Genomic DNA, 122,551 nt, shown 5'->3' on the forward strand with positions numbered 1-122,551 from the left:
TCACAGGATACCATCTCTCCCTGAACCTTCCCTTACCCATTGTTAAAACATTAGAGCCCACTCATGTTCCATGTCGCTGCTTTAGTAACAAAAGCCCTGTGTCCTGCCAGGAGCACAATCTACACCGTTCTGCATAGAAACGATACACGCTGAGTCTTGAAGTTACACATTCACATCTCCCCTTCCCTCGCACGCATCAGGAGCCGCACTGATCTCCTCTGGTCACAGTCACAGCTCTGACCTACTCACCCCCAGATCTTCCCCATGCCCTTCTACCAAACAGCGCTAACTACAGCTGCTTTGCTGTTCAGTAGTACCTTGACACAACCACGCTCCCTCTGCCTGGAGGTCATGCGGTCAGAGCCTAATAGAACTGGAAGGGACCTCAAGAAGTCAACAGTTCCATTCCCCTGCCCTCACAGCAGGACCAAGCACCCTCTAGCTCAGTGGGTCCCAAACTTTTTGGCATCAGGCCCCTGCTTTTGATTTTTGAGGAACCCTCACACCCCCCCACCTCTTCTTTACCATCATCCAAACCCCCTTTGAACAAAAAATTCAATTTGCAATTTAAAATAAACACAAACACTTGATACAAAAATGTTATTTGAAATTAAAAATAAGTACAAATATTTTTTCTTGGCCCCTTATGGGTGCCTGGTGCAGCCCCAGCCGCCCACCTGCCTGAGACCTGCGTTGCCAGAGCTGCAGCCGGCCACCTGAGCCCTGTGCTGCCAGGGCCAGCTCACTGGTGAGGCTTCATCTACACTACACAGCTTTTGGCGACACAACCGTGCGGCTAAAAATCAGGCAGTGTAATTGCTCTGTGTGGGCGCTTTCGCGGCCGCTCTGTATGAGTGGTTGCATTTGCTTTGTGGGCAGGAGAGCACTCCTGCTGACAAAGCCTAGTACTTGCCACATAAAGCTTTTGTCATTCAGGGCTTTTTTTTTTTTTTCTCCCCAAAGCACCCATGAATGACAAAAGCTTTGTTGATCACTTGCCAGTGTAGACAAAAGCCTGACAGTGTCCATTGGGATACCACCCTCGTGCCGGCTCCTGAGAAAGCCCACGCCATTCTGCACTGACGTGATGCCTGTCAGGTACAAGCACCTCCTTCCCTTTGCTTGCACACGAGAAGGTGAAAGACAGAGATCTTCTCATATTACAAACACCCTCTATTGCCCCTCCCCCTCAGGGAATCCGCACATCTCAAAGACACCTTCACTGGGCAGGCCTGGTATGGCCTTCACCTTTTTGTTTAGGTTGATTACATCTCCAGTGACATACACCAATAGTCACCCTTGGCTGCTGCCAGCTCCAGGGCAGCAGAGAGGTGGTGGTATTGGCAACCTTCTGCCTTCACTATCATTCTCTAATAGTGCTAGAAGGAATCCAGTGGAGGATATAAAGGGCATGTATGTTCCAGCAACCCCCTCCTGCCCACTTTAGTGCTGTGAACACACGGTAGCTCAGAAGGGGCCATTGTCCCAGGACCACTATGAGAACCGGCAAGTTGAAATACAGTCATCCAGCCACATCACGCATGTGCCCCCTGTGTGGCCATCAGGCCAGCCTAAGACTATCTTCCCAGCAGAGAGGCTCATTGGAACCATGGTCTGACTGACAAGCCATGCCTCCCACGATGTTCTGAATGGCACAACGGGGCTCTGCTCAACGAGCGAAATGAGAAGGTTCATCAGCAACAATCTGCTGGGTTCTGCGGCGCCGGGGTCAGGCCTATGGAGCACATTGGCTGAGCTAAGGGGAAATACAGGCTCTGAAGGAAAGCCAGGTCTCTTGGGCGTAGGTGTCCCACTGCACCTCCTTAGATAAAAGCTACTAACCAGACGAAACAAGGAATCTGTTTTAAGTCAGCTGCTGGTCAAGAATGGCACGCACGTTAACTCTTACGCCGCTATTTGGGGTGGAAGTAAAAATGTGACATTGTCTGAAACAGGTGGCAAAACTTGGCCCTGAGAAAAGGACTAAATGGTTTGAATTAGGGTCTAGTGTCCAGGGCAGCCAAGTGAGGAATATAGGCCACCCACAGCCTGCAGCCATTCTTCCATGGCTGTCCATAGTGTTGCCATGGTCCCAATGAAATAATTAAGGGTCTGGTTTTCAGAAGTGCTGCTGATGACAACTACAAGTGCCCCATATCCAGAAGCTACTCAGAACAATTTGCTGCCATAGACAAAACTTCAACTTGCTGGACCTTCTTCTCCGAGGTCAAGGGCAGCAGATTTGACCTGACCACTTGGCTGTTGCACAGGAGCAGCCAGACGAAGTCTGTGTTTGCTTATAGCTAGAACAGCCTCATCTGTATCTCTGAAAATCAGGTCAGAAATGGGTCCCGGTGCTGTTTTTCCCCTACAAAGACCAGTGGAATAGTTTCAGGCAGCACAGACTCTCCTTAAGTACAGTACACACATCTCTCTGAGTCTGAGGCAGCATGCAGTGTGTGTCTTCTCTGGCAGTCGGCACTAATTAGACGTACAGCAGCTGCAGTTCTCTGCAGCAATCAGTGGGACTTCTCTCCACATAAAGGTGAGAAGGCCTCTAAAAAACAAGTCACAGCCCATACAACCTGATTGCACCTCACAGAAATATGCTGCTTGAATGAGCTGGCCCCAGAAGGCCCCCGAGGCAGCATATTCAGCACTGAGCCTTTCCGATGGTTCAGAATAGTGCAGTTACAGAGTCACTTGTGCATCTAGGCAACCATGACGAGGCTGAGCCTTGCCTTCAGGTCAGCTAGCTCCTACCTGATACTAACTCAGTGCATAGAACACTAGAACTGGCATGGACCTTGAGAGGTCATCAAGTCCAGTCCCCTGCCCTCCCAACAGAACCAAGCACTGTCTAGACCATTCCTAATAGATGTCTATTTAATCTGCTCTTAAACGTCCCCAGTGATAGAGATTCCACAACCTCCATAGGTAATTTATTCCAGTGTTTAACAAACCTAAACCTTCCTTGCTGCACTTTAAGCCTGTTGCCTCTTGTCCTAACCTCAGAGGCCAGGGGGAACAAATTTTCTCCCTCCTCCTTGTAACACTCTTTTAGGTACCTGAAAACCGCTATTGGGTTACCTCTCAGTCCTCTCTTTTCTAAACTAAACAAGTTCAGTTCTTTCAGTCTTCCCTCACAGCTCAAGTTCTCTAGACCTTTAATCATCCTTGTTGCTCTTCTCTGGACCTTCTACAATTTCTCCACAATCTTTCTTGAAATGTGGTGCCCAGAACGGGACACAGTATTCCAATTGAGGCCTAATCAGTGCAGAGCAGAGCGGAAGAATGACTTCTCGTGTCATGTAGAGGATAACATCAGCATCCTGCAGGGGTGAGCAAGGAGGAGAACAGGGTTCCCTCTATTTTTTCCCATCCTTGTGTAGAATAAATTTTGTTATGCGCATGAAGAAATGTGTGGATGTGCATCACCCATAGAAACACATGCTGCTGACTGTGGGCTCTGTGGGCACTCTGCTATCATCTGAGTGGCATTTGAATCTCTCCTGGGTGGACACCTAAGCGCTGAGTTTACAGGGAACTCTGAAGGAGAGTATAAAGGAACTGGTTCTTGATGTTTTCTTTATTCATAGGATGCTGCTGTGCCTAGATTTACAATGCCAAACATGCTAAAACAAAATAAAACATCCAACCAACTTCCTCCCACCTGCCCCCAGAAATTGCAGCTTGGCACATTCAGCAACCAGCCCCCACTTGTCTTGTTTTTTTGCAGTACCCTTCAAAGACTGGCTCCTTAAATCTGTTAATCATGCACTGCAGATAGTAGTTGGAGGGATTATTTGGAACTTCAGCCCAACTGAAGTCGCCTCTCAAAGACGGAGGGGTTGAGCAGTCCTTCCATTAACTTCAGCGGGCAGTGAATTGTGCCACAGAGTTAAATTCACCCCTGTGCACAAAGCCTAGCCCACACAAACCCTCAACCAGCGATTAAGCGAGATTACAGGACTGTGTTTGATAGCAGGTCTCCGAACTGGACCACATTTTATCCTGCGTGAACAGAAGCTAAAACATGTGTCCCATCCGAAATGTATAGTACAGTCTACAGCAGTGGCGGGCAATCTGCATTCTACAAATTACATGTGACTCGTCAGAGTAAGCCCCTGCCGGGCTGCCGGACAGGTTGTTTATCTTGCATCCATGGGTACAGCTGCCTGCAGCTCCCATTAGTTGCAGGTTACTGTTCTTGGCCAATGAAACCAGCAGGAAGTGCCAAGGACCACAGGAATTTGCTGGCTGCCACTTCCTGCAGCTTTCATTGGTTGGATTAGTGAACCGTAGCCAATGGTTGCTGCGGGAGGCCATATCTTTGGACGCAAGGTAAACAACCTGTCCAGGGGCCCGCCAGTGGCTTACCTTGACAAGTTACGTGTGTCCTATGGGTTGCAGGTTGCCCACCACTGGTCCACAGGGATAAGGGGGCACATATTATAACAGTCCTACTTTTCACTGGAGCAAGCAGGAGAACAATAGTGTCAATTTTAGCCCAGAACAACAGAAAGCATTAAGCCATCATCGGTGGCTCTTCAGCCCCAAAGTTGGAATGGTGCATGTATTTTTCTTAAGGTAATTTTCAACAAAGTCATTACAGGATTTGTGAAACTTGTCCTGGTTTTGGAGGGGGTTACAGGTAACAGTGATTCATACCCCCTGTTTCATGAGCATGTGCTATTGTTCTTTACATTTCCGGTGGGTTTTGCATTTTTAATGGGGCATTACTCATGTATAAGGTCACCCAGTTAAAGAGAAATGTGAGCTAGCAGAAGTGCCAGGACTATATTAGTGCTCTTCTAAAGAATTCTGCAGCTGCTTGAGATCAGTGCAAAGTTATTACTTGTCTTCAAGCATTGTCATCCTGTTGAAGGTCTGGCTGATTTGCCTCAGCAAGCTCACACCAAGTCACATGGAACCTGCAATGTTGAATGTGTCATCCATTTCTTTGGTATAGGCTCTGTGATGGGGAGGAAAAGTTGAATCAGCAAAGACATTTTTAGATAAAGGTTCCAGTAAAGCAAGCAGGTCCAGGCAGGTTTATATGAAGAAGTGTGTGTCATAGCCAGAAATTAAAACAATTAATGTGTTCATAAAGGCAGAAAGATTTCTCCACAGCATTACTAAGTAATACATGACCCATATCACTGTAGTATCAGTGTTTTATGTATAACGGAACAATGCCACAAAGTACCCAACACCGCAAATCATAAAAACGCAAGCCAAAATATTGAGAATGGTTCATGAAAGGGATGTTTGCCAACATTCTTGCCACGACTCAAGTAGCAAGAGTATGTGGGTTAGCAGCTAAGTGGCTACAACTACACTACCAAGTTTTGTCACCAAAATCTGCATTCACACTGCCATGCAACAAAAATTGCAAACCCCCCCCAGATTCAGCAACAAAATCTTCCACCTCCATGAGGGAGTTTTTGTGTTGCCCCCTCTCTTTACTGTCGAGAATCATGCAGTGTGGACAACAGGAGACTGTATCTGAACTATCCATTAAGGTCCGTTAACGTACTAAAGAGCAAGACCCGTTGAGCCCCATCAACTCTCATGGACCTCAAACAGGAACTTTATATTCTGCAGGAGGTACGTACTACCATGCAAACCAAGACCATGAATTCTCTGGATACTGCCACTTTCAAAGCCTGCCATCTGTAACTGATTGCATTTATACTATCTACTCACCCAAGAATCACAAGACATCTCAGAAACATTAAGTTTTATACCACCACTGAGAAGCAGCAAATTGTTATAATCATTTTACGGGTAGGTAAACAGAGGCACAGAGATGTTAAGTTACTTAGTCTAAAGCTCGAGTGCCAATATATGCATCCCCACAATCACCTGCTCTACATCATAGACCAAGCGCTCATTCTTAGCTTATTAGTATTGCAGTTTGCAGCCACAAAATCCAATATTAAATGGTGCTACAAGTACACAATTGTATTAAGAGCAGAATGCCTCAAGGATCTGTTCTAAGACATGCATGGCATGGGGGAGCCAGAGACTGAGGCAGAAGTGCTTTTGGATGACATCATTTACGTTACTAAAGGCTACAGGAATGAAGAACATTGGAAGGACTCAACATAGTTGGGCAACTGGATGACAACAGGCAGCTCAAGTTCGTTGCAGAAGCATACAAGGTAAAGCAGAGTGGTTGGAATCATTCGAACCACTTATGTAAAATAATGGCTTCTAAACTAACCACACAGGAATGTTGTGAGCTACCTCGTAAATAGTTCACTGCAACTATCTGCTAGATGCCTGACTACTGTCATTACACATTACATCCACACCACTAGAGGACTGGTATTTGTGCTGGATCTTCCCATCAAACCCTAAGACTGGTGTCAATACAGGAATATGAGGGCCTGACCTAAATCTATGCACAGGCCAAAGACCCACGGGACCAAGATAGAAGACGTCCAAACATGCCTACACCATTTTTCCAGCAACAGATGAGTTCATTATTGTGCTTCCACAACACCTCTGATGTTGGTCACATGACAGTTCTGAAGTGGATCACAAAGATCAAAGGGTGTTTTTGTCACCCATTGCATCAACACAATCAGAGGGATGATACTCTGTAGCCAGACAGAACCCCCCTTTTTCTCTACTCCATCTTGTCTCTTCTGGGTGCTTCAGAGCACCAAAGGGTTAAAAGAAACAGCTCAGCCCTGGAATGCCTGAGAGCACAGATGTGCTTATCTCAGGCACAGTCTTTTGAATGCTCCTGAGCAAGAGACAATGGGCTAATAAACAGACAGGCCTCGGACTGCCCTTGGTTTATTACCATCAGTTGATTTGCCTACACAAACGGCCCAGAAAGAAAGAATGCCCCAAAAATTATCTCCACCCCACAGGTGTGAACCAGCCTTGTGAGAAATAGTGTCTCAGATGAGTTAATTCAATCGGCACCCTTTTAGATAAGGAAGAAGCGTACGTGACCCAAAGGGTATAAAGAAGGGCCTGGCAGACCCCCTAATTGAGCTCCAGTTACCCCTGCCTGCTGGTCAGGAAGGTCGTTGCCTCCTGAGGTCCTCGTTATTCATTGCTTCTTCCTGAGGGATTGAATGAAACGCTGGCCACGTCAGGTTGGTAATTCAGGGGTGAGAATAAGACAGGTTGGTAATTCAGGGGTGAGAATAAGACCCGTGAAGTGTCTTTTTGAAATTGTTTGAAGAGATTAACAGATTTAAATGCTTACTAATGGGGCAATCAGACTAAAGGCATTCATTATATCTTTGCATAACTTATGAATAGCTTGCCACTTTTAAACCAAAAAAACCCACTCATTAGTTTGTAAAAATGAATGAAGAGAAAAAGAAAGAACCTTTTCAAGGTCTTGAACAGATAAAGCATCAAGCTGAAAAATAATTGCAAAATATCTAAACAGATTTGGTTTAAGAGAGTGGAACTAAAGTACCTTTCTTAATTGACATCAGTAATTCAATCCCCTCAAAAGGCAAGATCTTAACTTTGTGAAAATTAAAAGGAGGTGTTTATTTTTGTACCAAAGAAAATTAGAATTCAGCTTTCAACTTTTTATTTTTAAAGAGATCCAACCCTGAGTTATTTTTCTTACCAGCAGAGAACTTCAAGGTTTTTAAATACCCTTCACCATGTCACATAATAATGCACTGTGGAGACAGCAGCTCTTTGAAGTTAAAAGGTAATATGCCATCAAACCGTGAAGCATAAATGTACATTCTGTTTTGAACAAAACTGTATTCATCATCTTGAGCTATTTAGCAATCAGTTTGCTCCAGACAGAAAATGACTAGTTGGATATATAATAAACTGCACTGTGATGGGCTGTGCACCCCACACAAGATGGGAAGGGGTTAAAATGGTCTGGTGAGGCCAATAAACTCCATAGGCTTGTACGTGGTGGAGGAGCCAGAAAGCAGGAAATGGATTGAAAATAATCTCATCTGAGCGGGAATAGGCCAAGGCTATAAAGTCAGGAAGCTAATGACACAGGTGGCTGGGAAAGGCTGCAGTCACTTGGCAAGAAGAGGGACCGGGAAGATGGACCCCCACCTCCCCAAGAAAGGGGTTGAACCAGAAAGAGTAGTAGAAAGCAGTCCAGGGAAGGAGCAGTGAAAGCTGGAAGAGGAAAGTCCAGAATTGCTGGGTCTCTGGGCTAGAACCTGGAGTAGAGGGTGGAGCTGGGTTTCCCTTCTAGCCTCTCGGGAAACAGCATCATGAGGCAGTGCTAGAGAAAAGAGTGCCTGAGACTGTTTGCTTGGAAGGGGACTTCTGAATGTCTTCACTAAGGGTATGTTTACACAGCAGCCTTATTTTGAAATCAGCTATTGTGGAAGAGATATTCCAAAATAGCTTATTTCCAAATAACACAGCTACACACAAAAGGCATTTCAAAATAGCACGTCTACCCATACAGCCATTGGACGTGCTATGACTTATTTTGAAATAGGCTCTCTTCCCTGTCTTAACAGCACCTAATTTGAAAAGGGTGCTATTCCTCATGGAATAAGGGTTACCAGTTTCTAAATTATTTCGAAATAGCGGTTGTGTTGCATAGATGCTAGGAAAGCTATTTCAGATTCATAGCTGTTATTTCAAAATAACTTTGCTATGTAGATCTACCTTAAGAATATAGAAAAGGAGAATAGGGAAGTGGCACAGTTTGCAGATGATACAAAAATATTCAAGAATGTTAAGTTCCAAGCAGACTACAAAAGGATCTCACAATCAGGGTGGCTGAGCAATAAAATTGGCAGATGAAATTTAACATCAAGAAGTGCAAAGTAATGCTCTTGGAAAAGATCATCCCAGAAATACATATACAATGAGAGGTTCTAACTGAGCTGTTTCTAGGCCAGAGACCTTGGAGTCGCATGGACAATTCCGTGAAAGCTTCTACTCAATGTGCAGCAGCAATCACAAAGGCGATGGGTATGTTACAGAGTTACCATAGAATTAGGGATTATTAGAAAAGGGGTAGAATATCAGACAGAAAATCCCATCATGTCATTATATAAATCCACGAAACACCTGTACCTGGAATCCTCTGTCCAGTTTTGGGGGAGACATCTCAAATAGCAGACAGTGGAACTGGAAAAGATTCAGAGAAGGGCAGGTACTTGGTACTGGGGTCTAAGAGGCTCTCAAGAATTAACTGTTTAAATAATTGTTACCAATGAACTGGAAGAAGATAGGAATTCTGCTGGTAACAGGTGTGGGTGACAAGACACGAGCAGAGTGGTAAATAAGGCAGAGGTCAGAGCAGTCAGATAGAGCGACCTGGATCCCTTGGGAAGCTGGACCCATATGAACAAAACAGGCTTTCACAGAGCCAAATGCAAGGTCCTACCCTCACCCCAAAGAATGCAGGCCACACCCCCCAGAATGGGGAACTGTACCCAGGCAAGCAGCAACTGTGAGGGTGAATTAGGGGTCATGCTAGTTAAGCTGCTGAACGCAAACTCCCAGGGTGATGTTGTGGTGAATGCCACGAAAGCCAGTCGTACATGTATGAGCAGAGAAGTGAGTTGGGCAGGGAGGTGACACAGCATCAGTGAGACTGAGATTGGATAAGTATCAGAGCAATAGCCGTATTAGTCTTTATCTTCAAGAACAGTAAGAAGTCCTGTGGCACCTTATGGACTAACAGATTGGATACTGCAGCCTGTTTTGAGAGCCACATTTTAAAAAAAATGTTGAAAAACTGGAGATGGGGCAGCAAAGAGCCCAGTGTTTTGAGGGCTGAAATAAAACACCTTCCTGTGAGCTACTGAAGGGAGCCCAATCTGTTCAGCGTCTACTAATTAAGTCTGAGAGGTGACTTCACTGAAGAGTCTGAGCGCTTTCCTGGAGAGAAAATGTCAGGTTTTAAAGGGCTGTTTAATGTCACAGAAAAAGGCAGAACAAGACCAAAGTCTGGAAGGTGAAAACAGACAAAAATCTTATTAGAAATAAGGCACAAATATTTCACAGGGAGGATGATTCACCCTGGGACCAAACTACCAACGCCAGTGACAGATTCTCCATTTCTGGATTTCTTGAAATGACGACTGGTGTGTGCTTAGATCAAAACTTAGTTACTATGATATACAGGAGGGCTGGGATACGCAGGGGTGAGATTTAATGCTCCAATGCATGGGTGAGCAAACTTTTCCAGTCAGACCCCACTTTCCATCCCTGCAATTAGTAGCCCTCCCAGCATCCTGTCTAATGTAACCCAAACCAATGGAAATTTTGGTTATATTCATATGAAAAAAATAAAGCCTTTCAGCATGCACAAGAAAATAAGTCTGTAGAATGTAAAAACTTTATTAATCAGTATATAAATGTCAATACATATATATAAAAACAACTCCACCATGAAGCCACTGAGAGCTCTATGCTAGTCCCAAGCCTGGATGAAGGAGGAGGGTTTGTCAGATGTGTGTCGATGCACTGACCACCAAACAACAATACAAATTAAATCTGATGCCAGTACAACCAAATGTTAAAAGATGCCAGCTTGGACGTCGCCCGGATAAACAAGGTCCGCGATGCCCCAATCAAGTGATCGGGGTTGGGTCGATAAGTTGGCTACCGAAAGAAAATTACACCTAACACATCCACACATATGCTATCCATTGGAACATGGAACATCCAAACACTGTGGGCAACTGGAAAATTAGAGCTGCTTCAGAAGGAAATGGAGAGATATCGATGGGATATACTTGGACTGGCAGAGATGCACTGGACATGATCAGGAGAGATATGTGGTCGCGAAGTCATTTGGTCAGGAACCGAAAAGAAGCATGAAGCAGGCGTTGGATTCCTTCTTAGCAAAACAGCTAGCAGAGCATTATTAGGATACAAACCAGTGACTGCAAGAATGATGGTCGTGCAATTCAAAGCAAAACCATTCAACGTATCAGTCATTCAGGTGTATGCACGCATGTCGGACAGTACAGAGGAAGAGATTGAGCTAGTTATAAAGTCTTGACAAAGACGGTAGAGGAGATACCGAAGAAAGATGTGTTGATCATTGGAGATTGGAATGCAAAGGTTGGAACAGATAATGAAGGTTGGGAGAGAGTCATGGGAAGGTTTGGATATGGAGAAAGAAACAAAACAAGGTGAGAAACTGTTAGAGTTTGCTACAGAGCATGAGATGGTGATTTGCAACACGAAATTCCAACAAAAGAACTGTAGGAAGTGGACATGGCGATCGAATGACGGGAAGTCCAAGAACATGATAGATATGATTTTGATAAGAAGAAGATGGATAACACCAGTACAGCAGTGCCGAACTTTCCAAGGAGCGGATATAGACTCAGACCACAGTCTAGTGATCGCAAACGTCAAGAAAAATTCAAAAGAAAATGAATAGTAACAAAGAGTAAGCCGTGCTAGTCTATACACTATCAAAACAAAAAGCAGTCAAGTATCTGAAGAAGTGGGTCTGTCCCACGAAAGCTCACCTAATAAACCATTTTGCTAGTCTTTAAAGTGCCACTTGACTGCTTTTTGTTTCAAAAGAAAATGTAAGACAGTTTAAAAAAAAGAAGAGATGTAGCAAGGCTATGTGAAGAAGAAACAGGGAATGCATACAGAACAGCGCTTGAAGGGAAGATTAAGAATATCACCAAAGAGAAAGACCTAGATAAGAGAGTCTCAGGGATAGCCATCACTACAGAAGAGGCAATTGAGCAGACTGTTCCAGAAGAAAAGATTAATAAGAAGTGGATTACCCAGAAGACACTGAAGTTGGTTCAAGAGAAAAGAGCGTTGAAGATCAGAAGAGATATTTCTGAGATGGCAGAACAGCAATATAGGATGAAATGCAATGAGGTAAGGAAAGCAGCCAGAAAGGATAAGGAGAAATGGTTAGAGGAGCAATGTGAAGATATTGAGAGGTATTATGGCAAATGTAAGCCCAGGAAGGTGAATAAGACAATTAGGAATATTAATAGGAAATGGCAACTGAAGCAGATGGCGATCAAAGATGAGAACGAAGAAGTGCTCATGAACAGGGAGAAGATTGTGCAGAGATGGACAAGATATTGCACTGATCTATACAAAGCACAGTTGGACCCGAGTGCCTCAGAGAGACTGATTAAAGAATTGAAAGAGATATCTCCTCCAAGCATCGAGAGCAAGACCGGTATTTCAAAGGAGGAAGTAGAAAAAGCAGTGAAATGACTAAAGAACAAGAGCCCTGGAAATGATAAGATCACAGGAGAGATGATCTAATATGATGGAGAAAGCATGATTCAGGAAATACACCATGTATAGCATGGAAAGAAGGGAAGGCACCTAAGGAATGGACAAGATCTGTGCTAGTGACAATACCCAAGAAAGGAAGTACTTTGGAGTGCAAGAACGATTGCCCTAACGAGTCATCTAGGTAAGGCGCTGATGATGATACTGACTGAGAGATTAAGATTGCAGATACAAGAACACAGAGCAGATGATCAAACAGGGTTCAGAAAAGACAGAAGTACCATACAGCAGATATTGGCACTAAGACTGATAGCAGAGAAAGCTTGACGAAAGAAGAAAAATGTATACACTTGCTTCGTCGATTTTCAAAAGGCATTTGGCAGTATAGATCAGAAAGTGACTTGGGCGGTGTTGGAGTCATACGGAGTGAATAGCAGACTAATGTGGTTGTTGAAAGATATCAATGATAACGTGGAGGCAGCGGTGAGAACATGCGAGGAGTTGGGAAGTTGGTTTAAAACAAGCAGAGGTACAAGAGAAGGAGATCCTATCGCCAAGTATCTTCATCGCACGTCTGGAGAGAGCAATGGACAGGATCAAGGAAGAGGTAGAAGGGATATCTGTGCACGGGAAAAGAACTAACAACTTGAGGTTCGCGGATGATATAGTTATCATTGAGGAAGATGAGAAGCTACCGAAAACGGTGTGGGTGTTAAATGAAGAAGGGAAGCGGTATGGACTGATTATGCACATCGATAAAACAAAAACAATGGCATTTGGAGATAAGGAAATAGGAAGGAAGATCAGTGTGGATGGTATAGAATTAGAAAATGTAGAGAAGTTCACATATCTGGGGAGCAACATAACGTATTATCTAGACTGTAAGAAGGAAATAGCAACTAGAATAGAGAAAGCAAGAGCGAGTTTGAAGGCAATGGATAAGATCTGGAAAAGCAAAGCAATTAACTTAAGAACAAAGCTGAGCATCTTGAAAATGTGCGTATTCAGCAGCATGTTGTACGGATGTGAGACATGGGTGATAACGAAAGATTCGAAAAGAAGAATATTGGCATTTGAAAGGAGTTGTTATAGAAAGATTCTGAGAATAGGATGGAAGCAGAAGGTCACCAATGAGGAATTATATAAGAAGATACAGCCAAAAGAGAACCTGCTGCAGAAGATTATAAAACAGAAGCTACAACTATTTGGACATATTTGCAGAATGAACAATAAACGAAAAATCAAGACCCGAGTATTCGGCATAATGGATGGTTCGAACAGGAGAGGCAGACCCCACAGATAATGCATAGATGATGTAGTAGATTGGTGCAGAGCTAGTCTACAGAAACTAAGCTACTCCTCACTGGACAGGAAAAGATGGAAGGAAATAGTGAGAGAAGCATCAGACACCAACGGGCGCTGAGCCCACAGTTATTGATGATGATATATAAAACAGTAACAGATTGCAACATTCTTAATGAGATGGATGAGCCTGAGACCCAGCACCCTTATGAAATTTCACACACTCCAGATAGGGCCCCCCCCAACTTTGTGCACCCTGCTCTAATGGTCCCTCCTGGCCTTAAAATCCACTAATAAATGAAAACTGAGCATGGCGTAGGGAACAGTACACGATTGGGCTCACTGCTCCCTGTCTCCACACCATTGGTGGGCATGCAGCTAATGAGCAACGATTGGCCAGCAGCAGGACCTGCCAGTGCCAATGGGAGGGGAGAGAGAGAAAATACAGGACAACCGGCCCATTTAACAAACAAACAGGGACACCTGCAGAAAGGCTTAAATTCAGGACAGTCTCTTTAAAAACAGGACATCTGGTCACCTTACTTTTAAGTTCCTTCCAGATCCACGCAGGTCTCCTCTCTTCAGCAGCGCTCACCTTTCTGAGCCTGTGCTCCCCTAATGGCATATTTGGGAACAGAGTTGTGCCAAAGACAGAAAGTCCACGTCCCAAAGTATTCCATTATTTCAAAATTTGGCTCTCTTGTTGATCAGAAGTACCCTGCTTAACATGCCCAAGTGTCCTCAGTAGAAAGGAAAATTCCATCTTTTTTCATTTCAAGACAATCCATTTTCTTTTCTCTTTTGATTTATAGCATACACTCATCCCTCATTAAAAAAGTTCTTTACTTACGGGTACTCACTTAAACAAGGGACATGTATACTTAGCTTAGTTCACTCGACAAGTGACCTCCCCCCACTATTATGAGCTTTACCCTACTCCCTGCTGCTCCAACCTGCCCTATTCTGACACGCCTCGCCTGCCTCCCCCACGGCCCCAACCCATGGCAGTCTGACCCCCACCAGCCCTGGCAGCCTTGACCCCCCACACTGGCTCTGCAGACTGGCCCTGCAGTCTGACCACTGCCAGCTCCGCGGCCCCAGCCTGTGGCAGCCTTAACCCCCCACCGGCCCAGAAGACCAGCCTGCGGCAGCCTGACCCAACCCACCGCAGCTTTAACATCCCTCCAGCCTTGGAGATGAGCTCCAGCAGCCTTAACCCTTCCTCTCGCACCAGACCCGCACACCAGCCCCGGCAGCATTAACCCCCTCCACGCCCCAGCACCAGCCCTGCAGACCAGCCCCGGCAACCCCCCCGCCACCGGCCCCATGGCCCCAGCCTGCAGCAGCCTTAGTCCTGTCACCAGCCCTACAGACCGGCCCTGCAGCCCGACTACTGCGGCCCCGTGGTCTCAGCCCACAACGGCCTGACCCAGCCTGCAGCAACCTCCCCGTTGCCCGCCCTGCAGACCGGCCCCACTGCAGCCTGACCCCAACAAGCCTGCAGTTGCTTGACACCCCTGCCACTGGTACCACAGATCAAACCCACCACAGCCTGCCCCCCGCCCCCCGGACCACACACTCAACCTGCAGCAGCCTTGAGCCCTCCCCCCGACCCTACCCGCCACCAGGTTTTAACCCTCCCTCCCACTCATGGCCCCCAGCCTTTAACCCCCCCGCCCCGGCCCACAACCCAAGGGTCTCTTACCTTCCAAAAGCAGTGCCACATGCTGCCGCTCCTCCGCCCACCAGAGACTAACTGTATTTTAATGAGACCTCCTCGTCCCTCTTACAAGTTTTCACCTATGAGCAGAAAGGTGGGAACCAACTGTGCTCGTGTGGCGAGGGACGAGTGTATTACCACACTGTTATTTGAAAACAAAGCAACCAAATGAGTTTAGGTCTGACAGTCAAAGCGGGACAATACTCTAGAGTTAGAACTGTCTCCCTTGCTTTCTTTCAAAAACAAAGCGTTTTGGCATAATGGATTCCATCCTGTGAGCAATTCTGACTAAATGGCAGGTGCTTCTGTTTGTGTTTCTCTGAACCCTTCCACCAGGGAACTGTTCCTTACCTGCTCTGAGGGTTCCCTTGTATCAGTCCATATATGGTGCAAAGCCTGAGCTGTGTAGGGCAGGGTGACAGTCTGAATGTGAGGAGAGGGTTGTTCCGAAAAGAATGGGATGCCACAAGGCCCTGCCTGTGAAATAAGTTGGGCTACCACCACAATGCTCACAACTGCTGGAGGCTCCTTCCACATGCCTCTCTGTGCCACACGCCTCTTGCAGGGGTAGGGGAAGACTTGACGTGTCAATGGTTTCCAGCCAATGGGAGGTGTGATGATTGGGTTGGGGGAGGGGACAGCATGTGAAGTCTTTCCCCTCCCCTCCCTTGCAAGGGGCGCAGGGTACTTAGAGAGATGCCAACTGTTTTGAGCAGCCTCAGCTGCAGCAGACAGAGCCTGCCTCGGGCTCCTGGCAGGGTGGACTGCAGCGGCTGGATCGAAAGGTATGGTGGGCCCTATCTTGCCTGTCCTTGGTCTACCCTGTAGTTGTTCTGCAGATAAAACCAAACACTTCAGTCTCCAGGGATTTCAAGCAAGCTCTTTAACGAGCACAAAATGCAGCCAATGTTAAAACAAGAACATGACAATGGATACAGACTCCATACAATTTATTGTAATGAAAACCACCAATTTCATACATTTTAAAAAAGATTTCTTTGGGATCAGATGTTTGCAGCACAGTCTGCTTTGATGCTACTTCACCCACTCCCCCAAAAGAAAGATTACACTGGAACCCAATGCCTGTGTTAATTTGGTTTGCATAATTACAAACATTATAATCCTGCTAAAGAGCTGTTAGGTCTTTTATTCTGTTGCATACCAACATTTTACCAAAGAAGCACCTAAAGGAGGAAAATACATATCTAAAACATTTATTTCTTTAAAAAGAGAAATTAACAGCACACTACCACAGCTATAAAACAAAATGAATATGTACATTCAGTGCATAAGTTATCATGGTAGACTTTGCTCTATAGAAATACATTCTTATTGCCTTGAGTTCTTTTTACTATAAGCTCTCAGGCACAACAAATACACAAGTTTGATCCTGCATTCCTTGTATAGACAAGACCCTCACTACAGTCAATGGGAGTTTGCCAGCATAAGGTCTGCAGGATTGAACCTTTATAAGCCAGTTAATTGAACTGTTTCTCTCCTCTCCCTTGGAAAGTCAACAGAAATCATTTTACATGAAACTGGTTCCCCTGTAACTTAAGGGCAGTATTGGTGTACACTAAAATGTCAGATCCCTACTAGATTTCCTTGATCACTCAATGTGTGGTTCATGTGAATGGATCTAATGCCACAGAGTAGCAGAACTGCAGAAGTATTTTTAAGTTCTGAACCGCTCAAGTGATGATTCCAACTTGCTCAAGAGAAGAGATTCTGAGGCTCTCGTTTACTGCCACTCTACTGAATTGAAAACCTGATTTACAAAGGAAAGAAAGAAGAAACGTGAAGGGAAAGACATTGCCCTGGTAATTACTCCAGCTTGTGCTCACAGTTGAGATGTATTTATCATAATATTTTTAATACTGCACTTTTGCCTAACAAAAATAAAATTGAAGACAATCTTTCAATTCCTGGACTTAAAGCAGCATACTAAATGCAGTGAAGTCAAAAATTAGCAAAGAGAAAAATTGCAAACCAGGGTAAATACATTTTAACCTTTGTTTCATGCCAACCATATCTTAACAAAACCCATACAGCCACCAGAAGAATTGGATAACTTGACTCTCACATTCTTCCCTCAAAATCAAGAGATGGCCATAGAGACATATTTTGCTCATGTCCTATGCTTTGAGGTGTGTTAGTCAGAATAACACCTATAGGATTTTGCCTAATAAATTGCAAAAGGTTAATACAGTTGGATAACAGGATTCTGAATATTTTCATGGAGCCCCACAATCTCTTCCCAAAGAAGATGGCAATTAAATAAAGCTGGACACAGAACTGTATTGCCCCAAGAAAAATACGTTGTGTAAGTTATTCACATGAGAAAAACAGCAATAGTTATTGCAGAAATCAAGACAGAATAGTATTATTTAAATTCTCACATGGCATTTAAATATTCTACTATACCCTGATAGATGTGGTCCCAACAACGAAAAGGAGAGGGAAATAATACACATTTTTCCACTCAAGTGCTGCATGTAACCAGTTATTCCCCCTAAAACATATGCTCAGATGCAGGGATATCAAAATACGCTAACAGAAATTCTGTGATGAAACTGATTCAGATGAGACATAAATATGACACGGGCGTTGGTTCAAGGTGAATGTATTGTTACTGTCTACGATAAAATATTTAGCACAGAAAATAAAAATCCTTGCCCTGTTGAGGACAACAGAAAAACCCCATTAACTTCAACTAGGCTGGATTTTCAGCCATAGTTACCATTGCTTGAAGTCTCCAGTTACTGTGCATAAGTTATATAGTTTCTTCTATAATTTATGTTGCCCTTCGAATACTGTTATGCAAGAGATCATTCATAGTAAGACAAGCAGTGCTAGCTCTCCGGGCTGTCCATTCTAGTGCCATGTGCAAATGTGTGCATGTAATCGCAGTGACTGTACATATTGGCTGTGTCTACACTACCTCCCTACTGCAAAAGGAGGATGATAAGGAGGGTGTTGGGAGTTTATTAATGAAGTGCTGCACTGCATATGCAACACTTCATTAAAACTTCGAAGTGCCGGCTCGTGTCTAGCTGCGTCTGACCCACTCGTACTTCGAAGTGCTTGGGCAACTTCGACGTACTGGCAGGTTAGCTGCGGTAGATGTGAGCCGGCACTTGGAAGTTTAACACCTTGAAGTTGCCGTGCGGGGGAATTTGCTTAATGAAGTGCTGCATATGCAGCGCAGCACTTCATTAATAAACTCCCAACACCCTCCTTACCATCCTCCCTTCGAAGCAGGGAGGTAGTGTAGACACAGCCATACATAAATCAGACACGTATACCCAGTTTGCACATGCAAGACAGAATTATTGCCTGGGTAAATTGAACACACGGTTGCACTCTTGAATAGCCCTGGATTTCTGGTGTTTGTTTAATTTAAAAGTGAGGACCAAATTTTCAAATCACTGCTGTACATGAGCTAAGACTTTTTATAATTACATACTGTTGAATATTTAGGGTGAGAGTTTTTAAAACACTCAAAAGATTTAGGAGTAGAAGCTCCCATGGACATTTACCAGATGTGTTCCTGCATTATTATGGCACATGTATATCCCTTCCTAAAGCCTAAATATCTAGGCCTGCTATACGAACTAATTCCTAGGTTTTGCACAGTGGTCTGAAAGAGTAATTGCATGTTGGAAGTGGAACACCTTTTTTCACTTCAATACCTGTCTTCCTTCAATAAAGAAACCTCTCTTGTAGGTCAAGTACAGAGTATTAGCAGCAGATGGAATGCCATTACTATTTCTTTAGAGTATCTTCTGTCATTAACGGAATAAGGCATAGTAAGATCAAAACTGTAGGGACATCTGAACAGGAGTAAATTTTTTGAAGCTCTCAAAAATGATGAATTTTGTAAACAAAGACACAAGACTATTATGCTTGCTACTAAACCTGGAGACACATATGGAAGAACTGGCATACAATATTGCTTTCTGCACTCAGACTTGAGGGGCAAAAATCCAGCTTCTAGTAAAAACATTCCACAGATTTTAGCACTGCCTTGAGTAAGGGATGTGGGACACACCTTCAGTCAACATGCTGCAATCTTCCTGAGGAGGAAGGATTACTTGGGAAAAGGGAAACAGTTGAACAAATATTCTACCAGTTCTGTTCAGTTCCTGCACTTATAAAAATCCATTTTCCCTATGGCTTTATGATAGAAGAGGAAGCATATCTTTGCTTCTGTTTCCAAAAAAGAAGCACTTGCATTCAAGGATGCTATATGAACTGTTGATAGGTTTTCTAAAAGTTCATTCTAAAATTGAAAATATCTGCAGTTGAGGTTAAAACAACCCATGTCTATGCACCTTTAAAACGCAAGTCTCCTCTTCTGATGTTTCTACAGAACACAAGAGCACTTTTCTTCACAGTGTCACTTTCATTTTCAAGCCAAAGTCATTCCTTTGTTGTAAGTTATTCCGCTAAGCCTTCCTGTTCCTTACTGTCCAACAAGGACGTGTCCACAACTCCTGTACTGTTCACACATGTCTCTCCGTTGCCCCTGGTTTCCTCTGGTTTATGATGTGCAAAAGTATATGTCTCACTGTCACTCACTGAGCAGAATGGAAACTCCTCTGGGATAGAAACGTTTGAGGTTTTCTTGAAAGAGATGGGAGGTGGAGTAGGTGGTGTGTCACTGACTGGCCCATCAAAAGGCCGATACACATCTACCTCGGGAGTGACTGATCCATTGGATTTCATCAGCAAATCTCCATAGACCATGGCATCATCAATGACAGCATAGACATGGGAGTCATTGTCCTGCCTCTTCTTTCTGAATAAGCCCCGTTTTCCAGGCATCTGGGTGTTGACATTGGCATTGTATATACCCACATTAGGATTTAGCTTTTTCTTCTTCCTGCTATAAAGCCAAAATTAACTAGTGAGAACCACTCTAAGTCAATGTTACTGGTGTATTCAAACTCTGCAAGGCAACAGCCACTTATTTTTTTATTTCATATTTAATTATATTTCCTTCAAGCCTATGCCTCAAGTATTTTGTCTGCAGGGCAGTGGAGTTTGTTCACAAGTAGTAAAGAAGTTTACAGTTAGAAACACTGCCCTATGGCAAAGTGCCACAACTTTTTATACCCACATGAGTGAAAAGTCCTGCAGTTTTCTAGCTTGTTTCAGGGGAGAAGATTTTGTAGAGCTCTGGTGACCACCCAGTACATCTACAGTATACAAACTGAGGAGCCAACCCTGCAAATGCTTAACGAGCAGGATTGGCTTCACTGATGCTACTCATCTGAGTGTTTGCAGGATTGGGTTCCTTCTTTCAGGGCTCAAATTTAATTCACACTACTTCTCCCAGGCCATGAAAACCCAGAGAGGGTCCTCTAGCACTGGAAGCTGGGCAGATGTGATAGGTTTTGGCCTTTGTCTATCCCACTTTCTTGCCAGTATGTACTAAAGAGGTTTTCAGTTCATATCATCTGTAAACAGTTGCTACGTATAACCATAAGAAACATAACTGGCTCATTGTAATGTGACTTCCTTACATGACCCAGAATATAGGACATTCGATCAGTGCACGACTGAATGCTGCTGAACACACTGATGAATAAACTGATCTGTCTTATGTGGTATCAGGAAAGAGAAGGGGGACGCTTCTGAATAGTGGTTGTACAGCACTTTTAGGGAGAGCAACCAAATTAATTTGGAAACCTTTTGTTAAAGTTTAGGTGATATCTACCTTACTACACTCAAACAAATATGAGAAATCTATGCTAGTGCAAAGCCGGTTAGCAAAGTTATCTACAATAGCGCAATGCTGTTGCGAGAACTGTAAGCTTTTTAAGTTGCATCTTGTTGAAACTGTCTATCCTACACCTTCTACTGCATGATTGAGACCCTTCTTCAAGGGCCACCTAACCAATATGTGAAAATAAGAAGAATGGTACTCCCTGGCAAAACTGCTTCTGAATATGCCTAACTCAGCGTCTGGAGTAATGCACTTACTTCTTCTTAGTGCAGCATATGATGATTCCAATAATCAAAAGTGCTCCAGCCCCACCAACAACCACAGCAACTATCACTGGCAGGTCTATTAGAAAAAAAACACAAGGAAAAGAAATAAAATCATTCAACAATATGCAACAGCAGTTCATCTTCTGTTGACATCTAGCTGCCGTATTCAAATTGTGTCATTGTCACTTAACACACAGAGCCGCAGTCAGCCAGCTGCTGGCTCTGTGCTTTACTTGTATCTGGTTGACTGATTAAACAGCAAAAGCCTGAGCAAGAGAGAAGACCCAAAAGCAAAAGCGAGCAATAGCAGAATCATTTCACTAACGGCTCGTCTACATTGGCAAGTTATTGTGCTGACACTTTCTTATTCGGGGGTTTGAAAAAAAAATCACTTCCCTGACTGCAGCAGGTCTCAGTGCAGTAACCTACCAATGTGAACTGGCTCCCAGTGTTGGGCGCTACACTACTCATGCAGGTGAGTTTTTAGGCAGCGTTGGGAGAGCTCGCCCCCCATGCTGGTGCCACAACCACACAAAGTATTGCCAGGGCAGTGCTTTAATCTGGTAAGCATAGACAAAGCCTAACTCTCCTTCAACCTAGTTAAAATGTACAAACAAAAAATAAAAGCCACCCTCACAGATGGCTAACATGCCATAAATGAAAACGTCACTTATCAGTCAAGCAGGTCAATGCACCAAGGATGCAGAGGTTTACAGCAATGGAACTACAGACGTTTTACTAAATTAAAACAAAAAGAAAGATTGGGTTGTTTTTTTCCTTTCTAAACTTAAAAGAGTGAAATAAGTTATAGGCAATGAAGTCTGGACTAAACAGGAACAGAAGTAGAAGTTAATTAAAAGGTGATGCAATCTGTTCTAGTCTGTATTGGCAACTCTTGTTTCAGGCCTCAATTCTGTAAGCACATGCATAGCTACGAATGCTGGTACTCTCACTGAGCTGGAATTGCTTCTATACATAAAGGATTTTGCATGAGTGGAGCCCTAAAGGTGAAGAATAAACTGCACTATATTTTATCCTCATAGGCAGGAGATCCTTGTAGACTGGACACATGAGTTGAAGTAAGGAACTCACAAATCCTAAGCCTAGTTCTACCGAAGGAATCTCATTGGACAGGCACTTAGAAGTGAGTGTGACTGAGACTGTGTTTTGTGTGGTTGAAAGGCAAACTGAAGGTGCACAGGAAGAGTTATCATTGATCTTAGCTTGCCAGCTGACTGAAAATTCTTTAATTTTAATTCTTTTAATTTTTATCAGCTAACACAGAATTGACACCTGACAAGCAGACCATATGACAAGCAGGATTTAATTTTGTTTTCATACAGAAACAGAGTCAGACGTAACACCATGAAATTAAGTCCCAGTCCCTTGTGAGTCCCTCTATTATACCTTCATTTAAGTCTAGTACATTACCTGTTCATTAATGTGGACTCTATTTTTAAAAAAAGACAATAACACTATTTTTTCCTGTGTATTATTTAAGGATTTTTTACAAATAAACACACCCAGAAGGCACACAAAGGTCAAGCTACGTATTAATTCCCACGATCAAAGACCTAGGCTTGGTCAATGCTACCAGTTTATGTCAGTATAATTCAGAGATGTGGAAAATTCATACCCTTGAGCAACACTGTTATACTGATCTAATTCCCAGTGTAAACAGTATTATGTCAACAGAAAAGCTTCTCCCATTGACATTGCTACAACCTTCTGTGGTGCTGGAGTGCCTATATTAACAGGAGAAGCCCTCCTATTAGTCCTAGGTAGCATTTCACTAAGCACTGTAAGTGACCTGATCATAAAATTTTACTCATCCAATAAGTTCTTACGTGAGCAGCCAAATCAAAGATTTATTACATGTTGCAGATCTCATTTCCAGCATACAGAGGTTAATAAGAGTAGTACTTAAACAGTGCATTCTGTTTTTAATTGAGAAAGCTTTTTCTTTAGAAACATAACTTCTGAGCATTTAGGCTCTCTCTCTCTCCAGGCACACAAAGCCTCTGTGGCAGCTCCATGGCTTTACTGTGTACAAGAGTACAGGAAGACAGATATAAAATTCACAAATTTTCTACCATTGTGTGGATCCTTACATGATAGTCAGCAGAGCTTTGAAAATGGGAAGCGCTGCATTTTATTATTAGGATATTCTGATTTAAAGGAATATTACTAACCAGAAAGAGATGTGGTCTATTCTCAGGAGGGGGCAAGGCACCAGGATCTCCTGAGTGCTAATCCTAGCAGAAAAATTCATTCTGCAGCTTAGGACAAAACACACAGTCCTTTTGCCTGAGTTTCCCCATTTTTACAAATGAGTGCAATTAACTAGTTATTATTTATCACACAGCACTATTGAAAGGATTAATTAAAGTTTGTAGAGTGAGTTGAAGATTAAGAATACAGGTTGAACCTCTCTAGTCCGCCACCTTCAGGAGCTGACTAGTGCTGAATGAAAGAATTTGCCAGACCATGGGAGGTCAGTATTGTCTAGCAGCATTACCAACACTTCCACTGCTTACTGGGCTCTTAGAATACATTTAGGGGTAAATTACAGCTAAACAACAGCACAGAACACTGAGAGCCAGGACCGGTGGCTGGAAACAAACTTTATGGGGACCACAGGAAACTTGCACACACCCATGATAAGCGGTTGTCCGGCTAACTAAAATCATACCCGATTACGAATGTTGCTGGACAAGAGTGTGCCGGATATGAGAGGTTCAACCTGTACTATGTGAGTGCTAATGGTCTTCACTGTAAGAAATATCAGAGACAGAAGGCAATCACATACTTTGTTTCTCAAGTCTGGGTTGGCAAAGAAACTCCTCCTTCATAATAAGAAAATTTTACTTTATGTGGATAGACTGAGCAGAATTAGGGCACTAAAAACAAAACACTAGATCTAGACAATTACAGTAAACCCTCAAAATGGTGATTTTGAGCTGCATTTAACTCATATTAACGCAAGTTAAGTTGAACTCAAAATCCTGCTCCCCACAGCGCTGGCTCAACCCCCTGGCCCCACGTGGCCAGGTTCAACCCCCTCCCAGCCCTGTTCAAACCCCCTGAGGCTGGCTCACCATCCCCGCACATGGCTCTCGCTCAACCAGGTGCTCCGGCTGATTTCCTGTCTGCGGAATGTGCGTTCCGCTGGGCAAGAGCCACCCCCGCCTGACTTACGTGAAATTCGAGTAATGCACAGGTGTGTGGGAACACAACCCACGCATAACTTGAGGGACTGCTGGACTGATCTCAGAAGGGGAAAAAAAAACCAAAACCTTTTCAAGTATCTCCTATGCTTCTCAAAGATTTTTGAAGTTCAGGTATTTTAAACTGCAGGGATTTTATGACTAATACTAAATTGGAAATAATATTAGTAGCCATTCCAGAGAGAATTCTTTGCCTCGTTTTTGCATTGATGCATGTTAAAAAGCATGCCCACACACAATGTGCATTTTAATAAGTACCTTCATTATTTACACAGTGCAACAGCATGCCAGGATTTTTACAGACATACAAGAGAAGTTTCTATTCCAACTAACCTACAGCTTAAGACCCCACTTGTGCAATCAAATCCAGGTAACTGTAAGGCAGGGGTACACAAAGTGGGGGGCAGTCTCCCTGCAGGGCGGGAGTGTGAAATTTCCTAAAGGTGGGTGGAGGCACACCAGGATTGGCTGCTGGATCTTAGGCTCATCCATCTCATTAAAAATGTTGAAATGTTTCTGTTTTTATATATATGTATTCACATTTATATATCTATTGATAAAGATTGAACATTCTACATTCTCATTTTCTTATCCACAGCGAAAGGTTTTTTTTTTAATATATGGACATAACTGACATTTCCATCATTTGGATGATACTAGACAGGTGGGAGTAGGCTGCTAATTGCATGGCTGAAAAGTGGGGCCCAAAGTAAAAAAATTTGCTCACCTCTGCTGTATGAATCCTGACCAGATCAGATTGCTACATTGGCCCCTAACTATACATCTTACAAAAAAGAAAGTGCAGTTGGAGGAAAGGATACAATGAGATTTTAAGAAGTCTTTAGCCATGCGTCACTCAGTTTTCCCCCTCTGCCCCTTGTTTGCCAATTTTAACCTGTGCGTTGTTTTGCTTTTCAGATATTAAATATACACTACAACGTCAGGATTTCAGTATTATTTCAGGCTTTTCCTAATGCTTACAAAATTTTGACTTAACAAAAAGATTTGCATCTCAGGGGACTAATTCTAAGTACTGTTCCTAACTTTATTTTTTTAAATGACTGTACTGGGGATTAGTGGCTCCAGGCCTTGGCCTCTTAGGTCTGATAATGAGGACCTGTGTGCAGCCCCGTTGAAATTATCACATCCAAATACCATTGTTCAGACTAGGAGCCTAATCCCACAGGATTCTGCAGCTCTTTTGTCCATTTTCTTTTAAGAGAATATTTTCCCCATATTTATTTTTGAGCTAAATATAGCAAAGAAGAAACTGAAAAACAAAAGATATAGTGCAATGGGAAAAAAAATCAAATAGTTAAAATATATATGTAATACCAATACAGTGTCTAAAATACTGATTGGTCCTTCAGTATCTTGTAATTTATATATCCTGTATTACATTATCTGTTTCAACTAAGTTCAGAATAGTATCTCATCATTCTGCCACTTCAAACTCTTCAACATTTTAACACTTTCTATGCCATCTATGTCCCAAGAGACTACATCCACAAAAGGGAAAAGATCCTGGCACAGAGTTTAGGCACCTGATGCTGCATTCTACAGAATGTAGAAAAAGCTGTAGTTTTGTAATGCTGCCAAGAAGCATCTCTGTGCACAACAAACTGACGAAGCCAATAGTCTATTAATACATCCACACCTGTGGACAGAAAAACACCAGAGCATCCACACTGCAGAGCATTATCCTCCCCCAGTAGAGAAAGACAGTAGCAACTCACTTGTCTTTTGCTGGACGAATGTCAGCCAGAACTGCAGGCTCAGCTGGTTCTTATTCACTGGATTGCAGTTAGAGATGTTTACCCAAAAGTGGTGATACATGTGCATGGGCTGAGGAAGCAGCTCATCTTCACGGCGCACAGTTTCTTCAGCCTCTGGTTTCTGTTCCTTTATATTGACATAGGCACGCCCTGTTTCACATACCATGCCCATCCGCTCCTTGGAGAATGCTAAGCGAGCAACTTGCTTATTGGGGACTGTGATGTTCCAGGACACAGAGAAGTAGGGAGGCAAACCCTCGAGCCAGTTAGGGGTCTGTAGATAAACTGTAGCTTTTGGGTCAGGGGTCACAGTGAAGATGCATTCCTCTACAGTACAGGAATAGAGAGACTGTATACATCATAGTGCCACTGCTCTTAGCTTTCTCTTTAAATACATTACCTAGACACGCTTTTCTAAAATGAACCATTCATCACTTACAAAGGTGACCAGTGATTCATAAAGAAAAATCACAACAACATCTCACTAGCAGTAATTAGCATCACTTATCACCATTTCGGAGCAATACTGATAATAACTACATTTACCTGCAGTATTTCCCTCATAACTACTCACAACTCCAAGTCTGAAGTTATTCATTCCCCCCTTACAGTAGCAAAACTCCCCATTGATTCAAAGGAAACTCTGTCCAAGTAATGGCATTGGAATTTGGCCCGCAGAAGTTTAACCCCTCTTATTCTACTGTTGGATGCACAATGACTATTTGTTAATGGATATCCTGAAGGAGTTGGGGAAATGGAGTGAAGGAACAGACCTTCATCTTACCTTTAATAAAAGGCACAAAAGACATTTTCAGATCCTGATTACGAGACTCATTGATGAATCCTCTGCCAAATGTTTTTAGGGTTATGGTGATATTGTCTCTCATCTGAATCTTTTCAATGGATCCACCAGGACAGAATATGCCAAGGTTTAACTCCTTTTCTTTGGCAGTGCTCACAATGGAATAACTGTAACTTCTATTGCACCTCTGCTCTTGTATGTGTTGTTGTAGTTTCAAGGATGGAGACATTATTTCCACACTGATCTCTTCTGAAGCCAACAGGTTCCAAATAAACTTATCCAGCCGAACTGGGAGTGTGGAAATAGCTTCAGGCACAATGAGGGCATGGATCCTCTTTTGGCAATATCGGAAATGTGAACAGACTGCAGTCATAGAGAGACAAATTATAGCTATACTTTTCCCATTGAGCAGAACTATGAAAATGAGGTTTTGCTACATACGAGAGAGGTTAGGTCTACACAAACACAAAACAACAGTGTTACCCTGTTTGGTAATGGGAGTGTATATGCTGAAAGACGGAAATAACTCAAGTCTCCTATTAGAGCTGTTCCTGTGGGGATGTACTATAAAGTACAACCATATACTCAGCTTTCCCACTATATTTTCCAAAGAAACCATTAATGAAATGAGTGTGTATTACTTGTACTTCAAAATCCTCTGTCCTGAGTGTTACAAGGCATTAAGGGGAAACTGGGAAATACAAATGCAGAGTTCGCCTGATGGCTGTCAGTCAGCACACAAGATACTATATCCTTCCTTCACTACATGTCTACACACTCCATGGGATTTTCAAGGGATTAGTATATAGACCTGCGGTGTCAGAAGCACGGACACCACCTGCCCCATATCTGAAGGAAAGCTTTGCTACAGCTCTGCCCTAGGACAGGTTCCAGCTGCAGTCAAAAAGATTCCCTCTCACTTTCTTGTCTCGTTTGCTAACATTAAACTTCTCCGGTGTCTACCTACGCTGTTCTTGTTTGTCACCACATCTCTACATCTTAAACACAAACTGGTTTATTCACTGACTTACTGTACCCAGCACCTGCGTGTTCAGAAGCTGTCTACAAGCTGACCCACACTTAAGCACAAATGAAAGATGGGATTTAAAAGCCTAAACCCTAAGTAGAATACTGCAGAAATAAGAACATGTAGAACCCTTCTCTAGGTAACAAAACACAACACGCTCTTGTCATACCTATGGTTTTTTCAGCTGTGATCCTCAGATGCTCCAAATCATAACACAGGAAGGATATCGTGTACAAGTTGCCTGAAGTTAAGGTTACATTGTGTTCACAGGTTCTAGGCTCTTTACAGATCAAGCATGCTGGTTCAAACTGGAGCAGGCGCCCACGATGTGGTGATTTTGGCTGTATAGTTATACTTAGGTCCCTCTCTTTCCTTAAGTCAACCACGTAGGTTACATCTGAAATGGAAGGACAAAAAAAAGAGATCAATACAACAATTAAAGAAACGTAGTGAACTGGAACCTCATCCTATTCATCTTGTCTACAAAAAAATCAGACGTTGGACTTATCTTTGTATTAACTGCAAAAGCATCATTTATTTTATACATTGTTGAAACCACTACAAATAGCCATTCTTCTGATTTAGGAGTTAGCCTATTATGATAGAGTCCCATTCCACTTCCTATTCTTTTCAGCTTCAGAGGGATCATATCTAGAGCTGAGCAAACATTTGAGATTTTGGTTGGTCTGGCAGGGGGTGGGAGGAATAAGTTAATTTTTAAATGAAACCTTTTTTTTTTTTCCTCCAGTTTTAGTCACTGAAATGCAAGACAAGAACAAAAGTGCTGGAATCAAAGAAAAACAAATGTTGCTTCAAAATATATGGAATGTCAATGTGGTTCATTCTGAAAGTGTCAAATATTTCGATATTTCCAAAAGACTTTTTTCTTTCTTTCTTTTTGGATGAAACTTTCAGCTGACTTTGATATGTATTTGTGAATAGTTTTGATGCCCCTTCAAAGTGCCTTTTTGTTTATTTAAAGCAAATTGACTATTTGCCCTCTTTTTTGCCCACATAATCATGTGTATCATAGTGCTTTCTGAAACTATAAGGAGCTTGCTATATAACTTTTGGTTGCAACAACAGCATTCACAGTAGGTGCTATAGAATGGTTATAATATAGACCAGTGGACACAGCACTAGACTGAATCAAAAGATCTGGGTCCTACTGCCAGCTCTACGAGACTTGTATGACTTTAAGCAAATCAGGTCGCTTTCCTGTAAAATGGAGACAATGCATTCTTACCCATGTAAAGTGGTTTGAGATCTGAGGATGAAAACTGCCAAGTAGGTATGGTGTACTGGTGCTATAAATCTAATTAATTTCATTTATCCATATTACATATAATAAATTACAGCAATACTGTTCAGATGTCACTTTCACAAAGGAGTGAAGAACTTTCCTGAGATGTTAACAGTTTCTTTTGTTTGTTATTATTTTAAGCCTTAAGAAACAAAATTGAGAATGAAGTACTTGGAAGACAGCGGCATATTTTTATGACAACTGTGTGCCCCTCTGTTTGATGGTTAATATACTGCTTATTAAAGGATTAATAAGATTAATATAGATTAAGTCAGATGGTTTTGTATTATTGCAGAAATCAAACCCAAAGGGTGCAGAGAGCCAATCACTGGTACTTAAACAATAAAGGTCTCAGCTCCTTTGAAGTTTTACCCCATCCAATCAATAAGATGGCTGGTAACTGGGAGACAAGAGAAAGCAATCCAAATGGGGAAAATGAATTGGTTTGGGGAAGCTAAACAAACAAAATGCTCCATCCAAAACCCGAGAGAGACCAGAGAGGGATGGTCTACAGGAAAGCAGATAAAACCATGATCCCAAGAAGTGGGGGAATGGCGGGTGGTATGTTTAGGATACGTAGGGCCTGCCTAAATTGAGGGAATTGTTAAGTTTGAGTAAGACAGTCATTTGTGCAAGCGTTTTGTTAGCTTAGGCCTTTTCTCTGAATGCTGTGTTCCTGCAGCTAAATCGTACTTCATTTTTAAACAGCTGATTGGAATCGCTGCATTTTCATATGGATCACAGCTCCTGAAGGGAAGGCTTTTGCGGGAATCAAAACCAACTGGGCCTTCCAGGAAACAGGGTTGGCAAACAGTGGTCTCAAAAGTCAAGCAGAAAGTTGGATGAGTCATGAGATTCCACCATGAGAGGCTCATCACCTGAAATGGAAGAGCTCTCACTTCTCAGATTTACGTTGATTGCAAGCTTGCTTTCACCCACCATCACAAACAGATCAGACAATTTAAGTTTCCTCGGCTTAGCTGTGAACAAAATTGACTGGTTGCTCACAGTCTATTAGGAATTAAGCTCAGCCAGCAAAGTCCAAAGTGGAGCAAAAACTGCCAAATATGTTACGTTTACAGAACTGTTAAAGTTTACCAAGATTGTATAGTTTTAAAGAAGACGTCCCAATACACATTTCTTTAGATAGGATATTTAAAATGTACACAAACACAATGCTGTGAGCAAGTAAGTATAATGTCCTTTATAGTAATCACTGAGCACTGTAAACAGTAGAACTGTGTGAGCACTGGAACTTCCATTCCATGAAGAAGAAAAAAAAAAAAAAAAGGTATTTCTGAAGACTTTTCATTCTGATTCAGAGAAGAGTTGGAAATATCAATTTTTCCATGGAGAAGTTCTAGAAAAAATTTTTTTGAGAGCACCAAAATGGAATTTTTCAAAAAACTCCAAGGAAGGAGCAGAGAATAATCCTACAAGGGTGCAACTGGGTTGGTGGACAGCCTGTCAGCTGGACTGCCAGCAGAAGCATGGATGGAACTGACATGTTCACACAGAACATTTTGATTCTGTAGAATCATTTTCTGACAGAAAACTGCTCCATTGGAAAACTGACTGCCAGCCACAGTAAATATAAATGAACGGACGACACTAGCTAGCAAATGTCAATGATTTAAAATTGGTAATAATTTGCCCCAGCTGGAGAGTAAACTTGAAAAATCCAGAAAAAACAGACCTTTGAGCCTTCCCCTAAAACCTGGTCTCACGCATAATTTCTGCAATCTGTCAAATATGGGCAACTTTAGATCAAGGATGGGGCGCAACCTCCAGAATCCCTGGGCCCTCACAGAAAATGCCCTGCCAACAGGCCCCCCTTCTCTTGTATAAAGAGCACAGATCTGCTCAAACAGCTCCGCTGACTGTGGCCATGTTACTATGGCATTGCGAGTTAAGTAGTCTCTCAGACAGGCAGAATCCCAGGCCATGAAGTCTTTGCAGGTCTATGACACACACAGAGACCACAAGCTGTTTGTAAAAGACTTGTGCTTGTTTTTAAACCCAGAGATCATCATTCCTTTTCAGAATGCCAGTCATCTGAATGCTCTAGGGACGTGTCTGTGTGTGCCTCCAGCAGGAGTAAAGAAAGGCTTTTCTCCCTCCCATTGCTCATGATATATGGTAAATGAAAAGACAGAGCCAGGGAGGTATGGCTAAAATAACTGAAGAGATGTTGGCCTTAGTCCTCTCACACCTATTTTCGTGCCTCTTCCATTAACTACTAGATAAAAGCCTCAGTTTGCGAGCCTCACACAATGTTTTCTAAACGGAAATCAAAAGGGAAGAGGCTTCTGTTAAATGCGGCTTTTTGCTGCACCTACCCTGACAGACAGCAACTACCTTCTGTCCAATTCAAGTAAGAAGTTTCTGAAAAGCCATTATTCAGTCACAGAAAGCTTGTAAGATTCTGCTTCCTTACAGTCTGAGCTACCAGACTGGTTTAGTGGTAAAGCAATCAATTAAACTCCTCTTGAGGGATGGAAGCACTACAGCTAAGTGACTCCTCTAGACAACTGAGAGGCTGTTCTCAAACAGAAGGACAAATGGCTGTGATGCAGGCACTAAGGATGTGCACATAACTAGCCTGGCTTCAACAACAAGTATGGACTTAGGGGCCTGCATTTTCAAAGTTACTGCACAAACACAAGACCCACATAAGGAGAGTGTGACTCAGCACTTGACAATCAGACTGCTTACTCAATGCTATGCAGGCAAAATCTGAAAATTGTGGCCATTGTGCATAAAAACAGGGCCCTTACAAAAGGGGATTGAACAGTACTATCCCCATTTTACGTAGGGGAAACAGAGAAGGGTAGAGACATTTTCAAGGTCACACAGCAACTCAGTCACAATAAGAAGAGAATCCAGGTTTCAACTTCCAGTCTAGTGTGCTAACCGCCAGGCCATGCTTCCTCTATGGTTTGTATCAGCTATATGGAGTATCTGGGAAACGATATTTGCTTTTTAGGGAACAGCTATGTGTTTCCCTGGCACCCAACTGTAAACACTGTGGATAACAATAAAACTTGTCCAAGTGTTTGGAATGTTCTTAGAACATGCAGATATCAATTTTCTTTTTAATCTGGAAGTTAAACGTGATTCGAATTAGTTTGTCTCTTAGGCTATGTCTACACTAGCCCCAAACTTTGAAATGGCCGTGTAAATGGCCATTTCAAAGTTTACTAATGAAGCGCTGAAATACATATTCAGCGCCTCATTAGCATGCGGGCGGCTGTGGCACTTTGAAATTGACACGGCTCACCGCCACACAGCTCGTCCTGACGGGGCTCCTTTTCAAAAGGACCCCGCCTACTTCGAAGTCCCCTTATTCCCATAAGCAGATAAGAATAAGGGGACTTCGAAGTAGGAGGGGTCCTTTCGAAAAGGAGCCCCGTTGGGATGAGCCGCGCGGCGGTGAGCCGCGTCAATTTCAAAGTGCCGCGGCTGCCCGCATGCTAATGAGGCGCTGAATATGTATTTCAGTGCTTCATTAGTAAACTTCAAAATGGCCATTTGCATGGCCATTTCGAAGTTTTTGGCTAGCGCAGACACAGCCTTAGAGAGACAAAAAACAACAACAGTGGCAACAGATGTGGTGCACAAAAGAACTACTTGGAGACTTTGAAGGAAGAAATTGCATGAAACTGCTCACGAAATCCACTAAAATCCCCAGAAAAAACATTGTTCTTATTTCAGAGGGGTAGCTGTGTTAGTCCGTTTCAGAAAAAATAACAAGAAGTCCTGTGGCACCTTAAAAGCTAACAATTATTTGTGCCCAAGCTTTTGTGGGCTGGAACCCACTTTGTCAGTCCTCATTGATTGTACTGTTCTTATTTAAATCCAAGAGATTTATTATTTGCATGTCATAAAATACAACAGCCAGCCAGACTTTGTAGCTTAGCACCAAAGTATGCAGGACATAATGCATTCAAGTTATACTTCGCTGTCAAAATAGGAAAGATACAAAGATGGATTAACTGAATAATGTTTTCACTTGATCAGGGTTTCAAGACACTCTGCACACTGAGTATGAGCAAAGATTGACTGTCAAACTTGAACTTCCTGTAAGGATTTGAGGAATCTGTTGCTTACGAATAGAGCAAGATCAAAGGTTAAAACACACCCCATGAACTAAAGAGGCACTGCTGATGTGTTACAATCAATACCTAGATGGCTCACCTTTAGGGTGAATCCATTCCTTCTTTGTCGCTGCAGACCTGGCCTGCTAAATCAGCAACAGCCACCGTGATGTTTTTGCAAAATGGTCATCTATCTACAAGTGATTGTTAGCTCATCCACTCATTTTAGCCAGATAACTGTCATAGGTGAATTTTTCAATCTCTGACAACAGGAACCGAAGTGACCCAGTGGTGATCAAATGTATAGCTCATTATTGCTTGTGCCATCTAGCGTCTCCAGCTACAGGATTATTATTTTTAATACACATAACAGTATTATAACTCATTTCATCTATCAAGTGGTGCCACAGGAATGCATTTTACCCAGAATTATCAGCTCACATTAACCTGTTGTTTTGAAGTTACTGTGAGTTAAGACTAATTTGTCAACTCTGTTCAAAAAAGAAAGAACAATTCCTACACATAGATATTTGTCTAGATCTCCAAGTGGTTTCCTCCAACCAGTTAATAGTGCCTCTGTATTTAGCTTCATGTCCTTTTGCTTTCTTCCATGCCCCTATTTTGACAAGATGCCCAATACAATTAAAAAACAAGTGTGTCATCAGCATGCCGACAGCACAACAGCCAAGCAACTTTACTCTTTCCTAAAACAGTGGTCTCAATACCCTGCACCGGAGGTGGCCTCTTCCTAAACGGTTAGAGCAGCGGCTCCCAACCAGTCTCCCAAACCTTTCGCAGACCCCCAATCACCCATCCCAACCTGTTTGCAAACCCCTTGCAAAGCCAATTCTAGCCACTATGTACACTTCATTAAATGAACAAGGAAACCACAACATAGATTTTCAGACTGCAATTAATAACATTATTGGAAGATAGTTAATTAAAAATAATAATTGATTTTAACATTGTAATTTATTTAACACTTATTTTCTATGATCATGTTATTTATCTTTCATTTATTTTCATAGACCTCCTGCAGCATTTTGGAGGACCCAAGGTTGGGAATACACATTTAGGTATATACTTTTCCATTCACTTCAGTCAGGATTCACAGATGAGTCAACACAACCTATAGGAGCCCAAATGATTCAAGATGGCTGACAGAGCTAAAAGAATCAACCAATCAGCGCAGAAGGGCAGGGACTGGGAGCTGGAGGACTGAACGGTGGCAGCTGCAAATGGCTCCTTGAAGAGCCATATGCTGCTCAGAGCCATCCAACTGGCGACCCTTGGAAAATCTAATGGCAATCCATGTTTGGGTTCCAACCCATAGGTTGGGAATCCCTACTGTAACTTGACAGACAGGAAGTTGTTCTAGTCTGAGAGGAACTGGGAGGTAGAATGAGGCCTCTCTTATCCCCAACACATCTTCCATAATACAGGTTGTACCTCCCTGGTCTAGCACCCTCAGGACCTGAGCAATCACAGAAAAGGGATTTTGCCGGACCGGGGAGGTCAGTGCCGTCAGGGCTCCCCACCTGACCAACAGCCCCAACCTCTTTCGTGACACCACTTGTAGCTCCCTGGGTCCCGGCACACTAGCTTCTGGGTCCCAACCCAGATATGGGCACTGGCTTCCTGGCCCCAGCTGCAGTCTCCTCCCCCTGGCAGCTGCAGCCCCACTGCTCCCCAGCCATCCTTCTGGGTGGCTCCCAAGCCACTGTCGTCCACTGCTTCCCAGCTGGCTTCCTGATGGTTGCCTGGCCAGCTGACCCCACCAGCTTCCCGCCGGATCCCCAACTCCACAACTCTCCGGCTGGCTCTCTGGCAATGCTGCTCCCTGGCGGCCACAGCCCTGCTGCTCCCCGGCCAGCTCCCCCGAGGCAACAGCCCCTCTACTCACTACTGGCTCCCCAGCCACCGGGGCCCACTGGCTTCTCCTCCCCAGATTCCCCCTTCCTCCTCCTTCTGTGCTCCTTCAGGGGCTCTTCTCCCATCTCCCCCCAAGTGCGGCAGCAGGGCTGGCAGGGGCTCCAGTTCTGTTCCAGACCCGGCTGCTAGCCACCGCTCTGGCCCCAGCCCCTGCTCCACTGATGCAGGTTCAGCCCCAGCCCCGGGACCCTCTGGTTCTGCCGAACCACAGATGTTGCCAGATGAAAGAGTACCAGACGTAAAAGGCTGAACCTGTAGTCCTAACTGAGGACTCACAAGAGGGCACATTCCACCCATGTATCCGAGCGCGGAGTGGGAAAGGGCCTTATATGCAAAGTCAGATGACACCAATACGGTTATACCACCCCTCAAATTCCTCCTTGACTAATACTGAGCCAACACCAATCTAGAGACAAACAGAATGAAACAAATGCAAACATCGACCCCCATTCCCCCATCATTATACTGTCAGGGAGCCTCCTCTAGTCTGAAATCATGGGCACTGATAAGACTTGGTAGCTACAGATCTTGCATTAATTCACAAATGGATAGAACCACAGAATCTCTGTCAATGTACTTTAGAAAGGCCATGTCAAGACACTTAATCCAAGTGTCTATAACCCTTCATGTCACTGGTCCTTTCAGAAACAAGAAAAGAAATTTTAAATTCCATTCACAGAATATGAAGCACAAGACAAATTAAAAAACAAACTGGAACTATCTTTAACACAGTTCACTATATAATCTGGTTCACCTTGCTGTAGTGGAACCCCCTGGCATCCAACACAGTACCACAGACCTTACAATGTTGCTTAGCAACCCGCTCGCTTAGATTCAGGCTGGGTCCAAAGTTCAAAGATTCCAACAGGAGCCAGTCAGAAATAGTACTCTCTACCCAAAACTCACTGTGTGTGTAGCTCAGCCCCGGGGTTTATAAACTAAAGCAGGAAGCCTACTTCCAAATGATCTTTCTGCCAAATTTATATTACTAAAACAATTGAGAAAATTAAATAATCAGCATAAAGAGGGAAAAGGACAAGCAGCTACTTACTCTCTTCATTTTGAGGATACTGAACTACGATCTGAAGAAGCAGACTGAGGATTCCAGGGTTCTGATCATCATGATCACAGCCTTGCAGAGACAAGTTGAAATTACCAGGAATATTGGCAGGTTGTCTTTCGCTCAGTTGAAACACCTCCGGGCTACTGACCAGTCCAGGTAAGTAATACTCCACTCTCTGCTCCTTCCTTTCACAGTTGGAAAGGCTATAGTTGCGGAAGAAGACACTGGCTCTAAGGTTAGAAGGAACAACAAACTGCCACGTCATGAGCTCGTCTTCTGGGAAGCCCAGTGGATAGTTGGGAGACATTAGGGTTGCTGACATCTCTCCTTTAAATGTAGATTCAATAACACACAACCCTATTATAGGAAAAAAAACCCAATAAAACAAACAGGCAGCTATTAAAGGTACATACTCAAATGCACAGTACGATAGCAGTGAACTAGCAGACTTATGTTTAAAGATTTTTTTTAATATTTATCTCTGAAATATGCTAAATTACAGGGAAAAAACAAAATACATGTATTTATGTTGGTGCCATCCTGTAATGGTTGATCAGCAGTTAGAGTAAATAATCTGCTCTTGTTGGTGGCACAGAGTTCATCCAAAACACAGGCCCATCTGCCACAAATGAAGGATCAAACTTTGAGTCTTTGTGCCACAGGAGAAAGTGTGACATGTATAACTGTGTTTACTCACACTGCTTCTCTAAATTTCACACATTGCATGTGAAAAGATATTCAAATCACTGAGGAATTTAAGTGTAGAGATTTGAGTCCAATGGTTTAAGAGATCTAGAAAGAGTATACAAGGCAAAAGTCTCAAATATGTAAGGTAGAAGCTGAATCCTGACCATAGATGCCTTTCTAACATCCCTGGCATGTGCATTAAAAACCAGCTCCATGACTAACCAGGCATCAGTACAGAGAGCAAAATGCAGGATAACTACAGGTTGAACTTCTCTAATCTGGAACTCTCTCGTCCGGCAATATCCATAATCCACATGATTTTAGTTAGCTGGGTGCCCACTTATTATGGGTGTGTCCAAGTTTCCTTTAGTCCCATGAAGTTTGTTTCCAGACACCAGTCCTGGCTCTCAGTGGTCTGTGCTGTTATTTAGCTGTAATTTACCCCGTCTGTCTTCTAAGAGCCCAGTAAGCAGTGGAAGTGTTGTTAATGTGCAAGACAATACTGAGCTCCCATGGTCTGGCAAATTCTCTTGTCTGGTACCGGTCAGGTCCCGAGGGTGCTGGATTGGAGAGGTTCAACCTGTACTACTATATGTTCAGAACTCATTGCTGACCAGCAGCATCAAAGGAAGACAATATACTGTCTACTCAACAGCTAAAAATTAGTGATACTGCACTGGTCATAATTATGTATCTAACTTTTGCCTATGTAGATACAACTATGTTGTGTTTCTGAAGCAGTTTCTAGCCATAACTAATGCTAACTGGCAATCAAGTAATATGCAGAAACTTCTCAAAACCGAAACAGGGTTGTATGGACAATGCACAGAGAGCTCCATCCTTTGCCATAGAGCCGAAAGATAAAAATACAATTGTGCAAATTGCTTGTTACAGAATGGGCTTAAACAAGCTATTGTGCATATACAAACACCAGCAGACAGGTTGATGTTTCTTCCAGGCATCTTTCTTCCAGTTTCTTAAGCAGGAATGTAAGTCTGAGGAGTTCAGCACATTGTGAATAAAGAAGCTGTTAAAAGTAGGTTCAATGGCAGTCTTTGCCCATTCTCATCATTTCGTTATTCATTACTCTTTTGCAAACACTTTTGGTTTGGCTTTTAAAATCCTATGAAGTCTCAATTTAAGAAGAGTTTTGATAGTAATGTTTGATTCACAAATAGAAACATGTCATTTTTCATAATTATTAGGTTCACTGATTGAACTAAAATCATGACATTCAGAAGATGAACTAAAAAAACCTTTGAAAATATATGTAAGTACAAGAACAGGAGGGAAGTAAGTAAATTAGCAAAGTAAATACAAGACTAAAACTTGATAGCAAGGCTCAGTAAAGTAAGGAACATGACTGAGTTCTGGAAATATTTCACCGGATTTTAATAAGATGGGACAAAGGTTTGAGGCTGTAGAAACAATAGGAAAGTATAGAGATTAAACCTATAACGCCTGTGATTTTCAGTTTTGTGGGGGATATTCCTATTTCAATTTAAATAAAATAACCAGTACAAATAAAAACCTGTTTGCAAGCCACAAGAGCTAAAACTGCAAATAAATAAGTAAATACTATGCTGTACCTACTTTTTATAGAAGACCTGTTTGCTATGTTAAAGCCAGACATAGTGAGAGTTGAATTCCATGGGAGGTACAAAGCCATCACAACTCCTCCCTGAACCTTGACCCGAGACATGGTGCCATTTCTGCAGAATGTTCCGATGTTGACTCTGGTAGTGTCGATACAGCTGCTGATGCTGTAAGTGATTAAATCTGGACAAGTGTCTGTGGGCCCAATCTGCCTTAACCATGGTGTAGAGAATTTAAGTTCAAGTCCACCTTTCCTACTGGCTTTCACATCCCAGATGAAGGTCCTGTTAAGGCGAGGCAGTCCTGACGGCTGAAGATTAACATCTCCAAAGGGGCATGGGCCCGACATACAATCTAAAACACACACACACACAAAGCAGTTACACAAACCATGAATCATTGAGGAAGTTGCTGTTTTTCCTCTCTGCCCATTGTGTTCATATTTTTCTATTAATTATACTAAACTCCTAACCACCACTTAAATTACAGTGTGCAACATTCCCTCACTGTTCAAGGGTTAGCAAATCAAATAGTTTTAAGACAAGAAATCACATACACTGTACTCTTCCCTGCAGCCTCCTAGAGAAAGTAAGAACAGTATTGACAACCTTGCAGGTTCAAAACCAGTAAGTCAGGCCCTGCCATAATAATGTGATTCATTATCTTTTAAATCAGATTTTGCAAAACAATACATTTTGATTTCATTTGTCTTTTGAGCCTTTTTAGCTCATGATTTCAATCTTTCCTCCAGCTCCATGAGGGCCAAAAATCCTCTTTTTAAATGAAAACTGAGATTCGTAACTCCAGGAAACAGGGCATTTCAGAAAAATATCAAATAAAGCAAGACTTTTGATGCAATCATAAGAGTTGGTGACTCTGATGTTGGAAGCACCTGCAAGATTTGCCTCTGAGATTGTGCTCTACAGAGTCTGCTTAGCAGGCATCCCTAAGGGATTGGCACATTGGGGCCTTTAAATTGCTGCTGTAGCCCCATGTGGCACAGTCTGGGTATTGCTGAGGTCTGGAGCGTGACACAGTCTGGACTGTGCTAAGGGCTGGCTGCCTTAGCCCTGCACCTTCTGGAGACATGGAACCATGCCCCTTCCCTTTTTCCCCACACTGTCCAGGGCCCAGCAAAGTCTCTGGCCAGCCCTGGGTGCACCAGAGTATTCAGGGACATCCTGCAGCCATTGGTTACAATTTTTTAATTTCGTGGTAGTCAGGAAATCCAACTGGCAGCTTCCACATCAGTCCTGCCACTTGTTTATTTTGTCATGAACTGGATAATCACAGGTAAGGCTAGCAACATTACTATTACTATTAGTATCAGATAACCTTGAACTTAATAGCCCACTTTCAGCTGTTTATAAAACTTTACTTTTCTCTAGCCATATAGGCTGTAACTTGTCCATGCCAGATGTCTGCCTGGGGCTACATTTTTCTGGAAATTTTTAGACAGGGGAGAGGGAAAAGAAAATAGCCACCTTTTGGGGGAGGGGAGGGAACATTAGTACTCTCCTGTTTTAGACCAGCAACTTGACATTTGGCAAGGGGGCGGACTAGGTGCCAGAGATGAGCGTTCTGTCCTCTCATGAAAATCTATCCATATTTGGCCAAACTACAGGGCTTTCAATAACTGCAGGAGGGGCATGTTCCAACGAGACTTGCTAGATTTGGAATGTTACAGCTGCCAAAGATTCCGTGCTCACTGAGCATGCTCCCGCTCCTCACAAGTCCTAGTTCTGATGGACTGTGAACATACCCTCCACACAGAACAAATGAGCTTACACCAGCTGGGGACCACCAGGCCACAGAAGGACTTTCTCGGAAGTAAATGCTCTAGCGTGGGACTGGGCATTTGCTCTCTGAACCCACTGGCAGAGCATACGCCTCGTCACCCTCCAGTGCTGGGCCACACAGCAGATGACAGCCTACTACTGCGACTGGTTTTCTCTGTGGCAGAGGTCTGTGTAGCGGATCTAAAAATTTCAACCTTGCTGATGAACCATGCCAGTGTCGACATGATGCTATGTGACAGAATTTGTGTTTATTTCGGTTTGCTTTTCTAAAAATTCAAGCTACTTTAAAAGATTAAGGTTGCACGGTCAAACACACAACGGTTATGAAATACCAGAATTAAGGATTCCTATGCAACCCTAATTCAGGCCCCTTGTGTATCGGTATAATATGTTACGGTTAACAGTTTTGTTACAGTTACATGGTCATTTTTTATTTTTTCCCTCAGGATCCTAGCCTCATTCAATGCACAGAAAGACCTACTGGGGAAGAATCACAGTAGTATAGTGACAGCAGCATCTGCAGGACCCCTTCCGCAGCTGTTGAAGGTATAAGTAAATGAGGCAGGAGATTACAGGAAGGTGGAAAGAACAGGGGAGTGGCAGCTCATGGTTCAGACAGTTGAACGCTGCTTTAAACATTCTTTCCCTGACTCTTCTACAGTACTCCGGTATGATTTGGAGCAAGCCACTTGAACCAAACTTTTTGAAGGTGGCGACTAATCACATGTTCTGTGTTCTCTGGATGCCTAACTTGAGATGCTGAGGTCTGATCCAGGGCTCCCTCTAATTTTTTCCATCTATGGTCAGAACAACTTTTGTTATGTGCACCCACACGTGGATGTGTGCCACCAACAGAAACACAGGCTGCCCACCGTAGGTGGCTGTGAGCGCTCTGCTAATCAGCTCATGGGAAACATATGATTCTCTCCTACACAGCTGCCCAAGCGCTCAGCTTCCAGGGAACACTAGTCTGATACCTGTGAAAGGGCTAAACATTCAAAACTGCAACTGTACGTCAGTGCGAGGTATAAAGTAGGAATGTAAATATCAATTAAAACCATTAACTAGTGTTATGTCAGTTAACAGGTTAAACTGATATTTACATCTCTACTTTAAAGTGATTAAGCAATTAAAATTACACTGTTTAATCCTTGGTGGCTGGCACATGGCTCCCACCTGCCAGGCATAGCAGGAGCTGTGCCAGGCCAGCCTGCCCACCACAGATTGGGCTGGGGCTGCTCCAGCACAGTGGTGGTCAGGGTCCTGCCTACCCACCTGCAGCCCAAAGACCACTTGCCTGCCATGTGGCTGGGTCTCTGGCTCACCTTACAGGGTTGATGTGAAAATAAATCCACTAATATTAAAGCTCTCAGATATACTAGTAATATGCACTATAGAAAAAAACCAGGAAGAAATTAATAATTCTGTCCTCAGAGCTAGATTTAATAGTGCCAAGTAAATAAGGCCTCATGTCTTATTTACTTCACACCATTACTTTTTTTTTATGCTCATCGTTTTATGCGCAATCAGCATAAAACAAAATACTGAATGAGGCCAGGGGCCCTGTGGAAAAAAGGGTATGATTTTGTCATTAAAATTCACAGCATAATGCCCATGCACAATGGGGACAAATTCAAGTGAACAGGCCACCTTCATTCTCCCATTTCCTAGCTTCTGAGTGCCTCACTTTGCAGCTTTTAGTTCTGCTAATGTTATCTGTGTACAATAGGTATGTATATTACCCTCTGATGAGTTGAATCAGACTTGCTCTCATATGTGTCAGCTAAAAGAGAAGGATTAGTTATGAGTTCCCAACGTTGGATAGGGGCCTATGTATGTATGACAATGAGCGTATCTCCACTCTCACGTACACAGTAGTGATAACCATTAATTCCTATGTAGCCCACAATTTGTTCAATAGTCCTTCTGTACATGGTGTTAACTTAACAACCATATATAAACTGTGTGTGCAGTGTGGAAAACATATCTAGCCACCGAATAATGAGCCAACATACATGTATGAATGTTTATGCATGGCAATCAACCCAGGATAGATCTCAATAACGCTACCCCATACCTGCAGTGGCCACCCCTACACCAGCCAGATTTGCTAGCACAGACCCTGGCTCTCATCCAGAAGCCGGCTAAGGTCAAATGAGACACTCTGAAGTCTGTGCTAGGAGCTAAATTAATTAGAACAATTAGAAATTTGTTAATAACTATTTCTGCAACAACTTGGTTTCCAATGTGGCATGTCCATATTTCACACTGTGAGCAAACATACCAAGTTCAATGAAGTTCTCACATATTACAAGCTATGTATCAACTTTCCACTGTGAACAGGCCTGCCACGCCAGAGCTCTGGCCCCTTTGAAATGCCATGACAGTACCGTGTCGCTCCTCTGCATGCAGCTCTGAAGGAGTATTGCTGCCCCCGCCACAGGGCTGACTGCCCTAAACTTTGCACCTTCTGCCATTGGCCTGTTTTTCTGGAGGTGGGTGCAACCTCCCACTGATTCTGCATGCTCTGTCTCTAGCTCAGCCTGTGGTAGTTACTACAAGATGGCATAATGAGCAAGATATTCCTGTAACTCTTTATGAGCCAGACACTAAACAAGAATGAGAGGGGGATTAAGAAATTCTGAAAGCGGAATTTTTAAACACGTCTTACCAATGTTCTTCTGTATTTCCATGACTAAATATTTCTCTGGTGTTGCACATGTGAAATTATAATTTCCATTCCCATCAGCAGCAGTTATCCTAAATTCAGGTTGGCATATCTTTCCCCTACAGATTTTACAGTCTTGTAGAGGTGGAACAGAAGGCCCACGTTTAATTGTGATTGTGATGTTGTCCATAGCATGACGGGATATTGAAAAAGAACCTGAAAAGAAAGAATAAATATTCTTCACATGAGATCATTTCCCCATGCAGCCAAGGATGCTACATTTTAAACAGCAACATTTTTGATCGTTGTTTTTAAAATTTGAAACATTAAGCCAACAACACACTCTAGATACCTGGTTGAAACAGCAACAAAAAAATCTGCGTGTGGCATCTGCCAAATTTTTTGTTATGGTAAATGAAAAAAGAAAGATGCTGGTGTAAATCACCAAGTGATCCATCCCCTGTTGTCCATTCCCACTTTCCAGCAATCAAAGGGCAGGGACACCATCTCTACCCGTTCTAGCTAACGGTCATTGATGAAACTGTCCTGTTAACAAAGAGTACCATTCCTGATTCAGTTCATGTGTACTGTCCTTGTTTTAGTCCAATTATAACTGAGACACTGATATTGATAACAAGCAGTTCTGTAGCACCCTATGGACTAACCAATTTATTTATTAGATAATGAACTTCCGTGGGAAAGACCCACTTTGAGTAGAAAATATTCACCTCTGATGAAGTGGGTCTTACCCACAAAAGCCCATTACCTAATAAATGTGTTAGTTTGTAAGGTGCTACAGGACTACTTGTTCTTTGTGAAGCTATAGACTAACACAGCTTCTGTCTGATATTGACAACATTTGGGCTGAGATCCCTATGGGAGTTAGATGCCTAAATACCTTTCAGGATCTGGGCCTTATTAGTCACAGTTGCTAGTATCCCGACTTTGGACCTGGCCCTGTTATCCCCACGAGACTATCAGTTTCCATGTCTGTGAGCATATATGGAACTTGAGATTCAATTCAGGAAGTGTATACACAAACCAATTAGAATGTGAGCCTTAATTGGAACCCCTGTACAGAGCAGGAGACACCCATGTTAGTAAGTGCAGTGACAGCATCTTACTATAGCCTCACCATTGTTCATGACAATCCACACGGGCAGGGCATTATGTCAATGTTGAGAAACAATCGTTTTTAAAACACAAAATCCTCTGGATTCTCCCTGTGAGCTTCTCCTGTTTTGTTCATGAGGAGTGAAGTGACTGCATGTTAAATTGAACAACAGAGCTTTATTAAATCCTTGAATGCTCTCTCCATGTAGCTGAATTTTCCCTCCACCTAACTCCCTGTTCCACTCATGTCCTCTCACTAACAGTCCCTCTAGGGAAACATGGGCTGTCTGATGGTAGTTCCATAGTTGCATCACTTTCACCACAATTTAGCTTACCTAGCGACAAATCCTCCTTCCAGGCCACAGCTTACGCAGAAGACATTTGTAAGGAATAGCTTATTATCTAAGTGTTTGGACATGAATGCAAGAAGCCTGGGAAACAAACAGGAGGAATTAGAGGCCCAGGCACAGTCAGGGAAGTATGAGGTGATTGCAATAACGGAGACTTGGTGGGATGACTCAGACAGCTGGAGCACTGTCATGGAAGGGTATAAACTGTTCAGGGAGGACCGGCAAGGGAGAAAAGAAGGAGGAGTTGTGATTTATGTGAGAGAGCAATATGATTGATCCAAGCTCCAGTTTATGGAGGATGAAGAGACAGTTGAGTGTCTTTGGGTTAAGCTTAGAAGGGGAAGCAACAGAGGTGATGTAGTGTTTGGTGTCTGCTATAGGCCGCCATATCAGGTAGATGAGGTAGATGAGAATTTCTTCAGACAGCTGAGAAAAGCTTCCAAATCACAGATGCTGGTTCTCATGGAATACTTCAATCACCTAGAGGTTTGTTGGGAGACTAATACAGCAGCACACAGATAATTCAGGAAGTTTTTGTAAAATGTTGGGGACAACTTCCTGGTACAAGTGCTGAAGGAGCCAACCAGAGGTCAGGCACACCTTGACCTGCTGCTCACAAACAGGAGAGAAATAGTAGGAGAGAGAGAAGCGGGTGGAAACCTGGGCTGCAGTGATCATGAGATGGTAGATTTCAGGATTCTGACAAAAAGAAGAAAGATGAGCAGTAAAACACAGACCCTTGATTTCAGAAGAGCAGACTTCGACTCCCTAAGAGAACTGATGGGCAGGATCCCCTGGGAAGCTAATATGAAGGGTAAAAGAGTTCAGGAGAACTGGCAGTATTTTAAAGAGGTCTTATGGAAGGCCCAGGAACAAACCATCCTGATGCACAATAAGAAAAACAAATATGGTAGGCAACCAGCTTGGCTTACAAGGGAAATCTTTGGTCATCTTAAACTCAAAAAGGATGCCTAAAAGAAGTGGAAACTTGGACAGATGGATATGGAGCAGTATAAATATATGGCTGGAGAATGCCAGGGGGTAATCAGGAAAGCAAAATCATAATTGGAACTGCAGCTAGCAAGGAATGTGAAGAGCAACAAGAAGAGAGGTATTTTAACAATAAGAGGACTATCAGGGAGGGTGTGGGGCCGTTACAGGATGAGGGAGGTAACATGGTGACTGATGATGTGGGAAAGGCTGAAGTACTCAATGCAGCAAGGGAGGTTTAGATTGGAATTTAGGAAAAAGGTTCCCTTATTAGGGTAGTTAAGCACTGAAATAAATTGTCTAGGGAGGCTGTGGAATCGCCATCACCACAAATTTTTAAGAGCAGGCTAGACAAATGCCCTGTCAAAGAAGGTCTACATGGTGAGTGGTCCTGCCATGAATGTAGGGGACTGGACTTGATGACCTCTAAATGTACCTTTGAGTTCTATGATTTCCTCCACGTGTGGGAGGGCTGACTGAAGGATCCACGTAAACACGGCTTCACCTTCCCAATCCTTTCCACCAAACTTACAGGGATGGGCTGTGGAGTGCTGCACCAGAATGCTGACGCATGAGGAGTCAGTCTCTGCATATCCCTTTTGCTACCCTTACTTGTGGTATCGTTTGGTGCTTGGGAAAGACAACCGAAGTCTAAGCAACCTGTATAATGAAACGGCACTTTTCATTCAGAGTACAGAATAGTAAGAGTTCAGTCTTCAAAGGATATTGTACTGCGGATACGGTGCTATAAAAACAAAAAAAAATTGCAAAATAAAACTGGCTGGAAGAGCAAGACTATTCAACAAACAACTCAATCTCTGAGCCAAATTTGAGCCTGTGAGGATTTACATGATGCACGGCATAAGAGGCAAAGTAGCATAACTGCACTGATTCAGAGGGAATGTGAGCACCGACTGTCACCCCTTTGGTATTCGGCAAAGTTCAATTTCAACCCTGGAGTAAGTGGATGAAATCTGTGTGGATGCCAGTGGAACTTAGTTATGGCTGAATACAGCCCCAGAAATGTTGGGGATGGTGAGAGAGCTTTGTTTATACAATCACCTCTTAGCTGTTTATGCTATCATCAATTCCTTTTTTCCTACTGCCCTACTATTGCAGGGGTAACACCATCATCTTGCCCTATTTTCATGATGTTACCATGAGTCCTAAAGCTCCAGACTCAGAAGTCATGACTCTAACAGAGCTCCTCCTTTCAATTTTTAAAATAATGTAAGTTTCTAACCTTCACGGGTACAGAACAAAGCCTGAAAAAACAAAGATAAACCAAACAAAACCTAAAGGCTCAAGAGAGAGAGAAACAAAAGGGATTCCAAGAGTCTTGTTTTTAAGTCTAATTTGTAAGCCAGATACTTGATTTTCTTAGAACTTGACAACACTGCATTCACTTGTTCACTTTACACACCTTCCAAAAGCAAGATCTGCCTAAACCATGCTGTGCCACTTACTTATTCTCTACAACTTACAGCATGATGGCCCCATGAGTTCAATAGTCAAGCATCAGACCTTAATAAAATTCCTCTGATCTATAACAACTCTATACTATATTTCCCCATCCCTAAAATGTTTTCATGGATTATCAACAATCTCAGTTTTCCTAGATTTTAAATGTTTGCTTCTAAGATTGCTTTCAATTGTGCTGTATTTAAATCTAAGCTACAAGTACTTTCCCTGGGAGCTTAAAAGACTGCTATGTTAAGAAATACCAGAGAGGGTTGAACAGGCCAGTTCATGTTTACAAAGAAAAATCTGTTGTGCCACATGGATTTAATGAAACAATCTGGTCTTCCTAACTCTTTAAGAGAGTTGTGCTTACTTTTGTTATGCAACACCTGAGACTAGTAGGCTTGATTTATCAGCATAGTGGGACAGAAGTGTTATTTGTGTGCCTTTTACAGCTGCTGTGTCTCATGTGGATACACCCATCCCACCTCCAAGAGAAGAAGGGGTCACATCAGGGACTAGAGGGAAACCTTCCTATGCCAAAGGCCCTGCATCTAGGTTTCATCAGTATCAGTGCAACACATCTGATGGGAAGTTTTACAGACAGCGAACCTGCAAGCCATTTATCCCCAAAGAAGGCTCGCTTAATGCGGTTTTATCGCTGCCATCATTTCAATTCATCCTGGCAGCAGCATCCTAGTTCATACACTTGTTCAGCAGTTTTAGAAGCAGAGGAAAAAGCAGTGTGATATGTTAATAACAAAATATCCTGACCCTGTTCTTCTCACAGATTAGCATTTACCGAACTGTGCTCTGCACAATGTCAATAGGTGTGCCATGAAAAAATTTTGGTGCTAGCAATATTTTTCCTTCTAAAATATTAAATAATAAATTACGTGTATGAAAAATACTAGGGTATATTAGTAATTATACTAGGGTATATCAGATCGTAGGTATATTAATATTTATAATGCATTCATAATAGTAGTTATTATGCAACTCATGCCAAAACAGAGATGCAAAAACACTCTTCCCATTAAAAAACTGTCAAATGTTACTTATTTTATTTTCCAGTAGTTTTCTGCAAAAATAACAAATTTATAAAAAACACAAAATTTAAAAATATTTCCCCTTTTTTTCATTTTGCTTTGTGTTACTTTTTCACAGAAATGTTTTTTTAAGCTTTAAGGAAGGGCAGTCATTTTTTGAACAATATGATTTTTGTACAAAAGAACAACACTATCTTTCTTTCAGCTGTTATACTGAGGTTTCATTTTGGGTTTGTACTTAATTATAGGATTGCTAATAGTCCTCCTAGCAGAACATCATTAGTTATTAATTCAGATTTTCTTTTACTTTTTGTTCTTTGTAAAATAAGAGATCTAAAAAATCTAACTGTGAAATCAACTGTTGAGCATTATGTGCAGCAATTTTTCTGTATGCAACCCCTCTTTCACCCAAACCAGCATGCATTTGTGCCGTCAACACAGTCCAAACCCAGAAATGTTCCGTTGCCAAATTAGTTTGGGAAATGCTGCCTGAGATCAATGCAATTGAAATATTCTCATTCACTTGAACAAAGATATGAAAACTAACACCGTAATTCCATGTTTGGGCTCAATCCCAGTCTCATGGAAGTCAATGGGAACTGCTCAGTTCTCCTATCTTCTCTTTAGGGGAATGGTTCTCCAAGTTAGGCAAGTGCAGCGGTGACCCACAAGACAGTTTCCTTTCTCCACTTCCTGTTCTCCACACACAGCAGTTCTCTGAGTTGAAATTTGATTAGCTATTTTTAGGTTACTCCCTATTTCACTTTTTCATTTGGCTTTGTGCTATTCTATGCACGTGGCACACAAAAACACACTTTTACAACGGCCGTCTTTAATCTTGCTGATATTGATCAGTACAGTAAACTCTTGCATTTAATGGACTTTCAGGAATAGCAAGCACCCCTTCCCCCGATTAGTCCATTAAATTGAGGGTTTACTGTATGGTAGCTGATACAGAGGGAGCTAATGGTGCTTGTTTCTTCCTTGCTTAAAGTAATTTTCATGTTCAGCACTCATTTAGAAATAAAAGCCTATTCTTATTCTTTCCTCTCATTTACTTCCCACGGCAGTGGTGCTAGCTTTCACTTTTCCCTTTGTAGTCCCTGGAAACCCTGAAATAGTGTAAGTATTCTTGTAACAAACCAAGACAGAATACAGACAACATGGGCTTTCACAGAGGGGCGACAGCCACTGCAGACCCTGGGGTAAGGCATGGGGTGGGTGGCTCTGCACCCCCTGAAAGGGTGGAGCCTTGAGCAGATACCCCTCTGCACCACCCAGAACATGGCACGCCCTGCCTTCTTAGCCCGTGGAGCGGTACTCCGACAGCAGCTCAAAAGGGCCTGGGGCTCCAGTCGCCACCACTCCCACAGCAGCAGAGGGCAGGAGGTCCAGGCCCCTTTGAATTTCCAGGCTCTGAGGCAACTCCTGCTTTTGCCCCCACTCCCTATTGGTAGGCCTGGTCTTTAACAGAGATCAGCACCAAGCTCCACACTGCAGGAAAACACATCCATGGATATTACTACAGTAAACCCTCGATTTTAGAGACCCTGATTGAGTGGACTTTGGGAGCCATGGACATCCACCAGCCCCCCACCCACACCTTTGTTTCCCAAAGTCTGCTGGGGTCCACAGTATCCTAAATCCACAAGCCCTGCTACCCCCCCCAAAAGCATGTAAGACGACTTACCAGAGCTGCCACTGGAGCCACCTTGTGCTCCTCCCACCAGGGCTGGGGCACATACGCAGGCAAATGGCATTCACGGTGGGAGGAGCACACGGCACTCTCAGCAGTGATGGCTGCTCCTCCAGGCCATGACAAAGTCTCCAGCTGTAGCAGCGCCAGCTGCAGTGGCAGCGCTTCCAGCCACGGCAGTGCTCCAAGCCATGATGGAGCCTCCAGCTGCGGCTCCAGCAGGGGTCCAAGCCACGGCTCCTCAAGCAGCGGCTGGTCTGGTGAGTCGCTGGCTTTTTTTAGGAGGGGGGAGTGGAGGGGAGGGGCAGACTGGGGCTGGGGGAACCTGGCAGGGGTGGATGGGTGCCAGGGCAAATACAGAATAAACCCTCAAATTCAACGGACTTTTGGGTTTAACAGAGACCCCTCCCTGCCACTAGTCCATTAAATTGAACGTTTACTGTATTCACCAAGCCCCAATAAGACTAAAGCACATCCTTATCTTTAAACAAATGATTACTTAGTGGTAACTTTAACAAAGTATTCCCAAGCTGGGGCACCAAAGCAGGACTTTTTACTATCTTAAGACAGACTGAGATAATGCCAATGACAAAGCAACAGACTCTTCTCTCTGCTGTGGCCTCCTATGAGAACAGGGTGGGCAATAAGTGGCCTAAGGGCCAGACATTGTTTGCCAAGGTTTATCCCCTGGCCAGCTGAGAGATACTTTGTTTACCTGAATGTTTACAGGCACAGCCGCTCCCAGCTCCTTTTGGCCACAGTTTGCCATTCCTAGTCAATGGAAGCTGCAGGAAACAGTGGTTTGGCCCACCTATTTCCTGCAGCTCCCTTTGGCCAAGAACAGTGAACCATGCACAACAGGAACTACAAGCAACCATACCTGTAGGCGCTCAGGTAAATGAAGTGTCTGGAAACAGGCCAGGCCTACCCTGAGCAAACTGTGTCCAGCTCACAGGCAGCTTATTTCCTACCCTGAGTAAGAAATCTGCAGACACACCTTTATGCCGTATCACTGCACAAACATCTGCGTAACATAAAATTTCAGTGGTATTTTACTCTCCAAAATGATTGACACCAAAGAACAGGACCATCAGGAGTGTCTTTACTGTAAACGTTAGATTAGCGTAATTTACTGAATTGAATGTAGTCTTCCTGAAACAAAAGGTCATACACACACAAGTACATCCAGTGTTTCCAGAGTCCCTTAACATTTAGGGCTGAATAGTCCAGAAAATATACTTTAGAGCATGCAGACAAGAATATATAAATTATTTCTACTGTGGTGCTTTGTAAGCACCATAATCACTTCATAACTCATCCCGGTCTGTCTTTGTCTATGCTTTTCTCCATGTCACCTTATTAGAATTACCAAGAATTGTACATGCTGCTTGTAAGGAAGGAATTTCCACATACTGTAAATGCTGCTTGGTATGATGACTCACAGGATATTTAACAAGAAAGATATTTACTTTTCATCTACATAATGTCATACAGATTTTGGGATGGAAGGAACCTTCTGCAGACCATCCAACCCTGCCTTTGCATTGTGGAAGGATTTATTCAGATGACTCCCTAAATCATCTCGGACAGACGGGGTCTAATCTAGCCCTGGATTCCTAAAGCGATGGCAATTCCACAGCCACTGTGGACAGTTTGTTCCACTGCCAAATTTTCCCTGACACTGAAGCACACTACTTTCTGTTCTGGCCTAGGCTCCTCTTTAATACCTAATCCTTGTTCTCTTGGTAATTTCCCTGTATTTCTTGGTAATGCCTTCCCTCAGTCCAAAATCACCATTCTCTGCCAGTCTTACACAGGCTTATATTTTCCAGAACTTTCATCTGTTTGTCTGCTCTGAACACTCTCCAATTTGTCTTACAACATACAATTTGTTTTTTACACAACCTCAACAGCAGCCTAATTCCACATCCATTACTGGTAGTTATCCTACTCAATTTACAATGCAGTCTCCTGTATTACATCCCAATGTAACATTTGTTTACATTTGCAATAATAAGGGGTAATGTTATTGTGAAGGATAAATGGACACTGAGACAATAACATAATACAGAAAAAATTTAGAGTTATTGATTGGCTTTGATTTCACACAAAGGTTTATTTCATTATACCTTCCACAACAAACCACTTTTACATTTCCCTTATTGAAGCTAATTTTTTTAATTTAAATATTTTTATCAAGTTTATCCATATTTTTCAATGAAATGAGCAATTTCTTTCGTTTCCATCTGCAAGGCTGATTTCTATGATCTTCTCCATACCCTTCAGTCCAGGATAAAAATGAGCCACCTAAACAGACTTGCTTTGTTGACAGCCCTTAATCTGCAGGGTAACATGTTAATGACTTGACACTACACTATAGAGGTAATGAGCTATTTGAAAGCGATCAGTCAAACTAAACAAACCAAGATTGAGGGAAGCAGTACAAGCAAAATTCAGACACCCTTTTGGTGCAATCATTCGTGCTAAAACTGGTTTTCTCTTCTTGTCAAATACAACAAAGAGGAGGGTCAGACTGACATACTCACTTACAAAGCAAAGGGGGTTTTATTTACACTTACTGCCTAAACAGCTTTCATGTTTTGATGGCAAGCTTGTTCCTTTGGTAACTCAAATGGCCTTTTGCTGTTTGGGCCTATTTTTAACATCTAGTTTATTAGGATTATAGAGTTCATACTTCAGGAAGTTTACCTTCAGGAAGCCTTTATGACAATTAAGGCCCCAGTCCTGAAAAGATTTATTGAGTCTCATGGGACTGCTCACATACTTAACTTCTAACATAAGCACAAGGCTTTGAAGAATTTAACAGACTCAGGCAATTTGCAGGAAAAAGCTAAACGTCTTGTCAGTTTATTACATAAAAATTGGGTCTGACTTCCATTTTTATATGTAACTAGAAGATTTACCCAGGGTTGCTTGGATCCTTCAGGACAGAGTGCTGAGGGTGTGGTGAGTGCAGGCAGGGGCTTGGAAATGTGGGGGAGCAGGGCTGGAGATGGGGAAGCTAGGGAGAAAGTAGGGATGCAGGAGTCATGGCAGGGGGTTGGGAGACGAGGGGCTCAGGGAAGGTGCCAGGGGATGCAAGAGGCAGGGCATGGGATAAAGAGGCGTGAAGAGCTCATGAGAGTGGGTGGATGTGGTTGGCAGTTGCTCCCTGGGGTTGGCCCAGGGAGGTGGGGGCCACACTGGCAGGCTTCTGGCATTATTCCCAAGGGAAAGCCTGGGGTGGCAGAGGCCACACTGCCTAGCTCTGTGGCTCTCTGGGCACACTTGCTTACTGCCCCCTTCACTCATTCTGGAATACAACTGCCCCTGCCATCAGACCCCTCCCTTTCCAATGGATGAGAAAGTATTGCATTCCGTGTACACACCATTGTCCAGGAACAACCAAACCTGGACCTTGCTTTAAGTGAGGGGTGGGCCCCCTCAGGGGTGTGTGAAATTTCCTAAGCGGGGTGCAGCACGATCGGCTGCTGGGTGTCAGGCTCTTCCATCTTATTAAAAATGTTGAAATCTGTTACTGTTTTTATATATGTGTATTTACATTTATATACTGATTAATAAAGTTTTTACATTCTACATATTCTCTTACACATACCAAAAAGGTTTTTGTTCATATGAACATAACCAAAATTTTTCTTGGTTTGGATTACATTTGGCACATGGGGGGGAAGTCTACTGCTAATTGCAGGGATGAAAATGGGGCCCGCTCTAAAAAGTTTGCTCACCCCTGCTTTAATTTATGATAAGAGGAAGCTGCACACCAAATTTGGTGATCCTACCTCTTACCGTTTAGGAGGAGATCCTGAACGAACAGACACATGGATGGATGGATGGATAAATGAATATGCAAATTCTCTTAAATATATACAAACTTCCCCCTTTGTAAAACATTATGAAGGAATTTGTGCTTTGTAAAGTAAACTATTTTTGTAAAGTATGCAGTACAAGACAAAAAAAGTGAGTACATAGCAAGAGGATAAGGAAGTGTCAGACTTGTCCAATGAAAGGAACATTAAACACAAAGCATGTTTCCTCTGGTTTCTGTAACCTCTATGAATATTGAGCCACCACATCAAACCTATTTTATAGCAAAACTACCCCGTGACTGAGCTTTCATACCAAAGATATCTCTAGTATAGACTATGTGAGACGTCAGCATCCCAGAGATCACTCAGAACGGGAAGGCTGGCATTAGTCTAAGTGGGTTTGCCATACCCATGTACAATCCTGCTACTCTTTCATTCTTTTCTTTGGTTTCCACTAAAGTGATTTTCAGAGCCTTGTCCTTTCTGGTTGGTGAAAGCCAGTGGGGGCCATACAGGACTTTTGTTGGCTGAGATTATCAGGTTTTGGCTAGGGGGACATGAAAGGGGTACCAGTAGTTCTCAAAGAAGCAACAGAGACACCATTGGTCAAGGAACCAAGGAAACTGAAACTCTGGCTAGCAATGCACATTCATTTCCCATTTTTTGGGAGTGTGAGGGAGGATACTTTGGCAAGGCAGCTCAAGTGAAGACTTGATTCTTCAGATTTCTTTAACAAGGACAATATTGCTGTAAGGTGCAGCATCTCCTCCAGGTAATAGATAAGGTGTCCATGCTGATTCTTTTAGATCATTGAGCACCTGCTGAGGTTGTTTAAAAGGCTTTCTTGACTTGCTTGCAGAGTCTAGCAAAAGCACATTGTGTTCCCCAAAGGATTCTATTTTTTTTCTTTTTAAACCAAGAGAGCCCAAATAGTAGCCACAGGCAATTGTCCTTTTGTTTGAGCATTCTCTCCTGCAGGATCACATAGTAATCTATATTGTCATCCTACATGTATATGGGGTGCCTGGCACAGGTTGTAATGCACTCAGAATGCTCCTGGTAGCTGGCTCTATTTCCATCATGTCTCCTGGGCCAGAGCAGTGGAACAAAATTTTAGTCTCTTTATGAAATTGGGGTCTGGATGATGACAGCAACTTATTCAGAATAAGACTGGTGGAAGCAGATGGAAGAGCTGGCAGAAGTTATACACGTGTCTCTAACTAACGAAATGGACCATAACCTCTAACACAGATGTGCTACTAAATTCTTAGTTGTGTCTCCATGTACAGATAGCATGGCAAAGACCAATTTTTCTCATCTGACATGCATGGAAAAGAAGTGTGATTCTTCTGCAATATTTACATTATTACAATTTTCCACACCTTGTCATCTCAAGATTAGATTGCTGTAATGCACTCTACATCTGGCAACTTGGAAAAAGAATGTAAGCACTTGATTAGTAAGTAAAGCTGCATTCTGGGAGCATAATTACACTCATGCTCTGGAGTCTACATTGGCTGCCAACAGAACCAAACCCCAACACAGAGATCAAGATGCTGGTGGGCTGAGAGCTGTTACCTGCCTCCATATGCTACACTGTCATCAGTGAGATAAGCAGAAACTCCCTAGATATAAAAGGAGGAGCAGATGGCAGGATGCTCCCAAAGGGTCCTTAAATTTGGAGTATACTCTCTTATCTTCATTTCACCACAGCCAAGATTATCCTGTTTTCTGGGCACATTGCATCTTCCCTGCCACCCTCAAGCTTTTAGATGCAGTTTATTTTCTTATCCTTGCGTTTGCAGGCAGTTTTAAAATTGGATGAGCAACTCCTTTATGTTATATCATTTCTACTGTGTATTTAATTGATGTAACTGGTGTCTAGAGCATTGCATTTACAAACACCTTCAGCTTAAGTCTTAAGAAATAAATTCAGAAGTGGGAAGGCAGTTAGTACCTTTGGAAATCAGCATAATCTTGCCTATGTAAGCCACAGGAGAAAGCTTCTAAAGGTTTCCCCAAGAGAGGACGTATGCCTGCCGCAGGTAGTTTTCAAGTGGTTTTTTTTTTATTCCTTTAAGTATTCCTTTACAGAAGGGCACATATTGACTGATCTTGCTGCATCAGTTTAGATTTTCTTCAGGTACTTTTAAGCTACCTGTATTCCAAAGACTTAGGGAGAGATCCTGCCTACTACTCCCACCCTTTTACAGGAGTAGGAGGGACACAGACATGTAAAGAGCTATTCCCAGCATCCCCGTTTCCTACAGTGCAGAAAGAAAAACAGACAGCCGTAAGCCTGCTTTCCAAAAACACCCTCATAAATCCTAGGATAGGAAATGCACTGGGGGCAGAGGACAGTCTCTAGCAGTGCTGAAATAGTGGGCAGTCCAAATAGTCCATAAACACCTTGTCTGTACTTGAAAAGGTTTGCTGGTACCATTGTACTCTTGTAGACAAACAGTTTATATCTGTGGTGTCCAATGCATTCGCCACTTGCCACATGTGGCAAACAGGTCACGGTTGTGGCGAATAAGGATCTGGAGCCACACGTGGTTCTTGGAGCTTTTAAAGCCGGCTCCTCCTGAGAGCCGCATACAGGGAGCGCTGTTCACCCACTCCGCACATGCACCCCACTGCTTGGTGGGAGAAGTGTGCAGTGGCCCCAGCAGCAGTCCCATTGGTGGCGCTGGTGAGTTGCTGAAATTAAATTAGAACAGGCGGAAGGGGAGCCTGGCCCTGGGAGTGGGCATTTATTTTGGGCGGGGGGGGAAGTGTTCGGCTCTGGGGCAGGAGGAAGGCATTTATTTAGCGCAGAGGGGTGCTGGAAGAGCCTGGCTCGGGGGAGGGCATTTATTTAGAGCAATGGTAGGGGGCTGCCCATGGCAAATATGGAAGGATGATAACCACAAGAGTGGTGATCTTTGAATTCCTATTAGGCACTGCTAGACTAGATCCTCAGTGTCGTGTCTAAATGATACCACAACTGAAAGGTCTATTTATACAGGGGTGGAGAACATCCAGCCCATGGTCTGGATCCAGAGTGCCACTTGACTGGATCTGAACCTGGAGGTTCGGGGCTCCCCTCCCTAGCATCTGTCCCACAGCAGGGAGCGGGGTGGAGAGCCCTGAGCCTCATGGGCTGGATCAGGCAAGTCTCTGCCAGGGCACGTGGGCTGAGGGGAGAAGGAAGTGGTGCTGTGGCCGCTTCTCCTTCCTCTTCCCTGGCTGGGGGAATGAATGCTAGCATCCTGCTACCTGTACAGAAGCTTCACTCACCACTCTGACTGGCTGGAATTTTGGCCAGTCAGAGCAGTGGGGTGGGGAGCAGTGACTGGCAGCAGCGAGGAAGAAAACCTCCTCCGAGAGGCTTTTCCTCCACCATTGCCACTTCCCTGCCGGAAATGTCCCACTAGGGTTGGGACATGCCTACCGCTTACTGCTTCCTCCTGCACAGACCCCCCCAAACTTGCTCCTGACCCCTCCCTCCCTCCTTGACCCCCCCCCACTTCTGCCCCCCTTCCACCCAGACCCCCCAGCCTCAGCTGTTTCTGTACCCTCCTTCCCACCCAGACCCCAAATACCCACCCCATCCTGCTCCTGTACCTCCCTGCCACGCAGACCTCACACCTGCTTCCCAGCAGCCACCTCCCACACACTGAACCCTGACCCCCCGCATTTTTGGTCCTACCCCAGGCCTCCAGAAGAGTTAATTTGGCCTGCAGAGAAGCCCTGAAACTCAGTCTCTGCCTTCTCCACCCTTCTGCCTATGGTGCTGGAGTGCGAGAGGAGGGAAGTGTCTCAGGGCCCATATCAGCGAGGGTTTTGTGATTCTTTTTTTCCTTCTCCTTTTTTAGGTACCCCCTGATTGATTTTTCTGTGGATCAGTGCCCCACAACCTAAAAAAAGTTCCCACCCCCACCCCACCACCGGTTTATTAGTTGCTTTATGAGAGGCCTTGGGAAAGCCTGGCTCTTTTCCCTTTTGCAAAAAAAGAACTGTTTCATATGTTTCTTTGATAAATAGACAGTACCCTATAGATGTACTTTTCCCATCATCCTTTGGAAAGACTTAGGGTTTAGCTATACTTTGACATTTAGGGGCTATGCTCACAAATCCTTCCACAACCGAGATGAAAATCATCACTTGAAAATTTTAGACTAAACAGTTTAAAAGTTTAATCACAGTGCTGTCTGGTTATTTAGTCAACATTTAGCTATGCTTACCTGGCTCAGAGCCATGATTATCCTGAATAATATGGCCTATCCCTCCTCGAGGCAGCAGAAGTACTGAATAGGCATATATATTTCAGGTCTCATTGCACAGGCATTTTGTTCCATATTCAAACTACTGTTTTGCACAGATCTGACAATCCAGTTATCCAACCAATAATATGAGAAGTAAGCTTCACAGCGTTTGTTTAGGTTTGTGGATGTGCACTCAGGTCATGCTGTATCTTTGCTCTGCCTACGCCTATCTTACCAGAACACAGTCTTTGGAAATTAACAAAAATCCCACTCTCCTCAGCTGCATCACAATCTGAATGTCTTCAGTAGTACAGGATAGAAATTAATAAAATTTGTAATGAGAGAGAATTGGTGCTGACGATTGTCAAGCATCCCAGTAATACAACACAACTTTTTGACACAACCCTGCAACCAGTATTCCTGTAAGCTGAGTGCTTGGGCGACCCTTCAGAGAGATTCAGGTGCCACCCACATGATTAGCAGAGTACCGATAGCAACCACAGCTGGGCAGCACGTGTTTCTAGGAGTGGTGCACGTCTGCTTAGGCCTTGGTGCTCAGAACAAAATGTATTCTGCTCATCAAAACAAAAAAGCAGTCAAGCAGCACTTTAAAGACTAACAAAATAATTTATTAGGTGGTGATCTTTGGTGGGGTAGACCCACTTCTTCAGACTGTAGCCCTACCAGAACAGACTCAATATTTGAGGCACAGAGAACCAAAAATAGTAATCAAGGTTGACAAATCAGAAAAAAATCATCAAGGTGAGAAAATGGGGGTTGGGGGGAAGTCAAGAATTAGATTAAGCCAAGTATGCAAAAGAGCCCCTGTAATGACCCAGAAAATTCCCATCCCGGTTCAAACAATGTGTTAATGTGTCAAATTTGACAAATTCAACACATTAACACGTGGTTTGAACCGGGATGGGAATTTTCTGGGTCATTACAGGGGGTCTTTTGCATACTTGGCTTAATCCAATTCTTGACTTCCCCCCAACCCCCATTTTCTCACCTTGACAATTTTTTTCTGATTTGTCAACCATGATTACTATTTTTGGTTCTCTGTGCCTCAAATATCGAGTCTGTTTTGGTTTGGCTATTGTCTGAAGAACTGGGTCTGCCCCACCAAAGCTCACCACCTAATAAATTATTTTGTTAGTCTTTAAAGTGCTACTTGACTGCTTTTTTGTTTTGATAGTATATGGACTAGCACGGCTTTCTCTCTGTTATTATTCTGCTCATGGATGGAAAAAATTAGAGGGAGCCCTACCAGCAACCCTTACTTAGGTGGAAGGGAAATTGCTCCCATATCCGGGAAGAAGGCTTCAGTGAAACTACTTGTGTGATCAGAGAATGTCTCTACCCATACTTTAGAAATCAAGACATTTTCAGGTAAGATTAAAAACAATATGTTCTCCCTTCAGTATGTTACTGTTGAATTCGTGTCCAAGAATGGCAGACCACAATTTGAGGCATTTAAGGAACCCACTCCTCTCAAAACAAGGAGTCACTGTAAATAGAAAGGAACTACCCAAATTCTGGAAGCTAAATACCAATATTAATGTACATTAAACTCAAAAAGCTTACTAATGTTTTACACACATCAGGGGAACTACATATCTCCCATTGTGAGACAGTACAAAGATAAGAACTGTATAATGCTGAAGTTGTACATTACAAGAGCTTTACGAAAAATAGAAAGAATTTTAATATGTCTCATTTTAAAAAGTAGCTTTGAGTTATATGTGGACAAATTACTTTAGATTTAAAGTATTTGAAAGAGTTTGTAAGAGACACATGAAGGTTTACGGGATTGTAAATATGTACTCAGTGGTTTAAAATTAAGACGGTATGCAGTTATTCATTTATGGACATAGTTGTAGGGTATTCTAATTTTCCAAGGTAAAACTAACTTCACTCTTAATCGTGTCTGCTAGTTTCATCATATCATGACTAGGCCTGAAGCCAACAGTTTCTCTCACATCATTAGCATAGCCCCATGAAATAAGGGTAAAGCAGGAAGCGACCATCTTGGGCAAACAAAATCCTGGCTTATGTCCATTAACGTCTACATGAGACCTTAATATATTGCTTTAACAATGAGTGCGCAAAGAATAAATACCTTTTCTGTCTGCATGAAACAGAAACAATTTTACCAGGATGGACAATTTCATCAAGGCACCGAGAGATGCCCAGGTTCAGAAAACAAAGCAAGTAGTCACATAGCATCTTTGAGACTATCCATTTTATTTATTAGGTAATGAGCTTTTGTGGGTAAGAGCCACTTCTTTAGATTTCTTACCCACGAAAGCTCGCTACCGAATAAATAAAACTGTTAGTTTTTAAGGCACTACAGGACTGCTTCCTTTGTTTTATGAAGCTACAGCCTAACATGGCTACCCCTTCAGACTATTTCCCCTTCAAAAAGTTGGCCCTGCCTCTTGGCCACCCAACATACAACATCTGCTCTGGGGAAAGCTAAAGGGCAGTACAAAAGATCAATGTCTTAATCTCCTGGGCACACACTCTTGTAGAAGCATCAGCGAGGGAGCCGAGTTAGCTGGTATCTTAAAAACGAACAAGAAGTCCTAGGGCACCTTATAGACTAACAGATTTAGGAGCACAAGCTTTCGTGGGCAAAGACCCACTTGTGATGCATCTGATGAAGCGGGTCTTTGCCCACGAAACCTTATGCTCCTAAATCTCTGTTAGACTGTAAGATGCCCCAGGACTCTTGTGGCTACTGTTGTAGAAGTTCCGGCCAGGCAGACCAGCCCAGAACCGGGCCCTCTGCACCTCGCTGTCAGCTAGGGAGCGAGACGAGCAAGAACCCGGGAAGGGGCGCGGGGGGCAAGGGGGGGGACACTCCCGCCTGGCGCCAGCCTTGCCCAGCCCAGCCGCGCTGCAGAACAGACACAACAAGACGAAGGGGCGAGCTGGAGGGCGCTGGTTCGTCACCCGGGGTGGGAGTGGGAGGCTCCGGCGCACAGCGAGCTCCCCTCAGCTCCCAGGCCGCCGGCTAGGCGGCGGGCGCGGCTTCCCCTCCTCGGCTCTGACCGCCGGGTCGGGTCCCGGCCCGCCCTGGGGAGAAGCGGCTCGCGCACAGCCCGCTCCCGGGGACAGTTCGCCGCAGCCCGCGCTCCCGCCCCGCTTACCTGCCAGCTGCAGGAGCTGAGCCGCGGCCAGGAGCAGCCCGGCCGCCAGCACCACTGGCCGCCCGGCCGCCATCTGCTCGGGGCGCTGGTGAGGCGCTCTGCCGCTGCGCCCCGCTTCCTGCTCCGCCCTGTACCTGCGGGACCGCCGCCCGCGCAGCTCCGCCCTGCCTCCGCGCCAGGTGAAACGCCGCCTCTTCCCCCAGGGCGGCGCCAGTCATCGCCCTGCCCCGCCGCAGGGCCGCCCCTCGCGGGCTGGAGCGTGGGCCTGCAGGGCGGGAGGAGAGGAAGGGTGGCGGGAGTGGGCCTGCAGTGACCCCCGGGCAGTCGGGCCAGGCAGGCTCCCCCTTTGCATGACTGCTGCTGCGTCCGGTCCGGTCCGCCCCGGGGAAAAGTGGGCAGCTTTCGGTCTCCGCGCCCTTTGCGGTGGCCGCGCCGGGCATGGGACAACAGCGGGGCGCCGCGCTGCCATGTAGGCTAGGAGTGCAGACTGTCTTCAATAGCCTCCCCGGGCGGGTGGCCGTATGGCCCTCTGGCAAGTAGGGGCCTCTCGCCTCTGGAGCTGCTCCCCCGTGGCCGGGCCCCTGGGCGGTGGGGGCGGCTGCCCCATGGTGGGGCACTGGGGGCGGGGACTGCCCAGCCTCTCGATGCTGGGGATGGGGACTTGTAACCTCTTGGTGGGGTGCGTGTGGTGAGAACAGGGGCTTCACAGCCTCCCAGCGTCGCGGGGGGGGGTACCTATTGGATGCCGGGGGAGTGGGCAGGCATAGCCTGCCCACGGCTACAAGGCCCCTCTCACGATGAGAGGGGACCCATTAAAAACAGCCCGGTTCCAAGTAAATACGGGGGACAACGAAAGAAAAACCAGGAGCGGGAGTGAGGGTCAAAGGTTTAAAATGAGGGAGCCAGAGGGGGACACTGAGCAGAGGACCCCCGACAGCGCCCACCGTTCCTCAAAGGCGTCCAGGGAGTTGGTGGACGCCGCCCAGAGGAACTCTGCTCGGATTCGTGAGCGGAGGGAGGAACGGAAGTAGGCCCCACAGTCGCAGGTCACCCCCCCGCCAGCCTCCTCTCCCTGGTTTTGTAAATGGCCATTTTGGCCATGGCCAGGAGGAGGCTGACGAGGAGGTCCCGCGACTTTGTGGGGCCATGGATAGGGTGTGAGAGGATGAGAAGGTGTGGAGAGAAGTGCAGCCAGAACCTCAAGAGGAGGTTCTGGAGGAGCTGGAAGAGGGGGTCGCGGGGGGGGGGGTAGGGAAGGAGGCAGTCGCCCAGTGGAGGGGCTCCCGGGCAGCAGGAGCTGCCTCACCGAGCCATGGGTCTGTAGGGAGCAAGGCAGCTGCCCCCTGGCAGAGCTTGCTGGCAGCAGGAGCTGACACCAGGGGGTGCCAGGGAATGGGGCCGCTGCACCATGGAGGAGCTCCCCTGCAGCAGGAGCTGTTGCCCGAGGCACAGGGTCCAGGTAACAGGGCAGCCTCCCCGCAGAGGAGCTCCCTAGCTGTGGGGGTGCTGCTCCAAGGCACAGGATGCCAGGGAACTGGGCAGCTGTCCTGCAGTGGGGCTGCCTGGCCGCATAGGCTGCTGTCTCAAGATGCCCGGCGCCAGGGAACAGAGCCCCACAGAATACAGGACAATTTGCACATTTTCTTCAAAAAGTCTGGATGCCTGTGGGACAGCTTAAATAAGGGACTGTCCTGGGAAAAACGAGATGGATGGGAACTCCATTCCGTAGATGTGGAAAGTAGAGGTGCAGGGGGGGCTGAAGCTCCCCCCAGATTTTGCTCCCTCTGCCTAGGTCTCAGCTGATGGGCCAAACTCCCAATGCCTGGGGCTCGTGCTGCTGCCAGGGGTCCCATCCGCCAGCTCAAGGGGGGTTCCAGTCACTTTCTGCTGTCAGCCACAGGGTCCAGGCTTTTGGAGACTCCACTGCCACTCGGGCAGAGACATCCCATCCATAGAATAGTTTGGGAGGCCACCTTGGGCCTCAGACTTAGAGGGACCTCATGGCAGCTGCACCAACTTCTATGGACAGGACAGTCCCCTGTATTTATGGGAGCCCAAGGCGGCCAAAGGGTCGTCACAGGGCAGCAGAAAGGGTCAGACCTCCTTAAATTCAGTGGGCTGGCAGGAAGCAGAGCAACCCACCTCGTCCCACCAGCCTGTTCTGCTCTGTTCCCCCAAGCCTTGCATCACTCAAGGCAGTGGAGCAGGCCAGGGCTGGGGTGCTTGGTTACGTGCTGTGTGGTGAAGTGGAGCACTATTTGAGTGCTGGGAGATGGCCATAGAGCAGTGTGGGCCTGACCCATGTTGCCACCCCCACACTAGGCCTCCTGGTAATTCCCTGGCTTGCACAGCTCTGCGGGGTGGGAGGAGAGCATGAAAGAGGGAGTAAAAGAGGGGCAGGAAGAAGTAGACGGGGGTGGATCAAGGTGGGCTTTGGGTGGAGTGGGAGGCAAAGCAGGGGTAGGAAGAGGTAGGAACCTGAAAGAGGTGGTTGCCTTGGACCTTGCACCCCCTTAGGGATGGGTCCTGCCCCCAGGGTCCCAGGCACCAGGCCAGGGATACCGCAGCAGGTACTGGGGCCCTGAGTGGTGACCCTACACCTAGGAGCCCTGCTGTTCCTGGGGTGTCCCAGCTACCAGCCCTGTGGGCTTCCCTGCTGTACCTTGGGGCTCCATAGCAACCCAGGGTTCTGACTGCCAGGCCAGCACCCAGTGTTCTGCAGCAATGCCCAGCTGTGGCTCCAGCTTGGAGTGGTAAGGGGCGTGGATAGGGTAAGGCGTGTGGGGGCAGGGGCACTGCTATACCCCAAGGGCACCATGTCAGATTTTGGTGGCAGGGCAACTTTAACTGCAATTCCTGGGGCTATTTTCTATTGTGTCAATGGTCCACAGTAACTTGAAAACTAGCCCAAAATTAGCCCAACCCATTTAACTTTCTTTTTTATTAACACTATGGTCTATACCTTTAAAAATTTAATTTTTAAATTAAAAATGTAATTTAATAATGCATGTTATCAGCTGAGACCTATAACAAACACATTTTGGCAGCCAGATCATATCAATTCTACAGATTAGTTTATGTTCACTGAAGGGTTTATACAAATAGTTATGATAAATGGAAAGGATTAAGTTGGAAGGAGGTTTTTAGTGTATTGCGGTAAGGATTTAATAAAATAAACACTTCCATAAAATTCACTGATTGTACTCAAGTTTCTGAGACTGCCTCCCTCAGATATGTTAAACAGTAAGTACAACAGGAGATAAAATACGTTTGACCTCTCTAATCCAGCACCCTCAGGACCTGGCTGGTGCTGGATGAAAGGATTTACAAGACCATGGGTCGTCAATATTGTCTGTCAGAATTACCAACACTTTCAGTGCCTACTGGGCTCTTAGAAGACATTTAGGGCTACATTACAGTTAAATAACTGCACAAAACACTGAAAGGGCCAGGATGGGTGGCTATAAACAAACTTTATGGGACCATGGGAAACTTGGCCACACCCGTAATAACTAAAATCATGCCAGGTTACAGATGTTGCCAGACAAGAGTCCTAATCAGAGAGTAACAGAGAGGTAGCCGTATTAGTCAGTATCCACACAAAACAAAACAGCAGTCATGTAGCAATTAAAGACTAATACAATTTATTAGCTGATGAGCTCTCATGGGACAGACCCACTTCAGACCCAACTGTCTCCAGATCTGAAGAAGTGGGTCTGCCCCACGAAAGCTCATCACCTAATAAATTATTTTGTTAGTCTTTAAAGTGCTACATGACTGCTTTTTTGTTCTGATTAGAGAGGTTCAGTCTGTATTTACCAGTTGGAAAATGAGATACAGAAAGAAAGCTGCAAAACAGCTGTCTGAAGGTAGCAATTGAGACTCAGTAGCTCCTCAAACATTATCCTGGAAAAGGTCCTAGATAATGAAGACTCTACTCTGAGGAGATTTGGCCAAATCCAGGCATTCACAGAGGAATCAGTGTTTCGCTCCCAAAGCCTACAGTCCTGACCCAGATCCCATTGTTGGCAAAGGATAAACTCCTGCAGACAAGTGGGACTAAATGATAGAATGAATGACCATGCTGGGGTACTGCCATTCACTACAAAATTAGAAAGATGGAAAAATTGGAAAGTTTTAAGAGTAATTTAAGAAATATTTGTAGTGGCAGCAGCTCAAGCTTCTTTCTTCATAGCAAGGAAAGATTGCAGGTTTTCTTTTCTGCAACATAGCTCTTAAAATCTGTCTGTGCTTTACTTTCGTCATTTATCTAAGTGTACTATGTCCCCTTTCATCTTGAGAGACGGTGGTTAGCAGCAGCTGTGAGCATCTATGGGCAGTGTTTGAGTCTGCAGTTTTCTCTCGTGGTTTATCCATCCAATATTGGATTTGCACAGTCTATTGCAATAAGCACGTGTCAGTTTATTTCCAAATTCTTGAGTCTGAGAGTTTTTCCTTCTAAGACAAAGTTCTTTTGCATGACCTGCACATATGCTATCAAGGGATGATGTGCCCTGTCGTAGCTATTGTCACCAGGTGTTTCTATCTGATGATATAGATTCCCAGGATTTTGGATCAATGTTGATTTTTTTCATGGCGTTTTGCATGTATCCTTGAATCTTAGCTTTGGTCTTCCTCTTGTTTTCAACCCGGATGATAGTTCATTGAAGAGGATTTCTTTGGGAAGACGTTCGTCACCCATTCTTCTCACATGACCAAGCCATCGTAGTCTTCTACTGTTGAGGATTGCTATGAGGCTGGTATACCAGATCTTGACAGGACATCTGCATTTGAAACTTTATCTTGCCAGTTGATATTCATAATTCTGTGGAGGCAGCAAAGATTGAAGTTGTTCAGTTTTTTCTCCTGGTTCGAGTAGGTGGTCCATGCCTCAAAACCATATAGCAGGATACTCAATACACATGCCTGGTAGATTTGTATCTTTGTTTTCACTGTCAGCTTAGGATTGTTCCAAGCTCGTTTCGTAAGTCTGCCAAAAATAGTAGCTGCCTTCCCAGTTCTGATGTTCAGTTCTTTGTCCATGGATAGGGTTGTGGTGACAGTAGATCCGAGGCAGCAGAATTATTGAACCATGTCTAATGGGCTGTTATCCAGAATGGCATTGGGTCGCTGAGATATACCTTGAGTGAATACAACAGTTTTCTTCATGCTTATGTCAAGAGAGAAGAACTTGCAGGCTCTGGACAGAGAATCCATCAGTGACTGTAGCATGTCTTCATTCTGAGCGACGAGAGCTGCATCATCTTCAAAGAGGAGTTCCCTGATTAGGACTTACTTGACCTTAGTTTTGGCCTTGAGTCTTGCCAGGTTGTAGAGAGAGCCATTTAATCTTGTGTGGAGAAACATATCACTGCGTGGGTTTTGAAATGCGCAATTTAGTAGAACTGAGAAGAATATGCCAATGAGGGTAGGGGCAAGAACACGCCCTTGTTTGACTCCACTGTTCATTGCAAACAGTTCCAATGTAGATTGATCATATGCACTGTTGCTTTCATGTTTTTGTGAAAGGATGTTATGAGCTTGAGTAAGGTCGGTGGGCAGCCAATCTTGGTTAACACACTGTATAGTCATGATCTGCTGTGTCAAACACCTTTGTTAAGCCCACAAATGCTATGAATAACAGCTTTCCTTGTGCTCTGCATTTTTCCTGTAGTTGTCAAAGTGAGAAAATCATGTCCGTTGTTGACATGCCAGCCCTGAAGTCACATTGTGTTTCTGGATAGACTTGATCTGCAAGTTTTTGCAGGCGTTTGAGAATTTGCCTGTGATGCTCAGTAACGAGATGCCTCTGTAGATGCTGTGGTCACCCTTGTCGCCTTTGTTTTGAAAGAGTGATGATGTTTGCGCCCTTCATGTCATGTGGGACATCTGCTGTCCAACATTTTAGGAATAAATCATAGAGGAAGGGGAAGAGCACAGCCTTGTTTGCTTTCAGGACCTCAGCTGGGATTCTGTCATTTCCTGGTGCTTTTCCACTGGAGAGAGCATCAAGAGCATGAAAAATTTCCTCCTCCGTAGACTCTGCATTTAGCTCAGACATTTCTGGAAGAGTTGGGATGAGTTTGTCAAGTTTAGGTTGCATTGTACGCTCGTGGGAATAGAGCGTCTTGGTATGAAACACGGGGGTAGAGGGGCTTCAGCCCCTCCCCCGATCGCCCAAGTGGCCTCAAGTCAGCACCCATACTGACAGCCTCTCTGTAGTTTAGTAATTATTCTTGGCACTTTCCTATAACTTTTCATTTTCGAATGACTTACAGTAAATTAATCTTCATGGCACCCGTGTGAAATAGCTAAACATCCCCCTCATTTGACAGATGGGGGACTGAGGCACAGAGAGCTGAAGGGCTTGTCTACACTACAAAATGTTGTCAATAAGCCAATGTTGACATAAAAAATTGATAAAGTTGCTAAAGTACGTTCTCACTTGCTTCCTTTGTCGACTGATCACATCCATGTTGGGCCACACTGTCATCCACAGCATCATCCACAAGAGGTATGTATCCCACAATACCCGGTGACACCATCTGTCACTGGGTGTTGTGGGAATACACTATGGAGAGCAGCACATCCTGGGACCATGCCTCATATCTCATCAATCACTGGGGTTGTGTCCCAGCCCTCCAGTGGTTACCAGCTTCCTTTTGCATCATTTTTCCAACTACCATTCTTTTCTGTATGCTCTACAATCTGCAGTGAGAAAGAGTGGATCCTGCATTTATCTCTTGTACTCTGTGAAGTGTTGTGAGGACATTACACAGGGCTGTCTAGTTAATCGTGACGTTTCTGACAGCAGAAGACTTGCAGGCACAGCCCAACATACCGACAGCGGCAACGTAGCATTGGTCTTGGCAGTCACAGCTGCGTAGGGTAGAACATCACTTTTGCCCTTTTCAAGCATTTTCTTGCATTGATGTGAGGCCACAAAATGTCATATTCTTTTTTACTTTGTGGGATTTCTCAGTTTCCGCTTCATTCCACCCCATCTCACAACTTTGATTATGCTATTGGGACCAACACACAGTTTTGTGAGGGTGACCCTTTCCAAGCACCTACTTTACGAGCAAACATGTATATTGTGTTCTGTTCCACTGTACTTTCTCTTGATCAGTAGAAGCAAAGTTTTATAATGTACAACATTTTTTATTTTGTTTTCCACAAATTCACATAGCACTCACTTCAGTCCCAGATACAGGCTTTTCAAGAAACCTTGATTACTTTTTTGGTTCTCTGTGTCTTGAATATCAAGTCTGTTCTGGTATGGCTATGGTCTGAAGAAGTGGATCTGTCCCACGAAAGCTCACCACCTACTAAATTATTTTGTTAGTCTTTAAAGTGCTACTTGACTGCTTTTTTTGTTTTGATAGGCTTTTCAAAGCAGCAGAGTTCAAACCACTGATCAGAGTGGCAGAATGTGGATTGTGGGACACTTCCTGGAGGCCAGTAAAAGTGAAAAAATGCCTCATGGTATCTACACTGGATGTTTGTGAACAATAAAGGTAGGAAAAAAGTCTCCTGTAGGGGTGGAATTTTTTTTCACTAAAACCAGGCATTTTTTGTGACAAAAGTTACATTGCAGTGTGTACACTGTCATTTTGTCACCAAAAGGCAGCTTTTGGCAACAAAACTTGGTAGCGTACACAAGGATTTGTAAAGAGTAAATCACGTGAAACCAACCTGATAGCTTTTTTTGCTAGGATAACACGCCTTCTGGATAAGAGAGAAGTGGTAGATGTGATATACTTAGACTTTAGTAAAGCATTTGATACTGTCTCACATGACTTTCTTTTAAGTAAATTAGGGGCATACAAATTATATGGGACTACTATAAGGTGCTGGCATAACTGGATAGATACGTGTTCCCACAGAGTAGTTATCAATGGTTTGCAGTCATGCTGTAAGGGCATAACGAGAGGAGTTCTGCAGGGATCAATTTTGGGACTGGTTCTGTTCAAAATGCTCATAAGGGATTTAGATAATGACGTAAAGAGCATGCTTACAAAGTTTGTGGATGATACCAAACTGGGAAGGGGTTTGCAAGAGCTGCCTAAAATATTTGAAATGTGAAAGCCCATAAAAGATGTCAAGTTTAGGGTGGTCAAAGGGGGTTATAATTAGAAGTAAAGGAATACAACTGAAAAAGGACAATGTAGGTAGAATACCAAGAACAATTACCTCATGGCTAGATGTAATAAAGTATTGATTTCTTCAGTGAACAAGGAAAAGCACTGTTGTCTAAGTCATGTAAAACTGGAGTCTAAATAGCACTTGAAAAAATAAGGAGTAAGAGAGGATCTTTTCTGCCTCTAATTGCTATGATTATGTGATAATAATTGCACTTTTTTCCAAAGTTGAGGCACACAGGATCAATTCTGCTGCTGCTACTACTGTCAGTTCCAAAACATTCATTAACATTAAAGAGAGCTAGATCAAGAGGCCCATGATAAGGCAAATTCCATGAAAGAAAACGCATATGTATATGTGTATACATTTTTTTCATGTAGTCCCTTGGTCCATTGTGCATTACTATGGCAAATCTCCAAAACAAATTTAAATTGTACTTAAAGTAAGTGGCAGAAAAGGGGGAAGCAGAGGTCAAGAGTTTCAAAAATGGTTTCTAGGGTTAGGCTCCTTAGTTTCTCTGTGGACACCTGTGAATGGGAGCCCGCAGTGTTCCCTGTAAGCTGAGTGCTTGGGCAGCTGCCCAGTGGTGATACAGGTGCCATCCAGATGATTAGCAGAGTGCCCTCAGCCACCCACAGTGGGCAGCTTGTTTTGACTGGTGGCACATACTAACACATGCTTTGATGCACATAACAAAATAGATTCCACCCACAGGTAGAAAAAAAAAAGGGAGCATTGGCAGCTGTTTTTCGAACATCAGCCTATTATTAAGGATAAACTTTGATTAGCTCCCAAAGCCCTTGCTTGCCTCTGTTGAGGGTTGAGCACTGGTGCAACTACTCTGATTGCTGATCACTGCTGCTGAATTGGAGCTAAGAGCTAGGCCCTACGGTGGTAGTCAGCACTAGCACAGCCAGTCAGTTTGGCGAATAACTCAGAGTTTACTGAAATGCTGAGTTCAATTATCCAGTCAGTATTGTGGTTACCCTAGTGGTTTCATCATTTTTTAAAAGATGAAGAAACAAGAAAAAAGTTAGGAGAAGAAACAGCAAGGGTAGGGGGGTTGTGCAATATATATATATATATATATTATTTAGTGCTGCCGGTATACAGTGTCAATGCAAAGCTCAGGGGAAGCACTTAGCTCTTGGATATGATCCATCAGACTTTCAAGCTGCTGTTTGCTAACCTCTGCAAAAAAACCTCTCCCTTTGGCGTGTCCTCTTGCCAGGCTTTCCTAGGAAATACAGTCGTTGTTTTAGTTGGAGAATGCCTGGGTGAAAGGGTAAACATTCCTGGGAGTTTTGTTTGCTTAAGGAATTTTAAAGATACTTTCTGAAAAGGAACCTTAAAGTTGAAGATGATGAAATCACATCTGACTCTCAAGATGTCAGCTTCATTCAATGCAGTTGTATATATGTAACAGAGAACAGAATTTGTCCCTTTGTCTAGGAGCAGTGAGGGTATATGGACCCCTGGTGCCTGTGCTCCAAGAACATTCAGAGCATGGGGCCCATCTCCACCAGTGTTCAGGGCTGGGTCTCTGGCCTCATTGGCTACCCCAACATGCCTCCCATGGAGCATCTTCTGGCTCTGCCTGTGCCTCCCTCCATCGCTTGGATGGCCCTGACCTCCTGAGCCCCCCTGCACCCCAACCCCTTGATTGAGCCTGCATCCACCAGCATCCAAGCTGTCTCTCAGCACCTGCACCCTTCTTACATATAAACTCTGTCGCAGAGCCTTAAGCATCTGTGTGTGTCGGGGGGAGGGACTTGGACCCTTTCTAGGCCCCATCAGAAATTATCCAGACCTGCCACTAGTGCCTGTGTCTACTTTTCCTAATGCAATTTACAAATGAGTCTCTAAATTCACAATAACTGCAACGCATCTGACACGATACACTGCATCTCCTTACTGCATTAGTCTGACCTAGGAAGAAGTAATGCAGTTGAGTTGGGGAGATTTTATTTATCTTCAGTGGGATTCTTGTAGAACAGTGATTCTCAAACTGTGGTCATAGGAGCAGGCAGGTCACATGACACTCTTGCTTCTGGCCTAAACTGAGAACTGGAGCTGACTGGAGGATGACATTTCTGTTTTGTAACAACTTTAGAAGTTTTCTTCAGCACTAGCAGACACTTGAAACCTTTAGCACATGTTCATGAAAACAGAACTGGGTCAACATATCTGTTTTGGGATCAAAACCTGAGCTTTTTGATTTGGGAAGATGTGTTTGTGTGGGGGCATGAGGATGCTGTCTGGGAGAAGAGAAGCCCAGATTCACATCTCTGTGCAGTTCAGGGCAGATTCAGCCCTGATCACCCTGAGTCAGAGGAGGGGAACAAGGAAGCTCAAAACCATGGGAGCCATGGTTAAGCTGGGAACCTCAGAGCTTGGAAGTTGAGGCTTTCAGGCTCCCAGTTCCATAGCAAGTAGCTCAGAAGCCCTGAGAGCCCCAACTCAAGTCGAGGTTCTTAGGGCTTCCAAGCTCCATGCTGTGGAGCCAGGAGCTACGTCCCAGTTGGAGCTAGAGCTCTGAGGCTACAGGTCATCAGAGGCTCTATGCCAGTCTTATCATGTGGACTAGAAGCCAATGCCATGGGTTAGTCCAGGTGGTTGGGCTACCTGCGAGCAGTGGACTTGATGCCTTGGATTCCCCAACCCCAGGGAGGATCAGGTGGTGGGAGTACCCCACAGCCCTGAACCCTAGAAACTCTGGAGTCCATGGCCATTCAGAGAGCAAGGTTGCTCTGGAAGCCTGGGCAACCCAGCATCCCACCAGACAAGCTGGCAGGAGACCAGGACAATAAATTAGCAAATTTCCCAAACTGGTATGTTTTTTAGTTGTTTCACTGCTTTTTCTACTTCCTCCTTTAAAATATCGGTCTCGCTCTCAATGCTTGGGGGAGATACCTCTTTCAATTCTTCAGTCTCTCTGAGACACTCGGGCCCGACTGTGCTTTGTATAGATCAGTGCAATAGCTCGTCCATTGGGCGGTGTTAGAGTCATACAGAGTGGACAGCAGACTAATACGGTTGTTGAAAGATATCCATGATAATGTGGAGGCAGCAGTGAGAACATGTGGGGAGTTGGCAAGTTGGTTTAAAACAAGTAGAGGTACAAGACAAGGAGATCCAATAGAACAAAGAACAAAGGAGATCCAAGAACAAAAATGTATACACTTGCTTCGTCAATTTTCAAAAGGCATTTGGCAGTATAGATCAGAAAGTGACTTGGGCAGTGTTGGAGTCATACAGAGTGGATAGCAGACTGATACGGTTGTTGAAAGATATCAATGATAATGCGGAGGCAGCAGTGAGAACGTGCGAGCAGTTGGGAAGTTGGTTTAAAACAAGTAGACATACGAGACAAGGAGATCCAATATCGCCAAATATCTTCATCGCACATCTGGAGAGAGTGATGGACAAGATCAAGGAAGAGGTAGAAGGGATATCTGTGCACGGGAAAAGAATTAACAACTTGAGGTTCACGGATGATATAGTTATCATTGAGGAAGATGAGAAGCTACCGAAAACGGTGTGGGTGTTAAACGAAGAAGGGAAGCGGTATGGACTGATTATGCACATCGATAAAACAAAAACAATGGCATTTGGAGATAAGGAAATAGGAAGGAAGATCAGTGTGGATGGTATAGAAATAGAAAATGTAGAGAAGTTCACATATCTGGGGAGCAACATAACGTATTATCTAGACTGTAAGAAGGAAATAGCGACTAGAATAGAGAAAGCAAGAGCGAGTTTGAAGGCAATGGATAAGATCTGGAAAAGCAAAGCGATTAGCTTAAGAATGAAGCTGAGCATCTTGAAAATGTGTGTATTCAGCAGCAAGTTGTACGGATGTGAGACGGGTGATAACGAAAGATTCGAAAAGAAGAATATTGGTGTTCGAAAGGAGTTGTTATGGAAAGATTCTGAGAATAGGAGGGATGCAGAAGGTCACCTATAAGTAATTATATAAGAAGATACAGCCAAAAGAGAACCTGCTGAAGAAGGTTATAAAACAGAAGCTGCAACTATTTGGACATGTTTGCAGAATGACGAACAAAAAATCAAGACCCTAGTATTTGTCATAATGGATGGTTTGAATAGGAGAGGCAGACCCCACAGAGAATGGATAGATGATGTAGTAGATTGGTGCAGAGCTAGTCTACAGAAACTAAGCCACTCTGCGCTGTACAGGGAAAGATGGAAGGAAATAGTGAGAGAGGCATCAGACACCAACGGGCACTGAGCCCACGGTTATTGATGATGATGATGGTATGTTTTGACAAAACATTTAGATTTTGGTGAATCAGTAGTTTCCAATGAAAATCTGTTTTGTAGGGAAGTTCCCAAACAGCTGTTTTCTCTCATGTGGTGCAGGAGACTGAAGGCAGGCATGTTGCAAGAGGCTAAGGAGTTGTCTGTAGCTACAATGAGCCCCAGCTTACAGATCACTATCCAGCAAGAAACTCACCCTTTGCATTCCCTCCTGTCTCACCAATAGCCATAAAAGTTGAGGTGAGTTAGTAATTGTGTTGCTGTTTACTGCCAACACATCGTTTTCCTCCATGACCCCTCAGGGAGATAACGCTTTGCAGAACTTGAAGTGGCATTGTGGTGGCTAATGCATATATAATAGTCCTCAACTTTTCCTGCCGAGGGTGTTGGGGCAATTTTTGCGGTAAGCTGCTGAACCAAACTGGAAACCCTGCATATAACGGAAACTGTTTCAGGCCAGGGAGTGCTGCAACACCTCCAGCACCCCTAGTTCCAACACTTAGGGTGTGTCTACATTGGGAACTAACTTCGAAGTTAGGCACTACTTCAAAGTAGCCAGCAGAGAGTCTACACACATTTTTAACTTTGAGTAGGGAGACCAACTTCGAAGTCCTTACTCCATTCCTGGGAACGGAGTAGTGCCCTGCTTCAAAGTTTAACTTCGAAATAGGGTGTGCGTAGGCAACTGTGTAGACAACTGTGTACTAAGCAACTTCAAAGTTATTTTTATAGTGTAGACACAGCCTTAATGTTTCCTTCAGTTCCTCTGCAGTGTTTTATAGAGAGCATATCAATTGGGGAAGCTCCTTCGCTTATCCTTTCTTCACACTACATGGTTTTGAGGACAAAAGAAAGTCAGCTTTTAGGAGGGGTAATAGAAAATATTAAAAATTATAAAAGAGTTAAAAAAACCACAAAACACAGTTTTTGAGAGGGTAAAAAAAAATCTGTCTTCTTTTTTACCACAATAAAAAAGCATGGACAAGTAAACAAGCCCAGTAATGAACCAATGTAATTCATGCCAACTGAGATACTAATGAGAGATTCCATTTCCCTCTTTTTTCATATATAATGAGAATCAGGGAAGCAATAACAGTATACACTTAGGCCTACTTCCCTCATCAGGGACGACTGCTAAAAAGAAAGAGGCCACTAAACCACTGGTCACAATTCAATTTTCTCACTTACCTAATGAGAAAGAGTTCATTTGACTAATTTTCAAGCCAGCAGTTATTACAGTGCTCTGAAGCCAAATAAATAGATAAACAGAAACAAAGCTCAAAGAGACAGGGAAGATACTAAGTGAATCGTTCTGTGAGAAAAATTAGGGAACCTCAGGGGGCTAGTCTAACCTCAAAATTGAGAGCTGGAAGTGTAATATCTGTGATGAACAGCGATAGTAGAATTGGGCCCAATTCTTTTAGAAACAATCTGGAATAATTAGGTAGTTAATTACCTTCTTTCATAGGCTGATGGCATATAGTATGCAACGTTTTGATCAAAAACCCAACCACTGCTATTTGCAAAGCCATTCCAGGTGACAGAAAGTTCCTTGTAAAGACAGGAAGAATTTGTAAATTTGGATCCGGATTCTGGTTAGATTTTGAATGCCAGCACATATTAGGGGTGCAGACCTGGGGCTCTGGTTCAGGTGTGTCGCATCAAAATGCACACACTAACCAATGCTTTTTATGACAAAAAATTCCTAGCCAAAATATTTAATATCCTCTTGACAATATCTCCAGTTTGACTTACCAGGTATGTTAGGCAGTAAGTTTAGGAAAAGTTTGTTGTAACCTATTAAAGGATTTTATGCCAAATAAAAATAAAAGCAGACTACAGTTACTTTTGAATCAATTAGCCTAATTGGTTAATCAAGTGGTTAGTTTGCAATTTTTCTGTGAAAATGAGTGTATGAAATATGCCACATGGGCTATAGTTAGGGTGACCATCCATCCTGTATGGGGCTGGACAGTCCCATATTTGGGATGCCAAAAAGGCATCCTGACTTATTTTTTAAAAGGGACTCGTCTCGTATTTGGGCTGTTCCCCCACCCACCTATTCCGCCAGCAGCTGCGCAGGTGCAGCTGCTGGCAGAAGTCATTTCCCTGAGTTTCAAGGAAGCCAGGGAGTGTTGGCAGCTGCAGCTTCCCTGGGGCAGGACCCGTGGCTGCCACTTCTCTGGGGCTCCAGGGGATTGCTGGTGGCTGCCGCTTCCCCGGGCTCCCAGGGAGGCTGGCAGCTGCTGCTTCCATGGGGCTCCAGGGCAGGGCCAGTGGCTGCCGCTTCCCCAGGGCTCCCAGAGAGCACCAGAAGCTGCTTCCTCCTTCACAGCTCCCCGGGGCTTGACAGAGCCGGGAAGAGCCACCTCTCCCCACATATCTCCCTGTCCTGTATTTTGGACAGGGAGAGATGGTCACCCTAGTTACAGTAGCACAGGAGATCATTACTGCCTGCTAGTCACAGGAATACAAGTAGTTCAAGCTTTTTTTGCTTCATTATGATGCATAGAGAAGGCACGCTGCCCCTGATTCAGGACAGCACTTAAACACGTGCATAAGTCCTTTCCTATAAGCACGTATTTACATGTTGTTCTGAAAAAAGGGATGATTTCCTAAATTAGGGCTGCAGTGACTTTTTTACATTAACAAAACAAACAAAACCAAAGACACCTGAGATAAGGAGTGTTTGGTAACAGGGGACTCTTTGATGTCTTGTTATAGCCCTGTTGACCCTGGTGCCTTTTTAGTTTTTAGAGTAGAATTTCAGGTGTTATCTGCCCAGGAGAACTGATAGTTTAGCATCTTTATTTCCTTTGGTACTATTTTTAAATTAAATATTTAACGTGTAAGTACAGATACTATCCAATTTTTCCATGTTTACATTGAAATGGATGAGCCTGATTTTCCTATTCAACTGTAGGTAAAATGCCCATTTATATCAGATTGTAAAAAAAAGTGTCCTGGATACCTACTTAAATATAAAGTTTGGATCATATTTTTAATTTTAATTGATCAGGCACTCCACAAATGATCACCCTGAGAGACTTGCTGTGTACAGTGTTGGTCGGTGCTGCATGAGTTGTCATTCCTTAGATCTGAACAATGCAATCCTTGATTTGAATACAGATTACAGATTTTATTTCTCACGTTGACAAGGACACTTTGACAGACTCTGAGTGGTCAAGAAATAAGTCAGTTCAGCAAGTGGAAAGATTATTAAACTAGCTGGCTAGCGCTCTGTCAACAGAAGTCACTGTTGGGAGAGATTTCCCGACAAAACTTCTGTCCACAGAGTGCGGCCACACACAAAAGCCAAACAGAAGAGCACTCAGCTCTGTCGACAGAGCAGCAGGACTGCCCAGCTGCTCTCTCAACAGAGCAGGCACCTGGAAGCACAACACACAGGGCTGCCCATTATTGTAGATACCCTCCCTGCCTGTCGAGAGAAGGCTCCCCGAAGGATCCACATGGCTCCTTTGTCGACAGAATCTGTCAACAGCAACGTTAAGCCTCAAAGCTTTAAGGCAGAACCACTGCCGGTGAAAGTGCTGGGAGGTCAGTCTAAATACTGTCAACAAAACGCATCTTGTGTGTGCACGCGCCAGGAATTTTGTCAACAAAAAACGAAGCCATTGTGTATATATTTTTTAAAGTCTGTTTTCCCATGAGAGCTAGAGAGGCTTTGTTTCACATATAGGGCAAGCGTGTTCGAAAACAATGGAATTTTACTTCCCTTTGGCAAATTCCAGGCTTTTTTTTTTGTCGTTAATTCCATGCAGAACTGCAGCCTTGCCAGAAATCCAGCGCAACTACACCTGTTATAGCTTTAAAAACAGCCATGTTTGCAAAGAGAGAGCTGCAGCTGCTTAAACAATGTAGTTCAAGAGGACACAGTGGCCATGTCTACACTAGCCCCAGACTTCGAAATGGCCATGCAAATGGTGATTTCAAAGTTTACTAATGAAACGCTGAAATGCATATTCAGCGCTTCATTAGCATGCGGGTGGCCGCGGCACTTCGAAATTGATGCGCCTCGCCACTGTGCGGCTCGTCCCAATGGGACTCCTTTTCAAAAGGAACCCACCTACTTTGAAGTCCCCTTATTCCCATCAGCTCATGGGAATAAGGGGACTTCGAAGTAGGCAGGGTCCTTTCAAAAAGGAGCCCCGTCAGGATGAGCCGCGTGGCGACGAGGCACGTCAATTTCGAAGTGCCACGGCCGCCCGCATGCTAATGAAGCGCTGAATATGCATTTCAGCGTTTCATTAGTAAACTTCGAAATGGCCATTTGCGTGGCCATTTCGAAGTTTGGGGTTAGTGTAGACGTAGCCAGTTAGAGCTTAACATGGTCCTTCCTGCCCAGGTTCAGAACTCATTTTAACTGTCACTTTTCCAGTTGTCATTTGAATCCAGTTGTGCTCTGGTGAAATCCCAGCCGTGTCAGCTGAATATGTCTTAAGGGCAAAGTGAATAATTAAAGATATTTCTTGCACAGACATTTGTGATGATGTATACACCAGCAAAAGTTAAGGCAGGTTGCAGTTAAGGGAGACCAGAGCTAGAATTATTACTCCCCATCTGAAACTGCCAACACTTCCTTGGAAACAGTTGCTTGGACTGTAGGAAAGATGTGAGCAAATGGTGAAACTATTTTGAGCAATGTGGAAAGTGGCAAGGAAGTGAGTATCCCCATAATGAGGTCATACACCTTATTTTAGAACAACTGAGAAGTTTGGAGCTGCATGTAGACGTGACAGTCCCCAGGAAGATGGATCAGGTGTTCTTAGTGGATTCCATTTTAGGCCCCAGTTGTGCCAGGAGACGCATGCAGGAGGTGGACTCATCTACCTTTAAAGCATTGGCAGGGCCCTGGGTTGTGATAGCACAGTATCTGTAAGAAATTGTAGGTGACTTTCACTCCTGATGGTACAAGATGAGAAGAACTGAGCCAATTTTGTCCCTCCAGTGGGACTGTACAGGAGGTTGGGTGTCTGTCTTCACAGATCTTCTTGAAAAATCAGGGCCTTAAAGAGAAGGATGCTGAGTCCAGAAGTTTTCATCTGGATATGAATTCATGATTCCCCTAACTCTGTGGGAGTTCGGCTCCAGGATACAGGTTCAGGTCTGTCAGGCTGGATTACTGTATTACCAAACTTCTTTAGGATTGTGACCACACTAGCACCCTCTCAGAACTGACAGAACTAAGGCCTGGCCTACACTACAAATGTAGGTCACGGAAGCCACCCAACGCCAACGCAATAATCTATTTGTTTACACTGCCAGATCCCTTCTGCTGATGTAGTTTGCTTCCTACATCAACTTAATTACTCCGCCTCCTCAAAAGACGTACTGCTTAATTCAGTGTTGAGAGGATGACACAAGAGCTGTGTAGATGTTGTGTTACGTCAAATGAATTGGCCTCCAGGAGATATCCCACATTGCTCTATTGTGACTGCTCTGGTGATCGTTTTTAAATCTGCCACACAACAGTCAGGTACACGGGAAACAGCCCTTCCTCCCTGTTAAAGACCTGGGAAATTTTGAATTCCCGTTTCCTTTTTGATCAGCGCGGAGATCTTGCGCGTCTCCCTGATCACGGCTGTGTAATGCCCCAGTGGTGCTGCAGCCTGCAAAACAGTGTGATTGCACCAGTCAGCGCTTGTGTCTCAGGATCAGAAATGCCACTCCATTGTGTTCAGCTGCTGCACGACTGACAGCAGCAACCAAGAATTGTTTTATTTTATGGCTTGCAGCAGGACTGCTTGAAGGGCATTGCCGTAATCCATGTGGCAGTTCTTGTCCTGGCTCTCAAAATGCTAGAAAATAAGGCACGAGATGTTTGTAATGCGCACGACCAGAATCCACAGCTGCGTGGAGTTCATGCTGCTCAGACTATGGCATAACCGCTGCTAAGCCAGCCTTTTGTAAAAAAGGGTGAAAAAGTTTGCGGTTTTTGCCTTTAATATCAGGGAAGGGAGTGAGGAGGGAAGGAAACTGCAGTGTAGGGCATCAAAGCTATTTTCTCCTCCTCTCTGCAGCAATGTCTCATGAGGCATGGCAAGCTCTTCCCAAAAAACTCTGTGGCTAGATGCGCTGTGGGATAGACACGCATGGTACACTGCTCTCTGCATGTATGCAAGCGCTGCTACTGAGGACACACTCCACTGACACAATGAGCATAATGTGGACATGAACGATTACTGTGGCAATTGGATGTCAAATTTCAGAAAGTTAACTCTGTGGGAACAAAAAGCAGTCAAGTAGCACTTTAAAGACTAGCAAAATAGTTTATTAGGTGAGCTTTCGTGGGACAGACCCCCTTCTTCAGACCATAGCCAGACCAGAACAGACTCAATATTTAAGGCACAGAGAACCAAAAACAGTAATCAAGGAGGACCAGTGCCTTAAATATTGAGTCTGTTCTGGTCTGGCTATGGTCTGAAGAAGTGGGTCTGTCCCAAGAAAGCTCACCTAATAAACCATTTTGCTAGTCTTTAAAGTGCTACTTGACTGCTTTTTGTTTTGAAAGTGTATAGACTAGCACGGCTTCCTTTCTGTTACTATTTAACTCTGTGGGGTTAACATGTTCTTAGACATAGTACTAATGGTCATCATCAGTAGCATTTGTTTAGGTATCAAATACACTTCTTTGTCAGCTACTGAATAGCTTTAGCAGTCAGTATCTGTGGATTTATTTTCTATCGAGGAAAGAGAGTCATAACAATATTTTTATGCAAATAAAACCTTTATGTGGACTCTTGTACTTATTTCAGCTGTTACCACCATAACATAACTGTGGTGAGAATAGCAAAGTGATCTATTTTATGTCTACTAATATGACAAAATTGGCTCAGTTCTTCTCTTTAGGTACCAACAGTGGTGACAGTAACTTAACATTTCTTGCAGGTACCGTCCTATTGCAACACAGGGTCCTGCCAGCTCTTTAAATGGTTCCCTGCTGACTTTTGCCACAGCTGAGCCAGCTCTTGCTGGAGCAGCACACCAGAGCGCATCCACTGACTTTCACCTCTGCGTTTCTTTTATTGTTCACCACTTTGTGCTGTGCTCCTCAGGGGGATGGTGGGTGGTGGATGTGCAGGTGCGGTGCTGGTGGGGGTGGGTGGTAGATGTACGTGGGATGTGGGTGTGCATGCGGGTCAGAGGTGGCCATCGGCAAAGGCCTGCCTGAGGGCCTCCTGGATATGGTGGTCGTCCTGGTGGGCCTGGCGGATGGGGGCGGCATAGCCGCTGGTGGCCAGAGGGCCCCCCCCTGGGTCATAGGCATCCCCCTTTCCCTCCACAACATTGTGGAGGACTCAACAGGCACCCACCACCTGGGGCACATTGAGGACCCCGACCTCCAGCCATGTGAGGAGGCACCTCCACCACCACGTTAGGTGCCTGAAGGCCCGCTCCACGATGTTGCAGGAGTGGTTGAGGTGCTGATTGGATGCCTCCCGGGTGGGGTCGAGATGTCCCGTGTACAGCCTTATGAGCCACAGCTGCAGGAGGTACGCTGCATCTGCCACCATGCAGAGCAGCACGGTGACATCCTCCACCACCGGGATCTCCCACTGGGGGACAAAGGTGCCGGCCCCCATGCACCGGCAGAGGCCGGAGTTCCGAAAGACTCGGGTATTGTGGGTGCAGTCAGCCCAGCCCACATAGGTGTCGGTGAACCGGCCCCTCGCGTCCACCAGGGCCTGGGGCACCACCGAAAGGTAGCCCTTTCTGTTCACGTACTGGCTGGCACTGTGTGGCGGGGCGCAGATGGGGATGTGCGTGCCACCCAAAGCACAGATGCAGTTCAGAAAGCCCAGGTCTTGGAAGCCAGCGACGATGTTGTCCAGATCCCCCAGGGGGATGACCCTATGGAGCAGCATCGCATTGATGGCTCTGACAACCTGCAGAGGGGGAAGGGGGACATGTGCTTTAGTGTGGGTGTGGTGGCCATTTCCCCCCATCTCTGGCCCATTCTGCCCCCTCCCATCCAGCCCCCACCCCGTCCAGCCCCTTGCCCCCAACCCATTCAGCCCCTGCCCCATCTGGCTCCTTGCAGTGGACGGTTCTCCTTGTCCCAGCCCTGCTACCCACCCGGCCCTACCTTACCTCCATACGTACAGCCCCGACAGTGGCCTGCCCACCCCAAACTGCTGTCCCACAGAGCGGTAGGAGTCTGGAGTGGCCAGCTTCCATATGACAATCGCGACCTGTTTCTCCAGGGTGAGGGCTGGCCGCATGCAGGCGTCCTGGTGCCGGAGTGCGGGGGCGAGCCAGCGGCAGATCTCGTGGAAGGGCTGCCTTGACATGCGGAAGTTCCGCAGCCACCTTTCCTCACCCCACTCCCCTAGCACCACGCGCTCCCACCAGTCGGTGCTGCTGGGGTGGGTCCAGAGGTGTCAGGGCACCCGGGGGGCACCCAGCGGTGCCCCAGGTGGGGAGGCCCTGGGGGGACTGCCCAGCCACCCAATGAGATCTGGTGCAGCTGTGGCTATGGTAGACAGTACTGCCAGCAGGGCGTCCATGATGAGGGTGTCCTCTTGCAGGAGCTGTCACTGGGCCTCCATGGTGGGCACGAGCGGGCTCTGCTGGGTTGGGAAATGCTGGGCAGCACTCAGCTCATGAGGAAGGGAGGGCGCAGGGAGGGGCCCTTTAAAGGAGGCGGCTGGCTGTGGCCCCGGAAGGACTTGTCGGCCATGGACCCCGTCTGCAACGTTTCCTGACTCCATTCTTTTGAAAGAGGGCTTGGAGCCATGTGACCTCGACGGCACTTCAACGGAGCGGATTGAAATGCTGATCCGAAAAATGGTGGTGGATGCTCCCTTTTGACGGCTGCTATTTCGACCGCTGAACTTCGATTTTCGCCCTTTCAAAAGGGCGCTCACGTGTAGCACCAGCGTATGAGAATACTTACACATGCTTGTGTGATCTGTTTTATTGACAAGATTAAAAATAGCTTGAGCCTGAGCACCTAGAAATTTCCAGAACGCAAGAAAACTCTTTCCTAATAGTCCTTTCATTTTAAAGCGTCATTGTAAGCGGAAGCCACCATCCTCCAGTGAGGTGCATGGTTGCAGATGGACCACAGTCAGTGCTTCCCCACTGATGGTGGTTTCAAAAATGGTAGAAGCAGTTCCTGCTGTTAAAGGAAATGATAGGTCTGTGGTGAGGGTAATGGGTTCAGTGCCCTACTTCCTCACAGACTTCCTACGTGACCTCAGACAGGTTGCCTTGCCTTTCATTTTCTCCTCTCTCACATGAGGCTGCTGGCACTCAAGGTTGTGAGTCACTCGGAGTCTATGGGAGTGAGAGTCGTATAAGAACCACAGCTCAATCATTTTGTCAGCTACACAGAGTTGGGGATTCTATCAGGTCGCCTTGCGTTCAAAACCAAGATGACAACAGAGCTGCTTTGTCTTTTGGTGGGATGAGGCAGAGCTCCCAGAAAAGGTTCCAAAAACAAGAATGTCCTCTCCCTCAGGAGACAGGAGGAGCAGGTAAACAACATGGGTATTGAAAACACCTTGTGGTAGTCATAAACACAGCAAAGGAGACTCAGACTGCAGAGTTGAATACTAATGAGACAGTAAACTCTTTCAAGCAAGGACTTGTACTATATGTCTTCAAAACACCTAGCGCCCTTTTGGGCACTGAGCAAATAATAAATACCATTACCCTTTTTGATCCCAGTTCCAGTTAAATTTCCAGGCTCTACAGATATTCCAGCTGGAAGCCAAAATCAAAGTTGGAGTCTGGTATTCCACTGGATGCATTCTTGTTTGTTTACAAAGTCCTGCATCTCTGAACGCCAGAGGAACCACAAAGAAATGAGCAGTTGCTTAACTTACAATCCCAGCCCTCTTTAGCTGATAGACCCAAAATGATCTCTCGGGTCTTTCCCAAGTTCACACTGTTCTTAGAACTTATTGTTTTCTTGCTTTTTTGCCTCGATCTCTCTTTCTGTACAGTAGAATCCCCTGCTCACCTGGTAGTAGTTTGTTGGCCGGTGGTGTTTTAAGCGTGCTTCCTTAACTGTCTCTTACAGCTGTCTCAAATGAAGAATCCATTTACACTGACAGACTTGCTGGGCCCCTTGGCAAGTTGCAGGGGGTGTCCAACTCCACACTCCCAAAAGGGCAGGGTCTCAGGCAGGAGGGGCAGGGTGGAGGCAGGCAGCACTCAGCACCACCTGGAGCATGCTGCATTGGTTCCCACACCCCTTCCTCTTGTCAGCCCTGAGAGCTGCCCAGAGTGTGCCATCCAAGACTCCAGCTGGCAGTGATTAAAGGGCCCAAGGCTCTGGCTGCCCCCATTCCTGTGATAGCAGCATCAGCAGCAAGGAGATCCAGGCCCCTTTGGGGCTCCGGGCCCCATGGCCATTGCCCTCTTGGCCCCACCCCATCAGCAGACCTTCATTTACACATTAGTTCGACTGCGGTTTTAGCTGAGACATAACTAGGTTTCACCCAGTTCATGACAATAATTTATAATGACTGTTCCACTGACTTTAAGACACTAAACTACCTAATGCTTAAACTGTGATGTTAGCAAATCAAATTCAGGTCAATAGCACACAGCTGATAGGATTAGACTGGTCATTTCTAGAAAATTAACGTTTGCCAACAGATACACCAGAGTTCCTATTCTAACTGTAGGGGGAAAACTATGGCGATTTGCAGGCTGTTGCCGGATGCTGACTTTCCATAGCAACCAACATTCCTGAAGGAAAGTATGGAGACTCTCACAGCGTTTTGAGAGAACTGTGAGCTAAGATTTTAAAGTTAGATCTTGCTGAAAATCTATTTGATATGACTAAAGCTAACCTAGCAACCCCCTGGAACATTTAGCTTAAGCAATTGAGTCTTGGCGAGCAATTTGCAAAAGAAGGAGATAGTGCTGGCTAGGGGAGAGAACTCAAAAGCACTCGTGTATAAAAAGACTAAAAATATTTTTTTTTCCCCATATTCGAGCCACCTCAGCATAGGGCATTTACCCCTCTCAGACAAGCATTTACAAAGTAAGCCTGGTACATTTGTACAGGCAAAACTGCATGTTAGATCTGAAGAGAAAAAAATCTCTTTCCTGAGACATTGCCTCAGTGGGTAAGTTCCATGAGAAAAGTCACCACAATCTTCATTTGCCAAGTTCAGATTTTCCAGATAACTGACAGAAGCCAGTTGAAAATGATAGAAGCAGAATTTTGGCTTCTTGCTGACTAGTTGGACATATTATAAGCATCTTGTCTATGCCTGAAAATTATTTTCTTTAACTGTGTTGATTGGTTTCCCCTCTGTGCTATGAGGCAGTCCTGCTCAACTTGCTTGGTTAGAAATCTCCCAGCCTGAAATTCATCCCTGCACAGAGATTCTGTACACCGCCTAGAGCCACACGAGCGTGGAAGATCAGCCCGGTCAGCGTCGATCTCTGGCGTTTCATTTCATGCATGAGTGAAACAGAGCTTTCCAGGGTCAAAGTCGACTCCGGAACTCCTCGCGAGAGGTGAGGAATAAGGAAGGTCGATGGGAGAAACGCTCCTGTCAACCTTCCTCCGTGGTGACAGACATCAAAGTCAACTGTTGATAAGTCAATACACAAATGGTGTAGCTCAAATTGCATATCGGCGATCGACTTCTATGTCTAATGTAGACATAGCTTTAGATTATACTTTAACCCTCAGACTAGGGTTTAAGTGAGATCAGGACTCAGTCTGCACTGACTATGTGCAGCACTCTAACTTTCTGGCTCTGGGGTGTGAAAGAACACCCTCCCCCCAAGAACAAGTTCAGTGCTGTAAAGTATCTGGCTGCTGCATCTTGAACAGTGCAGTTAGCTACTCCCCTCGTGGAGATGGTTTACCTAACGAGCTCTCTCCCAGTGCTCATGCTGTGGCCACATTTTCAGTTTAAAACTGCCACGGCTGTGCCTTACACTGTTAAATGTGGACAAAGCCTGAGTGGTTCTTAGGCCTACTGTGGGCTGTTTGTTGTCAATGAATTTTACCCCACTGAAGTGACAAGGTGTTTTGCCTGCCTAAAATCTGCGTGAGTGATCCAGTGTCATATAGCAAATGTTAAAGTTAACTAAGTTTAGAGAGAGGTTATAAAACGCAAATGACAACTGAGTTAATTTCAGATTTCTGTGCTGGTGCCTCCATTAACTAGGTGCTAAGGGGAATTCACCATCTAAATGTTAGTTGTAATATAAACAGTTCTTCTTTGCCTCTGTCAAATCTGATGGCATTCCCAAACTCACGCAGGCTGGCAGCATTCTGGTGGTCGAAGTGCCCAGGTATTTACCTGGGAGTGAAATTGCATGCTGAAGACCATGTGATTGGGCAAAGAGTGGCTGTTGTGACAGCAGAGTCATGTAAAAGGCACCCCATGGTAGGGAGTAAAGGGGGAATGGTTGTTCAACAGTTCAGGTCAGCGGTGGGCAACTTGCAAGCCACATGCAGCCTACTGGGGCTCCACCTGTGGTCTGCAGGCCCCCTGGCTGCTCTTCTCCACCAGGCACCTCTTGTGCACTGGGCACCAAGGCCCCGCACTTCCTACACCTCCCTCTCTCTCCCAGCACTTTCAGAGGCGCTGTGAATCACCTGATCTTCACTCTGTCCCTGCTTCTCCTCCTCCCTCCCAGAGCTGGAGCACTCCTAAAGTGCTGGGAGAGCAGGAGGAGCAGGTAAGTACAGGACTGCAGAGCCCTAGGTGCACAGAGGTGCATGGGGCAGGGGAAAAGATGGGGAGGCTGCAGGGCCACAGGTGGAACCCCAGTATGTCGTGGGCTGCTGTGGCCCATGGAGTGAGGGATGGCCTCCACTCACCATTCATGATTGCCCATCTCTGGGCCAGATTGTACTCTGGGTAATGGCTCAAGGCCACATCAGCTGACATAGGGAGGAAATACAGCACAGAAGTCTGGAGACAGCTGAGATCGTTGGAGCTCTGAAGCCAACCTACATAAATGTGGCTCATGAACCAATATGTGATACTGAGATTTAAAGGTTATTTTGGATTAAACATTTCTCTGGGTTTAACAGACATGGCTCAGGAAATGATCGATTAGGTTTCATGGCATTAATTTATTATGGGCAAGCCTGATAGTACCATCTATTATTTGGGTTTTTAGTAGCTAGTAACTTTGCCAAACATTTGGGGTGAATATTCTATATCATGTGTCTGCCTCAGGCTGATTTTTTCTGGAAATTTTAGCCAAAATAGTTCAGCAATTTCCAAGAATGGGGCTAGGGAAAAATACATTTATTGGCCAATTTTAAAATACATTTATTGGCCAATTTTAAAACATTCTTTGAAAAGCTGTGATACCTCTTTATGGCTGCGTCTACACTAGCCAAAAACTTCAACATGGCCATGTAAATGGGCATTTCGAAGTTTACTAATGAAGCGCTGAAATACATATTCAGCGCCTCATTAGCACGCGGGCAGCCATGGCACTTCGAAATTGACGCAGCTTGCCGCCGCGTGGCTCGTCCAGACAGGGCTCCTTTTCGAAAGGACCCCGCCTACTTCAAAGTCCCCTTATTCCCATCTGCTCATAGGAATAAGGGGATTCGAAGTAGGCAGGGTCCTTTCGAAAAGGAGACGCGTCTGGATGAGCCGCACGGTGGCGAGCCGCGTCAATTTCAAGGTGCCGCGGCCACCTGCATGCTAATGAAGCACCGAATATGTATTTCAGTGCTTCATTAGTAAACTTCGAAATGGCCATTTGCATGGCCATTTTGAAGTTTTTGGCTAGTGTAGACATAGCCTATGTTGAATTAGGACTTGAAATTCAGTAGAGGAGTGGCCTTGGTCACCATCCTTGTGAAAATGTGCCCAAACTTTGCCACATTATAAGCCTTTGAAAAATTGCAGTTCACATATGCTCAGGAGAGACTTCAGCTAATGGGCCACATTTTGAAAAAATGACCTCTAAAATGCCAATTCAGGAAATCATCCGTATCCAGGAAAGGTTGTTAAGCACCTGTTTAAGTACTTTCCCAAACAGGGCCATAAGTTTGTAGACACAGTTTTGTGCTTTTACTCTGGATGAAAAATTGAAGGTACAATTAATCATGCATGTGCAAATTATAATACTTTAAATATCTACCATTTGTATTTAAGTTTGCAAATAAGGCTGTTAGATGCCTAAATGCTATCGTGTGTATGCCCATTTAACTGGTACCCACAATGTTACAACCAGAGAATTCAAAAAAAAAAGGACAAAAAAAGACAAAAAAAGATTCAGTAAATTTTTGGCCCACCATTATCTGAATTCTGTCCCTTGTAATATAATACACTGTGTCACCAAGAAAGATTTTAAACTTTTTACCAAGCTGATTGCATTTCCCACCAGTCAGATCTGCATGACACAGCACCCTTGCGAAATATGAGTACTTCACAAGCATAGGGTATCCCAAATGCAGATTGCGAGTTAAGGAGGCCATGATTTAAAATATGGAGAAGAGAAGTTGTAGAGGGAAAGATGACCTTCACTGGTGCCAAATTCTGTCCAGACTTAATATAAAGAACAGAAGCTTGGTCACTTTGCCTCACACCAATGGTTCATGTAGCTCAGTATCCTGCCTTTATTTATTTTCTTATTGTAAAGAGAATAAACATTTATTATTTGGCTGTTGTTGTATTTCCCTCTGAAGGGTAGAAAAGAGTCTGTGCTTAGCAGACTTGAGCAAATAATTAATGAATAATTTATTAAATTAATTTAGCCTCTTTTACTCATGGACTATCTGCAGGCAGATCACAAAATGTATTGAATTTGCTCATAAGTCATGCATTCAATAAATATCTTTATGAATTTTCAAAACTCTGTATTTACTTAGTTTTTCAATTAACTGAACATTAAAATGTCAAGCTGATTTCCTTTCCCTGATCACATAGAGCAAATGGCATTGCTTCTCTTTCTTGGCTGAATAATCATGCAATTACTTACAGCAGAAATACTTACCAATGCACATTTCAAATGTGGTTTCTGTGAATACTTATGCATGTAAATGTTGAAATGTCCTATATGCACATTTGTGCCTATAAACATTGATTGGCCTGACATTTGTAAAAAAGTGAATGGAGAAGAGAGGAAAGCATGCCTAGAATGGATGCATAAATTTTCAAATGAATATTCTGGTTTATTTTTCTTCATAGAGATACAGACAATTGCAAAGAGCTAAATTATATCATGTTATATAAAATATCCAGTAGATTTTGCCTCCTGGAAGTTGTAACATCCTTCTCTTTTTTCAGTCCCAGCAAGATTGTCCATCATTATCTCTCAGATATGCCTGGCTTCAGTAATTCTTTGTGTACATCTCCTAAGTGTTACGCAAAAGGTGTCCCACTGTTATGTCTGTTTGTGAGCAAGAATGATTCAAAGGAGAATCTATCCACTAAAAGTCTTGTCTTTGTCTGCTGGAAACAAAGAGCCAAAGTGGTAGATCAATTTAAGGAGCAGCTTTAGACAGATCACACAGGGAAAATATGCAGAAAAATAATTGAAAATGGCTTTTCTTGGGCTGTGTTTCTTTGAGGGCCTGATCCAACTTTGATTGACTTCAGTGTAAGTTGGATCTGGCATTTAACTTCTGAAATGTGGGTACTTTGGCTTAAACATCAGAATGTCTGTCATTCCTCATGGGACAAACACACAAGGCCTCAGTCATTAACATTATGGTCTTTTTGGTATTGTCCTGGATTGTGATGAAGCTTCACCTTTTTGTGTCAGATAGATGTTGACAATATCATAACAGCAAAGGCAGCCTGATATAGGAGTTTCAGAAAGTTTGACTCTTCTGGAAAAAAGTGTTACTAATTGATAAGTCCATGATAGACATAGCGATACTAATTATTTATATAATGAAACAAATGCATTCCTCAGGGCTATTTTGGCCCTAGGTCACTCTTTGCTTGTGGAAAAGCTCTGAATTTCTTTGTATATAATTCATTTGTACCATGTCTTATTGGAGACAACCAAACCTGAGAGTGTCTTTTGCTAACTTACTGCTGGCTTTTGTTCAAAATAAAAAATTGTGCCAGTGCGAATGGAAGGTGGAGCTGAAGCATGTTATCCACATGACTCTTCTAAGGCCTGGTGTATACAAGGGCTTAATTTTGAAATAAGGGCCCTTATTTGGAAATAACAAGGTGAGCAGCCACATCACCCTGCCCCTTATTTTGAAGCAACAGGCTGCTTATTCTGAAACTGGTACTCTTGCTTTCCATGAGGAGTAACATCATGAGCAGGCCCCCTTTTGAAAGCTCCTGTGGAGTGTCTACACACAAAATGCAGTCTTTCAAAAGGAATTTCAAAAGAGCGCGCTGCTCCTTTTGAGATCACTCTTTCATTCCCATTTCAGGAAGAATGCCTTCTTGCAAAATCTTTTTTCGAAAGCCGGCGGGTGTAGACCCTCCATGGGCTGCTCTTTCGAAACAGCAGTTGTGGAAGCCATCTTGTATAGAAGCCATTTCACATCCCTTACTTCTGCACGCACACAAGAGCCTGTATTTTCCTTGACCTGTTTGGGAATGGCTGGGAGAATGAGCTCCATGGAATGCGTTAATGAACTGTTTGGAGTTGGGGATCCAGCTCCCTTGTACCTGTTTTGCCTTGCTGATAACAATTTCTCTTTGGAAAGTGATTTACAATCCTCTAACTAGTTGCCTCTGACACTGGGCTTGTTTGTGTAAGGGGATAAAATACCAGAGTTAGCTGCATCAAGCAGCCTTGCTGGACCTGGTTTTACTAGTGTCCAGTTTGGCTCATCTGTTGCCTTATTGAATTCAATAAAGCTGAATGGTAGCTGCCTAAACACAGAGACGTCTTGTGCTGCAACAGCAGTCCTCCATGGTGCCAGCCAGCTGGTGTGTGGAGATGCACCCCCAGCACAAGCAGGGGTCTGTGGTCAGTGCGTCCAGCCACGTTTAAAGATGCAGGGACCCAGAAACCCCACGGCAGAAAGCTGAGAGCGTGCTGGCTGCAGGAATCCCACCAGCCTCCAGCACCACACTCACCAACAACACCAGAGCACAGTGAGGTGCCCCACAGGCCCATGGCCAACATGCAGGACCTCTGTGCCCCCCCAGGGGCCTCCCACCAAGCCACCAGAGGGATCCCAGGGGGCCAGCCAGGAGCCGAAGAAGAGGGCCCCTTCCTGGAGCAAGCGGGACATTAAAGGCCTCCCAGGACTGTGGGGCGCAAAGAGATGCTCCTGCACACCAGTTGCTGGCACTGGAATGCCATGGCCTTCTCCCAGCTGTCGATGGGACTCATGACTCAGGGCCACCCCTCCCTGCATGGCCAACCAAGTGAGGTCAAAGGTCAAGGAGCTGCAACAGGCATATACCAGCTGCTCCGGGGGTAGTGCCTATCAGCTGCCTCACCTACAAGGCCCTCGATCAGCTCTTGGGGCCAAAGGATGCGGCTGAGCTGTAGGCCATGCTGGACACGGCCGTGCCCAAGGCAGGGCCCCAGCTGGTGTCAGATGACCAGTCATGAGCCATGGCCAGGACCCGGGACCAGGAACTGGAGATGTCCTCGAATGAGGAGGGGGCCCTGGTGATAGCCATGCCCTCCAGCTCCTCAAGCCAGTCCCCCTCTACCCGGGCCAAGGGATCCTCAGGTAGGTAACTGGCGATTTGGACACCCCGGGCTGGGGGTGGGCCGCCCTGGCACAGCTGGCAGTGGGCCGGCCACACAGCCGCCAGCCCCGTATCAACCCATCCTGGCCAGCTGCAGCCACCAGGCCACGGAATGGCCCATGAGCGGCACTCAGCACCCCTCCCGTGGACAGCACCACAACCCACAAGCCCAGGGTGGGGGACCGGGGGTGGGATGGACTGCATCTGGTGCGTGGCCCACCCATGCGGGGACCCCTGGGTGCCCAGGATCCCCCAGGGCCCCTGGCCATCCAGGGGAGGCTGGCCACAGGAGGTGGGAGGCGTGGTCACAGGGGCCAGGTCACGAGGCTGACAGGGTGTCCCCACTCCCCTTCCTTCTGTCTCCGCGGCACCGCCATCCAAGGGCCAGGCACGCCCTGTTCAGGGCTGTGGTGCTGTGTCTTACACAGCAGCCCAGCGTGTGCAAGGCAGGGGCGTTTGGGAGGGGCCCTTCAAGGGAGTGGCTGGCCGTGGGGCCTGGAAGGGCTTCTCTGTGGAATTTCCTGGCTTGTTGCCTAGTGTAGACATGCCCTAAAAGTGAGCTGGTGTCACTAGGCAGTGACTACCCTTCACTATCTGGCTGCAGAGGAGGAATTCTGTGAATTAATGACTTTCAAAGAATTTCTCCCACTGCAGAGCTTTCACAGTCAACTCTCTGAGTACTGAGAGCTCCTCAGATTTCTCGCTAGCTGCAGGGCTGCTGTCCTGAATTTTTGGAATAGCCATGCCCTGTCACAGTAACAGTAATGGTGACAACCCTGGTGCTTCCTGCAGTTAAATAAAATGGATGTAATTCTCAGGAAAACAGGTGTCCTCAAAATATCTGAAATACTAAGATTAATTCTGGTCACCAGCCAGCGTCTGTAAATGGATTATTTGGGGTCACTGCAGTGGGTTAGAGATAGCACAGAAAGAACTCCATCGTGCTGGGGACATATATGCTGCCCTGAAGAGTTCACAGTCAAAGTCAGCGTTATTATCCTCACTTTACTCCAGGGGAACAGAGAGACTGAGGAGTCTGTGGTGAGCTGGGTTTTGAACCAGATCTCAGAAGGCCCAGGCCAGTGCCTTAATTACCAGACCATTCTTTTTCACTGCCTCTGAAGTCTTATTGTTACATGCAGCCCTATTTTCCATCTTTTCTCTGCTCTAGAAAGCTCTCACTGAACTTGCACGCTCAGCAGGTATTTACCTTGAAACAACTGTTATGCACCTGTTTGCTCTTTTTCCCTTTTTGTTACTACCGTACACAAATATATGCCCATTAAACACTCAGCTATTACCCAGCCTCTCCCTAGCTCTGGATCACAAGCAAGTATCTCACCTTCTTCTTTTTCGTTTAATGGCCATGTCTGCAGAGATTAATCCTGTTAGATAAAAGGAGCCTTGCAAGGAAAAATATATACCGTTTTGCTTATTATCTGCCTTTTAAACGTGAATTTTCCATTGTTCTTTGGGCACTGCTGTTTTCTGTTTAGCATGGCTCCAAAGCCTAAAAGACCATTGCCACAGAAAAACTAAATGAGATTTTTTTGGTAACAATCTGGTATCATTTCAATGTTCTCCTTTCTCAGGAACTGTGATAAAGTTGGAAGAATGGGTTCCCTGGTTCTGGGCTGGTTGACAGAGCGAGGAGGGGTTCTTTCCCTCAGCTTTCTTCAGAGAAACCTGGGCCAAGTGTGTTCGCTAAGGGCTTGCAAAAAGGAGCAGAATTTAGCCTAAACGTCAAGGCTAACAGCCACCAAGGGCCCCAGGGCCAGAGGGGGAGGAGCTCTATGCCCAGGAGGGGACAGGACCTTGGGTTGAAGGGGTGCAGCCTCACACACTGAGCCCTTAGCACTGCCCAGACTGCAGCCTGCTCCCTCCCACCCCCTGACCCCTAGAGCCGTGCAGGGTGGCAGTCCAGCCCTCCGGTGGCAATTCAAAGGGGATTGGGTCTCTGGCCATTGCTCCAGGAGCAGTGGCTGGGAGCCCTGGGCCCCTTTGAAGTGCCTGGCCCCAGTGCAATTTTCCCCTTTCCCTCCACAGTCAGTGCACCTTAGCCTCAAAGTGTCTAACTGCAAGAAAGCGCTCCAGAGGTAGATACTCCCATCATTTTCTTGATTCCAGCAAACAATCGTGCGAAGGAAACTACTAACCAAAACATGCTCAGGCATAAGAAAGGAAACAAAACCAAAGCTCTTGGAGGCCCAGGTACCGAATGCAAAATCAGGGAGGTTAAAAAAGGAACAAACGAGCTCCGGGAACTCAAGGAATTACCGGGCAGGTGGCTGGGGTGTGCGCCTGAAGGAGCAGAACCGTGCAGCTGAGCTGAACTGGCTGGTGTTCTTTTAATTATTTGCCCCGTGGATTTGACCAGAGAGTCTATAGGACCAGGCGGGCAGCTGCCTCAAGCCCTGTGCTTTTGGGGGCCTGATGGCAGGTGCCTCCGCCATCCTATGAATGGGACTCGGGGAAGACACAGCAGAGGCAGCAGCAGGGGGTTGTCCTGCCCCGACCACGCACTCACCACACAGGAGATGCCAGTGGCAGATGCTCCACCCTCTCGGCCCACTGAGCCCCACTTGTCTGCAGCAGTGGGAAGTGGCCTCCACTCCCTGCCACCCACCAAGACGTGGGGCTCAGCAGTCTGCCACTCGTGCTGCAAGGCGAGCGCAGGCGGAGGCCAAGGGCAGCAGACCCTGGCTACCGCCGCCACTGCTGTGTCCCATCCCAGGTAATCCCTGGCTCCCGGTGGTTGGGGAGGGAGTAAGGAGGCAGGTCGGGGGGTGGAGCGGGAAGGGAGTGGGGCCAGCCTGGGGCCTTCTTGGGGAGGGTTTGCCCCGGCTCTGTCCCGGCTCAGGATGGCTCTTAACAGTTACAAATGTTCACAAATAGTTTGCAGAAAGAGAGAGCGAGAGCAAACCGTTTCTGCTGTTTATAAAGCATAGAACTTCTAGTCAGGAAATCAAAACAACACAGTGTGACCTAGGGTACCAGGCTTACAAGGCACATAGCAGTAGTCATGGCAACCCATATGTGACCGAACTTGTTCCTCCAACAATTAAGAGTAATGAATAAATTCATAAAAGTCACAGCCTGCTCATGGGTAACTTGTGAATGCTAAAATGGGGAGAGTTCATAGCATAAATTAATACCAGGAGTAATTTGATCAGCTCTAAGGAAAAAAAAAGTCTCTGAAAAGCTGCAAATAGTTCTTGTGGCCTCATTAAAAAATTTCATGATTCATCGTTGATGATGCATTAAGATTGTATGGAAATGTAATAGTAGCCCTGTAGCTTTGTACAAATTGGTTATATTCTTTCACTCACACTTCAAACATGCACTCTGAGGAAACTTAGGCCTTGTCTGTACTTAAAAGGGTTTATATACATATCATTAAAGCTATTTTGGCACTCTTACACATTGCATGCCAGGGAAGATCAGTGTTCCCGCTCATTTTTTCCAACCCCCACCCTGTATGTGCAGAATAAATTTTCTGTGCACCAAGGTATGTGCAGATGCGCACCACCAGTAGCTAATCAGCTGGGCAGTGTTTTAATCTTGGCTGAGTGGCTGCCCAAATACTAAGTTTACAGGGAACACTGGTAGAAATGTCAGATTCCTGAACAGATTAAGTGATACCGGCAAAGTATTGTTTGATTGGTTGTTTTTTGCCCATGTAACTGCATCTACACTAGGGCTTTCATTGGCACAGCTATGCTGGTCAGGAGATGGGACTGAATAGGTTGAACCCATGTTCTTCAGCTGATTAAAAGGGTATCACCCAGGTCATTTTGTGCACAAACCTGGTCACCTTCTGTGAGGTTCCCAGATAAAAAGGAGGTGCACACTGAGGGCTCCCCAGGCGTGAAGCACAGAATGTGTTTTGTCAGTCTGTGCTTCTGGAAAACATGGCACTGGGGGAGGAACTGCATTCATCAAGGTGACCCACAAGAGGGTTGAGCTGCAGTATAAATTAGAAGTAGGCCATTATTTCCCTTTTTTGAGAGCAAACTTACACCAAGTGGTAAAAATTACAGGTTAACTGTTTCTCAAAGTAGTATGTTTGAAGGAAGCTTTTAGGCAGCATAGATTTTCTGAAATTGTAACACTCCTTTCTCCTTTTTAATTGCGCTTGGTAGAACCAGGTTTTCCCAGTATTTAGTGTTCAGATTTCTGTGTTAAAGCATCACTCATATTAATGTTTATTATAAAGCAAGAAGCTCAAATTAATGTTTATTGGAAAGCAAGTTGGTTAACACCCCAATTTAATTTAAAATGGGGTCTGGAGGTGGCTGCTGATTACAGAGCAAATGTAGTCATCATCGCATCACCATAAGCCCAATTGCCTGATTAGTGAACAAGCAGTGATAGATCTGCTGCACTCTGGGAAATAAACACTGCTCACATTGCATGCTGGGAATCTCAGAGCTATTACTTCAGCTTTTAACAATTTTTCCCCAACAATGTGCACTGTGTGTTTCCTTGTCCAGTTATTTGGAGGAGGTTAGAAAGGTAATTGAAGCTAAAATGTGAATACTAGAATGAGTCACTGGTTTTGAAACAAACAGAGTGTCACTGAGAACTGTGGTTTAATGGTGACTTCCCCAAAGCTGGGCCACTCTCAGACTGCGAATTAAAAAAAAAAAAGAGAGTACATTGTTCTGAGAGAGTTGGATGATGGAAGAAAAGGCTCAGGGATAGCAGGAGCAGTGGGGAAGAAGCAGTCTGGAGCAAGGGAAAGCTGGAGAGGAGCAAAGAAGGCTGGGGAGAGCAGGAGGAGGAACTGGATAGGGCATTGGGGGGTGCAGTATTAAATTCAGTGAGAACTCACAGAAGCTCATAGGAGTACAACTCATGTTTATTTTATCAAAGCTGGCATGGGTGCTAGTAAAAATGTTCAGTGGCTGCGAGGCAGGGAAATGCTGGTATCTCCATTTTATAGATGGGAAACCGAGGCACAGGGAGATTAAATGAAGTGGGCAAGGTCAGACAGGAAATCTGTGGCAGAGCAGGAACTTGAACCCAAGTCTCAGACAAGTGTCTTAACCACCACACAATCCTTCCTCTCAGTCTTTTCCACAGAGTGGGTCTGCACTGCAGTATGTTAGCAGGCCTGTGTGAACAAAGCATTGCCTGTTCTGTGGGTACAGCAAGGCCCTCACTTGAGAAAGTTGTCAGGCTGACACCTTTCGCTTACAGATTAGAGTAAGAAACTTGTGAGTTGGAATTCATATTCAAATTAGACATTAACACGAGGTCTGAACAGAGACATCAATTACCTAACACATTACAAGGACTGCTTCCCTTCCTTTGATACTCTTCATTATGTCTGGCAGGACAATTAATATCCCCACCCCATCCCTTGACCCTCTCCTATGTATTTGATTTGTCAGTTTTTATTGCAATCTTTTTGTTTTTGGTCTTCTGTACTTATATATGTCAGGCTGTATTGGAAATGAGATTGATCTGATGAAGTGGGTCTGTCCCACAAAAGCTCATCACCGAATAAATCATTTTGTTAGTCTTTAAAGTGCTATATGACTGCTGGTTTGTCTTGTTGGGGTACAGATTAACACAGCTCACTCTTCGTTACTTTTCACTTACATTATTTTCAGCAATATGCAAACAAAAAATCCTCTTGTTTTTACTCACTCACAATTAAAATTAATTGAAGACGTATCACATGCCAGGGGTCTGGTATGCATCCAGGGTCTCCGCAGTCACTGATTTTTGTGGATGCCAGATGCCTCTGAGGGAATGAAGCAAACAGGTAATCAGTCGGCAGGTGATCCATCCCCTGTCACCAGTTCCCAGCTTCTGACAAACAGGCTAGGGAAGCCATTCCTACCCATCTCACCTAATAGCCATTGAAACCTGGTGAAGTCCTGGTTTTCACAACCTCCTCCGGCAAGGAGTCTCACAGGTTGACTGCGTGTTGTGTGAAGAAATACTTCCTTCTGTTTGTTTTAAACCTGCCACCTCTTAATTTCATGTGTGGACCCAAGCTAGTGGATACATTTTAGTGCTGTGTGTGTATTAAATCGAAGTACATGTCTTCTGTCAAACCACCAGGCTGGTGTGGCTCTGCCTCTTTGGAAGCAGCAGCCTTGATAACGCCTGTGAGAGCCCTGTGACAGGGCTTAGACATGGTAGGGGAAGTAGTGTGGGGGGATCACTGGGACTGAAGGCTGTTGATGGTCATCAGGGGCTGGACTCAATGACCTCCTGAGGTCTCTTCCAGCCCAATGATTCTATGGTTCTGTGATGTCATATGGCAAGGAGTAACCAGGCTGGTGGACGCCAGAATGAGGTCCTTGTGCTGCTGGTGTCAAGACTCTGAGCCAAAGCATCCCAGAATAAAAACACCAATGATATTAGGGAAGACAGTTGCACAACTCACACTGGGCTGGGTGAAACCCCAAACAGGTCAGCCACGTTCTGTATTACTGAGGTATTTTTTCAATGTACTGTGTGTGACTTTTCAATACCTTTGTGGGTCGAGCAAAGGAAGATTGAAATGTATAGTCCATTAACAGCATATTTTTCTATTCACTTGAGATTTCCATCATCTCCATTTCACTTCTTCTTAGTCAATCAGTATGAATTCAAGATGGGGTTAGCACCAGAATCTCAGGAAACAGCAGAATTTTATATCAAAGGCACCTAATCTTATTATGAAAAGTTCATTTTATCACTGTAGGCTTGTGCTAGAGTGGGAAAGCAGCAATTTGGCCACTCAAAGTTATTCGTTATTTTCTGTAAAATACTCAATCTCTTTAACTTAACAAAGAGAAGGTGAAGGGGTGACTTGACTATAGTCTATAAACATCTACAGATTATAGTCTATAAACATCTACACAGCAAACAGATATGTTAAGAGGCTCTTCCATTGAGCAGGAAATGTCTGGAAGCTGAAGCTAGACAAATTTAGATGGTAAGTAAGATGTACAGTTTTAACAGTGAGGGTCATTAGCCCTTGGAAGAATTTACCCAGCATCCTGGTGGGTTCTCTATTACTGGCAATTTTTAAACGTAGATTGTTTTGTTTTGTTTTTAAAGAGGTGCTCTAGTTCTAAAGGATCTGTTTTGGAGGAAGTTCTGAGGCCTATGTTATGCAGGAAGTCAGACTCAATCCATGTTTCTTAACCTCAGGGTTGTGACCAGCTTTCCTGTGTACTTGCGTGGCCACCCAGGAGAGATTCCAATACTCCCCCGCAGAGCGCTTACAGGGGGCAGCCTGTGTTACTAGTGGTGGCACACCTCCCCACATGCCTCAGTGCACAGGAGAAAGTTTGTTCTGCCCATGGGTGGAAAAAATTAGAAGGAACACAGGTCACAGCCCATTTTAACAGGATCGGCAAGGCTGGCTTAGACTTGCTGGTGCCCAAGTCCAGAGCCAAAGCCCAAGCCTCACCACCCAAGTCAAACCTGAACCCAAGCCCCATCAGCCAGGGCTATTGCCCAAGGGCTTCAACCCTATGCAGTGGGACTCAGGTCAGAGGCGCCTGTGGGCTTCAGCCTCCCCCGCCAGAGTGGTGGGGCTTGGACTTTGTCTCCTCCACCCAGGATGGTGGAGATTGGGCTTTGGTTCAGGCTTCGTTTCCCTCCTCCTGGGGACGTATAGTAATTTTGGTTGTCAGAAGGGGTTGCGGTGCAATGAAGTGAAGCTTGAGAACCCTTGGACCAGATGACTCCCAGTGGTCACTTCTGGCCCTGGACTCTATGGATAGCGAGATAATTGCTGCTGTATTGGAGGGGTTGAGTTTTGTTTTCATATTATCAAGATAGATGCAGAGGGCCTAATTCTTTTACACTAATGTCTCCTGACACTGTCAGAGCAGCGCAGGGAGTCTTTAGCTGTGTCTACACGTGCACGCTACTTCGAAGTAGCGGCACTAACTTCGAAATAGCGACCGTCGCGGCTACACGCATTGGGCGCTATTTCGAAGTTAACTTCGACGTTAGGCGGCGAGACGTCGAAGTCGCTAACCCCATGAGGGGATAGGAATAACGCCCTACTTCGACGTTCAACGTCGAAGTAGGGACAGTGTAGACGATCCGCGTCCCGCAACGTCGAAATTGGCGGGTCCTCCATGGCGGCCATCAGCTGGGGGGTTGAGAGACGCTCTCTCCAGCCCCTCAGCTCACTGGTGGCCGCGTGGAGCGGCCCCTTAAAGGTCCCCTCCCCCGCCCTGACTCTGCAGGAAGCTGAGGCAACGTGCAGGCTGCAGCCTGCACACATGGGCAGCCTGCACAGCCATCAGCCCCCCACACAGCTGCAATGGCGAGCCAGCAGCCCCCCCAGCGCCCCCAGGGGACCCCCCCCAAGGGGAGCCAGGGCAGGCAGCCGAGCCAGAGGACCAGCCAGTCTGGGAAGCGGCAGCGGGGCCCCTCCTGGACGGAGGCTGAGCTGCGGGACCTGCTGGGGCTCTGGAGCGAGGAGGAGGTGCTCCAGGTAATGGGGAGCAAGAGGTGGAACGCGGATGCGTTCGCTCGGCTGGCCGATGGCCTGGCTGCCCGGGGTCACCCTGCCCGCACTCCTGATCATGTGAGGAGTAAGGTCAAGGAGCTGCAGCAGGGTTACGCCCAGGCCCGGGATGCGGCCAGCCGATCTGGGGCCGCCCCCGTCACTTACCCCTTTTACAGGGAGCTCAGGGACATCCTGGGCTCCCGGCACACCTCCTCCCCTCCGGCCACCCTTGACACCTCGGCCGACGAGCCCCAGCAGGCCCTGCAGCCGGAGTCCGACCCGGAGGCAAGCCCCGCACCACGGGGGCCCCCCCCGGAGGCCATCCCCGGGACATCGCGGCAGGAGGAGGAGGAGGAGGAGGAGTGGGGCTCCTCCTCCGCAGAATCCAGCCTGCAGATCCTCCTCCTGCCATCCCGGAGCAGCAGCAGGGCCTCCGACCCCCGGGGATCTCCAGACCGTGGGAGTGGACCCACAGGTAGGTACCCCTCTCTCGTGGACACCCCGGGGCTGGAGGGGCGGGGGTAACAGAGATGTGTCCAGGGCCCCCCACACGCTCACATGGCCATGGCCCTAAGGACACCAGGGCCATGGCCCTCACAGCACTGCAGCCATCAGCCCCTGCCCCCGCCACCCTGCATGACAGTGCCATGCCCCATCCCCGGGCCACGGGGGAGCGGAACCTCGAGGGGCCCCCGGGCGGAGGGGGTGGAACACCCCGCAGCAGCAGCAGCATGTGATGGAGTGGGGGGAGTGCAAAAGGGAGACTCAGGCTACATATGAGCCACAAGAGCCGAAGAGCTCCCAGGGCCAAAGGAGGATCCTGGCGCTACAGCTGGCAGGTGACACCTCTGCCCTGAACAAACAGGAGGGAGGAGCCGAGCTGGCTTGGAATTGGGGGGCGAGGGCGGGGGCCACAGGTAGAGGCTAGGGGAAGGGAGAGCTGGTAGGCAGCCAGCCTGAGGAGGGGGAAAGCTGCATCCCAGAGGGGCCCCCCTTGGGGTCTTCTCCCCACGACGGGTTGGAAGGACTGTCTCTTCCGACAGCTGGTGCTGTCACTCCTGCCAGAAACTGGCCATCTGTGGCCTAAGAAACCTCTCCTGCTCTCAGACCCTGCGGGGTGAAGTGAGAGTCGCTCCCACCAGGGGACGGGGTGCAGGGCAGGGGGACCCCTGAACCCCATCCATCACAGCAGCATCTCCCGGGGACGGGGATGGGGAACCTGCAGCACAGGGCGGGGGGGACAGAGGCCACGGCTCAGGGCCCACACTAACGCCTGTCTCCATTCTTCTTTCCCGCCTCCTCTCCTGTGTCCTGCACCTGCACCTGCACCATCCGAAGGACCGGAAGAGAGCGCCGGCTAGGCCTCAGTTGTCCCAGAAAGCCCTCCGGGACCATCGCTCCAGGGCAGCCCCTCGGCCAAGGAACGACCGGCCCCGCGGAGGGCTAGACGGGGGACCCCGCGCCTACTACCGGTGACGGCGACGGACCCCCAGCTGCTGGCCATCCTCCACCGGCAGCTGGAGGTCTCGGAGCAGCACCTCCAGCTGCAGGAGCGGGTGCTGGCCTGGCGCCAGGAGGCATGGGGGGCCTATATGCAGACATTCAACCGGCTGGTCGACTACCTGGCCCCCCATGCCGCGCCGGCTGAGCCATCGCCCGCCCTGCCCGCTCCTGCAGCCCCACCACCAGCTGCTCCAGCCGTCGCCGGGCCGTCTGCCGTCGCCCCACCACCCACCCGCGAGGGCCAGAGTGCCGAGGGACCCCTGGAGCCACCTGAGACTCGCCGGCGCCCATACCTTCCGGTCCAGCCCGCTCCCACCCAGCCGCGGACCAGACTGCAGGCACGGCGGGGCTCCCGGCCGGGCACGCCCAGTGCTGGGCTATAGGGGCGAGGGGCCCGGGATGTGGCCCCCCCCTTGTTGTACATAGTTGGACTCTTTTGTTTTGGTGCCCCCATCTGCCCCGTCCCCCCCCGTAAATAGTTCTCCCCGTTCTCCTCCCTGGTTTCCTTTTTTGATGGTGCACAGTTGTTTGCTTTGTTGTATTGTTTTATTTGTGCACATATTGCTTTTGTGGAACGTTTGTCCCTACTTTTTGGTTTGTGTTTGACATATATATTTATTGAGCCAAAAAAAAAAGTTTCTGAAAGACAAAAAAAAAGTTTACGTTCAGCCACAAGTTCGTGCTGTCATTTGTCCAGGACAAGTGGGGGGGGGGCGGTGGTGGGGTGCTCCATGGTGTGGGCGTTGGGGCAGGAGTGTGGGGGAGGAAGGGGCGGGCAGTAGGGGGCCTGGGCAGAGTTCACCCCGCGGCCTGTTGGTCGAAGTGGGCCCGCAGGGCCTCCCGGACCCGGGTCCCCTCTGGGTCCACCTGCCGACTGGGGGCAGCAGGTGGCTGGACGTGTGCCCTGCCGGCCTCCGCGGCACAGCCCTGCAGAAAGGTCTCCCCCTTGCTCTCCACAAGGTTGTGCAGGGCACAGCAGGCACCCACAATCTGGGGGATGTTGTTGGGGCCCGCATCCAGGCGGGTCAGGAGACATCGCCAGCGTCCCTTGAGGCGGCCAAATGAGCGCTCCACCACCTGGCATGCATGGTTCAGGCGCTCGTTGAAGTGCTCCTGGCTAGCCGAGAGATGGCCCGTGTAGGGGTGCATGAGCCACGGCCGGAGGGGGTAGGCCGCATCTGCGATGACGCAGAAGGGCATGGTGGTGTCCCCCAGAGGGATCTCCCGCTGGGGGATGTAGGTCCCCGCCTCCAGCCGACGGCACAGGCCCGAGTTCCGGAAAACCCGGGCGTCGTGGGTGCTGCCAGGCCAGCCCACGTAAATGTCCTGGAAATGTCCCCGGCTGTCCACCAAGGCCTGCAGGACGACAGAATGGTAGCCCTTCCGATTGAGGTATCGTCCTCCACTGTGCTGCAGGGCGCGGATGGGGATGTGAGTCCCATCCAGAGCCCCGAAGCAGTTGGGGAAGCCCAGGGTGGCAAAGGCGGCGACAGTGGCATGTGGGTCCCCCAGCCTCACGAGCCTGTGCAGGAGCATGGCGTTGATGGCACGCACGACCTGCAGAGAAAGCACATGGGACAGCCCCAATGAGGGGTGAGCAGGGTGTGCGTGGCCCTGCCCTGCCCTGGCCCCCCTGCCCTGCCCTGCCCTGGCCCCCCTGCCCTGCCCTGGCCCCCCTGCTCTGCCCTGGCCTCCCCCTGTGGGTTCTCTTACCTCCATGAAGACAGCCCCGACGGTGGCCTTTCTGACACCAAACTGCTGCCCCACGGATCGGTAGCTGTCCGGAGTGGCCAGCTTCCAGACAGCGATGCTGACCCGTTTCTCCACAGGGAGGGCACGCCGCATGGCAGTGTCCCGGTGCCTGAGTGCGGGGGTGAGCCACTGGCACAGCTCCAGGAATGTCTGGCGGGTCATCCTGAAGTTCCTGAGCCAGTGGTTGTCGTCCCACTCCCCAAGCACCAGCCGCTACCACCAGTCGGTGCTGGTGGGCTAGCTCCACAGCCGCTGGCGTGTGAGGCGGGGGGTGGAGCGGGGTGCTGCAGGGGTAGGGGTTGAGCCCTGCTGCCCTGGGGGCATCTCCTCCCCTGGGGCAAGAAGGTAGTCAGCTGCCTCCCACATGGCATGGGCCAGGGCAAGCCCTGCTCCTGCCGGGAGGGCTGGGTGGACCTCTAGCTGCTGCTGCTGCTGCTGCTGCTGCTGCTGCTGCTGCTGGGGGTCCATGACTGCGGCGCCCGGGGTCTGTGTGCCTATGGCTCCTCAGACCGCGTGCTGTGCAGGCTGAGTGTATGTGGGAGGGGCCCTTTAAGGGAGCGGCTAGCTGTTGCCCTGGAAGCGCTAGTCCGCCCGTTGACCCTGCCTGCAGCTGTGCCTGGCATCCCTATTTCGATGTGTGCTGCTTTGACGTGTAGACGTTCCCTCGCTGCACCTATTTCGATGTTGGGCTGAGCAACGTCGAAGTTGAACATTGACGTTGCCGGCGCTGGAGGACGTGTAGACGTTATTCATCGAAATAGCCTATTTCGATGTCGCAACATCGAAATAAGCTATTTCGATGTTGGCTTCACGTGTAGACGTAGCCTTTAAGGTGCAAATGACTATCAGCCCGAATTTAGGGGCCAGAGCTATGTCCACTGAAATCAATTACAGGTTGTATCTCCCCAGTCTGGTATGCTTGGAGTTAGGCACCTGAATACTTCTGAAGAGCTGTGCCTTACAGTCTAAAAGGACATCTGAACAAAGGTTAGAGAAAGGGTTACAGCAAAAGTAAAGTGATCGAAGTCTTGATAATTTACGTCTGGATAGTATAATTATTGCCGTACCTTTATTTGAACTCCATAACCCATCCCAAATTCCCCCACATCCTTGCTATTATTTATTAGTTAGCTAATTTCTTGCAATATTAATTTTTTCAGTAGTCACGCTGTTGGTTAGCTGCATAGACGATCCTCTCCAGGAGCAGTAACAAAGCTGTGAGACTTTGACAACTTTAACCTACACAGGGTGAGTCATATACTGCACAATTGTATAAACGCTTTCATCAGCTGCGCGAGCTAAACGGTTTTTCATGAGTATAAATTTTTCCGTGCTGGTAAAGCTTGACTGCTCAAAGGTTTGCAGATACCACTGACGTGAAATTTACTTTCAAATTACAGCTCGTTTGCAGAAGATCTCTTCCGCTATTCACTCAGCTCTAATTAAAGTTATTTCAGACATGTTCATGTTTATGGGTGATACAGGACTTTTGTTTGGGTGTCCACAGAGGTAAAATCCTCAGAGCTGAATCCTGTTCTCAGTTACCCTGGTGTATCACTAGAGTAAGTCTGCTGGTATCATTGGAGTTATTCCCAATTTACACATGCGTTAACAGGATAAAATTTGGACCTTGGACTCTAATGGTACATCTACACTGCATGCTTCTTTTGGTGGTTTTTGGGGTGCATACTTATTTAGTTCCCCCACACGCACCCCAGGACAGGTATAAAGAGCAATGTAGCTAGTAACACACAGCTCAGATGAGGAGCAAAGAGCCACGGCTGACATGTGAGGGTATGTAGGAATATAGGATATTTGCATGTTTGTTTAAACTGGAGCTTGCTGGCTCTGCCACAGGAAGGTCCAAAATCATTTCCTTAAACACGATTAATGGTAGATTAGCTGTTGATCACTTACGATGTCCTCTTTTCTTACATGACATTTGTTACTCATGTCCCCTTTCTACATAGCCCTCTGCTCACTCAAGCCACTCTTCTCCAGCTAAACTGATGTCTCTAGCCATGCAGTGTCCTGCTTGCACCCGGCAGCTGAGCTTTCTCCATCTCAAGGAAAGATCCCAGTCCTGCTGCCAGAGCCTTTCACAACCCTGGCAATGGAGAGGTTCTGAACCTTTTCTCTCCTGCTGGAGTCTTTAACTGGCCTATGGAGCCACACACCGCAGAGTGGACACAGCCAGCTTTTCACTGGAGTATGGAGCTGACACAGCACCACCAGTGATGGGCACTGTGAATGTAGCCAAAATGGAGAAAAATACGGGATCTGATCCTCAGTTCAGGCAAATCAGCACAACTCCATTCAGGACAGCAGCCCGTAAGTCTTCATTTCTGCTTACATGTGTGGCTTGGTTCTGAACTATTTGTGAGTCAATCCATTGTTCCCTTTGTGACTGGTGTCCTGAGGCATTAGAAAAATATCCCAGGCACCAAAGACTCTCCAGCTTCAGGCTCTCAGTCCCTTTTCTCCCCTTTTATTTCTTCAAAATCAGTTTTACACAAGTCCAACATCCCAGTCACGTGCTTTCCCTCCGACTGGGGCCTCTGGAAAAAACGTGGAATCCCTGAAACTTTCTCCTTCCTACCCTGCTGCCTGCACGGTTACACTCGATGGGCCATTTTTCTACACTTGTGCAATCCACAGGCCCCTGAAGACTTAATCGAAGGACTTGCTACTCCCTGTGCCTCTTACTGCCTTTGATGAGGAGCAGGTGATCTTCTAGGGGTCACCTGACCCCTGGCCTCACGATATGAACTGGGAAGCAACTGCTTAGTTACCATTGAGGCTAGACCTTGACTCCACTTAAAGGAACTGCCACCATGGCACATACTTTGGTTAAAAGGAGAAGAAAGCTCTGGGACTGGAGTGGCAAACAGCAGTGACTGGTGAAGGGGGCTCTAGGTGGGGCACCAGCAACGTGCTCCTGTCAGGTCCCTCCAGCCTAAGCCCCCTTTCTCCACTTTTCCTCTGCCCCACTCCTCCCCACCCCTTCTCCCTCTGCCACTTCTGGTGAGGGCAGGAGTGTTCCCCCGCCCCCTTCCCCAGAGTGATGTAGCCTGAGAGCTAGAGATGCTCTGGGGAAGGGACGGAACTGCCCCCATGCTCCCTGAAAGCGGCACAGCCCTGACAGTGAGTGCACAGGTTGAGCGCTGGGAGTGCATGTGACCCCTTGTGCTCCTCCACACATCATCACCCCGGTGACGAGGTTAAGAAGAGTTGCAGTGGGACTATGCACCTCCTTGTGTATTAGGGGAGGGAGAACTTAGTGGTCTGAGCACTGGCCTGCTCATCTCAGAGTTGTGAGTTCAATCTGTGAAAAGGCCGTTTAATAATCTGGGGCAAAAAGATTAATTAATAAAAAAAGAAACTTGTTAGGATTGGTGTGAGGGCAGGGGGCTGGAGTCAATGACCTCTGAAGATCTCTTCTAGCTCTATGAGCTAGATAGATAGGTATATCTCCAATTACATTGCTCTTGTTCTGTTCTAGTGCCCACAGATGTTTGTGGCGCAGAGCTCTTTCTATCTAGCATTCTCAGCCCATGCTTCACCCCCTGTGGAAATGTTTCTAAAATGTGGACCCTGTTCTGGTTTCCCCACATCTGTGCAATAGATAAGTGGTACATCATTACAGATGCACAGAGCTGCAACCTTAAAGGTATCAAGTTTCAGGACCCCCAGCTCCAAAACACAATTTCCCTTATCTGAGCAAATAACGGAGCAGCTTCACTTGCAGCGAGTTAATTTCTGTGTTGAGCTGGGCAAACGTTGTCAGGTAAATAGACAATTTGCCAAAAAATGCAGTTTCGGGTCAACCGAAGCTAGTAGCAAATTGAACATAAATTTGCCAAATAGTTTTGTACATCAGTATTCGGAAGGGGGGCGGGGGCACTAGCATTACCTGGGGAGCTAGGGCGCCAACCAGAAAACCCGTGGTGCAGTCGTGCCGGCCAGTTCCCTACTCCCGAGCAGCCCAGCACTTAAGGCACTCATCTGGGTGTTACCTTTATATCTTTCATGCGTACAGGGTCAGCCTGAAATAGCAGTGTATAATGGTTTCACTGATGAGGCAGATAATGGCACCTCCAAGCATGAGCATCTCTACGGACAGAGGGCAAAAAGACAAATAAAGATGTTTGCATGTTTGGTTAAACTGGAGCTTGCTGGTCCTGACACAAAAGGTTCCGAGATCATTTCCTCAAACACAACTAGTGGTAGATAAGCTGTTGATCACTCACAATGTCCTCCTTTTTTACAAGACAATGTTACTCACATCCCCTTTCTTTGAAATAGTTCCAAGCACGTATTGCAAAAAACAGATTTTCCATACTAAAATGTGGTTAGAACATTTTGCAGATAGAAACACTGGGTTTGATAAACAGGATGTTATATGAAGCAACTCACCTTTCAACTCTTAGTGCTATTAATAAAGCTCAACTTCTTAATTGCATCACTCTGCATTGTTACCACATATAATTCTCAAAGCTTGCTGGAGGCTTGGTTACATAGCAATGAGCTCCTTGGCCTAACAGGCAGCATGGGAGAGGGGAGACCTGGATTCAAGTTCCTGCTCCAGAGTGACAAGTCAGGCCTGAATTGCTCATATCCCTTCAGAGCAATCCAGCTACTAAAGGGATCACTTTCTCCTTCTCTGGTTTATGAATGTCATCCTTCATTTTATGCCTGAAAATGTAACATTTTATTTTGGGTCACTCAAAATGTTTCACTGGACCTGAAACAAACATTTGTCAACTTTTGCCAAAAAATTTAAAAAAAAAATGTTTTCTAATTGACCTGCACTGAAATCTTTTCAGTTCTATTTTTTATTCAGATACAGATCTGAAAAAAGCAGCTACTCCTCTAACCTCTGTTCTTGTATCTGAATAGGATCATAATCATACTCCTTTCCTTGAAAATGGCAGCAGTAATCTCTTCGGTATCTGTCATCTACAGGACTGGGAGATTGTGGATAGCTCAGTGGCTTGAGCATTAGTCTGCTAAACCCTGGGCTGTGAGCTCAGCCCTTGAGGAGGCCATTTAGGGATCTGAGGCAAAACTTCCAAACCAAAAAAAAGGGTGCGTGTGTTTGCCAAGAGGGCTGGGGACTGGACTAGATGACCTCCCAAGGTCCCTTCCAGCTCTATGAGATGTGTACGCACGCTGGGGGGGAGAGCAGAGGAGCCTGCCAGCTGCACTCCTATGTAGCACAGAGGGATGCAGGGCAGCATGTTGCTTGTGCTCTGTACACAAATCCCAGCACTGATGTTGCTTCTCCTCTGCTCTGTGGACACTGGGTGGGAGCGCAGAGAGTTGGCATGAGAGAGTGCGCAGCGCTCACACACAGCAGGGAGGGACGCAGGGCAGCAGAGGAAATCAGTGCTGAGCTGCTGTGCTGCGTGTGAGTGCAGCTGGCAGCTCTGTTGGTGCTCCTGCCCTGGTGTTCGCTGACCAGATCTTCCCAGCTGTGAGTTATGCCTGTTATTCGAGTGTGCCGATTCATCAAATAGCAGTTAAACAAGAGTTTACTGTATGAACATGGATATGTACTTTAGAGAAGATGCGTATTTGCAAGGACTCTAATTCCTCATACTTTAGGACAAAAACCACTAAGCAAAAGAGTTAGGTAGGAACTTCCTCGGAAGAACCTGTTTGCAAAACAGGCAGAAACCTTGGGAAGTTGCATGGGCAAGTTCGCCTTCCTCTGCAGCATGGGGCATGGATCACTTGCTAGTTTCAGCTAACGTTAGGGTTAGGGTTCTCCATAACTTGAGAGCTTTAAATCATGATGTGAGGGCATCAGTAACTCAGAGACTGCCAGTCTATTACAGGAGGTTGTGGATGAGGTTCTGTGGCCTGTAATGTGCAGGAAGTCAGTCCAGATGATCTTGAAGGTCCCTTCTGCCCTCAAAAGTCTGAGTGAATGAGACCCACCTTTTGGCTTGCTCTTGGACACCTGACTCCACCTCTGACCCCTGACTCTGAATCCTGGTCTCTGACTGCCACTGCTCTGACTGCTAGGCATTACAGCTCATAATATGAGTCCAAAGAGGTTTTCTTAGAGAGATGTTTTGTTATGCCAACAGAAAAACTCTTTGTGTGCATGTCAGCGGCAGCTTAATAACAGGGCTCTGCTCGCACAGCTATGTCAACGTATGGTTTGAAGTACAGATGCACCCTCAGCTTTAGTGTAAAACATGTTTCAGGTCCTCAAGTTTGCAGAGAAAAGGTTGAAAACATGACCTGTCCTCTGAAGGCCCTGAAAGCAAAGCTGCACAGAAAGACATCACATTAATTTTTTATTACTCTTTAGTAACTTTATTTTAAGCCATTCTCGTGACTTTTTATTTGGCTGCTAATGTTGGTCTGCCTGAGGTTGGCCGTGCTCCCAGGAAGAAGAATTTTGCATTGACATAGTATCTCTCAGAGGTGACATCTCCTTTTTGCTCTTCCAGGAAACTGAGGAGGAAGAGGCAGAAGACAGCAGGAGATACAGAGTTGGTAGAAGGTGGTATAAATTCTGGCTGACACGTGTAGAATGTAGACACAATATTTTTGTTCCTGGGTAAGTAACAGGTTTCTTTGTGCAAAGACATATAAGGCCACTCAATGCAAGGCATACTGATGCCAATCATACCATAGAATCTGGGTTTTCCTGCCCATGACCTCCTTTTTGGTCCTCCAGTCTCCATCCAGACAGGTATTTGAAATGTGAAAAACTTCCCTGAGAATCCACAACCACTTCGATGGAAGTTGTGAGAAAGGGTCTGCCAAGAATTACTGGCTGTGTTGGGCTTTAGCATTGCGGAATTCCATAGTGCAGTGTTTCTCAGATTGGGAGTCCCACCTCAAAAGGGGGCAGGAAAGTGAGTGCAGGACGGTTGCTATTAGGGTGACCATACGTTTGGTTTTTCCCAGCTGTGACCTCTTCTTTAGTCCTCCCATCTCTGTCCAGACGGACTTTGGAAAAATGAAAAAATGTTCATGACTTTTTGCTGCCTTCAGAGCTGGGTGGCTGGAGTGGCAGCGGCTCTCAGCTGCCCAGCTGGAAAACATTTCCACTGCCAGCAGCAGCTCAGAAGGAAGGGTGGCAATACCACAGCTTGCTACACTTCCTTCTGAGCTGCTGCTGGGGGCGCTGACTTGAAAGCCGGGCTCCATCCCTCCATGAGTGGAAGGTGGAGATGCTACAAGCAGCAACACAGAAGGAAGGGCAGCAATAGCCGGCCACACCAACCTTCCTGCTGCTGCCATCTGAGCTGGGCACCTCACCAGAGGCCAATGCTCTGCGGCCACCCAGCTCAGAAGACAGCCCCACCGGCAGCAGCAGTGCTGAAGGAAAGGTGACAATAACATGTCATGTGACTCTTCCTTCTGTGCTGCTGGTGTGGCAGCACTGACTTCTGAACTGGGTGCCCTGCCAGCAGCTCCCAGTCTAGCTGCTCAGTGGGGAAAGCAGTGCTGCCATCAGCGAGGAAAGGTAATGGTAGCAGACCCTCTGCACTGCTGCTGTGGCAGCCTGCCTTGTGTGCTTGGCACCTGCACTCTCTTGCTGCCCAGTTTAGAAGTTAGAGCCCCAGCAGCACCACAGAAGGAAGGGTGGTAATACCATAACATGCTGCCTTTCCTTCTGGGCGGCTGCTGGTAGTTGGTTTGCTGTCAAGGTTTGACCCCTGACCAATTGCCACTATTTCCTGGCTATCCACCCAGCCACTTACATGGCAGTGTCTCTGCTATCCCAGGCACACATGGAAGGGAGGCAATACCTCACCATGCCACCCTTCCTTCTGACCCACTGCTGCTGGAGGCACTGTCTTTCCATGGCTACATCTACACGTGAAGCCAACATCGAAATAGCTTATTTCGACGTAGCAACATCGAAATAGGCTATTTCAATGAATAACGTCTACACGTCATCCAGGGCTGGCAACGTCGATGTTCAACTTCAATGTTGCGCGGCACCACATCGAAATAGGCGCTGCGAGGGAACGTCTACACGCCAAAGTAGCACACATCGAAATAAGGGTGCCAGGCACAGCTGCAGACAAGGTCACAGGGCGGACTCAACAGCAAGCCGCTCCCTTAAAGGGCCCCTCCCAGACACAGTTGCACTAAACAACACAAGATACACAGAGCCGACAACTGGTTGCAGACCCCGTGCCTGCAGCATGGATCCCCAGCTGCCGCAGCAGCAGCCAGAAGCCCTGGGCTAAGGGCTGCTGCCCACGGTGACCATAGAGCCCCGCAGGGGCTGGAGAGAGAGCATCTCTCAACCCCCCAGCTGATGGCTGCCATGGAGGACCCGGCAATTTCGACGTTGCGGGACGCGGATCGTCTACACGGTCCCTACTTCGACGTTGAACGTCGATGTAGGGCGCTATTCCGATCCCCTCATGAGGTTAGCGACTTCGACGTCTCGCCGCCTAACATCGAAGTTAACTTCAAAATAGCGCCCGACGCGTGTAGCCGCGACGGGCGCTATTTCGAAGTTAGTGCCGCTACTTCGAAGTAGCGTGCACGTGTAGACACAGCTCATGTGTGCAGCTCAGCAGATAGATCTTCCACCAGCCGTGGTGCAGAAGGAAGAACCGCAACGCCATCACCTGCCACCCTTTGTGATGTGCTGCTGCTGGTGGCAGTGCTGCCTTGTGAGCTAAGTGCCTGGCCAGAGGCTGCTGCTCTGTGGCCTCCCAGTTTGGAATTCAGCGCTGCCGTCGGCGGTGGCACAGAAAGAAGGGAGGCAATACCACACCAGGCCGCCCTGCTTTCTATACCGCTACCAGCGACGACACTGACTTTCCACCTGGCCAGCTTGAAAGGTAGCGCCACTGCCAACCGTGGAACAGAAGGAAGAGCGTTAATACCATACGATGCCACGCCTCCTTTTGTGCTGCTGCTGGCAGTGGCGATGTCTTCAGAAGTTGGCACCTGGCCAGTGGCACAGGCTTTCTGGGCACCCTGGCTGGAAGGCAGTGCTGCTGCCACCAGCTGTGGTGCAGAAGGAACTGTTGCAACACAATATTGGGCTGTATTTCCTTCTGCAGGGCTGTTGGTAGCAGCAGTGACTTTTGAGCAGGGCAGCCATAGAGTAATGGCTGCTCGCAGGACACCCAGCTGGGAAGTCAGTGTCACCACCAGCGGTGGCACAACAGTAAAGGTGGCAATAACATAACATGCCACTCTGCCCTCTGGACTGCTGCTGGCAACGGTGCTGCCGTACAGACTGGGTGCCCAGACAGTGGCTGCTGCTCTCCAGCCACCCAGCTTGGAAGACTAAGAAAAATCACAGACATTTTTTAATATATCCAAAATCCGTCTGGTGTAAATGTGAGGCCCAAAAAGGAGGTCCTGTCTGGGAAAACCTGGATGGATAGTGACCCTGCTCGTGACCCCCCTACACTATCCTTTAGAGTTGTGAGCCCCAGCTGGAGAAAAGCTGCACTTGGGGGTTCTCCAATGACCCAAAGGTCCAACGCTGCTGGAACTTTCTGTCAGACCATTTCCCACAACTTCCACTGAACAGGTCACAGATAAGGGCGCTACCAAATGCGCTGTGCAGTCTCATTGATTTCAAGGCCAGAGGTTTTCAAATTGGTCAATTTCACGATGTTTACAGCTGAAATCTTATGGTGTTCTAACTGTGCAGGTCTTGACTCCAGATAGGAGTTTATGCAGTGCAGCGGGAGGAGTTTGCAAGGTTATTGTGGGAATGGAGGTCCCAGGTTTGCCACCTTCGTGTCTATACTTCCTTAGGGCAGAGCTAGGGTAGACTCCTCTTTCATTTCTCCAATGCCTCTCAGGTTAGCTCTGATCTTCCCACCAGGAGTGGCTTTGTAGGGGAAGGACCATATCTGTCCCACCCTAGCCTGGGCAGACTAGCAGCTGGGTGCCCCAGGCTCCTATCAGCCGAGGAGAGCATATTTCACAGTGCAGGGCAAATTTCACAGTCCCTGGCACACTTTTCACTGCTATGAAATTGATAAGGGTCCTAGTCAGATTCACAGGGATCTTTTTCCCTGTAGTGGTCTGCACTGGATGGTAGTCTCCATTGTTCTGGTTGCTCCTGGACCTGGCTCCTCCCATGCCTGGAGAAGGAGATCGAGGATCCTGTGGGGCTGCCTCCCAAAGTTCCCTCTAAGCGTTGCCATCCATGTGTGAAGGTGCATCCCCTGGCAAAACAGGGGGAGGAGTGACTCTGGGTCTCTCAGCTCAGTGGGGCAGTCAGTCGACTCCTCATGTCCAGCAATATGGAAATTTGTTCCGTTCTTGGGCCTGTCAAGGGGTTTGGTTTGTTGGCCTCTTTGCCCCTTGATGGGACATTGTCTCTGTATGGCTGTAGCAGTCTGTTGACCTTAGTTCCTTTCTCCTACCTGCTCACACCTGTGTGGCAGCCTCCCCAATCTGTTTCCCATCCCTTTCAACCTCCCAGCTGCTGTTAGCTGTCAGTGTCCAGGGGCTGGCAGTGCCTACCTTAACCTTTTGGTTTCTGAGCTAGTGTGTGGGAACACACAAGCCATGACAGGCTCTCTTTGAAACAACTCCTCCAGCAGGAGCAGGTTCTGCAGGGCTGGTGGGGTGGGATTCCAGCAGTCCAGACCTGCCTTCTAACCCCTCCCGGACCAGTGTGGGGTTCTACATCTCATCAGAAGCACCCTAAAAGGTGTCACCCCTGCAGAGCTTCAGGGACCTGGTGACAGGATCAGATGCGGTAGAGCTGGCGCATCACTGTGGCCATGATATCCTCCTGTCTCTGGAGACCAAGGGTGTTTCAAAGACTTGGATGCCCCCAAGAATCGTGGAGAATTAATGGCAAATAGCACCCCAGGATGGATTTATCTTCCTTTCTAGTGACCTCCACTGCCAGACCCCCACCCCCCCTGCCACTGTAGGAGGAACTACTACCTCCATTCCCTCCGTCACCCCATGACAGCTGTCCCGTAGCAGCTTCTCACTGCCAGATTTCTGTGTCTGGTTTTGGTGGCTGGATTCTTCCTTTCCCATCGGGTTGCATCTCTGGCCCCAAAGAAGAGCAGGGCTCCCTATAGTGGATGGTGCTTGAGGGAGGGGGTTGATCCGACATGGAGTAGGTCGAAAAGGAAAGAGACAGACCCATCCACAGGACGGAGCCAATCTCAGAGGATCTGGTGAGTTACAACAGGCTCCCATTACCCAATAGAGGACAGTCTCAGGTGGGAGGTGGATCATTTCTTCAGGGGTCCCATTGCCTGTTAGCTGTCAGTCCTTTCTATTTGGTCCCATTTCCCACCTGGGTTTCCTTACCTCTGACATAGCAGCAGCTTGTAGAGCTGGTAAACCCCTTCCTGGGCTAGCTGGCCAATCTCCTTGTCTGGGTCACTCATGGACAACAACGGCTAAGCCACCAACTTCCCTAGAGTGGGGAACTGCGCTGAGTCCCAAGGGAAGGGGCGGGGGGGGCTCCATCAGCGTTCTGCTGTCAGCTCCTAGTCTCCTCGGGGCCAGGAGTCTTCCTCCCCCAAATCCCTCTGCTGCAGACACTGGGGGAGAGGGGCTGGAGCTAGTCCCTCAGCTCCTTCTGCCCTCAAGGGATCCTGAAGCCGAGGGATGTGGGCAGGGCCCTCTGTTAGGACTTGAACCCCAACTGGTCCAGGAGGACAAGAAGGAACCCAGGCCAGGCATGAACCTGGCTGGATCAGGGGTTGGAACATGGCCCCCTGAAAGTCCCAGGATCTCCACTGAACCAGGAGAACATGAACTTGACTCAAGTCTATCTCACTCCCTGCTCGGACTCTGTCTTCCCAAGGTGAACACTCCCATCCCACAGCTCCTGCAGCTACAGGTCCTACAGCCTATTGGAACCAGCCTGTCTATGCCTGGTGTCAGGAAGCTGGGGTCAGAGGTCACTTATGTCAAATTCAGGGATGGGAATGGTGAACCAGAATGGGACTTTGCTGCTTCTTACAGCCTTAGGGTCTCTCCAGGGACACTCTGGACCTGATGCAGAAGTAGACACAAAATGGAGAAAGACAGTAGGCAGGGATCAATACACCAGTGCACACGCTGTGCAAACGATCTCATCCCCATCCCTGGACATTGTGCTCAGGATGGAATAGCTGCTTCACTGGTCATGGAGCTTGAGAAAGGCAATTGTCACAATTTCCATTTGTTTTTCTTGTCTGGTTCCATCAAACGTAAATGCCTGATTCATGAACTGCTGATCAGAATAGAGACAGACCCCTTGTCTCTCACTGTCTTGCAAACTCTTGGTCTGAGGAAGGGAGTGACAGTGAGGGTAATTGCTTCTATTCCTGACCCCCCGTCACCCCTAAAACACAATCTCAGTGCTGGAAGTAGAGAAGAACTGATTCCTTTTGGGTTCACCTGGTTCTCTAGGAAGGAGTCTGAGACTTTTTTGTGAGCATCACCTCGTGGAACTCAGGGTGAGAGGGAGAGGTTGGGCAAGGGGATGTGGATCTGAGGCTGCCACTGCAAGCCGGGACCTGACTTGAAGTTGCTTCTCCTTCCCCTGTCCAGAGGAGGAAGGGCTCAGCACTGCATTACATTGACTTTCCAGTCTCTCCTTTCCAGTTCTCCCCAGTGCTAAGTTAAAACTGCCTCCTGCCCCTCCTGACCATGCGTACCTGCAAGATGTATTGAAGCTGGTCTGTATCTGGGGACTCTGCCAGCAGGTTCCCCAGCACGGAATGCCTGAGGTCAGGCAAGGCCTTGTGCAGAGCCTGGAAAGGAAGGTAAAGCCATGGGTTGCAGTTGGGAAACTGGGAAGACTTCTCCATGTCAATAGCTCCCTGCTCAGCCAATCAGCATTGAGACTCTAAGAACTAGAAGACTGAGAGGTCTCACGAGCTGTACCAAAGGATGGTCCAGGTCACCACCAGAGATCAGTCTCAGAGAAATTTCAGCACCACCTTTTTGGGACAGACTCCCACACAGCCATAAACAGGTACTGGGGACTGTCTCTCTGAGCTTGCCCCTGCCTTGTACCTTTGCCTGCCTGGCTGATGTCAGGGTCTCTCTATGAGGTCACCACCTCCCCACCAGTGCCCTCCAGTAGGCTGAAGTCCTGCAACAGGCTTTTGTGATGTGACTGCCACACCCACCCGTCCCTTGCAAGGCTGGTGTCCTGACCCAGGTCGTCCTCTTCGGATGTTTGAGTGCATTCCAATGTTCCCCCTAATTTTTTCCATCCCTGGGTGGAATAAATTTTGTTATGTGCACAAAGGCATGTGTGGATGTGCCCCACCAATAGAAACACAGGCTGCCCACAATGGGTGACTTTGGGTGCTCTGCTAAGCTTCTGGGCAGCACCTGTATCTCTCCTGAACAGCCCCCACCAAAGCTCTCAGCTTACAGGGAACACTGACGGCTCCCCCTGGATCATCCCACTTAATGACAGCTGAGTCTGGGGATCAGGCCAGCTTCACAATAATGCCGCCGAGGCTGCTCTGTATGCCACACTCAGTTTTTCATTCATTAGTAGACTTTAAAGCCAGAAGGGACCATTAGAGCATTGAATCCGACCTCTGCATATCCCAGCCCTCCTGTATAACTTAGTAGATATGTTTTGATCCAAATACACATCAAAAAGGCATCTAGTCTTTGTTAGAAGAAAACATCAGGAAATGGAGAATCCATCACCGGCTTTGGTAGGTTGGTCGAATGGTGAATCATCCTCACTGTGAAATATTTATGCCTTGTTTCTAATATAAATTTGTCTGTTTTCACCTTCCAGACACTGCTCTTGTTCTACCTTTTCCTGTGACATTAAACAGCCCTTTAACACCTGACATTTTCTGTCCAGGAAGGCATATAGATGCATCAATGAAGTCACCTCTCAGTCTTCTTCTGAGCACACTGAGCACAAGTTGTTTTTCTTCAGCCCACAAAACACTGGGCTCTTTGCTGCTCCACCTCCAATATTTCAACATCTTTTTAAAATCTGGTCCCTAAAATCCTCTGAGGTAACCAATCTCAGTCTCACTGATGCTGTGTCACTTCCCTGCCCTGCTCATATAACTGATATTAGCTTTAGCTGTATTCACCACAGCATCACCCTGTTGAGCAATTTGCCCAGCATGACTCCTAAATACTTCTCGGAGTCACCAGGGGGAATTGTACCCAGGCAAGCAGTGACTGTAAGACCTCTTTCTGGCCTGCTAACAGCTAACGTAGAGCTCATCATTGTGTACGTACAGCTGGGATGATCTTTTCCAAGAGCATTATTTGCACTTTCAATGTTGATTTCCTCTGCCATTTTGTGGCTGAGCCCCCCGGTTTGTGAGATGCCTTTGTAGCTCTTCACAGTCTGCCTTGAATGACTTTGCATCCTCTGCAAACTGTGCCACTTCCCTGTTCAGCTCCTTTCTAGATTGTTAGTGAATACACTGAAGAACGCAAGTCCCAGTTCCAGACCTGTCCTGTCCATGGATGGTTTCGGACAGCCACTCCAGGCCCCATGCCTTGGAGGAGCCAGACAGGGACAGCTCCAATTGTTCAAAAGGTGGGACAGTCCCCCATATGGAGGTTATCCTGCAGAAGCCAGATTGACCTGGGGGAATTCTCTTTCTTATTGTAATTGATTGTTGTTTAATAAATGGCATTTGCTTTGAACTGTATATAATCACGAGGGAAGTGTTCAATGTGAAGAGAGAACCCAGGTGGGGTGTGGGGGGGACTTTACCCCTGCCCTAGGTGACTACAATGAGGTTGGGGGTTGAAGCCTCAGGAATCCTGGGCCCAGCCTTATTGGGTTTATGGATGCCACACAGGGGAGCTCCTGGCATCAGGGAGGCTTCTGGGTAAAGGAAGTGGGAGCAGGGACGCAGATCCTTTGGCTGGTCCATTTCTGTAGGGTAGTGTAGTAGCCAGGAAAGTGCCCCTCCATAGTGGGACCATTCCCTCCCTTACATATGGTTTCCCAAGAACATCCTTTGGATTGTTTCCTTCCACATTCCTCAACATTGTTAAATGTATCAGAAAACGTGTGACTAATACACTCAGGGTGCCTCTACACTAGCCGGCTACTTCAAAGTAGCTGGCACAACATCGAAATAGTATGTGTCGCATCTACACGTGCCATGAGCTATTTTGATGTTGAAATTGACGTTAGGTGGTGAGATGTTGAAATCGCTATTCCTCTCTGAAGATGGGAGTAGTGCCCTAATTCGATGTTCAACGTCGAAGTAGGGCACGTGTAGACGATCCGCATCCCACTACGTCGAAATAGCGGGGTCCTCCATGGCGGCCATCAGCTGAGGGGTTGAGAGATGCTCTGTCCAGCCCCTGTGGGGCTCTATGGTTGCCGAGTGCAGCAGCCCTTAGCCCAGGGCTTCTGGTTGCTGCCGCTGCTGCTGCTGCTGCTGCTGCAGCTGGGGGTCCATGCTGTGTGCACAGGGTCTGCAACTGGCTGTCGGCTCTGTGGATCTTGTGCTGTGCAGGCCAAGTGTGTCTGGGAGGGGCCCTTTAAGGGAGTGGCTTGGGGCTTTGCTGGCCCCTTATTTCGACGGGGAGCGCTTGTGTGTGTGGACACTCTGCATTCCTTCCGGGGCGGCTCCTTTCAACATTCTCCATCGCTACTTCAACGTTGAACGTCAATGGCACCAGCCCTGGAGGATGTGTAGACAACATGCGTCAAAGTAACCTATTTCGATGTCCTTATGTCGATATAGGCTACTTCAACGTAGTGTGCTAGTGTAAACATAGCCAAGAAGTGGAGAGCACAAAGACGGCTCCATATATCCCAACCGGCCATCTGTCGACATGGACAGTGGATCAATTACATTAATCAGACACGTCAAAAATCGCAAAAGAGTTGTGTGAGCAGCACTACACCTGAGCGTGCAGTAAGGAGCGCTTTCATGCTGTTTCACCCTGGCAGCTTTCACACATCATGTGCAATGAGATGTTCCTATGTACAGGGCATGCTTTCACCAACAGCAATTAGCCTGATTTCCGAGGATCACCCATTTCAATCGTCCTAGACCTGAAATCACGTTGGATTTCAAAATAGGTGTGGAGGAGGAGATCCACGTCCCAGCATGTTGCACATGCCCTCTCTTACATCTGTAATTACAGGTCCTTTGCAGCATACTGATTGATTTACCACACACCTTCAGCTCATAAATATAGCCTAGCCAGAAATCTCAGTCTGCCATTGTCCAAATGTGGTATGCAATACATCAAAGACCATAAAGGAGGGACATAAATTATTTATCCCTCAAAATGAGGTACAATTAAGAAGTATGGGAGTTGTTATAAGGAATGAAACTATATACAGAGAGGGAGTGAAGAGACATCCAGTCATCCACAAATATTTATATGGCACATACTCATTTGCTCTATGGAGACACAGGCTTGTTTGTGGCATGATTTATGCTGTAATCAGCCTAAGTAATGATTTTCTATCACACATTAGCCTGTAAGGTGAAAGAGAATGATTTCATTGGCAAGCTGGAAAGCAGCTCCGTAATGAAAATGCCCAGCAATCCACTATCATATTAATTCAGAGTGACGTGATGCACCACTAACTTCTGAGTGCACACAGTCTGAACAGACCTCACCAAAATCTCTTTCATTGCCTCAGCAGCTATCTGATCAAATCCCAAAGAAGGTCGGGACAACTATTTTAGCAAGCCAGTGGAAGAGGTATAGGCCTCACCTTTTGCTTGAAAAAGTAGTATTTCTAAATGGCTTGCAATGGTTTAATATATGATATGTGTTAAAACGCAGAGGTGAAAAAAGTACCCCAAAAGTTACTTAAGTAAAAGTACAGCTGCTTTCACTTCTGGATACTTGAGTACAAGCTGGATGTGATGTATGCATGTGTGTGCCTGCACGCTTTTACTCAAGTACTTTTCCAGAGGGACACCAGAACTTGTACTTAAATACATTCCTCCCAAAGCAGCTGTACTTTTACTCAAGTAACTTTCTGGGTACTTTTTCCACCTCTGATTATGAGCATGTTACAGCCGTAAGTCTTAGGTATTGCATGTGGTTAGCAGCAAGCTTTTATCTGTTGGATTCTATAACAGCCCACAACAATTTATTAATTAATCCTTTATTGATTCCTCAGAGACCATTTAGAAATGGAACCTTAACATGAAATATGGCACCTAATCAGCAAAGGCTTGATTTGCTTCTCACACCAGTTTTATTCTGGGGGTATATAACTGTGTTGATTTCAGAGTTATTCCTGACTTACACTGGTGTAAATGAGATCAGAACCATGCTCTTTGTATCTCAGCCAAACAAGACACAGATCCCCCCATGACAGAACAAGAAAGGGACCTTTCCTTAGCAGAGGGTGCAGCCAAATGGACTTTGGACCTGCATTTCCCCATGTCCTCTTTTCTTCTGCTGTCTGTGTCCAGGCGCCATCACCTGCCTGCTTGTAAGAAAATGACGCCTGATTTTGGAGGCTGCGGGTGCAAAAACATCAGTGGCCTTGACAGCTGCCACAGGCCTAGGGGCAAGGTGGGAGGGGGAGTCCACCTCCATACCTGGAGTGTCAAGGGCATCCAGGGCAGGGCTTTGGGCAGTCAGCCCTGCCTGCACACCATGCTCCCTCTGAACCACATGGAGAGTGGCAGCACTGCACTCTGTGGCACTTCAAAGGGGCAGAAAAAGGCAGAACAAGAGCAGAGTCTGGAAGGTTAAAGCAGAGAAATTCATATTAGAAATAAGGCACAAATATTCGCAGTGAGGATGACTCACCATGGGAACAGACTACCAAAGCAACTGATGGATTCTCCATTTCTTGATGTCTTTCTGGTGTGTGCTTGGTTCAAAATGTATCTACCACGTTATACAGGAGGGCAGAGATATTCAGGGGTCAGTTTCAATGTTCTCATGGTCCCTTCTGGCCTTAAAATCTACGAATGAATGAAAAACTGCATGTGGAGTAGGCAGCAGCCTCTGGGGCTTTACTGTGCAGCCAGCCTGAACTCCAGACTCAGCTGTCATTAATGGGATGGTCCAAGGGAAATGACTCAGATGGCCAAAGAGGTTGGACAGGATCAGAACATCTGCAAGACAAGGGTGGATGTGGCAGTGACATCACAAAGGCCTGTTGCAGGATCTCAGCCTATTGGGGGACAGTGGTGGGGAGGTGGTGACCTCACAGAGAGACCCTGATATCAGCCAGGCAGGACAGGGGAGCAAGGCAGAAGCAACTTCAGAGACTCCTATGGCTTTACAGCAGCAAGGCTCCTCCTCAAGGTCTCTCTTTGAGGACTGACAGAGAATTAGGATTAATGTATGCAAGCATAAGAAAGAGACTTCCTGAAGTTGTCTTCCCTGCTACTGATTTTGTAGTCCATTCCTAGGAGGTAAGAGCATCAGCGAGTTAGTTCAGTCTGGTCCACCTGGCACCCCCTGAATTCTAGGCATAGAAATCACTAGGCTAAGGTGATTTGATTTCCTACTAAGGGCTTTGTCCCATAGAATCACGGGCTATTGGGGGACGGGGTTTGTCTTTTTAGGTTCCACTTTTCCTCCTTCCCTCCCTCTTTCTATTCTCTTGGTTCTCTCCCCACACTTTCATTCCTTCCTGCCTCCACCAAGGAGGGGTGTGTGTGTGTGTGTTTGTGTGTGTAAGGAGGGTTTGCTGTCGCTGTGGGAGGACCTCACAAGAGGTGGGGCTGGAAGAGTGCTTGGAGGCTGTCCCTTCCCATGGTGATCTGGGCCATCCTTTTGAATATCTACTGGAACATCTCTGCTTTCCAGCTCTCAGAGTCTTGATGCTTATTGGCCGAGCTGGTGGCTATTGACCAGGAAGACTCAGGTCCTTCTGTTCTCTTTTAAGACCAAAGAGGTCACAAGCAATCATGTATTTGATTGATGTTGCTGCCTCTCAGCAATTGTCTCTGTGCGGTTCCTATTCTCTCTAATGTTCCAGTTTGTCTCAAATACTTGCTCAATATTGTTTATGGGCAACTGTTGGTCTGTAATTCATTTGAGAACACTTTATTCTGATCCTCAAAATCCCCAAAGAATCTGGCTAGGGCAGAGGTGGGGAACGTTTTTCGGACGCCAGGCCACTGACCTGTAGACAAATGAATCAGTGGCGGGGTTGGGGAACGGGGGGACAAACAAGTGAGAAGCAAAAATAAAAACAAAAAACAAAAAAACTCTCACTGATGTGGTTCAGAGCTTTGGGGTCTGTGGTGAGGGATGGTGCAAAAGCAGGCTGGAAATTGGGAGGTCAGGGCAGGAGGGTGGCTTCAGGAGCAGGCTGGGGATGGGAGATCTGGACCGGAGTGGGGTGCAGGAGCAGGTAGTGGGTCTGTGCAGGAAGCGGGTGTAGGAGCAGCCTGGGGGTGTGGATGTAGATGAGAGGAAGGGTGCAGGAGGGTTTGGGATGTGGGGTATGGAAGGGGAAGTGAGGAGTCTGGAAGGGAAGAGGCAGGGGCAGAGTGGGGGTGGGGAGTTGGGCTGGGAGAGAGAGTGCAGAAGTGATCGAGGGGTGTGGGCTCTGTGTAACGGGGGTACAAATTTACCTGCTCACCCTGGACACCCAGGGCTCTGCTCCCCCTCCCTCCACCCCCTGGTACCACCCTCTGCTGCTCTGATTATAAATCTGGACTGTTGTACATAACTCCAGGGTCCCTTTTGCAGGTATAATCACCAGAGCGTGGAGTTGGCAGCAGTGCCAGAGTT

At 46.2% G+C, this 122,551-nt stretch overlaps 1 protein-coding gene and 1 long non-coding RNA gene across 3 annotated transcripts; one reads left to right on the top strand and one right to left on the bottom strand.

Moving 5' to 3' along the window:
• Window positions 1-16,171: 16,171 nt before the first annotated feature.
• Window positions 16,172-96,897, bottom strand: CDCP1 (CUB domain containing protein 1). 2 transcript variants are annotated; one of them, XM_074988247.1, is made up of 9 exons: window positions 96,821-96,897; window positions 43,209-43,421; window positions 38,736-39,092; window positions 36,444-36,812; window positions 28,230-28,457; window positions 27,016-27,396; window positions 26,193-26,558; window positions 21,221-21,305; window positions 16,172-20,120 (listed from the first exon to the last, which is right to left on the bottom strand). In XM_074988247.1, exons 1-9 carry the CDS (start codon window positions 96,867-96,869, stop codon window positions 19,673-19,675), a joined length of 2,496 nt encoding a protein of 831 aa, XP_074844348.1. In that variant the 5' UTR covers window positions 96,870-96,897; the 3' UTR covers window positions 16,172-19,672. The 2 variants fall into 2 exon arrangements, with proteins under 2 accessions (XP_074844348.1, XP_074844347.1); XM_074988246.1 differs by lacking the exon at window positions 96,821-96,897 and adding an exon at window positions 61,091-61,519.
• Window positions 61,043-109,442, top strand: LOC142009743 (uncharacterized). The gene is made up of 4 exons (XR_012644555.1): window positions 61,043-61,269; window positions 68,476-68,607; window positions 104,050-104,137; window positions 109,354-109,442. It is a non-coding gene; the product is annotated as an uncharacterized LOC142009743 (long non-coding RNA).
• The last annotated feature ends 13,109 nt before the right edge of the window (window positions 109,443-122,551 follow it).

This window comes from Carettochelys insculpta, chromosome 2, assembly GCF_033958435.1.
Source record: "Carettochelys insculpta isolate YL-2023 chromosome 2, ASM3395843v1, whole genome shotgun sequence".
Lineage (NCBI taxonomy): Eukaryota > Metazoa > Chordata > Testudines > Carettochelyidae > Carettochelys > Carettochelys insculpta.

Excerpts from the sequence above, each read along its gene's own strand:
- CDCP1 (XM_074988246.1), bottom strand. The coding sequence starts at position 61,163 with ATGGCGGCCGGGCGGCCAGTGGTGCTGGCGGCCGGGCTGCTCCTGGCC. Across the intron at positions 39,093-43,208 it reads GGAAATACAGAAGAACATTG|ATTGTATGTCGGGCCCATGC; the intron begins GTAAGACGTGTT and ends TGTGTGTTTTAG. Across the intron at positions 27,397-28,229 it reads CACAGCTGAAAAAACCATAG|TCTGTTCACATTTCCGATAT; the intron begins GTATGACAAGAG and ends CTATGACTGCAG.